Raw genomic sequence first — 144,179 nt, 5'->3', positions numbered from 1 at the left:
GAAACGTGTCTGGATGGTATGGTTCTTACGGAGGTATGATGTGGATGTATGTTTTATCCAAGAGCATAATTATAAGGTAGGCTGTGCATTGTTACTAAAAGGATATAAATTGTATGTAAGTGGGTCTGTTCGGTTAAAAGGCGGAGTGGCTGTAGCTGTGAAGGAAAACGGTCCCTTACGTATTAAAAAGTGGGAAGAAGGGGAAAGGAGGGTGGTGAGGGTGGAGAATCTAGGGTATGTTTTGTAGGGGTTTACATGCCAGCGAAGAACACAATCAAAGTAAAAGAGGATTTTGTAAGAGACATCTTGATGTATCATTGTGTGTTAGGGGCATTATGCAATGTGTTGCAGGATGTGAGGGTTAGGGATGTGGAGGTTATTCAGTGAGGTTAGATAAGATTTATACATCGGAGGCAGTTAGTGTGAGAGAGGTGAAAACATTGGATGTGGGTTTTCCGATCATAGGGCGGTTTTAGCACAGCTGGATTGGGAGGGTGTGGTAAAGATACATTCAGGTTTCTGGAAGTTAAATGCGAGGCTAGTGAGGAGCGAGGTGGTGAGTGCGGAGTTTGGTGAATGGTGAGAACTTTTGTTGAGGGCAAGGGATGGGGCAAAGAGTATCTTGGACTGGTGGGAAAATAGGGCTAAACCTGGTATAGCGGGTTTTTATAAATGTAAGGGAAGGGAGGAGGCGAGGTGGAGGTATGCTTTACAGATTTATTTGGAACAGCAGCTCAATGAGTGTTATGAAAGAGGTGGGGGACAGCAGTTTGAAGACATATTATTGCTCAGAGATAAATTAAAGGAAATACATAATGAAAGATTTGATGAAATAAGGGTAAAGGCGGGGATGGACGCAGTTCTCTGGGGAGATAAGCCTTCAGGAAGTGTGTTGAAAAATTTTCGAATTAGGCAACAGAAGTCCACTATTTTATATTTAGAGGTTAGTGAAGGTTTGGAAGGATATAACAAGGGGCAAATGCTAGTGACAGCTGACGGAATAAGTAATTATTCTGATTACTGGTTTAAACGAAAATGGGCGGAGGGTAACGTTCGGGTAGGTAGCGAGAAAAGGAGGGGTGCAAGCCTTGGGGAAATGTAGGGGGGAAGTAGTTGGGATGGATGGTGTAATTGGTATGGATGAAGTGAAAGAGGCGGTGTTCAATTTAAGTATGGGGAAAGCGCTGGGAATCGATGGGCTTTCCAATGATTTTTATAGAGTTCAATGGGACCATATAAAGTATTGTCTGATTCAGGTAATGAATTGTATGATGCAGGAAGGAATGTTAGGAAAGACACAGAGGACGGGTGTGGTCGTTCTAGTCAAGAAAAAGAAGGAAGGGAGAACACTGAGCATGTACAGGGCCATATCCTTAACGTGCACAAACTATAAGATTTTTGCGAAGATACTAGGGAAAAGGATGAAGCGGGTGATAGGTGGTATTGTATATAAGGGTCAGTTGGGGATTCCAGGTCGTAGCATGAAGGATGGACATAGCCGAATTAGGGAATTCTTAAAGGGTTGCAAGGGGGGAGGAATTTTGGGCATTGATTGGGAGAATACATATGACAGTGTGAATAGGGAGTTCCTGGTAGCTAATTAAGATGTCTGGGTTTTGGTGAGGGTATTGTAAAGTGGGTTGAGATACTGTATGCAGGAGCGATGATACAGGTGCAAATAAATGGTAGGTTGGGTAGTATGTTGGAAATGGAGAAGAGTCTGAGACAGTGGTGTCCTATGTCTCAAATTCTGTTTGCATGTATGCAAAACCCGTTTTATGAAATGGTTGAAGAAAAAACAAATTTACAAGGGGAGGGGGAGGGGCTTAAAGAGGTAGTAGGATATGTGGACGATACAACAGTATTGATCGATGGTGTAGAAGGATTGAGAAAGGTTCGGAGGGTAATGAAGATTTTTGGGGAGGCGTCGTGTATGAGAGTCAACAGAGCTAAATCGAAATTATTAGAGATAGGGGATTGGGTGGGGGTAGAATGGGGTTGGAGTTCAGATGGGAAGTGGCAGAACAGCTAAAAATTTGTGGAATTCTCTATATGGTTGATGAGCAAGAGGCTCGACGTGTGAACTCGGAATTGGTGGGAGAGAAAGTTCTGCATAGGATTCGGAACCTAAGAGCGAGGGATGTTTCTTTAATGCAAAGGGCAATAATAATAAATTCATTGGTATATAGTAAAGTGTGGAATGTTGCTGTGGTGTATCTTTTACGAGGCCAGGAAATACAAGAGATACAAAGAAGGGTGCTCCGTTATGTTTGAGGTTTTGGAAGGGCATGGCTCAGTAAAGAGGTGGTCATGACGAATGTACGCAGAGGGGGAGTAGGACTTTTGGCACTGGGGCCGAGAGTAAAGGCAATGTCTGTTAAACAAAGGTTCGTACGGGAGGGGGGGGGGGTAAGAGGAGTGAGAGTAGGGAGAGTGATGGAAGATGTTCGACATTGGTGGGGAGGAAAGGAATTAATGGAATGCGAAACTATGCTCAGGTTATTGTTAGTCGTAGGAGAGGTAGATAAACTTAGGGTTTGAAGGTTGGTAGAGATGAGTAGAAAACCAGACATCATGCAAGGGGTATCGGTATACCCCTTGTATGATTGGGGTAAGATTTGGTATGAGTTCCAAAAGCTTAGATTAATGCCGAGGGTACGGGAATTAGTTTATAGGTTTGTAAGATGAATTTTGGCTTCGAAGTCTGCTTTGTGTGTGATGGGTTTGGTAAGGGAAGCAAAATGCGAACATTGTGAGGAACCAGAAACAGCATTTCATGACGTTTACTTTTGTAAAGAGTTGGGGGAAGTACGATTGTGGCTGGCAAAAGTTTTCAAGTTAATGGGAGGGGGTAACGTAGAGGTTCTGCGAGCCCTAACATTAGAGGTACGAAGGGTGTCTGAGGATGTAAAGAGAGCCATTATGTACGTTATGTCAGATTTCTTGTTTTTTTCCTGGGGATTGGGGGAAAAAGGGGGGGATTCGAATTAGGGCAATTGCAGTGGGAATATATCGTACAGTCTGTAGAAATAAACTCATTTATGGAAAACGGTGGGAAACATTGTTTCCGGAATCATACAGAAATATTACGGTAAAGAGACTCATTAATGTGCACACTAAGTAAAAAGGGACCATTTTTCTTTTTTAGCGAGGATACGTGAACGTGGTAAGGTTTTTTGAGAGTTGTATGATATGGATGGGCATGAAAAACAGCAGTTTTATGCTTATCAATGCATGTCAAAGTATTATTGCCGTTTGTCGTGCATTGTACTGACGTTACAAGACTAAAATAATTGGTAATAAAAGCTTTTCTATTATTGTGTTAATGTGTGTGTATGAGTATGTAGGTATATGTATGTAGGTATACATATATGTATATATATGTAAATGTATATGTGTGTATATTAACTTTTTACGACAGCCTTTGTGTCATGCGACACAATTATTATATACATATGTAGGTACTTGTGAGATCTTGTGTCCTAACTAGATCTCTTTAGTAATATGTACCATAAGCAGTGAGTGGCATTATTACAGTAAGGATTTTCAGTGTAACAGAAGTTGAGTGACTGATCAATGGTGGGTTTAAAGGAAGAAATTGTTTTTGTTAATAAGTGACATGTACGGGAGTTTATTTAAATGGATATTCTATGGTATTAGACGCGGTGGGTAGCCATGTTGGAGGATAATTATACTTTGAGCTTTTGACAGTCCAAGTATGTTATCTTGGCTTTTTGTTCATAAATATTGTAAAATATATGATGAAACATATGTAATATTAGGAGAGGCATCAGATTCATGGCTTTTATCTTTAGTATTGTAGGATATTAACTCTATGTTCAGTATCTATATAGGGCATATATTGTGCGTGCGTGTGTGCGTTTGTGTATGTGTGTGTGTGTGGGTGTGTATGCGTGTGTGTGCGGGTGTACGTGCGGGTTTGCGTGCGTGTATGCGTGCTTGTGTGTGTGTGTGTGTGTGTGTGTGTGTGTGTGTGTGTGTGTGTGTGTGTGTGTGTGTGTGTGTGTGTGTGTGTGTCTGTGTGTGTGTGCGTGCGTGTGTGTGTGTGTGTGTGTGTGTGTGTGTGTGTGTGTGTGTGTGTGTGTGTGTGTGTGTGTGTGTGTGTGTGTGTGTCTGTGTGTGTCTGTGTGTACACTCACCTAATTGTATTCACCAAATTTTGGTTGCAAGGGTCGATTCACAGCTCCCAGCCCCACCTGTTCACTGGTCGCTTCAAGGGTCACTCTCTCCTTGTTCCATGAGGCTTATTATACCTCTTCTTAAAGCTATACATGGTTTCTGCCTCCATTACACCACTTTCGAGACTGTTCCACTTGATGACAGCTCTAGAATATCCTGTCTCTGTCCACCTTGTCAATTCCTCTAAAAATTTTATGTCCTCCAGTGTCGTCAGGTCGATTTTCCTTACCCTCTCCTTTTAGGTCATGTTCCCTTAGCTCTGAGACTAGTCTTGTTCCAAACCTTTGCACTTTCACCAATTCTTTGACGTGCTTCACCAGGTGTGGGTTCAAGGCTGGTGCTGCATAATCCAATATGGGCCTGAAGTACACAATGTACGGAGTTGTTTCTCTCTCTCTCTCTCTCTCTCTGAGTGTGTGTATGTGTACTCACCTATTATTTCACTTCTTGACAGCTCTAAGACTAAAGAAATATTTCCTAACATCTCTATGACTCTTCTGGGTTTTCATTTTCCGTGATCATGTTGTCCCTCCCTCCAATCCTCAAGTGCTGTCAGGTTGAATTCCCTTAGCCTCTCCTCATAAGACATATCCCTCAGTTCCGGGGCTAATCTCGTTGCAATTTTTTTCAATTTCTCCAATTTCTTGACGTGTTTGACTAGGTGTGGGTTCCATATTGGTGTTTCACACTCTAGTATAGGGCTGACGTACACTGGTTTTTGATGAGCAGTGCCACTCCTCCCCCTACTCTGTTCTCTCTGTCTCTCCTCAGGATCTGATATCCAGTTGGAAAGATTACATCTGTTATGATCCCTGCAAGTTTTGTCTCTGTTAGTGCTATGATATGAGAGGATGCATCAATGATTCGTTCTTGCCACTTCTCACCATTATTTGTTATTCCATCTTCATTAGTGTACCATACCTGTAGCTTCCTGACCGGTACCGTATTTTGGGAGGTGGAGGTGCAAGCTGGGAGTGTGGGAGGCAGGGCAGAATATTATGAGGGGCTGCTGTGATTGTGAAATTAGTCCTTTGGGGGCGTGGGGTCTATGAAGTGTGGTTCTTTTCTGGTTATTGTGTTTGGTTGATATGGGGTGATAGGGGTTGAGAGGATTCTGTAAGCATTTCTGTTTGATGTTCCCCCAGAGGCTAAGCTTTCTTGTCTGTCCTTGCCTGTCCTGTCTATCGTTCCTTCCACTGGCTTCGTCTTATTTTCATTCTCTGTTGTTCCCTTTCTTTTCGTGTTCTTTCTCAATTGACTTACACATGCTGATATTCTTGAGTCCTTTAACAGTGGCTTCTGTTATAGTATCCTGTTCCATACCACTACCTGAAACATGTCCTGCTCTTAATTTCTTTTTCCTTCCAATGCTTTCTTTCATCATAGGTCTTCCCTTCAGCCTCCTGAAACCCATGAGTAATTATTAACCTTTCCCTCTCTTCCCATTTCTTATTCCTCCAAATCTCTGGATCTTATTTAAGCATCTCCTTTGTTATTTTTCCCAAATCATCTCCCGGACACCCCAGTGGCCTGCTATTATTTCTGCAAGGGACTTCTTAGCTCCATCCCCTCCTTCAATCCTCTCTCTGTCTGCTGATGTTCCCATTTCAATCATTTGCTGCTTTCAAGCCTCATCTTCATATCCTGCTTCAGCACATCCAATTCTTTCTCTAGGCTCTGTATCTTTACCTCAGCTACTATGGCTCGTGATTCCCACTTGTTGCTCTCTGCTGATAGCTTCTCTAACATATTATTGCGAAGCTCATTTAAACTTTTTTCCCATTCTTGATTCATTTTGCTATTGAGCCTTCCTAGTCAGTCTTCTTTTTCAAAAATTCATCCTCGGTTCCTTTGCCTTTATGTCTTCCCTTTGGAGATCACATTTTTTTTATCCTGTTAGGATGCTCAAGTTCCTGCAGTTTTATTTAAAATTGCGGGTGTGTGTGGGGAGGGGTTATGTGCAAATGTGATAGTGTGGGTATACATGAGAAAGTGTGATATTTGTGTGTGTGTGTGTGCGTAGTTGCAGGGGTTGAGTCACAGCTCCAGGACCCGCCTCTTCACTGGCCGTAATGGGTGACTCTTCCTGCTCCATTAGCTTTATCATACCTCTTCTTAAACCTATGTATTGATCCTGCCTCCACTACATCACTTCCCAGGCTATTCCACTTTCTGACAACTCTGGGACTGATGAAATACTTCCTAACTTCCCTGTGATTCATCTGAGTCTTCAACTTCCAACTGTGACCCCTTGTTGCTATGCCCCATCTATGGAACATCCTGTCTCTGTCCACCTTTTCGATTCCTCTCAATATTTTAAATGTCGTTATCATATCCTCCCTATCTCTCCTGTCCTCCAGTACTGTCAGGTCGATTTCCCTTAACCTCTCCCAATAGGACATACCCTTAGCTCTGGGATTAGTCTTGTTGCAAACCTTTGCAGTTTCTCTAATTTCCTTACGTGCTTGGCTAGGTGTGGATTCCAAACTGGTGCTGCAAACTCCAATATAGGCCAAACGAAGCAGTTATATGGTTGATGTGCGCCTCAGGAGATGTGCCCGGTGTTATACTGATCCCAAGATCCTTTTAAGTGATTGAGGTTTGTAGTCTCTCCTCCCCTAGAATGTGCTCCCTCTGGGGTCTTCTTTGCCCTTCCCAATCTTCAAGACTTTGCAATTGGTGAGGTTGAACTCCAGGAGCCAGTTGTTGGAAGAGGCTTGCAGCCTGTCCAGATCCCTTTGTACTTTTGGCTGGTCCTCGTCTGATTGAATTATTTTCATCAACTTCACATCAACTGCAAAAAGGGACATTTCTGAGTCTCTTTCCGCCATGTCGATCACATATACCAGAAACAGCACCGGTCCTAGGACTGACCCCTGTGGAACCTCACTCGTTACAGGCGCTCATTATGACACCTCACTGCGTAACATGACTCGATGTTGTTTTCCCGACAGGTATTCCCTGATCTATTGCAGTGCCTTCCCTGTTATCCCTGCCTTTTTCTCCAGCTTTTGCTCTAACCTCTTGTGTGGAACAGTGTCAAACATCTTCCAGTCCAAGAAAACGCAATCTACACACCCCTCTCTCTCTTGTCTTACTGCTATCACCCTGTCATAGAACTCCAGTAGGTTTGTGACACAGGATTTCCTGTCCCTGAAACTGTGCTGGTTGTCGGTGATAAGCTCATTGCTTTCTAGGTGCTCCACCAGTCTTCTGATAATCTTCTCCTTGACGTTGCGTACGATACATGTGAGTGACACTGGTCTGTAGTTTAATGCGTTGTGTCCGTCACCTTTTTTAAAAACTGGGACTACATTTGCTGTCTTCCATACCTAAGTTAATAGCCGTGTTTCCACAGATGTGTTGAAAATTGTTGTTAGTGGTACACATAGCACCTCTGCTCCCTGTCTCAGTACCCATTAGAGAGATGTTGAGGTATCTAGCTCGCTTAGCAACCTCTTCACTTTTTCCTCGGATGTATGTATTATCTCCCTTCTTCCTTCCTCAGCCTGATTACATGGTCCTTGATTCCTGATGTGGCTGTACAACAGCTTCGGGTCAGATATGGCTTTTGTTGCTATGTCATTTTTATATTCTCGTTGGGCCACCCTTCTTACCTGTGCAAGTTCATTTCTGGTTCTACAACTGCTCTCCTTGTTCTCCTGGGTCCTTTGCCTTCTATATTTCTTCCGTTCTCTAGCACACTTAGTTTAGGCCTCTCTTCACATTTGGGAGAATCAAGGGCTCATCCTGGCTTTCTTGTTATTTCTGTTACCATTTGGTACAAACGTCTCCTCAGCTTCCTTGCATATTGTTGTCATATATTCCATCATCGCATTTACTAACTTCCTTGCCAGTTCTCTGTCCCACTGAACTCCGAGCAGGAAATTCTTCATGCCTCTGTAGCCCCCTCTCTTCTAGTTTGGCATCATTCGTCCTGCCCTTCCTGCTTCCCTCTCCACTTGTAACTTTACTACGTATTCGAAGCTCGGAACCACATGATCGCTGGCCCCGATAGGGCCTTTCATATGTGATATCCTCAATATCTGCTCTACTCAAGGTGAATACTAGGTCTAGTCTTGCTGGTTCATCCTGTCCGCTACCTCTCTGGTAGTGACCCTTACGTGTTGGTACATGACGTTTTCCAGTACCACCTCCATCATCTTAGCCTTCCACGTTTCTGGGCCCCCATTTGGCTCCAGATTTTCCCAGTCAATTTCCTTGTGATTGAAGTCACCCACAATCAGCAGCTTTGCTCTGCTCGGATGACCCCTTCTGGCCACGTCAGCCAGTGTGTCAAACAACGCTCCATTACTCTCATCATACTCTAGCCTTGGCCTGCTGCTGTTGTGTGGTGGGTTTTACATCACTGCAATTACTGCTTTGGGACCTTCAGACTGAAGTGTTAATCTTATGCAGTCTCTTGCTTCTCCTCTGTTTCCTCTCTCCAGCTCATCAAAATCCCAACGGTTTATCATGAGTAGTGCCACTCCTCCACTCCCACTGTTTACTCTGTCTTTCCTCAGGATCTAATATCCCATTGGAAAGATGGCATCTGTTATCATTCCTGTGAGAACTATGATGTCCAGCGATGCCTCTCTGATTCTTTCATGCCACTCCTCCCACTTATTTGTTATTCCATTAGTGATGGTGTATCATTCCTTCAGTTTTCTCTCCATCACTGTGTTTTGGGGGTCTGTGGGGGTGAGGGACCTGGCAGTGTGCTATGGGAATTCTACATCATAGTTTAGGGTGGGGGCTGTAAGTGTGGACTGTGGGTTGCATTGGGATAGTGTGTTTGGTTGTGCGTTTCTGAGCATAGTTCTCTGTGTGATTGCTCTTGTTGCTCTCCCCTGCTCTGGTTATCCTCTCATGACTCTGTTCTTGTCTCTCTTCCTAGCCCCTTTCGTTTCTGTGTCCTCTCCCTCAGCTGCTTTGGTTGTGTTCTTATTATGTCACTGTCTAGGAACACCCCATTGTATGTTGATGATTCCTTCAGCCATGGTTTATCTTGCAGGATCCTGTTCCACACTGTTACTGTATTGAAAATCAGTTTGTTCAGCCGATTTCTCCCCTTCAATTACCGCCCTATTCTCTAAAAATTACTTTCTCAGCATGTCCTCCTCGCCTATTTCTATGATGATATTTTCAATCTCCTGTTTTTTCTTTCTGCCATCTTTCATTGTGTGTCCTTCCTTCACTCTTCTGAAGCTCATGAATATACACTGACATCTCCGTCTCCTCCTCCCACTGCCTTTCTGTCTGTGTCTCTGGGTCCATTTGTACATAGCCATTGTCTCCCTTATTTTGTACTGTAACTCTTGTACTGTAACTTTGTACTGTAACTCACTGCTATCCCTGCTCCCAACAGCTCTTTCCCTTCATTCTTTGGTCCTGCCTGGAGGACTGATAGGGCCTTAGCATAAGTCTTGCCTCCTTCCTTTCCACTGGGCTCTTTGTTCAGTAGAGGTGTACTTGCTTCAGATACCATGTCTCCTCTGGGTAATAGCCCTGTAACTCGATTCAGTGTATTTACCACATATTCTAGGGCCTGTGTCCTGGCTTTTGCAGTTTTGGCTTGCATCTCGCATTTCATCTTCTCTTCCTCCATCCTCGTCCCCATTTACATAGAAAATTCACCTAGTTTACTCTCCCACTCTTTTTCCATCCATTTATAATGCTCTTCCATCCATTATTCCTTACCAAGACCATCTTCCTCTGATCCCCTGAGTCTTTGACTTCTCCTCTGACTCCCAATTTCTGTTTTTTAAACGGCTAGGTGTTGTAGTTCTCACGTGTGTGTGTGTGTCTTGGGTTGAGGAAGTTGTAAGGGGGAGAGAGATGGGGAGAGGGAGGGAGGAGGACAGGGAGAGTGATGGGGAGGTGGAGAGAGAGTGGGAAAGGGGGTAAACAGAGAGGTAGCGAATGGGGAAAGGGAGGAGGGAAAAGATAGGAGGGAATGGGGGAAGGAGAGATTAAAAAGAAAGCAAAGAGAGAGAGTGAGATAGAGGAGAGAGGGGGAGAGGAAGAGAGGGAAAGGCAAAGGGGGAAGGAAGGGAGGAGGAGAGGGGGAAAGGAAAAGAGGGAAAGGTAAAAGGGGAAGTGAGGGAGGAGGAGAGGGAGAAGAAGGGGGGAAGGAAGGAAGGCAACGGAGGGTGAGGAAGAGGAGATGAGGAAGGGGAGGAGAGCAAGAGAGCAATAGACCGAGATGGAGTGAGTGAGAGAGAGAGAGAGACAGTAAGAGTGTGAGAGTGAGAGAATAGGAGAGCGAGACAGTAAGAGAGAGTATGAGAGTGGGAGAGTGATCGAGTGAATGAAAGTGTGAGTGTATGTGAGCGAATGTGTTTGTGTGTGTGAAGGCTTACTCAGCCCTGTAACAACTTCAGACAGTATTACCCAGGCTGGCTCCTCCTCAGGAAAATTAGTGAATAGAAAAAGAAATAATAACAGACAAACATAAACACTTTATTATGTAGAAAATATAAAATATAAAACACTTAAATATGAAATATTAATCCTACATTAAAGAAAATGAAAAAGGAAAAATATAAATGATAACTGAATTCAACGCTAATTTAACACTTGGGTGTCTGGTGTTGGTGACACTGCTTGTTGAAATCGTAGCCGTTGCTGATGATGGAGGGGGGTTCGCAGGTGTTGGACCACCACTGGCTAGTTCTTCACAGATTAACGCCGTGAGTAGTATCCCGATGACAGGAAAGTAGGTTCTTTACCGCTGCAATGATGTGGGGTTACGTCCTGCAATTTCATACAGGTGCACAGGTAATTCAAAATGGGGAAGTCTCTGGACGTTAGTCCTTCTCCATCCGTTCTTCTCGTTGATTGACAGGTGACCCTCACTGTCATCCAAGAGTAGTATTGGGAGCTGCGAGTCGAGTGATTTACTGTTTGACCAGAGCCCCACACGTCACCTTTCGGGGGGGGGAATAGGGAGGGGAAGGGATAGTGGGAGCTAGACTGACCCTACGTTAACAAGCAGCCGGCAATCAAACTATCACTTTAGGGGTGGGGGAAGAAAAGGCTGGAAAAACGGGAGCGTGACTTACCCTACCTTAACTAGTAGCCGGCAATGAAACTATCACTTTTGGGGAGGGGGAAGAAAGGCGGGAGCGTGACTTACCCTACCTTAACTAGTAGCCGGTAATGAAACTATTGTTACTATATTGCTACTCCTATCTATTGAACTTTTCCCTCACACTCCCCCATACCAAGACTTATAGTCAAGGAGTATAAGAAGAATAGGCGAGGAGAAAGTTCTAACATGTGGAAGTCGCGTAAGGCAACAAATCTTCTACCGATTGTCACGACTTAACCAGTCAGAGAAATAATTGGATGAACCATTGATATACACAATGTGGAACTTAAAAGCCTGGAGTGCCAATGTCCACCTCAAGAGGCGACTGTTGGTTCCCTTAAAAGTTTCTAGGTATATCAAAGGTTTGTGGTCCGTTCCTAAAATGAATTCTTTTCCCAGCAAATAAAATTTAAGTTTGGAGATACCCCACACAAGGGCTAAACATTCCTTTTCTATTGTGGAGTATCTTGTTTCTGCGGGAAGGAGTTTCCGGCTTAGGAAGCATACAGGGAAGGGAGTACCATCATGGTATTGTAGTAACACCGCACCTAAGCCAGTATTGGAGGCATCAGTTCTCAAACAAAATGTTTTATTAATATCAGGAATCTTAAGCATAGGGTCTTTCGAGAAGATACTTTTAATCTCATTAAACTTTTCCCGAGCTACGTCGGAAAGTTCAAGAGGTTGCCTGTAAGATCAGCAAGATTCGGGATAAACCGTGCATAAAAATTTACAGAACCAAGAAAGCTATGCATGAGCTTCTTGGTTTTGGGGAATTTAAATTCTAATAAAGCTTTGATCTTACTGGGGAGAGGCTGCAGAGAGTTATTAGAAAGTATCAGTCCAAGATATCTAATCTTGTTATACCCAAGGAAGCATTTCTTCGGCTTGGCAGTGAGGCCATGTGAGCGTAACCTACGCAAAACTGATGTTAATGTTTGGATATGTTCGCCCCACGTAGATGTCATTACGTAAATGTTATCAAAATAAACTGAAACATTTGGCATATTACCCAAGACCTTTCTCATCAGTCTCACGTAGGTAGCACAGACAGTTACCAAACCGAAGGGCATAGTTCTATATTGCATCAGTCCTTGGTGTGTAGGAAAAGCGGTGTACTGCTTAGAAGAAGGATCTAACATTACTTGATGATATGCCTGCGCAATATCAATCTCTGAAAAGAAGGAAGAGTCATAAAATTTGTGTAGATCGCTATCTATTAAGGGCATAGGCTCAGCATCCCACCGAGTTATAGCATTAAGGCCTCTGAAGTCAATAGCAAGTCTATATGAATTATCCTCCTTCTTAACCATGACTACTGGTGAACAATATGAAGATACTGAAGGTTCAATGATCTTTAGTTTTAATAATTTGTCTACCTCTCGGTCAAATGCATCCCTAAGGTGAACTGGAACTGGGTATAATTTTCGTTTGATTGGATTGTCCGTCATTAAGTCAGTCTTATGGACTACCGTGGAGGTAACACCTGGAATATCAGTAAAGACGTCTGAAAAGTTACTCACACATTGAAGTAGTTCATGTCTCTTATGGTCATCCAAAGATTCATTAATATTAATGTTGGTTGCATCCGAATGGTCAAGAGTCACCAAGTCATGTAGTTCTTCATCATAGTTAGAGGTGTCAATTACGCACACTTTACATTCTTCAGTTGTCTTATCAAGTTTGTGTGGAGAAACTAAGTCAAAGTTGTTAAGGCAGTTAACCGAATTTCTTCGGGAATATTTCTTAAGGATCTTGATATGATAAAGCTTAGGTTTCCCCTTGACTTCTATGAGGTAGTCAACTTTCCCACAAATTTTTAATACTTTATATGGACCTTTCCATGCTACTAATAATTTATTTGACTTGATCGGCAAAAGCACAAGAATTTCATATCCTACTTTAAAACTTCTCCTCTGACTTTTGGAATCAAAATAGGTTTTGTACTGGTCCATTGACAAACTTAAGTTTTTCGAAACTATGTCAGAGGTCTCCTCAAGTTTGGATCTAAGGTCAAGGAGAAACTGGTAAGAAGACTGAACCTCAGCATTTACCTCCTCATTAGTCCATAAGTCATGAAGGATGGACAATGGGCCTCTGGCCTGTCTACCATAGAGAAGTTCAAAAGGTGAAAACCCCAAAGAGTCACTGGGAACTTCCCTCATGGCAAACAAAACACAGGGTAGGTAACGATGCCACTCCTTAGGTTTAAGGGAGCAAAGTTTCCTTAAAATGGACTTGAGAATCGAATGCTGGCGCTCAATCCTCCCATTACAGCTGGGATGATAGGGTGTGGTGAAGAGAGGCTTCACTCCCAGAAGTTGGTATAGATGTTGCATTAAGTCAGATGTGAATTGTGTCCCACGGTCAGACAAAATTTCTCTAGGGATGCCCACTCTGGAAAAGATGGACAAAAGGGCTTCAGCCACCTCTGTAGTAATGGTCTTTAAGGGAACGGCTTCAGGGAAAGTGGAGATAAAGGACCAACGATGTCAATAGCTACTCTTTCAAAAGGTACTGTAAAGACTGGCATTTTGACCATAGGTACTCGCCTGGTACCTCGGGAGGATGACAGTTGGCAAACTTTACACGATCTAAAATAGGTAGTGATATCTGAGGACATTTTTGGCCAAAAATAGGTTTCCCTAATTTTATTTAAGGTTTTACGATGCGAGAAATGTCCGGCCACTGGCAGGTCATGAGCCATTTTAAGAACAGTCTCTCTGCATTGACTTGGAACAACTAAGATGGAATAGTCTATCTCATCTGAATTTAATTTAAATACTGACTTGTACAAGATACCTTTTATATATTCTAATTTATATGAAAAGTTTTTCCTTTGGATAACTTGATTTTGTTTAGCGGCATTATGGCAATTCTGAAGAGAAGGGCAATTACGTTGTAAATTGACAAAGGAGTCCTTCGATATGTCTAAAGGCTTAAAGTCAGGGAAAATCAAAGGATGGACAGTAGGAGAAGCCTGGGCTTTGGTCTGAGCCCTAGTCAAGACATTTATGGTATCGGAGGTGATTTCTTCACTTTCATCTAACAAGTGAACTTGTGATCCTACTTCCTCGCTTTCGAGAGTAGCATCACTGGTTTTTAATCCCACATGAATCTCACGAGACATTGTCTCATATGAACTTTCGAGGGGCTTCTCCGACTCTACAGGAAGAGGATCTGAAACACTTATATCCATCTTTGGTGATGAAAGGTCAACCTCAGAAGGAAGAATGGCACCTTTTACATTACCTATTAGTACGGAGCAAGAAGTGATGGGAGCTAGTACGGCTTCAGACCAACCTGTGAACCATTTAGACCTAATGTAACAACGGATGGTAGGAAAAGTGTCCGTACGGCCCAAGTAGTCTGAAAGCATAGCAGAGGAATGAGTTTCTTTAAGGTTAGGGAACAGCTTATCAGAAATGACTATACATGTGCATCCAGTGTCTCGTAAAATGGTAGATACATTAAGTCCATTAACTGTTCATGAACAGAAGGGTGCTTGGTCATTACAGTCTTTAAAACATCTTCCAACTTTTTGGACCTTCTTAGAAGGACAATCTGGACGTTTATGTCCCTTAACACCACACAAATGACAAACAGGAATAAAAGAAGTCATTTTACTTTCCACTAGAGGCTTTGATTTCTTAAGGTCCGATGAACCCTTGCCCTTAGGGTTCGATCCCTTTAGGTTTTTATAGTAATTGTGAGTCTCAGCATACAAGTCAGCAGCCTCAGCAACTTCCTCAGCTTTAATCAGGTTAGGGTCTCTGATGAATGTTCGTATCTGATGGGGAAGAACTGTCAGAAACTGGTCAGCAACCATTAAGTCTCTAAGAGATTCATAACTGTGATCAATTCCGAAACTCTCTATCCAAAAGTCGAACAAACGAAAGAGTGTTACCTGTAACTGCTGAAAGTTCTGGCCAGGCTGTAAGGTGGCATACCTGAAATCTTTCCTGTAAGAATTAGTGGTTTTTTGATATGCTTTAAGGATTGCCTTCTTCAGTAGGTTATAATTACATATGATATCCTGCGACAAAGTTGCATAGATATTTAAGGCTGTACCAGAAAATAACATTCCTAACCTGGTAGCCCAGGTGTCAGCAGGCCATTCACAGAGGGTAGCAGTATTTTCAAACCTGATAATGTATGAAGTAATGTCTTCACCTTCTGTGAAGGGAGGTAAATTAGGTGTTGGAATATGTGCACTAGCTGCATGATGTTCCATTACTCCTTCCTCTAATTGTTGTTGTGTAAAAGTTAACTTTTTACTCTCTAATTCAAGGCGAGATTTTTCGAGCTCGCGATCCTTTTCTCTCTCTGTTAACTCGTGTTCTCTATCCTTTGCTCTTTCCTCAAGTTCTCTTAATTTAACTTGCTCCTCACGTATCTTAGCTTGTTCCTCACGTTCCCTAGCTCTTTCCTCACGATCAAGTCTATCACGCTCTTTTTGGTCTTCTCGCTCTCTTTCTGTCTTTCTCGGATTTCTCTCTCAATTCTCTCTCTCTCCTTTTTCTCCTGTCTTTCAAGGTTCTCTTTCTCCTTTTTCTCTTCTCTTTCGAGTCTCTCTCTCTCCTTATTCTCTTCTCTTTCGATTCTCTCTCTCTCCTTATTCTCTTCTCTTTCCCTTTCTAGCTGTCTTTCTTCTCTCTCAATTCTCTCTCTTTCAAGTCTTTCCTGGATCTTAGCACTAATGAAAAATTCTAAATTTTTCCCTGTTATTCCTAACTTACTTCCAGCGTTCATCCAAAACTGGTATTCATCCATGCTTGCAAGAATAACTTAAACTATCAGGGGAAATGAAACGGGTATTAAAGAAAACGGAGGGTTCAATTCCTGCTACGCTCAAACTGTAAATAAACCAGAGGGCTCGATCCCTGCTTCAATTAAACAATATGTATTAACGAAAACGAAGGGTTCTATGCCGGCTCCGAGCAAACAGTAAGTAGAATGGGGTCCCTTGACCATCCAATCTTCTCACCAACAAATCAAAAGTGTCCTATGACAGTTCCCTTGATAAAATAAAGAGCTCAATGAAACAAGTTGTCACTGGAAAATCTCGGGTCCCTAGAGTCTAATCCTCCAAAGTGTTTCAAGCTCACACACAATTAGGTGGCAGAATTAAATATTATATCCTGCCTGACTTGACTTACAATAAATTGAGACTATAACAATCACCAAATCTTTCAAATACCTGTACTGTAGTCCTACCATAGAGAATGATTACTCATGGCTGGTGATAACCATCTGTGGTATGCAGCGTTGAAGGTCCAATGGTAGATTCGAGATGGAGTTGAATCTTGATTCAGTAGAGTTGATCCTGGCAAGGTCGCCACTTGTGAAGGCTTACTCAGCCCTGTAACAACTTCAGACAGTATTACCCAGGCTGGCTCCTCCTCAGGAAAATTAGTGAATAGAAAAAGAAATAATAACAGACAAACATAAACACTTTATTATGTAGAGAATATAAAATATAAAACACTTAAATATGAAATATTAATCCTACATTAAAGAAAATGAAAAAGGAAAAATATAAATGATAACTGAATTCAACGCTAATTTAACACTTGGGTGTCTGGTGTTGGTGACACTGCTTGTTGAAATCGTAGCCGTTGCTGATGATGGAGGGGGGTTTGCAGGTGTTGGTGACCACCACTGGCTAGTTCTTCACAGATTAACTCCGTGAGTAGTATCCCGATGACAGGGAAGCAGGTTCTTTACCGCTGCAATGATGTGGGGTTACGTCCTGCAATTTTATACAGGTGCACAGGTAATTCAAAATGGGGAAGTCTCTGGACGTTAGTCCTTCTCCATCCGTTCTTCTCGTTGATTGACAGGTGACCCTCACTGTCATCCAAGAGTAGTGTTGGGAGCTGCGAGTCGAGTGATTTACTGTTTGACCAGAGCCCCACACGTCACCTGTCGGGGGGGGGGGGAAAGAGGGAGGGGAAGGGATAGTGGGAGCTAGACTGACCCTACGTTAACAAGCAGCCGGCAATCAAACTATCACTTTAGGGGTGGGGGGAGAAAGGCGGGAGCGTGACTTACCCTACCTTAACTAGTAGCCGGTAATGGAACTATTGTTACTATATTGCTACTCCTATCTATTGAACTTTTCCCTCACAGTGTGTGTACTCACCTAGTTGGACTCACCAAGTTGAGGTTGCAGGGGACGAGTTCAAGCTCCTGGCCCCGCCTCTTCACTGGTCGCTACTAGGTCACTCTCCCTGAATCCTGAGCTTTATCATACCTCTGCTTAAAGTTATGTATGGATCCTGCCTCCACTACATCGCTTCCCAAACTATTCCACTTCCTGACTACTCTGTGGCTGAAGAAATACTTCCTAACATCCCTGTGATCCATCTGTATCTTCAAATTCCATCTGTGTTCCCTTGTTTTTGTGTCCCATCTCTGGAACATCCTGTCTTTGTCCACCTTGTCAATTCCTCTCAGTATTTTGTATATCGTTATCATGTCCCCCCTATCTCTCCTGTCCTCCAGTGTCGTCAGGTCGATTTCCCTTAACCTCTCCTCGTAGGACATACTCCTTAGCTCTGGGACTAGTCTTGTTGCAAATCTTTGCACTTTCTCTATTTTCTTTACGTGCTTGGCTAGGTGTGTGTGTGTGTGTGTGTGTGTGTGTGTGTGTGTGTGTGTGTGTGTGTGTGTGTGTGTGTGTGTGTGTGTGTGTGTGTGTGTGTGTGTATATGTGTGTTTGTGCGTGAGTGTGTATATATGCGTGTGTATATTTGTATGTGTGTGTGTTTGTGAATGTAAGTGTATATATATATATATATATATATATATATATATATATTAGGGTTTGTGTATGTGTGAGTGCGAGCGTGGTTCCTGTTTATTTAGTCTATTAACAGTAGGCTGTGCGTGCATGCATGCATGTTTGTGTGTGTATGTGTGTGTGTGTGTGTGTGTTTGTGTTTGTGTACGTGTGTGTGTGTGTGTGTGTGCGTGTGTGTGTGTGTGTGTGTGTGTGTGTGTGTGTGTGTGTGTGTGTGTGTGTGTGTGTGTGTGTGTGTGTGCGTGAATCACTTCGTATGTACACGCTTTATGTGCGGTAAATTACTCTGTCAGTTATAGAAACCTCTTTGTCCTGCTCCTACCCTTATTTAGCAGCTATGTTAGTGTATGTTTGCTTACTGGCAGTTTTGTCTGACCCAAGCGCATATACGCGCACTCACTAGTGTGTGTGTCGGCCAACATGTGGTGACTCACACTTCCCTACCCAGCTTCTCTCCTTATTAAATATTAGGTACTCTATGTATGGTATTCAGCTATCAAGAGTAGGCTGATGACCCCCAGTTACCAGTGATGCAGGGCCGAATGCTACCCACACAACATGCAACCACAAGGTGATTTGTGTGTCACATCTGGCAGAGGTGTCGTCTGGGATCCCGGCTCTGTTGCAGCACTCCTGTTGCCCTGGTTTTCCTTCCGTTTCTTCTTTTTATTTATTCTATTCACATTAACCCTTATTGTCTACATTTGTTTCAGGAAAACACGAAAGTCCTGAGAATACTGGATATTGATTTTTTCTTTACTTTCCCCTCACTTTATAATTGTTATATTATTCACTAACTCATCTATCCATATCTCTTATCTCACTGGCTTGGGTCACACTTATTCTGTTTGAATTTGCAGTTACTGGCTTGTGGCAACACCACCTACACCCGACACTAGGCCTCCAGCCTCTCTCTCTAGGCACTGATTCCACTTTCAAATTGTTTTATATTAAGCGCAGTCCTTACCTTCCTTTTCTGATTTAGGGCAGCTTGTGTTTAACTTCTCAAGTCGTTCACTGACACTGACAACTTTCGTGATCCTTGTAATGACCTTGGTGGCGCAAAAATCCACTAAAGATTCACGAATACTATATGATGCTGTTACTCTCGCCGGTGTGCGCGTGTGTGTGTGTGTTTATTCACCTTTTTACTGGACTCTACAGGGATCACTCTCTCTCGGCTGCCTGAACCCTATCATATCTATTCTGCCTCTACCACTTCACCATACAGGTCGTTCCATTTTCTGACCACTAAGGTTAAAGTAATATTTCCTGACATCCACTCTGTCAATTCTTCTCATGTCACCACTGGTCCTTCTATCCTCTAATATTATCTCTAACATCGTCTCTTTTCATAGCTCATATCCCTCCTCCTTCGAATAGTCTTGTTGCAACCCTTTGCACTTTTTCCAGCTTCTATATAAGATATATCATACGTGGGTTCCATAGTGACGCTGCATACACCGTAATGTGCCTGATATACATAACCCGCACATAGGAGAGAGGAGCTTACGACGATATTCCGGTCGTAAGCTCCTCTCTCCTATGTGTGGGTTACCTGTGTATCCTCTATTACTACTACTACAACTACCTCACTACTTCCTTTCCTACTACCTCTCTTGTCCCGTCCCTGTCTGCTGGCCTATATATACTGCCCACTTCTCTCCTTTCTGTTAGCATGACTTTGTAAATAGTTCAAGTCGGAGCGAAACGTTGCCGTAAGCTCCTCTCTCCTATGGGTGGGATATTTGTATATTACTTGTGTATTGTTCCAGTCACGGTATTGTGCCGTTTTGTTATCCGAGCTTGACATATGCAGTGTATAAGGTCAAGAGTGCCTCCTTGTTGAGGCTTCTGATAACCTCTCACTCATCTGAAGGTCTCGTGTATGTTGCCCCTTTTATTCGGTTGACGTGTGCCTCGTGGAGATGCTCGGAACTATACTCACCCCAGGTTCTTCTTTGTTTACATTTTTCTTTACCCTTCCCCAGTTTCCGTAACTTTGCATTTGCTGTGGTGAAATTCGAAAATCCACTTGTCAAACGAATTCTGAAGTTTATCCAGATCCATTTGTAGTCTTTCCTGGTGTGATTATATTTTTATTCTGCTCATTAGTTTTGCGTCACCTGCGAGCAGGATCACCGCTACCTTGATTTCTTCTGTCTTGTCATTTACTTACTGGTCTGAGTATTGATGAGTTTGATAACGCACTCGTCACACTAGCTCTTCCTGATACCACCTTCCTGACAATAACTCGTTAGTTCCTTTCTCTTAAGTATAACTTGATCCAGTTCTTGATATTTTCTTTATTCCTGCCTCCTCTTGCTGCTTTTGTCTATTATGAGGTATTGAATCAAAAGCGTTCACCGTCCAAAAATATAAAGTCCACCCATTCCTGTCTCTCCTGCGTAACTTTTGATACCTTGTCTAGAATTCTAGCAGCTTTGAATAACTGGATTTATCATCTCAAACTTTTCTGTCTGTTAATTATGAGTCTGTTCATTTCCAGGTGCTTTACTACACTTTTCCTCATAATGTCCATAACACAACTTACTACGAAAATCAGTGTCACTGAAGTAGCCTGATGCTAAATGACTGTCTTCTTTTCACAAATATCTGGACTATGTTCGCTGTTTCCAAGACCACAGACAACTACCCTCTTTCAACAGACTTGTTGAAGATCACTACTGGTGCTTCACACAGATCTTCTGCTCTCCCTCTCAGAACCCAGGAAGAGATGTTGTCTCTCCGTGTGTGTACTCACCTATTAGTGCTCACCTATTTGTGGTTGCAGAGATCGAGTCACAGCTGCTGGCCCCGCCTCTTCGCTGGTCACTACTTGGTTTACACTCTCCCTGCACCAGGAGCTTCATCGTACCTCTTCTTAAAGCTATGTATAGATCCTACTCTTCACTACAACATTCTCCAGATTGTCCTACCTCTTGACAACTCTATGACTGTAAAGTAAAAGGACACAAGTGCAACTAATGTGACATTTATTGTGGCAACGTTTCGCTCTCCAGGAGCTTTATCAAGCCATTACAAACAATACATGGACACAGAGGGTATATAAAGGCTCAGAGTGAGGTGAATACTAGTGAGGTACCATTTCGATGTTCTCCCTCTCAGAACCCAGGAAGAGATGTTGTCTCTCCGTGTGTGTACTCACCTATTAGTACTGACCTATATGTGGTTGCAGAGGTCGAGTTGCAGCTGCTGGCCCCGCCTCTTCGCTGGTCACTACTAGGTTTACACTCTCCCTGCACCAGAACACTGAAACAAGCTGCCTCATTCCAGTTTATATTTGTCCAACCTATTTTTATGTTACCCAAGTAATAGCTTTTATATCCTTTTACTCATGTACGAATTAATTGCTCTACCATATTGTATTACTTTTGTCACTACCACTACTACTACTATTACTACTACTACTACTACTACCACTAGTGAACATCGAAATGGTACCTCACTAGTATTCACCTCACTCTGAGCCTTTATATACCCTCTGTGTCCATGTATTGTTTGTAATGGCTTGATAAAGCTCCTGGAGAGCGAAACGTTGCCACAATAAATGTCACATTAGTTGCACTTGTGTCCTTTTACTTTACATATTGTCGGTAATTCTACCAACTTTATTACAACTCTATGACTGAAGAAATACTGCCTAATATCCCAGTGACTCATCTGAGTCTTTAACATCGAGCTGTAACCCCTTGAAACTATCCACATTGTTAATTCCTCTCAGTATTTTATATGTTGTTATCATGCCCACCCCTAGCTCTCCTGTGTGTGTGTGAGAGAGAGAGAGAGAGAGAGAGAGAGAGAGAGAGAGAGAGAGAGAGAGTGAGAGAGAGAGAGAAAGAAAGAGACAGAGAGAGAGAGAGAGAGAGAGAGAGAGAGAGAGAGAGAGAGAGAGAGAGAGAGAGAGAGAGAGAGAGTGAGAGAGAGAGAGAGAGAGAGAGAGAGAGAGAGAGAGAGAGAGAGAGAGAGAAAGTGATCTGGCAGAAGGTATTGTCACTTGGCAACCCCTCGGCTACGTTGGTCAGAAAAGTGATTTGGCAGAAGGTATAGTCACTTGGCAACCCCTCGGCTGCGTTGGATCATCTGACCACAAGGCTACTTTTACGACACTAAGATCCCAACAGAACGAGGTGAGGAGTCCACACGTACAACCTGGCTATGGAAAAGAGGTAATTGGCCAGCCCTTTGCTCTGAGCTCGCCACCACCGATTGGAATGCTCTTCTCCAAGGGGATATTGACAACCAAGTGAAAGCCTTCACTGGACACATCCTTATTCTACAAGAACACATTCCTCACCGGCAACATATGGTTTAGCTTTCGTTGTAGAGAGGCTGCTACTGCTAAGTACACAGCATGGCGAAGGTATAAGAGACATCCTACCACCTATAACAGGAACTTGCACAGGCAAGCCTGTAGGCATATGGGTGACGTTCAAAAGTGGGTCATTGCTAAATGGGAGGTGTACACAAAAAGAAAGCTAGCATCAGGTAGGGTAGGCTTCAAAACCTGGTGGTTCCTGGTCAAGGACAGACAAGGTTATCTGCCTAATGAACTCATTAAACCTCTATATCCACAGGATGGGACCACCTCTACTAGTAGTCAAGAGAAGGCGGACCTCTTTGCCGAACACTTTGCTACCAAAATGCAAGTTCCTGATCCAGCAAGGGACCCTCCTTGGCTAGCTGCAAGAACTGTGTCCAAACTGTCAGTGGTGACAATAAGGCAGGAGGGGGTGCATTTCCTTCTTAAATCGTTTGTCCAAGAAAAGGCTGTGGGCCCAGACAAGTTGAGCCCAAGATTGCTGAGATGTGCAGACCAGCTAGCAGCACCTCTAACTCGCATCTTTCAGCACTGCCTAGTACAGTGTAAATGGCCTACTCTGTGGAAAGAGGCAAATGTAATCCCTGTTCACAAAAAGAAGAGCAGAGCAGAAATCAGCAACTACAGACCAGCGTCACTCCTGTCAATAACTGGTAAGATCCTTCAGACAATAATCTCAAAGACAAATGAGAGTTTTTTGACTACCATTCACTACTTTGTGACCGTCAATATGGCTTCAGGAAAGGTTACTCTGCTGATCTGTTGTTAAACCTCTCCACTAAGTGGCACCAGTCACTGGATGAATCCAAAGTCAGCTGTGCGGTACCAATGGACATTGCTGGTTAATAGAACAATGTCACACTGGAGATTAATAGAACCATGTCCCACTAGAGATTAATAGAACAATGTGCCACAGGTGATTAATAGAAGAATGCATAACTGGAGATTAATAGAACAATGTCCCACTGGAGATTAAAAGAACAATGTACCACAGGTGATTAATAGAACAATGTATAACTGGAAATTAATAGAGCAATGTCCCACTGGATATTAATAGGAAAAGGTCTTACAGGGGATTAATAGAACAATATACCACTGGAGATTAATAGAACAATGTGTCACAGGGATTAATAGAACAATGTACCACCGGAGATTAATAGAACAATGTTCAACTGTGGTTTACAAGAACAATGTCCCACTGGAGATTAATAGAACAATATACCACTGGAGATTAATAGAACAATGTCTCACAGGAGATTAATAGAACCATGTACCACAGGGGATTAATAGAACAATATCAACTGGAGATTAATAAAACAATGTCTCACTGGAGATTAATAGAACAATGTACCACTGGAAATTAATAGAACAATGTGCCACTAGAGATTAATAGAAAAATGTCACACTGTGATTTAATAGAACAATGTCCCACTGGAGGTTAATATAACAATGTACCACTGGACATTAATAGAACAATGTCTCACAAGGGATTAATAGAACAAAGTCTCACTGGAGAATAATAGAACAATGTCCCACTGGAGATTAATAGAACAATGTATCACAGGGAATGAATAGAACAATGTCCCACTGCAGATAAAAAGAACAATATCTCACAGGGTATATAGAACAATGTCCCACTGAAGACTAATAGAACAATGTTCCACTGGAGATTAATAGAACAATGTACCACTGGAGATTAATAGAACAATGTCCCACTGTAGATTAATAGAACAATGTCCCACTGGAGAATAATAGAACAATGTCCCAATGGAGATTAATAGAACAACGTCTTACAAGGGGACTAATAGAACAATGTCCCAATGGAGACTAATAGAACAATGTTCCACTGGAGATAAATAGAACAATGTACCACTGGAGATTAATAGAACAATGTCCTACTGTGGATTAATAGAACAATATTCCACTGAAGAATAATTAAACAATGTCCCACTGTAGGTTAATTGAACAATGTATCACAGGGGATTAATAGAACAATGTCACACTGGAGATTAATTGAACAATGTCCCATTAGAGAATAATAGAACAAAGTACCATTGGAGATCAATAGAACAATGTACAACTGGAGATTAATAGGACAATGTCTCACAGGGGATTAATAGAACAATGTCTCACTGGAGACTAATAGAACAATGTCCCATTGGAGAGTAATAGAACACTGTCCCACTGGACATTAACATAACAATGTCCCACTGGACATTACTAGAACAATGTCTCATAGAGGATTGATAGAAGAATGTAACTTTGGAGATTAATAGAACAATGTCCCACTCTGGATAAATAGGACAATGTCCCACTGGAGATTAATAGAACAATGTCCCACTGGAGATTAATAGAACAATGTCCCACTGGAGATTAATAGAACAATGTCCCACTGGAGATTAATAGAACAATGTCCCACTGGAGATTAAAAGAACTACGTCCCAATGGAGATTTATAGAACAATGTAGCACTGGAGATTAATAGAACAATGTACCACTGGAGAATAATATAACAATTTCGCACTCTAGTTTAATAGACCATTGTCCCATTGGAGGCTAATAGAACAATGTACCACTGAAGATTATTAGAACAATGTCCCACTGGAAAATAATAGAACAATGTCACACTGTACATTAAAAGAACAATGTCTCACTGGATATTAATAGAACAATGTCCCACTGAAGAACAATACAACAATGTCCCACTGTAGAACAATACAACAATGTCCCACTGAAGATTAATAGAACAATGTCCCACTGGAGATTCATAGAACAATGTACCAAATGGGATTATTAAAACATTTTCCTACTGGAGATTAATTGAAGAATGTACCATTGGAGAATAATAGAACAATGTACCAATAGAGGTTAATAGAACAATGTGCCACTGGAGATTAATTGAACAATGTACCACAGGAGATTAATAGAACAATGTACCACTGGAGGTTAATAGAACAATGTCCCACTGTGGATTAATAGAACAATGTCCCACTGGAAATTAATAGAACAGTGTCCCATTGGTGATTAATAGAACAATGTCCCACTGGAGATTAATAGAACAATGTTCCACTGGGGATTAACAGAACAATGACCCACCGGAGATTAGTAGAACATTGTCCAACTGGAGATTAATATAACGGTGTCCCACTGGAGAGTAATAGAACAATGTCCCACTGGACATTAATAGAACAATATCCCACAGGGGATTAATAGAAGAATGTCCCACTGGAGTTTAATGGAACAATGTCCCACTGTGGATTAATAGAAAAATGTCGCACTGGAGACTAATAGAACAGTGTCCCTCTGGAGTGTAATAAAACAATGTCCCACTGGAGATTAGTAGAACAATGTCCCACTAGACATTACTAGAACAATGTCTCACAAGGGATAATAGAACAAAGACCCTTTGGAGTTTAATAGAACGATGTCCCATTGTGGATTAATAGAAAAATGTCGCACTCGAGATTAATAGAACAATATCCTACTGGAGAGTAATAGAACAATGTCCGACTGGACATTTATAGAACAATGTCTCATAAAGGTTTAATAGAACAATGTATCACTGAAGGTTAATAAAACAATGTTCCACTGTGGATTAATAGAGCCATGTTACACTGGTGATTAATAGAACAATGTACCACTGCCGATTAATAGAACAAAGTGCCACAGGTGATTAATACAACAATATACCACTGGAGATTAATAGAACACTGTATCACTGGAGATTAATAGAACAATGTCCCACTGGAGAATAATAGAACAATGTCCCACCGGAGATTAATAGAACAATGTCCCACTGGAGATTAATAGAACAATGTCAAACTGGAGGTTAATAGAACAATGTCCCACTGTGGATTATTAGAAAATGTCGTACTGGAGATTAATAGAATAATGTTCCACTGGAGAGTAATAGAACAATGTCCCAATGGAGATTAGTAGAACAATGTCTCACTGTGGATTAATAGAACAATGTCCCACTGGCCTTTAATAGAACAATGTCTCACAGAGGATTAATAGAACAATGTCCCACTGGAGATTAATAGAACAATGTCCCAGTGTGGATTAATAGAACAATGTCACACTGGACATTAATAGAGCAATGTCCCACTGGAGGTTAATAGAACAATATACGACAGGTGATTAATAGAACAATGGTCCTCTGGAAATTAATGGAATAATGTCGCACAGGGGATTAATAGAACAATATATTACTGGAGATTAATAGAACGATGTACTACTGGAGATTAATAGAACAATGTCCCACTGTTGTTTAACCGATCAATGTCCCACTGGAGAATAGTAGAACAATGTACCACTCGAGATTAATAGAAGAATGTCCCACTGGAGATTAATGCAACAATGTCGCATTGGAGATTAATAGAACAATATTCCAGTTGAGATTAATAGTAAAATATTCCAGTTGAGATTAATAGAACAATGTACCCCTTGAGATTAATAGAACAATGTCTAACAAGGGATTAATAGAACAATGTACCAATGGAGATTAATACATCAATGTCCCACTGTGGTTTAACAGAACAATGTCCCACTGGAGGTTAGTAGAGCAATGTACCTCAATGTACCACTGGAGATTAATCGAACAGTGTACCACTGGAGATTAAGAGAACAATATCCCACTGGAGATTAATAGAACAATATAAGAGTGGAGATAAATAGAACAATGTACCGATGGAGATTAATAGAACAAAGTACCACTGGGGATTAGTAGAACAATGCCCCACTGGAGATTAATAGAACAATGTAATACTAGGGATAAGCAGAACAATGTCCCACTCGAGATTAATAGAACAATGTCTCACTAGTGATTAATAGGGCTATGTCCCACTGGATATTAATAGAACAATGTACCTCTGGGGATTAATAAGACATTATCCCACTGGAGATTAATAGAACAATGTCCCAATGGAGACTAATAGAACAATGTACCACTGAACATGAATAGAACCATGTCTCACTTGGGATTGATAGAACAATGTCCCACTGGAGATTAATAGAAGAATGTCCCACTGGAGATTAAAAGAACAATATACCACAGGGGATTAATAGAACAATGTTCCACTGGAGATTAATTGAACAATGTCCCACTGGTGAATAATAAAACAATGTACCACTGGAGATTAATCGAACAGTGTACCACTGGAGATTAATAGAACAATATCCCACTGGAGATTAATAGAACAATATAAGAGTGGAGATAAATAGAACAATGTACCGATGGAGATTAATAGAACAATGTCCCAGTGGAGATTAATTGAACAAAGTACCACTGGGGATTAGTAGAACAATGCCCCACTGGAGATTAATAGAACAATGTAATACTAGGGATAAGCAGAACAATGTCCCACTCGAGATTAATAGAACAATGTACCACTGGGGATTAGGGAACAATGCCCCACTGGAGATTAATAGAACAATGTGCCACTGGGATTAGTAGAACAATGTCCCAGTGGAGATTAATTGAACAAAGTATCACTGGGGATTACTAGAACAATGCCCCACTGGAGATTAATAGAACAATGTAATACTAGGGATAAGCAGAACAATGTCCCACCCGAGATTTATAGAACAATGTCTCACTGGTGAGTCATTGTACAATGTCCCACTGGGATTAATAGAACAGTGTCCCAGTAGGGATTAATAGAAGAATATCCCACTGGTTATTGATTGGACATCTCACTGGCGATTAATACATCAGTGTCCCAGTGGGGATTAATAAATCCATATCCCACAGGGATTAATAGACTGAACAATGGCCCACTGGTGATTAACAGACTGAACAATGTCTCACTGGTGATTGATAGATTGAACAATGTCCCACTAGGGATTAATAGATTGAACAATGCCCCACTGGGGATTAATAGATCGAACAATGGCTCACTGGTGATTATTAGATTGAACATTGTCCCTTGAGGCTTAATGGATTGAAAAATGTCCCACTGAGAATTAGGATTGAACAATGTCCCCCTGAGGATTAAGGTTGAACACTGTCCCATTCGGTACTAGAACTAAATAATGTTCCACTGGGTACATGAACTATTGTGGTAGGAAATCACACATTAGTCAAAAGTTTTATAGCCTAAAAATTAAATGTTAATCTGTGTCCACGTCACACCCTCGGGGCCTATCCCAGACCAGGCCTCCTGGATGCCAGCCTCATTGTCCACACTTTTGGTGCCAGCCGCATGCAATGGACCATAGGCCTGCTGACAAAAAGCTAACTTGAGTAACTTTTTAAGTTTCTTCTGTCGGGGTTTTCATGTTTTTTTCCTTATGCAAGAAGGAAGAATTTTGAAGAGTCTTGGTACTCTTACACTTAATGAATTCTCTCTTGGTGTATTCACCACAACCATGCTTTCAAGACAGCGCTTTCAAAGACTCTTACATCCATACTGCGTGATTTCCGTGTGCAAATTTGTGTTCAATCCATCCAAAATTCATTTTCTGTAGAATATGATGTATTATTCTAGCCTACATTCTAAGGAGTACAATTCAAGGGACTTGAAACATTCTCAATAGTTCAGATGCTTGATTGATTTTATACAAACAGTGAAGGTTCTCTACATTTTCTATTTCTGCAGTTCTTATTGCCATGAAAGTGGATGTTAGTGTACAGCAATATTGCAACTGAAAGATGAAAGAAAAAACTCTTCAAAAAATGTCATTGGCTCGGCATCTCTTGTTTTAAATGTTCTAATTATTCAGCCAATCACATTCCTTGCTGCTTCAATAACATTGTTGGGATCCTTCAATGCGAGATTCTTTGACTTTGTCATTCAAGAGCTGAGTCTCGACCACATCTAACACAACTCTGCGAGCACACAGCTTCCAGTCTTTTGAATGTTTGTCTTGCACTCCGTCTAGGTCTTTAATTCTTTAGTTTTGCAACGTGTAGTAAGTAAGGAGTCACAGTTGAGCATCATGTTGTTGTCAGTGGTCCAGTAAAAGACTCGATTTGTATCAGCTTGAAGGTTAGCTGTTTTCTCGAGGGCCGACACTCTTATTATTATCACGCTGCACACGGCTGTGCATATACTCTTATTCCATGTAACTGGCATTCTTGCTTCATGAGTTTAGTTAATTTGTGACATTAGCTATGTTAGTCTACAGTTATTTGCTATTGCTTTACTGCCACTTTTATGAATTAGGCCTATGTCGTTGGTTTTTACATACTGTGACAAGATACCTGTATCTAATCTTCTTGCTATTACAGAATATTTCGGGAGTAAAACAGTTTTTTATTATTCTTCATGAATAAAGAGTTCTAAGAATCTAGGAATGATGCAGAGTGCATGGACAAGGCAACTTGGACTTCTTCGAAGTCAGGTGGAGTTAGGGTTACATAGGAAATTGCATAGATGCCAGAAGCGTTTGGAGACTCATTCATGTGAAAACTTTCAGTCTAATTGCTCACTCTGTTCAGAATCTTCTCTGCCTCTGAGAAGCTGTTATCGGTCATCTTCGCAAGTAGAGGGAGTACCTCTTTTTCCCTTAATTTGCATGTTCTAACGTTTCTTAGAAGTATGTGAACGGACAATACTTCATTTGTCAGTGAATTCATGCTCCCAAGATTCTGGTTCAGAATCTTGGGAGCATGATCTCAGCAATTTTCACGATTAATCTGTTGCCAGTTGATATTCTTATTGCTGAAAATAAATTTGTTGAATCCTTCTTATGACTGATGAAATTTTGCTTTCCCAAGCCTATGTATATGCACGTCAGAAACTTGATTAGACTGAGGTCTGAGTTTACTGTGTTCCACACAATTACGTCCCAAGCCAGGTTCTCATTTTTTTGTGAAAATAATGTCTAGACTATTTCTAAGTCTGGCAAGCTCCTCTACATTCTCGTTTAAGGTGTATTTATTGCAGCACTTAGGATTCAAAATTGAGATTGTTCAATCAAACTAGCTCTTATAATTTTGGCTGAAGTTCTCCATTTTAGATGCTTTAAATTAACATCAAGCTAAATATTTAGTTCCAGGTTTGCTAGATTGCCAAGGCAGTACTCGGTTTTCATTAGTTGTTCCTTCAACTGCTGGGAGATTTTATCTAGAGGTTTATATACAACAACTAGTTATTTAGAGGAGTCATGTATTATTACTGTTACTCGGGTTAAGACACTGAATGTCTGCAGACACAAAATATATATTCTCTGTTGTGATGAAGGAGATTTTTTGCTTGACCTTATATCTGCAACACTGATGACAGTGCTAGCAAGACTTAAATGGTCCCATGTTGTTATTATTTCTTGTCAATCTTTTCTCTTCCTAGTAATAAAAAGAATCTCTTCTGTCTGTATAGTTAATGTATTCATGATTAGTTTGACTTTCATGTATGTTCATACGTCTCATTCCTTTCATTTTTCCTTAACTCACGTACTTATCTAACCTATATTTAAATTACACAGCGTCTTAGCTTCTATGACGGTCCTCGGGGGTATGATCCACTTACCACAACTCTATTACCAAACCAGTGCTTTTCTATATCTTTCCTGAATCTGAATTTTTCAGCTTAAAACCATTGCTGTGATTCCTATCTAGGCTAGATATTTTTAGCACGCTATTTACATCCCCTTTATTCATCCCTGTTTTCCATTTATACATCTCAATCATATCAACCCAATTTCTACGCCTTTCTAGAGACTGCAGATTCAGGACCCTCAGTCTATCCTCATAGGGAAGATTTCTGATATATGGGATCAACTTTGTCATCCTCCTCTGTACGTTTTCCAGTGCATTTATATCCATTCTGTAATATAGTGACCAAAACTGTGGAGCATCATCTAAATGAGGCCCAACCAAGGATATATAGAGTTGAAGAACAACCTGAGGACTTACATTACTTATACTTCTAGATATGAAGCTTTATTGTGAACACTTATGCACTGTTGTATTGGTTTCAGATTGCTGCTAAGCATAACTCCTAAATCCTTCTCGCAATCCGTAATATTAAGATCTACATTATTTAGTGTGTATGTGGCATGGTTATTGTCCTGCCCAAAATTTAGAACTTTGCATTTGTCTATATTAAACTGCATCTGCCACTTCTCCGACCATTGCATCAGTCTATTCAAATCATCCTGGAGCGCTCTAATGTATTCATTAGAATGAATTGGACGGCTTATTTTGGTGTCATCAGCAAATTTGCTTATGTCGCTATTTATTCCATTGTCTATATCGTGTATGTAAATTGGGAATAAGGGGTCCAACACTGACCCCTGAGGAACACCGCTTGTGACGTGACCCCCTTCTGATTTCTCTCCATTTATGCCAACTCTCTGCTGCCTATTTTTCAATCATGCCTTTACCCAGGAAAAAAATTCTCTTATTCCGTGTGCCTTAAGTTTCCTCAATAGCCTCTGATGTGGAACTCTATCGAAAGCCTTACAGAAGTCCATATACACAATAACATATTCAATACCATGTTCTACCTCCTCAAATACCTTAGTGAAAAAAGTTAGTAAATTCGTAAGATAGGAACGCCCTTTTGTAAAACCGTGCTAAGAGTCATTAATCAATTTATGCCTTTCAAGATGGCTACGAATTGCCTCGGCAATTATTGATTTCATAAATTTTTCCACTATCGAGGTAAGACTTATTGGTCTATAATTTGAAGCCAAGGACCTGTCACCTACCTTGTAAATAGGTATTACATTTGCCATTTTCCACTTAAGAACATAAGAACATAAGAAAGACGGAACACTGCAACAGGCCTACTGACCCATGCGGAGCAGGTCCATGCCCCCCCCCCGGATTAGACCAATGACCCACCCCCCGGATTATCCCAGTGACCCACCCAGTCTGGTCAACCACACTCAAGGATGGAGCACTGTACCAGACCCAGCAGCACAAGCTAGTCAGGTCCAACTCACACCCACCCACACCCACTTGTGTATTTATCTAGCCTATTTTTAAAACTACACAACGTTTTAGCCTCAATAACTGTACTCGGGAGCTTGTTCCACTCATCCACAACTCTATTACCAAACCAGTACTTTCCTATATCCTTCCTGAATCTGAATTTTTCCAACTTGAAACCATTGCTGCGAGTCCTGTCTTGGCTGGAATTTTTCAGCACACTATTTACATCCCCTTTATTTATTCCTGTTTTCCATTTATACACCTCGATCATATCCCCCCTAATTCTACGCCTTTCGAGAGAGTGCAGATTCAGGGCCCTCAGTCTATCCTCATAGGGAAGATTTCTGATACATGGGATCATCTTTGTCATCCTCCTTTGTACGTTTTCCAGAGCATTTATATCCATTCTATAATACGGTGACCAGAACTGAGCAGCATAGTCTAAATGAGGCCTAACCAAGGATATATAGAGTTGAAGAACAACCTGAGGACTTCTATTATTTATACTTCTAGACATGAAGCCAAGAATTCTGTTAGCTTTATTGCGAACACTTATGCACTGTTGTCTTGGTTTTAGGTTACTGCTAACCAAAACTCCTAAATCCTTTTCGCAATCGGTAGTATTAAGATCTACATTATTTAGTTTATATGTGGCATGGATATTTAACTGTCCAACATTTAGAACTTTGCATTTGTCAATATTAAACTGCATCTGCCACTTTTCCGACCATTGCGTCAGTCTATTCAAATCATCCTGGAGTGCTCTAATGTCCTCATTAGAATGAATTGGACGGCCTATTTTGGTGTCATCAGCAAATTTTCTTATGTCGCTATTTATTCCCTCATCTATTTGTATAGTAAACCTTAAGAGAGCTAGTCACTCGAAATAGCCAGTTTGTAGTGATATGTTAAAAAGATAAGACAAACGTATGCTAAGTTCCTCTTTACATTCCTTTAAAACCCTTGCAAACAGTTCATCGGGGCCTGGGATTTGATAGGCTATAATTTCTCTATACGTCTGAAGACCATGTCACAAGCAACCCTAATCGTGCATAGTTTATTATCGTCTTATTCTACACAATTTATTATTTCCGGAATTTTGCTGGTATCTTCCTGAGTAAAAACTGAGAGGAAGTAGGTATTGAAACGTTCACGCTTTTCCTTATCACTGTCAGTGATCTGACCTGAGTTACTCTTAAGTGGGCCTTTCTTGTCCCTAATCTTACTTCTGTACACCTGAAAGAACCCTTTTGGGTTACTGTTCGAATCCCTTGCTACTTTAGCCTCACAATCCCTTTTTACTTTTCTTATTCTTTTTTTTATTTCTCTATTTAATTGAATATACTGATGTCTTAACTGCCCATCCCCTCTTTTGATACACCTACATATGCCTCTCTTTACACCAGTGAGATGTTTTAATCTTTTATTTATCCATTTGTGATCATTTTTGTTAGATCTAATTTCCCTAATAATAACAAAAGTTGTCTGGCCAGCTAGAACTATTTTCTGATAAGCGTCATATTGGCAACCAAGATCACCTACCTGACCCATAGCCAGGTCATCCCAATTTAGCCAACCCAGGTAATTTATCAGCCCCATGAAATTGGTCAAGCGAAAGTCTGAAACAGACACTTTATTGCAGTTATCTAGGTAATTCCATGATATATTGAAACTAAGTGATTTGTGACTGCATTCTCCAAGCTCATCATTAACCTCAAGATTATTAATTAGTGATTCTTTGTTGGCAAGAACCAAGTCAAGCAGGTTGTTTCCTCTAGTTGGTTCTGTCACAAACCGTATCAAGAAAGTCACTAGATTCAAGATTTCCTGTCACATTGTTCCAGTCAATTTGTCTAAAGTTAAAATATCCCATTAACACAACAGTTTCATATCTAGAAGTCTTATGAATTTCGTCTCAATGCAGCTTACTGCACTCCCTATCAAGGTTTGGGGGCCTATAAATCACAACCAAAATTTATTTTTCACAACCTTCGAGACACTGTAGCCAAACAGATTCTGTGTCCAATGTTTCTAATCCTATATCTTGTCTAACTCAACAATTTAAATTATCACTGACATACATCGTCACTCCACCACCCTCCCTGTTGACCCTATCAGTGTGGAATAGTTTATAACCCTGTATGTTGCATTCAGAAGGCATTTCTCTAGCTTTCAAGTTGAACCAGGTCTCTGTTATACCAATAATATCTATATTACCTGCACTTGCAAATAATCTTAGCTCATCTATCTTATTTCTTAGATTCCTACTATTTGTATAGTATAGTATTGCTCTCTACTAACTCTCTTTGTTGAACAGTTGCTTTACCAATAGTAGCAACATTATTTTGAATACTTTTATACATATCCCTGAAGTATCCTGGTAATATCTACCGTTTTCAACCTTAATACTGCAGCCTGATTGCTTCTCACAGACACCCATTCCTCTATAATCTATCAGTTTAGAGTCCTAGACAAGTCACCAATGACCCCCTCAATCGAATTGGCTAATGCAACTACTCCAACCCAGGAGAGATGAACCCCATCCCTTGCATACGTATCATGTTTGCCATAGAATTTGTCCCAGTTATCAACGAATGGGAGTGCAAGTTCCTTGCAGTACCTGTCTAGCCAGCAATTTATACCAATTGCCCTAGACATCCATTCATTGCCCACTTCCCATCTAGGCAGATTCTACATATGATTGAGATCCCTCCCTTAGACCTGACTACAATTATGGCTGACCTGTACTTATCCAGCAGCTCCTGCCTCCTGCCCTTCCCGATGTCATTTCCACCAGCACTAACACAGATAATGGGCTTGTTCCACTTACCTGACATAATATTATCCAAACTGCTGACTCTGTCGCCAACACCAGCTCCTGGGAGGTACACCCTCTGTCTGACCTTCCTATCTCTGCTACAAAAAGCATGGTCCATATACCTTACCTGAGAGTCTCCCACAATCAGGATATTCTTTCCTTGATTAGCAGGGGAGTCAGTGGAACCTTTAACCTCACTAACCACTTACGTACACTCATCTGGGAGAATGGAAAATCGATTTCCTTCTCTATTAACCTTCCTTATCTTCCTTCTTCCTGAACTGTGAACCATTTGCCACTTAAAGTGGCTGACGCTCTCCACTTTACTATTGGTAACCATTTTCTTCTTACCAGCTCCAGCCATCTCACACTCACTCCTAAACCCATCTAGGCGAAGCTTAAGCCTCCTATTTTCCTCCTGAAGAAGTAGAACTTCCTTATTCAATACTTTAACCTGAGATTCTAAAACACTACAGCAAGCCACGGTGCTCAGTACCACCCCATGCTAATTCTCAGACATCTTAGGACAGGTGACCTCACGTGACATCTGACAGTAGCATAACGCCTACTACCAAGTGCAATTATAAAGAAGATCTAGGGACATCACAACAGTACTTTAATCGATTTCTAAAACTACCCATTGGGATTTCTGTTGCAGCAGCATCATTTACCATTGGACTGCGATAAATCTTCAGGCCCTTATAAGAAATCATACCACGGACGGGGTTAGAACCCTCGATCAGAGAGTCTCAAAACACCAGACCGTCGCATCCTTATAAGACATTTGAATAAGAATAAGAATTTTATTCGACGAAAGGTGTACGACCCTCGGCATTTCTGACTGTTGAATCAAGAAGTGTCGCGCTGGTCTACTAAGGATCCTAGTATACCTGGCAAGGTATGAATGGTATTCATGCAGCATCTACACTACTGGCCGCTCTGAGGTGATTGTAAACAACAAAAGACTATATGGTTTCCTCGTCTCTCCTTCGAGTCGTTCCTCTCCTCTGCCGCCTCCGACTTCTCCTCTACTTCGACCATGCTCCCGGCTTATTTTACTATGACGCGTCGAGTTTTGGATCTTTGGCACATTGCAAAACAGACTGACTCCAAGCCATCCGATCGATTTCGATCCATTCTCAACGATCTTCGCACACATTCTCTCTTGTTCCCTGAGAAACATGCTACCTGGAAATCTTCCTTCCAAACTGTATTTAAAAAACAATCTTCGACGAAGTTATATTCATCCAACAATCCCTACTAAATACCTTACTGATCATGGTATTAGCAAAGCACTGATGAGACATGATGTTCAGAACCGTGACGGATACTGAACAAGATGACAATCTTTTCCCTTCTCTACTCTATTGATGACCCTCCTGTCACAATATACTAACATTCCTTTTTCATTTCTAGTTGTGGTACTGTCCTCATCCATTATTCCATAGTCCAGTAGAAATTTACTTAAGTTGTTGGGACATGTAGGAGCAACTTAATTTTGAGCTCCAGAATCTTCGTCATCAAACTGTAAATTTGTCTCCGCCCTGCCAGAGGTCGACGACTTTATCCTAACATCATTGGCAAACTAACTTGTGACTGCGAGAGCTTCCACCTTCAGTTTATATAGCAGAAGAATGCTTACAAGCGAGAGAAGTGCTCCTTAAATCTCAACATTCCAGATATTGCTAGCACTGTGGCCACACTGCCAAATATTGAAGATCCCCTGCAGAATTACCAGTCTGCTGTCTAGCCCTTCAAGGGAGGTTTCTTGATACTGGTATGGGACTCTTGGCATAAGTAATTCGACCTGCACTCCAATTCTTTGAATGGAATCTTAATGTCTTCCATTCCCTCAAGCGCTATATGATATCTATAGGCTTGGTAATAATTTAATAAAGCATCCTGCTGCCATCTTCCTACATAATTTAACTGGAGAAACTCACCAAGTATACTTATCAGGTAAATAATCGTTCACTAACTCCCTCCAACCCCCCATCCCCCCGCGACTTTGTTGAGGTTAAAGGCGTACCTCAAGGTTGTGTTCTGAACAATACCTTCTTCCTGCAATTAATGATTTTTCCTCTGTTCTCCCTTTTAATTAATGTTTGGTCATCTCTCCGTGTCGACGACTTTTTCCTGCAGCTAGTCTAGGCGCTAACTGTCGCCTTGTGGCGGCCTTTTTAGTATGCTATTGATCATGCGTCAACCTGGGCCGCCTCACACGGGTCTAAGGTTCTGTTTGCTAATACACATCAGATAAGGAGTAGTTTGATCTAATCAGTCCCTCAGCCAGGCGTTGATGTGATCAGTTTATCTTAATAAAAGTACAGAATATGCAGGGAGAGAGAGAGCTTATAAACTTCAGAAATGTTTCCACAACAGATACCCAAGTGTTGCACAAATGTCACATTTATCACAGGTTAACTTTTTCAAGTTACTCCGTTATTTCTCGTACCCTTGGACAGGCACCTGAAGTCAGTACCTGAGCAGCCGGGCTGTGGCTCATACGTCGGTTTACGTACGGCCAGCAGTAACAGCCAGGTTGATCAGCTCCTGATCCACCATGAGGCCTGGTCACGGACCTGGCTCTTAGGGCATTGATCCCCGATACCCCTTCCAGTTATACTCCAGGTATACCGTTCTAAACCTGTATCTTTCCCATATCCCTGTACAGGGATTCTGTTTGTCAAATGTCCTGGAAGCCTCACATAACCTCTCTGAAAGCTGCCTGAACCTCCTTAAAACTCCCACTCTTCTTTCATGGATGATTGATACGCAAACCTTCACGAACCTGCATTCAGCTGGACTAAGATGTCCTACTGTATTCTTCAGTCTGCACTGCAGCTTTAACCTTGTTCCCAGTAATCATTACGGATTACGTATGAGTCTGGGGAATTTTCGACTTCTTTTCATGTCGAGAGCCTATATACAGCGGCGACAACTCCATCTTTGTAAGAGCTATACTATACCCATTGTTTATAAGGTCCGCCTGTATACATATACTTTAGGCTTGACGGCCTGACCACCACCTACCATGGCTGATGGACTGATTGCTTCAAAACTACCTGTACTATCTACATTGTTATATACTCCAGCATTCGACTGAAACCCTATAATTCAGGAGTTATGTTTCGATGATGACGATACTCAGGTGTTGCTCATGTTTCTTATTCATCATTTTGACGGTATTGTATACTGTAAGTGTGACATGATACTTGTCTGACACAGCAACACTTTCATATCATAGTAAAGTGCTCATTACTTTCCTAATTATCTATTTAAATTACTTAATTAAAGGCAGGTAAATCTTAGAGAAATTTTTGGAATGATGTTTGCCTGAATTCGTTTTTTTTTTTTTTTTTTTGTGAAGAAATTTAAAAAAAATCATTCTGTTTTTCTAGCAACAATATGAGTGTCTCATCGGATTAGTTTCACCCCTTCAGTGCTGATAACGTGACAGTGCAACTTTTGAGAGATGTCATGCTTAACTTATTTATGTATTGCAAAATATTACTCTCCGTAAGATAAGAAGAGAATGTCTCTTCGATATGGCTTCAAAGTTGACATTTCTTAGTGGAAGACTTTTAAGTTAGATTTTTGCTGTTTGTCCTGATTTTCCATTTTTATTGAAGTAATTGGGGTAATAGTTTCCCTGTAATTTATGAATGCATCTTCTGATTCACTGCAGTTATTTACTGCTAAAATTTAACTTTATTAGAGACTTATGCCGCACTTTACATTACTCCATTCGTTATGCCTCACGGGGATGCCTGTCTCGGATCGCATAGCGATAAATATTAAAAAAAAAATATTAAAATAAATCCTGCGTTTTTGGACATTTGAAGTCATTTTTATTTCACTGATTTAAAATAATAGTATATCTTGGGTGCAGAGAATTAAGATTTACAAAAAGCGTGTTACTGAATTATACAGTATTCGAATTACCGAGTGATTGAGATGGAATAAAATAAACGAAACTGTGGTCAATCGAGAAAACGAAAAGCTTGTAATAAAACTTTACGAATCACGAATGATAACTTAGACCTAACCGGAGACAAGAATTCGTTCGTTTGGTGCTGAAGGCTTGTTTTCGGTCTCAGTATGGATGAGTAACGATGCCTTCAGGCCAATTATTGCCGCTGCGTTGATGAATGGGACAAGTTATCTCGTTAGCGACGTCGCGCCCAGGGTCGCCTCCCGCAACATCGCTAAATTTCATGCTCGTCGGCATTTATGGCGAAGAAATTGGCAATATAACACAGTAGCTCTTCAGGAAGCTCTCACTCGAGCCAGAGTTATGAGACGAGACGATGGTAGATGGTGGTGGCAAGTGCTGTACACTTCACACTTTATGCTCACTATTGAAAATGAAAGTAAATGTGGAAGATAAAAAGAAAGTTAGAAAGAAATGGAAGATAAATGATTACAAACATATACCGACTGAATAAAATACAAATAATAGAGCAGAATATGGAGAAAATCTATTTAAAGTTTTAGGTAGACATGAAAGACACAAGTGCATCAGCAGGGTATCTGTAGTGACGAAATGTAATGCCTACTCGGCAGGCTTCGTCAAACGAATTCAAAGATGACTTAAATAATTGAGAAAGCACAACAGAGGAGACGTGAATATGAGATGACCAGTCAATCAGCCATGAAGAAGGAATTTTGAGGTGGTCAGTCTTACATTCTTCCAGATTATGGAGCACAAACACTTATAGGTGAAGGACTGACCACCTCAAAATTATTACTTCCTCAATGTTTCACCTGCTGAGCAGGTAGATTTTTCGACATTAAACATATCCAACAGGTGAACATGTGTCTTACTCATCTAACTACCAGCACTGTATCCCTTTAATGTAACTAGATGTATTTACGTCGATGCGCAATCCGAGAAAGGCATTTGCGTCATGCAATGTTCGCGATAATGTGAAGTAAACTGGAAGAGGAATTCATAAGTTATCACATAGACACTAATATCCTAATTTCTTCCACAAAACTGATAAAATAAGACATACACAGTCCATAATAATTCAAACATTCCGCTAAGAATCAGCAGTCTTGAGGCTGTGATAAAGAGGACATTTTTGTTATTTCATATAGGTCAATATCTTAAATATCACCAGCACATTAAGACAGATGTCGCTCAGAATTTGCGTTAAGTTATCAGTATAGAAGGATGAAGCCAATTGAATAAAGTACTCTAAATTTACCACATAAACAGTATTTCAGTTTTCCCAATTTCTTCCAAGATAAAAAAAGATATGTGTGCTTGAAAGAAATTAAGAAACTTTTATTTAAGGTTTGGGTACATGAATTTTTTTTTTCATTGATCTTTATTGCACTCAGATCATATAACTACATGAGAGATCATAATGTAGATTTAACCCAGGATAACCCAGTGATGTCCAATATTATGACATACTTCTCATCAGAAGTGATATGATCCACTTGTTTCACAAAATCCTATTTGATTAATAAAATTAGCATATAACTTAGCATATTAGCATATAACAAACAATGAAGGCGAAGCTTCCTTGGAGGAATACACGTCAGAGCTAAAAGCTAAATAGGCGAGTCACTCTAATACTTTATATAATTTTAATCGGCTATTAAAGATTAATTTTAATCATGGGCTATATAGGGCCTGTGGAAGGGAATGTATTTGAATTTGATCCAAGGAAAGGGAGGATAAGTCCAGCTCCTTTGGATCAAGAGCTACTCATCAGCATCAGGGCAAAATAATGTAATTATGCTGTAATCGTACAAATCTTGATTACTCATACCAGCTGTGAACTCCTGGGCTTTACCATAAAACGCTGTATGAACCAGTGGTGCCCAGTGCTCTAATGGTCATCGCACAGCTCTAATTTGGTCTTCGAAACACTAAAAACTGCTCAGGCTCTGAATCAGAGAAACGAGGTACCAGTGCGACGGACTTCTGCACACTGAAATTATCATCACGAGTATGCTTCAATTGTCTCCTCTTGTCTCTATCATATTTCTCCTTAGCAAAGGCACGTTCTCTCTGGTTTGCTCAAGACTGAGTTTGGCAAACTTGAGCGTTGACGAAGCTGACTGACCCAGAGACAAACTTCCGCCACCCGTTTTACAAGGGTGGATGTCGTCCTGCATGTGTTCAGAGTTTGTCCCATATCATTATGAGTACACAATAGAAGCGGGAAGCGACGCTTCGTCCTCTCAGCAGCTGAAGCACTAAGTTGTAACGCCATACTGTACGATTCGGATTTTAGTTTGTCGCGTATAACTAACAAAGCTGTGCAGCAGTAAGGGGACGTTGATAATACCAATTGAACAAACACTTCTCCAGCAGCTCTGTGAAGATATTTTGGGCCAATTCTGCAAGATGTATTCTGTCACTAACACGCGCAGGTGGCATAAACAGCCAGCACTATATAAAGCACTTCATTAGTATCAATACGCAAGAGACACGGTCTACCCACCTGGAGGGTATTCCGAGGATCAACTCCCCCACGGCCGGGTCCACGACCAAGCCTCCCAGTGGATCAGGGCCTCATCAACCAGGCTGTTACTGCTGGCCGCACTTAGTTCAACGTACGAACCACAGCTCGGCTGATCCGGCACCGACTTAAAGTATCTGTCCAGCTCCCTCTTGAAGGTAGCCAACGGCCTATTGGTAATTCCCTTTATGCATGGTGGGAGGCTGTTGAACAGTCTTGGGCCCCATGCACTTATGGTGTTTACTCTTAGCGTACCAATGGCACCCCTACTTTTCATTGAGGATATTTTGAATCGTCTGCCCAGTCTTTTATTTTCGTTGGGAGTGATTTCTTTGTGCAGATTTCGGACCATTCCTTCTAGGATTTTCCAAGTGTAGATTATGGTATATATTTCTCGACCGCGTTCCAGCAAGTATAAGTCAAGTGCTTCCAAGCGTTCGCAGTAGATGAGGTGTTTGATAGAACTTATATGTGCAGCAAAGGTTCCCTGTACACTTTTTAGATCTGCAATTTCACCTGCTTTGAACGGAGATGATAATGTACAGCAGTATACCAGCCTAGAGAGGGAAAGTGATTTGAGAAGGATCATCATTGGCTTGGCATCACTTGTTTTGAATGTTCTCATTATCCATCCTATCATTTTCGTCGCAGTTGTGATCGTGGCACTGTTTTCCATTGCCCATTGGAAAACTTGGTTTATATCATTTTGCAGGTTAACCGTGTCCTCAACAGATAACACTCTCTTGCAGATCCTTGCATCGTCTGCAAAGGATGACACTACACAGTGCTGTGGATTACATCTCTATGTCTGATATGAGGATGAGTAACAGGATGGGGGCGAGTATTGTGCCTTGTGGAATAGAGCTTTCCACTATTGCAGCTTCCGATTTAATTCTGTTGATCACTTCTGTTTGTGTCCGATTGGTTAGAAAGTTGAAGATCCATCTCCCCACTTTGCCCGTTATTCCTTTAGCACGTATTTTGTGAGCTATTGAGCCATGATCGCACTTGCCAAAGGCTTTTGCAAAGTCTGTGTATGTTACATCTGCATTCTGTTTTTCTTTCAGTGCATCCAAGACCATATCATAGTGATCCAGTAGTTGCGAGAGGCAGGAGCGACCTGCTCTGAACCCATGTTACCCTGGATTATGCAGTTCTTGGGAATGTATGAGGTTTGCAATCGTGCTTCTTAGCACTCTTTTAAATATTTTTATGATGTGGGACGTTAGAACTACTGGTCTATAGTTGCTGCCACCTATATGGAGTGGGGCTATATCCGTTGTTTTTAATGACTGTGGATTTTCACCCATATCTAAGCTCCTTCAAAGTATACTTAGGGCAAGGGAAAGGAGTTTCTTGCAGTTCTTAATGAACATGGAGTTCCACGAGTCTGGGCCTGGGGCTGAGTGCATGGGCATGTTGTCAATGGCCTTCTCAAAGTCTATCAGAGATAGATTAATGTCGGATATCTGGAGTTTTGAGGCTCATTCATGAAAAAATAATTTGGATTGTCGATTATTAGACTGATTAGTGGCTCGCTAAACCCAGTCATATTAGGATTTCAGTATCTCACTCATTTCTTTGTTGTCATCTGTGTAAGTCCCATCTTGTCTGAGCAAGGGCCCGATATTAGATGGGGCATTTGCCTTGTTTTTGGCATATGAAAAAAAAATTCGATTTTTTTTTCAATTTCACTAATCGCTTTTAGCTCCTCCTGTATCTCCTGGGTCCTGTATGAGTCCTTTAATTTAAGTTCGATACTTTCCCTGGTCAAAGCTTCCTTCCGTGCATCAGAAAATCTAGTTCTTGAGGAGTTCAGTGATTCTTCGTCGTCTTCTGTAGAGGGAGCGTCTTTCTCTCTCCACTTTACTTTTCTTCTTTTTCCTTATGAGAATATATCTTGAACATACTTCAGCTGCAAGAGGTTGATCCTTTCAAGGCACTGGTTTGGTTCTATGTTATTTAAGATATATTCCTAACATGTTTCATTTAAGACATAGTTTACCTGGTCTCAGTTGATGTTCTTGTAGTTGAAGTTGCTTTTGGTGAAGACACCTTCACAGCGTTTTGCTGATCAGGACCCCTATGCATGTAAGTCTGAACTTCGGTTAGATTGTGATTGGAATTGTTTTTGATATTGTTGTGTTTCTTACCAGGTCTTCACTATTTGTGAAGATAAGGTTAAGTGTGTTTTCCAGTCTCGTTGGCTCCAATATCTGCTAACTTAGGGTGTGTTTATCACAGAGATTTAGTAACTCATGTATGTATGACCTTTCTTCTGGGCTGCCTCCTGGGATTGTTTCTGCTATAACATTATTGTTACATTCTTCTATTCTGTATGCCTTAGGTTGAAATCACCATGCAGCAAGTTGTTTGGGGATCGAGCTGGAAGGCTTTCTAGACAGTAATCAATTTTCATAGCTGTTCCTTGAACTGTTGGGAGGTTGCATCTGGTGGCTTATATACAACCACGATGACTAGATTTTGGTTCTCGATCTTCATTGGTAGAACTTCAACTACATCATTTGTGGTGTTCAGCATTTTCTGTGCAGATGAACGACTCTTTATCATACAGGCCAAACTCCCTTCTTTCCTGTTCTTTCTGTCACATTAAAAAGTTGTACCCATTTATCAATATTTCATTATGAAACTGATCTTTTGTTTGAGTCTCTGTGAAGGCTGGAAACATCGCATTTGACTCCTCACATTTGAAGCCCTGTATATTAGCAAATAAAACGAGGATGTATTCTGTGTTTGTTGGGGGGGGGATTTTGTTATTGGAATCAGTAGTTCTGGTTCTGGAGGGCCATGGGGGGCCACTGGCTGTGCCTCCAGTATAACAAGGCTCCAAGGTGGTGGACTATTTTTGTTATTTTCTTCCATTTTCTTTCTTCGTTTCCTGCCACTAAAAAATCACTTGGAGCGAGGTTGTCGTAACTGCTCTTGTTTGTTTTATAAGGTCTGTACCTCCTGGTCCATTTTAGATGGTATGCAGGGCAGTTGGTGTTGTAGCACTGTTTTTGAAGGACCGAAGAGTGGCACATTTCTAGGTGAAAGAATTTACAGGAGGGACAACGACACACTCCTTTACACAGGCGATCACATTTTTTGGAATCCTTAAAGTTGCATGTTCCATTTTTTTTCCTGATATTCCATGCTTACAGATGCCCAAACTAGAATTTGCTCATTTCGCTTTTGGTTGGGTAGAATTTTTGGTAGGTGTGTTCTCAAATTACGCAGTTTCTAGGGCTGCTGAAACTCAATATCCAAGCCAGGGCCACCCCGTCCTGCTTCCGGGAAACTACTCTCTTCAGAAGAAGAAGAGAAGATTTCTCCACTACATCTGTAATGTGGGCTATGGTCTTGTGCAATGATGGTTGTATATTTAAGGTGACTATGGTAGACTCCATAGCAAAGTCTGGACTGGCACTAAGGATGTGGGCTGAGTCCGAGTCAGTACTGGGGCTGGGGGCTCAGGCTGGGGGCTCAGGCTGGGGGCTCAGGCTGTGGGCAGTAGTACGAGGACTGGGGGATGGGTCTGGGTTAGCAGTATGTTTGGGGATTGGATTAATTGACGTTTTTATTCACTTTGTTTTTTCAGTGGGTGACTATATAGTTTCGAGTCATCTGTTATGGTATGGGTTGTGGTATGGGCATTCTGCATTTTTTGGTTCACTCACTTCCTTCCATGTTTTATATATCTTTGGTAGACTGTCCAAAAAGTTCATCTTTATTTTCTCGCTAATTTTTATAATTTATTACCCTCCTTAGTACCTTTCTGATACCTGCCCAAAGTTCTATATCTTCATTGCACAACCAGAAGCACCTTGTTAGTTCCAAGTCATTTTTTGCGGCAGTGAGGCAGTGAGGTGAGAACCGTCTTCGACCAGAGTAGGAGGAAGCCTAAGTATGCTTCTCCACGAGTGCTAGACATCACTTTACAAAACTGGCGAGCTTTCTCGTGATTGGTTGATGAGCTAGCAGTTAGCATAGCAGTGGCGCCCTGACTGCATAAGTCACAACTGCTTTTACATTAGTCAGGAGAATATGTATATATGGGCATATGATATACGTCGAATAAGTTGTAATGTACTCTTCGTAAGCCACACACACACACACACGCACACACTGCGAAAGATCTCAGTCAACAGGGCTCGAACCCACTATAGGAAGGGTGACAAGGTTCCAAGTGACGATATTCTCCACTCAGCCACAAATGCCACATAAGCTTTGCAGCCTGATTTACAAGCCACGTTTCTTCTCAGCCCGGGCACATCAGGGGTGCCTTAAACATGGTTTCAAGTAATTTCATGTGCCTGGGCTGGAAAGAAACATGGCTTGTAAATCAGGCTGCCCATCTTATGTGGCATGTGTGGCTGAGTGGAGGATCGAATCCTATTGATCGCGATTTTTCTTTGCATATGCCCGCTTGATTTTGCATGACATATATATATATATATATATATATATATATATATATATATATATATATATATATATATATATATATATATATATATATATATATATATATATATATATATGCCGTGCCGAATATGTAAAACTTGCGTCATGTGTTTTCGCCCACCATGAGGCAGGCCAAAGCAGCATGAGTTCGAGTCCATGGCTAGTGCAGTGTTGTTATTGATCAATTCCACTCGTTCGTGGTCACAATAATATAAAATACTGCTCGTTGTACTAGTACACCAAACAGGGAATAGAGTGAAATTAGCCTAGAGTCATCCACACCATCGTGTGTCCTTGGGTAGCGAGTACAACATCCAGTTCCGCTGGATGCCCTACTCTTAAGGATCGCATGGTCCAGTGGATAAGGGCGTCATGTGTTTTCGCCCACCATGAGGCAGGCCAAAGCAGCATGTGTTCGAGTCCTTGGCTAGTGCAGTGTTGTTATTGAGATCAATACCACTCGTTCGTGGTCACAATAATATATATATATATATATATATATATATATATATATATATATATATATATATATATATATATATCAATAACAACACTGCACTAACCAAGGATTCGAACCTATGTTGTACTGGCCCGCCATTGTGAGCGAGAACACATGACGCCTTAACCCACAGGACCACCCAATCCTACAAGAACCAAGCACACAGCAGAGCTATGTGTTTTACCTTGGGCCGAGGGCATACGGAGGTGTGGGAGCTTTCAAGCAAATTTCATTCTCATCCCTGTTTGGTGTACTAACCTACGAACACCATTTATATATTATTGTAACCATGAACGAGAGGCATTGAACAATAACAACACTGTGCTAGCCAAGGATGTGGTTCTCGCTTACCATGAGGCGGGCCAGTACAACATGGGTTCGAAATCCTTGGCTAGCGCAGTGTTGTTATTGTTCAATACCATTCGTCCGTGGTTACAATAATATATAAATGTTACTCGTGAGGCTCGTACACCAAACAGTGATGAGAATGAAATTGGCTTAAAAGCTCTCTCTCTCTCTCTCTCCCTATATATATATATATATATATATATATATATATATATATATATATATATATATATATATATATATATATATATATATAATATATCATATATCTATATCTATATATATATTTTTATATATCTATATATTTATATGTCTTTATATATATATATATATATATATATATATATATATATATATATATATATATATATATATGTATATATATGTATATATATGTATATATATCTATATATATATATATATATATATATATATATATATATATATATATATGTATATATATATATATATGTATATATATATATATAAATATGTATATATGTATATATGTATGTATATATATATATATATATATATATATATATATATATATATATATATATATATGTATATATATATATATATATATATGTATATATATATATGTATATATATATATATATATATATGTATATATATATATATATATATTATATATATATATATATATATATATATATATATATATATGTATATATATATATATATATATATATATATATATATATATATATATATACATATATACCGAGCCAAATAGGTAAAACTGGCCAGGTAGCAAGAACTCATTTAAAATTAGTCTTTTCTACAATTTTCTCTTATACGTTTAAAGATATATTTTATTTCGTCTGTGTTAATGTAAAAATTTATGATTTTGCACCAAATGAACCTTAGAAAACTTACCTAACCTTATTATAACAAGCGCAATTTAATTTAGCCTAATCCTGCTAAATATATTTTAGAGGAGATAGAGAGAGATTTTGGGACATGTTAAGCGAATGTATAGGAACCCTTGAACCAAGTGAGAGAGTAATTGTGGTAGGGGACCTAAATGCTAAAGTATGAGAAACATTTATAGAGGGTACGGTAGGTAAGTTTGGGGTGCCAGGTGTAAATGATAATGTGAGCTCTATGATTGAACTTTGTATAGAAAGGGGTTTAGTTAGAAGTAAAACGTATTTTAAGAAAAAGAGGATAAATAAGTATACAAGATATATGATGTACGGCGTAATGACAGTAGTTCGTCGGACTATGTATTGGTAGATAAACGACTGTTGAGTAGACTTCAGGATGTACATGGTTATAGAGGGACCACAGATATATCAGATCACTTTCTAGTTGTAGGTACAGTGAGAGTAAAAGGTTGATGGGATACAAGGAAAATAGAAGCAGCAAGTAAGAGAGAGGTGAAGGTATATCATCTAAAAGAGGAGGCAGTAAGGGTAAGATATAAACAACTATTGTAGGATAGATGAGCTAGTGAAAGTATAGACAATGGGGTCGAAGGTGTATGGGGTAGGTTCAAGAATGTAGTGTTAGAGTGTTCAGCAGAAATTTGTGGTTACAGGAAAGTGGGTGCGGAAGGCATATGAACGGGTGGACAGGGGGACAATATGGCAGATGTTGTAGGTGTACAGTGTATGGTTACTGAAAGCAGTGAAGAGTTTTTACGAGGATAGTGAGGCTCAGATTAGAGTATGTAGCAGAGAGGGAGATTATTTCCCAGTAAAAGTAGGCCTTAGACAAGGATGTGATGTGTGATGTCACCATGGTTGTTCAATACATTTATAGATGGGGTTGTAAGGGAAGTGAATGCTAGGGTCTTGGCAAGAGGTATGGAGTTAAAAGATGAAGAATCAAACACAAAGTGGGAGTTGTCACAGCTGCTCTTTGCTGATGACACAGTGTTTTTGGGAGATTCTGAAGAGAAGTTGCAGAGGTTGGTGGATGAATTTGGTAGGGTATGTAAAAGAAGAAAATTAAAAGTGAATATAAGAAAGAGTAAGGATATGAGGGTAACAAAAAGATTAGGTGACGAAAGATTGGATATCAGATTGGAGGGAGAGAGTATGGAAGGGGTGAGTGTATTCAGATATCTAGGAGTGGACGTGTCAGCAGATGGGTCTATGAAGGATGAGGTGAATGACAGAATTGATGAGGGGAAAAGGGTGAGTGGTGCACTTAGGAGTCTGTGGAGACAAAGAACTTTGTCTGAGGAAGCAAAAAGAGGAATGTATGAAAGTATAGTTACACCAACACTCTTGTATGGGTGTGAAGCATGGGTGATGAATGTTTCAAGAAGGAGAGGGGCTGGAGGCAGTTAAGATGTCATATCTGAGGGCAATGTGTGGTGTGAATATAATGCACAGAATCTGTAGTTCAGAAAATAGGAGAAGGTGTGGGATTACCAGAGGGTTGAGGAGGGGTTGTTGAGGTGGTTCAGACATGTAGAGAGAGTGGAACACAACCTAATGACTTCGAGAGTGTATAAATCTGTAGTGGAGGTAAGGCGGGGTAGGGGTCGCCCTAGGAAGGGTTGGAGGGGGGGGGGGGTAAAGGAGATTTTGTATGCGAGGGGCTTGGACTTCCAGCAAGCATGCATCAGCGTATTTGATAGGAGTGAATGGAGACAAATGGTTTTTAATACTTCACGTGCTGTTGGAGTGTGAGCAAAGTAACATTTATGAAGGGATTCAGGGAAACCGGCAGGGCAGACTTGAGTCCTGGAGATGGAAAGTACAGTGTCTACACTCTGAAGGAGAGGTGTTAAGTTGCAGTTTTATAAACTGTAGTGTAAAGCACCCCTCCGACAAGACAGTGATGGAGTGAATGATATATATATATATATATATATATATATATATATATATATAGGAAGAGGGGGAGGAGCGAAGAGGAGGGAAGAGGAGCGATTGGTGGCATGATGATGTAAAGAGAGTAGTAAGGGAGAAAAAGTTAGCATATGAGAAGTTTTTACAAAGTAGAAGTGATGCAAGGAGGGAAGAGTATATGGAGAAAAAGAGAGAAGCAATGGTGAAGCAATGTAAAAAGAGAGCAAATGAGAGAGTGGGTGAGATGTTATCAACAAATTTTGTTGAAAATAAGAAAAAGTTTTGGAGTGAGATTAACAAGTTAAGAAAGCCTAGAGAACAAATGGATTTGTCAGTTAAAAATAGGAGAGGAGAGTTATTAAATGGAGAGTTAGAGGTATTGGGAAGATGGAGGGAATATTTTGAGGAATTGTTAAATGTTGATGAAGATAGGGAAGCTGTGATTTCGTGTATAGGGCAAGGAGGAATAACATCTTGTAGGAGTGAGGAAGAGCCAGTTGTGAGTGTGGGGGAAGTTCGTGAGGCAGTAGGTAAAATGAAAGGGGGTAAGGCAGCCGGGATTGATGGGATAAAGATAGAAATGTTAAAAGCAGGTGGGGATATAGTTTTGGAGTGGTTGGTGCAATTATTTAATAAATGTATGGAAGAGGGTAAGGTACCTAGGGATTGGCAGAGAGCATGCATAGTTCCTTTGTATAAACGCAAAGGGGATAAAAGAGAGTACAAAAATTATAGGGGGATAAGTCTGCTGAGTATACCTGGTAAAGTGTATGGTAGAGTTATTATTGAAAGAATTAAGAGTAAGACGGAGAATAGGATAGCAGATGAACAAGGAGGCTTTAGGAAAGGTAGGGGGTGTGTGGACCAGGTGTTTACAGTGAAACATATATGTGAACAGTATTTAGATAAGGCTAAAGAGGTCTTTGTGGCATTTATGGATTTGGAAAAGGCGTATGACAGGGTGGATAGGGGGGCAATGTGGCAGATGTTGCAAGTGGTGTAGGAGGTAGGTTACTGAAAGCAGTGAAGAGTTTTTACGAGGATAGTGAGGCTCAAGTTAGAGTATGTAGGAAAGAGGGAAATTATTTCCAGTAAAAGTAGGCCTTAGACAAGGATGTGTGATGTCACCGTGGTTGTTTAATATATTTATAGATGGGGTTGTAAGAGAAGTAAATGCGAGGGTCTTGACAAGAAGCGTGGAGTTAAAAGATAAAGAATCACACACAAAGTGGAAGTTGTCACAGCTGCTCTTTGCTGATGACACTGTGCTCTTGGGAGATTCTGAAGAGAAGTTGCAGAGATTGGTGGATGAATTTGGTAGGGTGTGCAAAAGAAGAAAATTAAAGGTGAATACAGGAAAGAGTAAGGTTATGAGGATAACAAAAAGATTAGGTGATGAAAGATTGAATATCAGATTGGAGGGAGAGAGTATGGAGGAGGTGAATGTATTCAGATATTTGGGAGTGGACGTGTCAGCGGATGGGTCTATGAAAGATGAGGTGAATCATAGAATTGATGAGGGAAAAAGAGTGAGTGGTGCACTTAGGAGTCTGTGGAGACAAAGAACTTTGTCCTTGGAGGCAAAGAGGGGAATGTATGAGAGTATAGTTTTACCAACGCTCTTATATGGGTGTGAAGCGTGGGTGATGAATGTTGCAGCGAGGAGAAGGCTGGAGGCAGTGGAGATGTCATGTCTGAGGGCAATGTGTGGTGTGAATATAATGCAGAGAATTCGTAGTTTGGAAGTTAGGAGGAGGTGCGGGATTACCAAAACTGTTGTCCAGAGGGCTGAGGAAGGGTTGTTGAGGTGGTTCGGACATGTAGAGAGAATGGAGCGAAACAGAATGACTTCAAGAGTGTATCAGTCTGTAGTGGAAGGAAGGCGGGGTAGGGGTCGGCCTAGGAAAGGTTGGAGAGAGGGGGTAAAGGAGGTTTTGTGTGCGAGGGGCTTGGACTTCCAGCAGGTATGCATGAGCGTGTTTGATAGGAGTGAATGGAGACTAATGGTTTTTAATACTTGACGTGCTGTTGGAGTGTGAGCAAAGTAACATTTATGAAGGGGTTCAGGGAAACCGGCAGGCCGGATTTGAGTCCTGGAGATGGGAAGTACAGTGCCTGCACTCTGAAGGAGGGGTGTTAATGTTGCAGTTTAAAAACTGTAGTGTAAAGCACCCTTCTGGCAAGACAGTGATGGAGTGAATGATGGTGAAAGTTTTTCTTTTTCGGGCCACCCTGCCTTGGTGGGAATCGGCCAGTGTGATAATAAAAAAAAAAAAAAAAAAAAATATATATATATATACATATATATATATATATACATATATATATATATATATATATATATATATATATATATATATATATATATATATATAGATATATATATATATATGTATATATGTATGTATATATGTATGTATATATATATATATATATATATATATATATATATATATATATATATATATATATATATATATATATATATATACAGAGAGAGAGAGAGAGAGAGAGAGAGAGAGAGAGAGAGAGAGGCACCACCTCTGGAACTGTCTTGGCGACCCTCATCCTCAGAGAAAAGAATAGACTTGCTTCAGGGAAATCTCAAGATCCTTCCTGAAGCTGTTTGAAAATTTTCTCCTACCACCCCCTATATTTAATGTATATTTTATTTAAAGACAAAATACATTGACAAAACATTCACAAAAATACAATATAAAGTAAAACAACATAGATAACAACTCAGAGCTACATCTCGAATACTTCGTCCAGCTCCCCAGCTGTGGGCCGCGTGCCCAGAATGCTGCAGGCATTCCCTCTCTGGATCGCAACACGAGTCTCTGAAAGAGGAAGCTGGTCGCCCTCTGGTCCTTGGTTTCTATGATGAGCTTTTCAACCAGCTTTTTGAAAAACTTTAGAGCACACTTGCCCCATGCTCCAAGGGTCTCCGACCCTATTGGGATGAAGTTATAGCGAGGGGGAAGGTCTTCATATTTGCGGATCTTCTGGGCCTCCCTGTGGCTGGCATCTCCATCCCCTTCGACTACGGAGTATGGAAAGTAGGTGTCTGCCAATGTGGCGGCACAGGTGTAGTCCCAGGTAATCTGCTTTCCATCCTTCCATGGTAGCATAGTGGCTTCATCAGGACACTTTTGACTTCCGTCAGACCTCTGCACTTGTGGATCCCGTTGAGCTGGGCAACGAGCTGTGGCAAGGCTTGTCTTTATGATGTCATTGACCTCCTCATGTCTGTCATATTTCTTTTCTGCTGTGTGACACACTAGACCATGAAGTCCAAATTGATCAGCTGTCGCCCTGCCGCAAATACACCTATGTTCGGTGAGGATGGGGGCGGCTAGGCGAAGAGCAACACCAATCCGAATGGCCTGTGGGTCGAGACGAGTACCCAGGGAGGAATTGGGAACAGTTAAAAGGAAATCTCCTGAGTGTGGTGCCTTCACTGCCAGGAGACGAGCTTTGTCCTTTCCTTAAGCTTTGGAGAGCACTGTGTCAGAGGTTTTTCCATGATCGGTTTGTCCCAGTGGGGCTGTTTGTGCTCTTTGGGAGGAGCTGGTCTACTGGAGGAGTCTGCAAAGGTATCCCACCGAATTGCTGCTTCAGTAAACCTGGGGTCATGAGCTCCTGCCACGTCTCTCAACCGTTTGGGGACAATCTTCTTGACTAATGCACTGGAAGCCAAACACGGAGACAGGAAAGCTACATGCTTTCCTTTGCACACCCCTATACCTCCCAGTCGCACTGGGAGGGTTGCCTGATCGCATTGCTGATCCTCCAGTGACAGGTTCAGTGCCTTCTTAAAGGTTGATCTCAGGTGTGCATCATATTCGTCGGGTGTTGGGTTGTCAAAAGAGGGTGCACACCTCAGGAAGTGAGTCTTGGCATAGTAAGGCACCTTGTGAGGAGATACAGAGCATCATGGGCATCAAGATCGCTTGTTCTCTACGCCATTCTCATCAGGTCATTCAATTTGTCCTTGAGGACAGTGTCAATGGCCTGGTGACCCAGTGGTGCTCCCAAGAGGGTACTGCTGGACAGAGCGGTAGTAGAGACTTCCAGGAGGATTCTTCGCACAACATTGATTATTTCCTGGTTCGCTGTGATGATTTCACACTCGGAGGGATTGAGGATGAGTCCCAAGTCTATCTCCCTGTGTTTTCACCTGTTGTAGGTCCTCTAACAGGGACTCTTCAGTAACCTGCCAGAGTGCCATCATCCAGGTACCAGATGTTGAGCTCGCTGCATAGGCTGGTATTGCGACCCTTGAACGGGTCACAATGAATATAATATATATTATCTGTTCATATTATTTTATATTGCTTATATTTGCGATATTAGCTAAAACGTAAATATATTGCTTTATATTACTATTTGACTTAGTTATATTATTAGGTAGGATGTAACATTTTTATATATATTATTCAGTGCTCATAGTTCGAGAGTGTTAAGTAGCAGACAGCATTGTCTAACTACCAGTTCTGCTTGTTTCCCTGCCAGCTTCTCTGTGTTGCTGGGCAGCAGCAGTCCACGCAGAGTCACGTGATTGGGGGGGGGTGATCACACCTCACCTGGGTGAGACTGTCTTGCTTTGGCTCGCGCTCTTTTCTGTTTGGCTTGGCTTCCTACAAGACGTGTCTTCCTTACTGGCTCTTGTTGGAAGATCGTCTCTGTCACTCTCTTGTTGTTGGTTCTGTGTAACTCTGTTCACAGAGCATTGCCTAGACATAGTGATTTTCGATGCTGTACTTAGGCTGTGTGTCACATAGACACTGAGAAACTCAGGTCCTGAGCTGTGGCTTCTGACCTAATTTGCACTGGTATCCGTGTACTGTCACAATCGGGGATATGCTAATACTGAACTTAGATTCAGTAGTATGGGAGATTTGTGACTTTTGTGGAGGATCTGCAGATGGTCCCTACTTAGTGTCGTTATATTATCTCATTGTTCCTGATTCTGTGTTGCAGTTGCTTGTTATATTGCTGTTCAGCTTATCAGTCGTTTTATTGTTCAAGAAAGCTGTTCTGATGGCCAGGTTGGTCAAGAAGTTAGTTTATGTGAGGACTTTTAGTCAGTCACTGGTTAAATTGAGTCGAGTCTTTAGACACTGCGAACTATTTAGAGCACTTACACACATACACACAAACTTACTTGTATATATTTGTATTATGTTATTAAATGCTAACAATATACCAGATGGCACTTAAAAGCCATAAAGATATGATATGCGCCTTCAGCACAATACTACTGTACACGAGAGAAATGATTATTTTGATTATATTGATTACTTTAGTTTATTTTGATATATGCCTAGACAACTTAATTGTTAATAAACTTATTAAATTTTAATTTCTTTAGTTAGTAGCCTACCAGTTGTAATCCTGAAGCACTATTGAATCTTACTGAATTCTAATGGATAATTGCACCAGGATACTGACTACTTGTTACAAAAACCCAGTAACAGACTGGATGCTAGAAGGGCAAGCCTTTCTAGTATTCACTGGAGATCTCTATGCTTATTAGATATCGCGTTTTTTGTAACAGCTGGAAGTTAGTTCTCATACTGCCAAGCAGAAGAGAAGTGGAGCGAGTGGGTCACCCTGCTGAACACCCTCTGATGAGAGAATTTCATGTTCTCCAAACAAAAGAATTGAGAGTTTGCTGTAGCCATCAGAAATGAAGGGAAAAAGACTGGGGAACCGATCCCGAACAGCTGGCAAGACAACATCTCTCTTCACCACATTAAAGGCATTTCTTAAATCAAGTTTGACAACGGCCATGTCTTCTGGTAGGTCCCTGATGTAGGCCCTTGCCACATGAGCTGCGGCTTCACTGCCTTGAGAGACCTTAAAGCCCAGTTAGTGTGGCTGGAGTAAAGTGGCAGCTTCTAGGCGAATGTTTCTTACTGCTGCTTTGGCAACGAGACGGCGAAGAGTGTTACCAACAGCAATTGGTTTGATTCCCCCATCCTTCTTCTTCAAAGCACATAGTGAGGCTCCAAAAAAGAAAGATTTAATTTCTTCTGGGATTCGCCCAGCCAGGCAGTCGCTGACGAAAATTGTTAACTTGGTGAGAAGAATTGATGCAGATGTACCTAGTACTGGATTTACCATCTCTTTGAGGTGCTGAGGTCGAATTCCAGTGTAACCTCCTGCAGATCCTGCTGGAAATGACAAAATCGCCTTATAGACTTCTGATTCTGGCAAAATTAATTGTTCAGTGATGGGGTCTTTTTCAGAGTTGTTGTTGTTGATGGTTATGGTGTCCCTGGTTGGATGCTTGTCTCTTAGTGCTTGGGCCATGGTCTCATCTTTGGGGGCCACAGTGTTGTCACTTGTGATTATTCTTATTGCTCCCACTGTTACCTTCCTCGATTTTTTTGCTAACCTGTGCGCAAATTTTCTCGTTTTCGGTGGAACTTTTCTTGGGTCTACCTCTGTGATTCCTGCGATGATGGGGCAGAGGGACACAATTATCTGTTCTTGGGTAGTTGCGCACTGCCTTGATAACTGATATGGTTAGCAGTTTGCCTCGTCTTTCAGGAACTGCAAGACAGACATTGCCGAACAGAAGTAGGTTGCGCCATGCTTGGATGGTGCCTCGGGCTTCTAAGTTGGTGGAACCTCCATTCACCTGCTTAAGAAGGTCTGTGAATTTCCCTGATGCATATGGACGAGCCGCTTTAGGGATGTGGGATAGGGTACTGCTAGCAGTGGATTTGAATGCCAACAGAAGGTTATCGCAAGTGAGGAGGTTGCCATTGGAATTGTCATCTACCTGTGGAGGCTGTGGGCTGCTCTCTGCTGGGGGCATATGTGATCCCGCACACCCATGGTGTGCACGAATGCGACCATCCCTGTTGCGTGCTCGAAACTTTCCACACACCTGACATGTGCCTCTTCTTTCATTGGCTTTGTTGCTGGCTGCCTTCATCATCTGCCATTCCTCAAACTGTGTGGTAAGCCCAGACTGAAGGGAAAATGGCGCATGGCACATACCGCATGTGGTTCATGGTAGTGGTGGGGGGAGGAGAGGGGTCTCCCGTCCTTGTGGTGGTCGGTGGAGGAAAGGGAGGAGGGAGTGAGGCGGAGTAGGGCACTCACTCCCTCCCAGGACAAGTCACTATACACCACAATGCTCTGTGCACCTGTTACTATATACTACTATGCTCTGTGCACAGCCCCCACTATAAACTACACACCGCTATACACTGCACCTGCTTTGAGCATACCATGAACATACTATGTACTATACACTATATACACTATACACACGGTGAACAAACACTCCATTGTTGTAACACGAGCACACAGTGTATGCGGCCTGTTTGGGGAAGGGGGAAGGGGGGGGGGACAGTTTTACCCATCAACCTCCGCCTCCTCCTCCTCCATGAGGCCACCCCTCACCGACCTCTCCTACCCATAGGTGACCGTTATGTTCCCTCACTGAATTCACATACACAACACTTTTCTTGATCCTAAAGGAAGAGACGAAATACAGAGTCTTCTAGCCCTTTCCGACACGAGCAGCAGATATTCACACACCAGCCTGTTGATGATAATTCTGGTAGGTGCTCTTGATTGGACGATATTGTGCCAATTATATATATATCGAAAGAGAGAGAGAGAAAAGAGAGAGAGAGAGAGAGAGAGAGAGAGAGAGAGAGAGAGAGAGCAGAATTTAGGTAAAAAATTTGTGTTAGTCTAAGGCAGGGGTCTCCAACCTGTGGCACGCCACAAGATTTTATGCTGCTCACAGCTTCTTGAAATATTTATGAATAGTAAAACTAATAAACCATTTTTCAGTTATTTCAGTCACTTAAAAATATGGCTTGTAAAAATAATTGTCAAAATTTGTTCAACTTTCTAACCAATCGAACACAAAGAGTAGCAGTAAACAGAGTTAAATTGGAAGGTGTCATAGCGAAAAACTCTGTTCCACAAGGCATAGTACTCGCCCCCATCCTGTTTGTCATCCTCATATCAGACATAGACAAAGATGTAATCCACAGCACCGTCTCATCCTTTGCAGGCAATACTAGGACTTGCATGTACATTATATATATATATATATATATATATATATATATATATATATATATATAAGTAGTCATAATTTCTACAGGGGGGTGTATCCGGTTTAAGGGCCTTCTACAGGGAGGTGTATCCGGAAAAGGCCTTCTACAGGGCGGTGTATCCGGAAAAGGCCTTCTACAGGGCGGTGTATCCGGTTTAGGCCTTCTACAGGGCGGTGTATCCGGTCTAGGACCAGCGGCTGGAGGGTCACCTTTTCACACCTAGGTGTTACTTCCGGTTTTGACCATGACCTCGCCCTCGAGACTACCTCACCCTTGACCCCCCCAACCAATACCCCCACCCACGACCGCCCCCCCCTTCGCGACCCTCCTTCGCGACCCCGCCGTCGCGCCGCGCGCCCGCGCGCGCGCCCGCCCGCGCGCCCCGCCCGCCCGCCCGCCCGCGCGCCCGCCCGCCGCCCGCCCCGCGCGCCCTTCGCGACCCCCGACCGCGCCTTCTGCTGCGCCTTCTGCAGCGTCATCCGGATCGCCCCCGCGCCTCGAATTTTTTTTTCTTATGATCTCCTTGGATCAAGGTTTTTGGATTCCCCCCTACGGGGTTTCGATTTTTTCTTGAATTTCATTTTCTTGTGCTCTCCATCTCCTCAGATCAAATTTTTGAGGTTCCCCCTCTCACTTTCACCCCCATCCCAAAATTTCTCAATATCAAAGTCTCCATCTCCTCGGATCAAGTTTTTTGGATTCCCCCCTATGGGATTTTCGAAATTCTTATGATCTCCTCGGATCAAAGTTTTTGGATTCCCCCCTATGGGGGTTTCGAATTCTTATGATCTCGAATCAAGTTTTTGGATTTCTCCATCTCCTCGGATCAAGTTTTTGGGTACCCCTCCTTTCACCCCAAATTTTCTCGACAATACCCTGACTCCATCTCCTCGGATCAAGTTTTTTTGGATCCCCCCTATGGGGTTTTTGAAATTCTCCTTGGATCAAGTTTTTTTTTGGATTCCCCCCTATGGGGTTTTCGAAATTCTCCATCTCCTTAGATCAAGTTTTTTTGGGTACCCCTCCTTTCACCCCCCATCCCCAAATTTTCTCGATAATACAAGTTTTGGATACTCCCCCCTATGGGGTTCTCAATATCAAAGTCTCCACTTCCTCGGATCACCCTCCCACTTTCACCCCCCAACCCCAAAAATTTCTCGACAATACCATGACTCCATCTCCTCGGATCAAGTTTTTTGGATTCCTCCCTATGGGGTTTTCGAAATTCTCCATCTCCTTGGATCAAGTTTTTTGGATTCCCCCCTATGGGGTTTTCGAAATTCCTCGGATCAAAGTTTTTGGAATCCCCCCTCTGGGGGTAAGCATTCAAAATAGACTCCTCCTATGGGGGCATGCTTACTACAGGTCTAAACATCTTCCCCTTATTATTTTAAAATGAACTAAAAGTTTCCGCTCATTAAGTCAAATGAACTAAAAGTTTCCTCTCATTAAGTCAAATGAACTAAAAAAGCGTTTACTCGGCGGTCAGTGACGTCACGTGTTGACCCAGCACACAGGTTGAATCAGGTCGGTCCTTTTAGTTCATTCAAGATAATAAGGGAACATAGTAGTGACGTCACGCGCACACAGGCTGAATCTTGTCTACCCTTTTAGTTAATAAGGGGACACAGTACATCAGAAAGGCACATTTTTTCGTTAATACTCACAATTTCTTTACAACACAAGTCTAGACATTTTTTAACTATTTCATCTCAGGTCACTCCCCCCACGAAGTAACCTCCTCCCCACCCTCCCAAACCCTCACACTCCAACCAACACCTCACAATTTTCACTCATAAACCCCAATTTTTCTCGTTTTAACCCTTTTAGTTCATTAAAATTAATAAGGGGACACAGTGCATCAGAAAGTCACCACATCGCTTACATCCACTTTCGTTAAATTCACTACTCACAATTTTACATATTACGAAGTTAAATACGCACTTTTTACTTTGAACATCTTTCAAAACACTCATAAATCATTTGAATACTCACCAAAAAATACCTTTATACATTTCCAAACAACACTGAAATACTCCAAAACATCATTCGAACACCCCCAAATCACCTCTGAATACTCCCAGAACACCTTCATAAGTACTCTTGCACATCATTTGAACACCTTCATAAGTACTCTCATAATCATTTGTACACCTTCAAAAAACACCTTTGAATACTCACATAAACACCCTTGAACACCTTCAAAACACCTTTGAATAACCTCAAAACACCTTTGAATACTCACATAAACACCCTTGAACACCTTCAAAACACCTTTGAATAACCTCAAAACACCTTTGAACACCTTCAAAACACCCTTGAACACCTTCAAAACACCCTTGAACACCTTCAAAACACTCTTGAACACCTTCAAAAACACCTTTGAACATTTCCAAAACACTATTTGAGTACTCCCAATTACACCACTGAATACTACTAAAACACCGCTGAATTCAATCAAAACACCCTTCAACACCTTCAAAACACCTTTGAACACCTTCAAAACACTCTCATAACCATTTGAACACACTCAAAACACCTTTGAATAACCTCAAAACACCTTTGAATACCTTCAAAAACACCTTTGAACATTTCCAATCAACACTGAAACACTTCCAAAAAAACACAATTTGAGTACTCCCAATTACACCACTGAATACTACTAAAACACCGCTGAATTCAATCAAAACACCCTTCAACACCTTCAAAACACCTTTGAACACCTTCAAAACACTCTCATAATCATTTGAACACACTCAAAACACCTTTGAATAACCTCAAAACACCTTTGAACACCTTCAAAACACCTTTGAACATTTCCAATCAACACTGAAACACTTCCAAAAAAAAACACAATTTGAGTACTCCCAATTACACCACTGAATACTACTAAAACACCGCTGAATTCAATCAAAACACCCTTCAACACCTTCAAAACACCTTTGAACACCTTTGAACACCTTCAAAACACTCTCATAACCATTTGAACACACTCAAAACACCTTTGAATAACCTCAAAACACCTTTGAACACCTTCAAAACACCCTTGAACACCCTTGATCACCTTCAAAAAAAACAATATTTGAACACACTCAAAACACCTTTGAACACTTCCAAAAAACACAATTTGAGTACTCCCAATTACACCACTGAATACTACTAAAACACCGCTGAATTCAATCAAAACACCCTTCAACACCTTCAAAACACCTTTGAACACCTTTGAACATTTCCAAAACACTATTTGAGTACTCCCAATTACACCACTGATTACTACTAAAACACCGCTGAATTCAATCAAAACACCCTTCAACACCTTCAAACACCCTTGAACACACTCAAAACACCCTTCAACACCTTCAAAACACCTTTGAACACCTTCAAAACACATTTGAACACATTCAAAACACTCTCATAATCATTTGAACACACTCAAAACACCTTTGAATAACCTCAAAACACCTTTGAACACCTTCAAAACACCCTTGAACACCCTTGATCACCTTCAAAAAAAACAACATTTGAACACACTCAAAACACCTTTGAACACCTTTGAACATTTCCAAACAACACTGAAACACTTCCAAAAACACCATTTGAGTACTCCCAAATACACCACTGAATACTAAAACACCACTGAATACACTCAAAACACCACCAAAATCACCATAAACTTAGATCAACACCCACATCCCACAACACCCACAACCCACAACACCCACAATTTTTTCTCGTTTTATCTAATTTCATTAGAAAGTCACAACACCCACACCTCCCATTTTTTTCTCGTTTTAACCCTTTTAGTTCATTAAAGTTAATAAGGGGGCACACTACATCAGAAAAAGTCACAAAAACAACCCACTTATAACGTCTTTTCGGTATCTCTAGTTCGACAACAACACCCACATCCCACAACACCCACATCCCACATCCCACACACACACACACACACACATACACACACATCCCTAACCTAGCCTAACCTAACCTAACTTATCCTAACCTAACCTAACCTAACCTAACCTAACCTAACCTAACTTATCCTAACCTAGCCTAACCTAACCTAACCTAACCTTACCTAACTTATCCTAACCTAACCTAGCCTAACCTAACCTAACTTAACCTAACCTAACCTAACCTAACCGAACCTACCCTAACCTAACCTTACCTAACATAACCTAACCTAGCCTAACCTAACCTAACCTAACTTAACCTAACCCAACCTAACCTAACCTAGCCTAGCCTAACCTAACTTAACCTAACCTAACCTAACCTAACCTACCCTAACCTAACCTAACCTAACCTATCTTAACCTTACCTAACCTAACCTAGCCGAACCTATCCTAACCTAACCTAAAATATATTGGAACACCCCCAAAACACTATTTGAGTACTCCAGAATTACTTTGAACGACTCCATTTTTGGATATTTCCAAATTAGTTTTGAAAACTTTATCGTAAAATCGAACATTATTTTCTTGTTGGTAAACACACTCAATGGTAGAAATATTTACTCGATTTCCGAATAGAAGCACTATCCTCGCTCTGAGAGACTCATTGTGGGTCACCCCAACACATGGCGTAATGCGGTTCACACCCAAGGTAGAACATAACACCTGCGTCAACTCAGGACAGACAGGCGCCATGAAATGCGGGTAACATCCAAGGTAGAAAATCATCTCTTTCCAGACCAACTGTCTATCCTAACCTAACCTAACCTAACCTAACCTAATTCCTAACCTAACCTAACCTCACCTAACCGAACCTAACCTAACTCCATCAATCACCTCTATCCTAACCTAACCTAACCTAACCCAACCTAACTCCATCAAACACCTCTATCCTAACCTAACCTAACCTATCCTAACCTAACCTAACTCCATCAAACACCTCGAATACTACCTAACTTAACCTAACCTAACCTTACCTAACCTACCGAACCTAACCTAACCTAACCTAACCTATCCTAACCTGTCCTAACCTAACCTAACCTATCCTAACCTAACCTAACCTAACCTAACCTAACTTATCCTAAGCTAACCTAACCTAACTTATCCTAACCTAACCTAACCTAACCTAACCTAAAATAACGAACCTAACCTAACTTATCCTAATCTAATCTAACCTATCCTAACTTATCCTAACCTAACCTAACTTATCCTAACCTAACCTAACCTAAAATAACCTAACCTAACTTATCCTAACCTACTCACTTTACTTTGAACACCTTCAAAACACTCTCATACATCATTTGAGACCCCCTTTTCTCAATATCTCTCATCCACAACCTTTATCATCTCACTACAGAACAACCCCAAGATTACTTCGAACACTCTCATAAAGCATTTGAGTACTCACATAAACACTTTTGAACATTTCCAAACAACACTGAAGCACTTCCAAAATATCATTTTGATTACTCCCAAATAAGATTTGACAGCTCTAATTTATCTACACTTACACATTTCATTAAATTACATCTCATCCCCCCAAACTCCCCCCTCATTCTCCAGACTTTACAACATTAGCACAAAAAAAACTAACTCATACACTTATGACATGAGTCATTACCATATCTAACACACTGACTAACTTTGAACCAACTCTGAACACCACTGATCTTCTTCAAAAAATGCTCTGCACATCATTTGAACACCTTCAAAAAAACACCATCAAACACCTCCGAATACTCCCAAAAAACACTACTGATTACTACCAAATCACCACTGAATACTACCAATCACCGTCAAAATCACCAGAAACTAAGTTTAACATCACCATCTAACATCCTTTTTATAGAAATCCCCTCAAATCACTATAACCAAGAACTCCCTCCCCATTTGGCGCATGAAAAAAAAAAAAACATGAACACAAACCTAATACGCAAACACTTAGTACATGATCACCATCAACTGAAAACATATCTTGTACACACACATAATATAAGACAATCACCAACTACAATCACCCATGTTCACTTACCTCAAAATCACTAATATCACAGAAAACAATCATTTTTATAAACATTTCACACACACACAAAAAAAAAAAAAATCATATTTGACAATATCTAAGCGCACTCACCTCACTACCACCAACACACGATGTCTCACCTCACAGGACCGACGAGCTCACCTCCAGTGACGTCACACTCCCATTGTGTTACTTGGTGGTTGGTAACATCACACCTAACCCCTCCTTGTTTCAACCTGTTGTACCCTACATTATCTAAGAACACTATATCCAAGACGATTACCAGATTTTATGATCCCCAACATCAAGATCACAGAAAACACACATTTTTATAATTATTCACACAAAAATCACGATCACCAATTCCATATCATGTTTACCGTCATCTATCAACACTAATCACCAAGATCACCAAAAAATCTAAGATCATGCATCTCAAAACTACTATGATCACTGAAAACACTTATTTTTTAAACATTCGCACAAAAATAAGCCATACACAAAAATACCACAACACTTCCACCAACATCTATAACATAACATGAGCACTATAACATATCACTATCACAAAAAAAATAATACACAGACACCCACATATTATACATTTCAATTGCAAATTTAAGACATGAGACATACACACCAAATCTAAGACATTCACCTCCAACTAAGACATACACATCACCCTTAAAACTTCCTTATTCCGTATATCTCCTAGAGCTGTTTTAACCCCGACGGATCCATCACGACGTAGGAGCCAGAGTGTAGTAGGTGGTGTTGGAGTGGTGATGGTTCCTCTGGCTCCTACGTCGTGATGGATCCGTCGGGGTTAAAACAGCTCTAGGAGATATACGGAATAAGGAAGTTTTAAGGGTGATGTGTATGTCTTAGTTGGAGGTGAATGTCTTAGATTTGGTGTGTATGTCTCATGTCTTAAATTTGCAATTGAAATGTATAATATGTGGGTGTCTGTGTATTATTTTTTTTGTGATAGTGATATGTTATAGTGCTCATGTTATGTTATAGATGTTGGTGGAAGTGTTGTGGTATTTTTGTGTATGGCTTATTTTTGTGCGAATGTTTAAAAAATAAGTGTTTTCAGTGATCATAGTAGTTTTGAGATGCATGATCTTAGATTTTTTGGTGATCTTGGTGATTAGTGTTGATAGATGACGGTAAACATGATATGGAATTGGTGATCGTGATTTTTGTGTGAATAATTATAAAAATGTGTGTTTTCTGTGATCTTGATGTTGGGGATCATAAAATCTGGTAATCGTCTTGGATATAGTGTTCTTAGATAATGTAGGGTACAACAGGTTGAAACAAGGAGGGGTTAGGTGTGATGTTACCAACCACCAAGTAACACAATGGGAGTGTGACGTCACTGGAGGTGAGCTCGTCGGTCCTGTGAGGTGAGACATCGTGTGTTGGTGGTAGTGAGGTGAGTGCGCTTAGATATTGTCAAATATGATTTTTTTTTTTTTTGTGTGTGTGTGAAATGTTTATAAAAATGATTGTTTTCTGTGATATTAGTGATTTTGAGGTAAGTGAACATGGGTGATTGTAGTTGGTGATTGTCTTATATTATGTGTGTGTACAAGATATGTTTTCAGTTGATGGTGATCATGTACTAAGTGTTTGCGTATTAGGTTTGTGTTCATGTTTTTTTTTTTTTCATGCGCCAAATGGGGAGGGAGTTCTTGGTTATAGTGATTTGAGGGGATTTCTATAAAAAGGATGTTAGATGGTGATGTTAAACTTAGTTTCTGGTGATTTTGACGGTGATTGGTAGTATTCAGTGGTGATTTGGTAGTAATCAGTAGTGTTTTTTGGGAGTATTCGGAGGTGTTTGATGGTGTTTTTTTGAAGGTGTTCAAATGATGTGCAGAGCATTTTTTGAAGAAGATCAGTGGTGTTCAGAGTTGGTTCAAAGTTAGTCAGTGTGTTAGATATGGTAATGACTCATGTCATAAGTGTATGAGTTAGTTTTTTTTGTGCTAATGTTGTAAAGTCTGGAGAATGAGGGGGGAGTTTGGGGGGATGAGATGTAATTTAATGAAATGTGTAAGTGTAGATAAATTAGAGCTGTCAAATCTTATTTGGGAGTAATCAAAATGATATTTTGGAAGTGCTTCAGTGTTGTTTGGAAATGTTCAAAAGTGTTTATGTGAGTACTCAAATGCTTTATGAGAGTGTTCGAAGTAATCTTGGGGTTGTTCTGTAGTGAGATGATAAAGGTTGTGGATGAGAGATATTGAGAAAAGGGGGTCTCAAATGATGTATGAGAGTGTTTTGAAGGTGTTCAAAGTAAAGTGAGTAGGTTAGGATAAGTTAGGTTAGGTTATTTTAGGTTAGGTTAGGTTAGGATAAGTTAGGTTAGGTTAGGATAAGTTAGGATAGGTTAGATTAGATTAGGATAAGTTAGGTTAGGTTCGTTATTTTTTAGGTTAGGTTAGGTTAGGTTAGGTTAGGATAAGTTAGGTTAGGTTAGCTTAGGATAAGTTAGGTTAGGTTAGGTTAGGTTAGGTTAGGATAGGTTAGGTTAGGTTAGGACAGGTTAGGATAGGTTAGGTTAGGTTAGGTTAGGTTCGGTAGGTTAGGTAAGGTTAGGTTAGGTTAAGTTAGGTAGTATTCGAGGTGTTTGATGGAGTTAGGTTAGGTTAGGATAGGTTAGGTTAGGTTAGGATAGAGGTGTTTGATGGAGTTAGGTTGGGTTAGGTTAGGTTAGGTTAGGATAGAGGTGATTGATGGAGTTAGGTTAGGTTCGGTTAGGTGAGGTTAGGTTAGGTTAGGAATTAGGTTAGGTTAGGTTAGGTTAGGTTAGGATAGACAGTTGGTCTGGAAAGAGATGATTTTCTACCTTGGATGTTACCCGCATTTCATGGCGCCTGTCTGTCCTGAGTTGACGCAGGTGTTATGTTCTACCTTGGGTGTGAACCGCATTACGCCATGTGTTGGGGTGACCCACAATGAGTCTCTCAGAGCGAGGATAGTGCTTCTATTCGGAAATCGAGTAAATATTTCTACCATTGAGTGTGTTTACCAACAAGAAAATAATGTTCGATTTTACGATAAAGTTTTCAAAACTAATTTGGAAATATCCAAAAATGGAGTCGTTCAAAGTAATTCTGGAGTACTCAAATAGTGTTTTGGGGGTGTTCCAATATATTTTAGGTTAGGTTAGGATAGGTTCGGCTAGGTTAGGTTAGGTAAGGTTAAGATAGGTTAGGTTAGGTTAGGTTAGGGTAGGTTAGGTTAGGTTAGGTTAGGTTAAGTTAGGTTAGGCTAGGCTAGGTTAGGTTAGGTTGGGTTAGGTTAAGTTAGGTTAGGTTAGGTTAGGCTAGGTTAGGTTATGTTAGGTAAGGTTAGGTTAGGGTAGGTTCGGTTAGGTTAGGTTAGGTTAGGTTAAGTTAGGTTAGGTTAGGCTAGGTTAGGTTAGGATAAGTTAGGTAAGGTTAGGTTAGGTTAGGTTAGGCTAGGTTAGGATAAGTTAGGTTAGGTTAGGTTAGGTTAGGTTAGGTTAGGTTAGGATAAGTTAGGTTAGGTTAGGCTAGGTTAGGGATGTGTGTGTATGTGTGTGTGTGTGTGTGTGTGGGATGTGGGATGTGGGTGTTGTGGGATGTGGGTGTTGTTGTCGAACTAGAGATACCGAAAAGACGTTATAAGTGGGTTGTTTTTGTGACTTTTTCTGATGTAGTGTGCCCCCTTATTAACTTTAATGAACTAAAAGGGTTAAAACGAGAAAAAAATGGGAGGTGTGGGTGTTGTGACTTTCTAATGAAATTAGATAAAACGAGAAAAAATTGTGGGTGTTGTGGGTTGTGGGTGTTGTGGGATGTGGGTGTTGATCTAAGTTTATGGTGATTTTGGTGGTGTTTTGAGTGTATTCAGTGGTGTTTTAGTATTCAGTGGTGTATTTGGGAGTACTCAAATGTTGTTTTTTTTGAAGGTGATCAAGGGTGTTCAAGGGTGTTTTGAAGGTGTTCAAAGGTGTTTTGAGGTTATTCAAAGGTGTTTTGAGTGTGTTCAAATGATTATGAGAGTGTTTTGAATGTGTTCAAATGTGTTTTGAAGGTGTTCAAAGGTGTTTTGAAGGTGTTGAAGGGTGTTTTGAGTGTGTTCAAGGGTGTTTGAAGGTGTTGAAGGGTGTTTTGATTGAATTCAGCGGTGTTTTAGTAGTAATCAGTGGTGTAATTGGGAGTACTCAAATAGTGTTTTGGAAATGTTCAAAGGTGTTCAAAGGTGTTTTGAAGGTGTTGAAGGGTGTTTTGATTGAATTCAGCGGTGTTTTAGTAGTATTCAGTGGTGTAATTGGGAGTACTCAAATTGTGTTTTTTGGAAGTGTTCAAAGGTGTTTTGAGTGTGTTCAAATATTGTTTTTTTTGAAGGTGATCAAGGGTGTTCAAGGGTGTTTTGAAGGTGTTCAAAGGTGTTTTGAGGTTATTCAAAGGTGTTTTGAGTGTGTTCAAATGGTTATGAGAGTGTTTTGAAGGTGTTCAAAGGTGTTCAAAGGTGTTTTGAAGGTGTTGAAGGGTGTTTTGATTGAATTCAGCGGTGTTTTAGTAGTATTCAGTGGTGTAATTGGGAGTACTCAAATTGTGTTTTTTTTTGGAAGTGTTTCAGTGTTGATTGGAAATGTTCAAAGGTGTTTTGAAGGTGTTCAAAGGTGTTTTGAGGTTATTCAAAGGTGTTTTGAGTGTGTTCAAATGATTATGAGAGTGTTTTGAAGGTGTTCAAAGGTGTTTTGAAGGTGTTGAAGGGTGTTTTGATTGAATTCAGCGGTGTTTTAGTAGTATTCAGTGGTGTAATTGGGAGTACTCAAATTGTGTTTTTTTGGAAGTGTTTCAGTGTTGATTGGAAATGTTCAAAGGTGTTTTTGAAGGTATTCAAAGGTGTTTTGAGGTTATTCAAAGGTGTTTTGAGTGTGTTCAAATGGTTATGAGAGTGTTTTGAAGGTGTTCAAAGGTGTTTTGAAGGTGTTGAAGGGTGTTTTGATTGAATTCAGCGGTGTTTTAGTAGTATTCAGTGGTGTAATTGGGAGTACTCAAATAGTGTTTTGGAAATGTTCAAAGGTGTTTTTGAAGGTGTTCAAGAGTGTTTTGAAGGTGTTCAAGGGTGTTTTGAAGGTGTTCAAGGGTGTTTTGAAGGTGTTCAAAGGTGTTTTGAGGTTATTCAAAGGTGTTTTGAAGGTGTTCAAGGGTGTTTATGTGAGTATTCAAAGGTGTTTTGAGGTTATTCAAAGGTGTTTTGAAGGTGTTCAAGGGTGTTTATGTGAGTATTCAAAGGTGTTTTTTGAAGGTGTACAAATGATTATGAGAGTACTTATGAAGGTGTTCAAATGATGTGCAAGAGTACTTATGAAGGTGTTCTGGGAGTATTCAGAGGTGATTTGGGGGTGTTCGAATGATGTTTTGGAGTATTTCAGTGTTGTTTGGAAATGTATAAAGGTATTTTTTGGTGAGTATTCAAATGATTTATGAGTGTTTTGAAAGATGTTCAAAGTAAAAAGTGCGTATTTAACTTCGTAATATGTAAAATTGTGAGTAGTGAATTTAACGAAAGTGGATGTAAGCGATGTGGTGACTTTCTGATGCACTGTGTCCCCTTATTAATTTTAATGAACTAAAAGGGTTAAAACGAGAAAAATTGGGGTTTATGAGTGAAAATTGTGAGGTGTTGGTTGGAGTGTGAGGGTTTGGGAGGGTGGGGAGGAGGTTACTTCGTGGGGGGAGTGACCTGAGATGAAATAGTTAAAAAATGTCTAGACTTGTGTTGTAAAGAAATTGTGAGTATTAACGAAAAAATGTGCCTTTCTGATGTACTGTGTCCCCTTATTAACTAAAAGGGTAGACAAGATTCAGCCTGTGTGCGCGTGACGTCACTACTATGTTCCCTTATTATCTTGAATGAACTAAAAGGACCGACCTGATTCAACCTGTGTGCTGGGTCAACACGTGACGTCACTGACCGCCGAGTAAACGCTTTTTTAGTTCATTTGACTTAATGAGAGGAAACTTTTAGTTCATTTGACTTAATGAGCGGAAACTTTTAGTTCATTTTAAAATAATAAGGGGAAGATGTTTAGACCTGTAGTAAGCATGCCCCCATAGGAGGAGTCTATTTTGAATGCTTACCCCCAGAGGGGGGATTCCAAAAACTTTGATCCGAGGAATTTCGAAAACCCCATAGGGGGGAATCCAAAAAACTTGATCCAAGGAGATGGAGAATTTCGAAAACCCCATAGGGAGGAATCCAAAAAACTTGATCCGAGGAGATGGAGTCATGGTATTGTCGAGAAATTTTTGGGGTTGGGGGGTGAAAGTGGGAGGGTGATCCGAGGAAGTGGAGACTTTGATATTGAGAAATTTTTTGGGGATGGGGGGTGAAAGGAGGGGTACCCAAAAAAACTTGATCTAAGGAGATGGAGAATTTCGAAAACCCCATAGGGGGGAATCCAAAAAAAAACTTGATCCAAGGAGAATTTCAAAAACCCCATAGGGGGGATCCAAAAAAACTTGATCCGAGGAGATGGAGTCAGGGTATTGTCGAGAAAATTTGGGGTGAAAGGAGGGGTACCCAAAAACTTGATCCGAGGAGATGGAGAAATCCAAAAACTTGATTCGAGATCATAAGAATTCGAAACCCCCATAGGGGGGAATCCAAAAACTTTGATCCGAGGAGATCATAAGAATTTCGAAAATCCCATAGGGGGGAATCCAAAAAACTTGATCCGAGGAGATGGAGACTTTGATATTGAGAAATTTTGGGATGGGGGTGAAAGTGAGAGGGGGAACCTCAAAAATTTGATCTGAGGAGATGGAGAGCACAAGAAAATGAAATTCAAAAAAAATTCGAAAAAAATCGGAAAAAAATTCGAGGCGCGGGGGCGATCCGGATGACGCTGCAGAAGGCGCAGCAGAAGGCGCGGTCGGGGGTCGCGAAGGGCGCGCGGGGCGGGCGGCGGGCGGGCGCGCGGGCGGGCGCGCGGGCGGGGCGCGCGGGCGGGCGCGCGCGCGGGCGCGCGGCGCGACGGCGGGGTCGCGAAGGAGGGTCGCGAAGGGGGGGGGGGTCGTGGGTGGGGGTATTGGTTGGGGGGGTCAAGGGTGAGGTAGTCTCGAGGGCGAGGTCATGGTCAAAACCGGAAGTAACACCTAGGTGTGAAAAGGTGACCCTCCAGCCGCTGGTCCTAGACCGGATACACCGCCCTGTAGAAGGCCTAAACCGGATACACCGCCCTGTAGAAGGCCTTTTCCGGATACACCGCCCTGTAGAAGGCCTTTTCCGGATACACCTCCCTGTAGAAGGCCCTTAAACCGGATACACCCCCCTGTAGAAATTATGACTACTTATATATATATATATATATATATATATATATATAAATATATATATATCTATATATATATATATATATGACCCCCCCCTTCGCGACCCCCGCCCCGCGCGCCCGCGCGCCCGCGCGCCCGCCCGCGCGCCCGCCCGCGCGCCCCGCCCCGCCCGCGCGCCCGCCCGCGCCCTTCGCGAGCCCCCGCCCGCGCCTTCTGCTGCGCCTTCTGCAGCGTCGTCCGGATCGCCCCCGCGCCTCGAATTTTTTTCCGATTTTTTTCGAATTTTTTTTGAATTTCATTTTCTTGTGCTCTCCATCTCCTCGGATCAAGTTTTTAAGGTTCCCCCTCTCACTTTCACCCCCATCCCAAAATTTCTCGATATTACCAAGTTTTTGGATTCCCCCCTATGGGGGTTTCGAAATTCTCCATCTCCTTGGATCAAGGTTTTTTTTGGATTGTCCCTCCTTCCACCCCCCAATCCCAAAAATTTCTCAATATTACCAAGTTTTTGGATTCCCCCCTATGGGGTTTTCGAAATTCTCCATTTCCTTGGATCAAATTTTTGGGTACCCCTCCTTTCACCCCAAATTTTCTCGACAATACCATAACTCCATCTCCTCGGATCAAGTTTTTAAGGTTCCCCCTCTCACTTTCACCCCCATCCCAAAATTTCTCGATATTACCAAGTTTTTGGATTCCCCCCTATGGGGGTTTCGAAATTCTCCATCTCCTTGGATCAAGGTTTTTTTTGGATTGTCCCTCCTTCCACCCCCCAATCCCAAAAATTTCTCAATATTACCAAGTTTTTGGATTCCCCCCTATGGGGTTTTCGAAATTCTCCATTTCCTTGGATCAAATTTTTGGGTACCCCTCCTTTCACCCCAAATTTTCTCGACAATACCATAACTCCATCTCCTCGGATCAAATTTTTGAGGTTCCCCCTCTCACTTTCACCCCCCATCCCAAAATTTCTCGAAATCAAATTCTCCATCTCCTTGGATCAAGTTTTTTGGGTACCCCTCCTTTCACCCCAAATTTTCTCGACAATACCATGACTCCATCTCCTCGGATCAAGTTTTTTGGATCCCCCCTATGGGGTTTTCGAAATTCTCCATCTCCTTGGATCAAATTTTTGGATTACCCCTCTCACTTTCACTCCCACCCCAAAATTTCTCGATAATACCAAGACCCCATCTCCTTGGATCAAGTTTTTTGGATTCCCCACTCTGGGGGTAAGCATGCTTACTACAGGTCTAAACATCTTCCCCTTATTATTTTAAAATGAACTAAAACCTTCCTCTCATTAAGTTAAATGAACTAAAAAAAAAAAAAAAAAGCGTGTTTACTCGGCGGTCAGTGACGTCACACATACAAGCTAAATCTTGTCGACTTACCCCTATGTCAGTGACGTCACGCACACAGGCTGAATCATGACGACCCTTTAGTTCATTAAAGTTAATAAGGGGATATAGTACCTACATCATAGGGAAAACATTTTCATCATCAGAAAAGTCACATTTTTTGTTTCGTTAATACCCATAACAATCCAACAATTTCTTTACAACACAAGTCTAGACATTTTTTTAACTATTTCATCTCAGGTCACTCCCCCCCACGAAGTAACCTCCTCCCCACCCTCCCGAACCCTCACACTCCAACCAACACCTCACAATTTTCACTCATAACCCCCAATTTTTCTCGTTTTAACCCTTTTAGTTCATTAAAGTTAATAAGGGGATACAGTACATCAGAAAGTCACCACAACACTTATAACCACTTTTCGATAAATTCACTAGTCACAATTTTACATATTACGAAGTTAAATACGCACTTTTACTTTGAACACCTTCAAAACACTCTCTTAAATCATTTGAATACTCACAAAAATACCTTTATACATTTCCAAACAACACTGAAATACTCCAAAACATCATTCGAACACCCCCCAAAATCACCTCTGAATACTCCCAGAACACCTTCATAAGTACTCTTGCACATCATTTGAACACCTTCATAAGTACTCTCATAATCATTTGTACACCTTCAAAAAACACCTTTGAATACTCACATAAACACCCTTGAACACCTTCAAAACACCTTTGAATAACCTCAAAACACCTTTGAACACCTTCAAAACAAAACAACATTTGAACACACTTAAAACACCTTTGAACACCTTTGAACATTTCCAAACAACACTGAAACACTTCCAAAAACACCATTTGAGTACTCCCAAATACACCACTGAATACTAAAACACCACTGAATACACTCAAAACACCACCAAAATCACCATGAAACACTTCCAAAAAACACAATTTGAGTACTCCCAATTACACCACTGAATACTACTAAAACACCACTGAATTCAATCAAAAACACCCTTCAACACCTTCAAACACCCTTGAACACCTTCAAAACACTCTTGAACACTTTTCAAAAACACCTTTGAACATTTCCAATCAACACTGAAACACTTCCAAAAAAAAACACAATTTGAGTACTCCCAATTACACCACTGAATACTACTAAAACACCGCTGAATTCAATCAAAACACCCTTCAACACCTTCAAAACACCTTTGAACACCTTTGAACACCTTCAAAAAAACAACATTTGAACACACTCAAAACACCTTTGAACACCTTTGAACATTTCCAAACAACACTGAAACACTTCCAAAAACACCATTTGAGTACTCCCAAATACACCACTGAATACTAAAACACCACTGAATACACTCAAAACACCACCAAAATCACCATAAACTAAGATCAACACCCACATCCCACAACACCCACAACCCACAACACCCACATTTTTTTCTCGTTTTATCTAATTTCATCAGAAAAGTCACAACACCCACACCCCCCATTTTTTTCTCGTTTTAACCCTTTTAGTTCATTAAAGTTAAATAAGGGGACACACTACATCAGAAAAAGTCCCAACAACAACCCACTTATAACATTTTTTTTTCGGTATCTCTAGTTCGACAACAACACCCACAACACCCACATCCCACAACACCCATGAACATTTCCAAAACACTATTTGAGTACTCCCAATTACACCACTGATTACTACTAAAACACCGCTGAATTCAATCAAAACACCCTTCAACACCTTCAAACACCCCTGAACACCTTCAAAACACTCTTGAACACTTTTCAAAAACACCTTTGAACATTTCCAATCAACACTGAAACACTTCCAAAAACACCATTTGAGTACTCCCAATTACAACACTGATTACTACTAAAACACCGCTGAATTCAATCAAAACACCCTTCAACACCTTCAAACACCCTTGAACACACTCAAAACACCCTTCAACACCTTCAAAACACCTTTGAACACCTTCAAAGCACCTTTGAACACATTCAAAACACTCTCATAATCATTTGAACACACTCAAAACACCTTTGAATAACCTCAAAACACCTTCGAACACCTTCAAAACACCCTTGAACACCCTTGATCACCTTCAAAAAAAACAACATTTGAACACACTCAAAACACCTTTGAACATTTCCAAACAATACTGAAACACTTCCAAAAACACCATTTGAGTACTCCCAAATACACCACTGAATACTAAAACACCACTGAATACACTCAAAACACCACCAAAATCACCATAAACTAAGATCAACACCCACATCCCACAACACCCACAACCCACAACACCCACAATTTTTTCTCGTTTTATCTAATTTCATCAGAAAGTCACAACACCCACACCCCCCATTTTTTTCTCGTTTTAACCCTTTTAGTTCATTAAAGTTAATAAGGGGCCACACTACATCAGAAAAAGTCACAAAAACAACCCACTTATAACGTCTTTTCGGTATCTCTAGTTCGACAACAACACCCACATCCCACATCACCCACATCCCACATCCCCCACACACACACACACAGACACACACACACACACACATCCCTAACCTAGCCTAACCTAACCTAACTTAACCTAACCTAACCTAACCTAACCTAACCTAACCTAACTTATCCTAACCTAGCCTAACCTAACCTAACCTTACCTAAATTATCCTAACCTAACCTAACCTAGCCTAACCTATCCTAACTTAACCTAACCTAACCTAACCGAACCTACCCTAACCTAACCTTACCTAACCTAACCTAGCCTAACCTAACCTAACCTAACTTAACCTAACCCAACCTAACCTAACCTAACCTAGCCTAACCTAACTTAACCTAACCTAACCTAACCTACCCTAACCTAACCTAACCTAACCTATCTTAACCTTACCTAACCTAACCTAACCTAACCTAGCCTAACCTAACTTAACCTAACCTAACCTAACCTACCCTAACCTAACCTAACCTAGCCGAACCTATCCTAACCTAACCTAAAATATATTGGAACACTTCCAAAATACATTAGAGTACTCCAGAATTACTTTGAACGACTCCATTTTTGGATATTTCCAAATTAGTTTTGAAAACTTTATCGTAAAATCGAACATTATTTTTCTTGTTGGTAAAACACACTCAATGGTAGAAATATTTACTCGATTTCCGAATAGAAGCACTGTCCTCGCTCTGAGAGACTCATTGTGGGTCACCCCAACACATGGTGTAATGCGCTTCACACCCAAGGTAGAACATAACACCTGCGTCAACTCAGGACAGACAGGCGCCATGTAATGCGGGTAACATCCAAGGTAGAAAATCATCTCTTTCCAGACCAACTGTCTATCCTAACCTAACCTAACCTAACCTAATTCCTAACCTAACCTAACCTCACCTAACCGAACCTAACCTAACTCCATCAATCACCTCTATCCTAACCTAACCTAACCCAACCTAACTCCATCAAACACCTCTATCCTAACCTAACCTAACCTATCCTAACCTAACCTAACTCCATCAAACACCTCGAATACTACCTAACTTAACCTAACCTAACCTTACCTAACCTACCAAACCCAACCTAACCTAACCTAACCTATCCTAACCTGTCCCAACCTAACCTATCCTAACCTATCCTAACCTAACCTAACCTAACCTAACCTAACTTATCCTATGCTAACCTAACCTAACTTATCCTAACCTAACCTATCCTAACCTAACCTAAACACTGACTAACTTTGAACCAACTCTGAACACCACTGATCTTCTTCAAAAATGCTCTGCACATCATTTGAACACCTTCAAAAAAACACCATCAAACACCTCCGAATACTCCCAAAAAACACTACTGATTACTACCAAATCACCACTGAATACTACCAATCACCGTCAAAATCACCAGAAACTAAGTTTAACATCACCATCTAACATCCTTTTTATAGAAATCCCCTCAAATCACTATAACCAAGAACTCCCTCCCCATTTGACGCATAAAAAAAAAAAAGCATGAACACATACCTAATACGCAAACACTTAGTACATGATCACCATCAACTGAAAACATATCTTGTACACACACATAATATAAGACAATCACCAACTACAATCACCCATGTTCACTTACCTCAAAATCACTAATATCACAGAAAACAATCATTTTTATAAACATTTCACACACAAAAAAAAAAAATCATATTTGACAATATCTAAGCGCACTCACCTCACTACCACCAACACACGATGTCTCACCTCACAGGACCGACAAAGCTCACCTCCAGTGACGTCACACTCCCATTGTGTTACTTGGTGGTTGGTAACATCACACCTAACCCCCCTTGTTTCAACCTATTGTACCCTACATTATCTAAGAACACTATATCCAACACGATTACCAGATTTTATGATCCCCAACACCAAGATCACAGAAAACACACATTTTTTATAATTATTCACACAAAAATCACGATCACCAATTCCATATCATGTTTACCGTCATCTATCAACACTAATCACCAAGATCACCAAAAAATCTAAGATCATGCATCTCAAAACTACTATGATCACTGAAAACACTTATTTTTTAAACATTCGCACAAAAATAAGACATACACAAAAATACCACAACACTTCCACCAACATCTATAACATAACATGAGCACTATAACATATCACTATCACAAAAAAAAATAATACACAGACACCCACATATTATACATTTCAATTGCAAATTTAAGACATGAGACATACACACCAAATCTAAGACATTCACCTCCAACTAAGACATACACATCATTCCGTATATCTCCTAGAGCTGTTTTCACCCCGACGGATCCATCACGACGTAGGAGCCAGAGTGTAGTAGGTGGTGTTGGAGTGGTGATGGTTCCTCTGGCTCCTACGTCGTGATGGATCCGTCGGGGTTAAAACAGCTCTAGGAGATATACGGAATGAATAAGGAAGAAAGTTTTAGGGGTGATGTGTATGTCTTAGTTGGAGGTGAATGTCTTAGATTTGGTGTGTATGTCTCATGTCTTAAATTTGCAATTGAAATGTATAATATGTGGGTGTCTGTGTATTATTTTTTTTTGTGATAGTGATATGTTATAGTGCTCATGTTATGTTATAGATGTTGGTGGAAGTGTTGTGGTATTTTTGTGTATGTCTTATTTTTGTGCGAATGTTTAAAAAATAAGTGTTTTCAGTGATCATAGTAGTTTTGAGATGCATGATCTTAGATTTTTTGGTGATCTTGGTGATTAGTGTTGATAGATGACGGTAAACATGATATGGAATTGGTGATCGTGATTTTTGTGTGAATAATTATAAAAAATGTGTGTTTTCTGTGATCTTGGTGTTGGGGATCATAAAATCTGGTAATCGTGTTGGATATAGTGTTCTTAGATAATGTAGGGTACAATAGGTTGAAACAAGGGGGGTTAGGTGTGATGTTACCAACCACCAAGTAACACAATGGGAGTGTGACGTCACTGGAGGTGAGCTTTGTCGGTCCTGTGAGGTGAGACATCGTGTGTTGGTGGTAGTGAGGTGAGTGCGCTTAGATATTGTCAAATATGATTTTTTTTTTTTGTGTGTGAAATGTTTATAAAAATGATTGTTTTCTGTGATATTAGTGATTTTGAGGTAAGTGAACATGGGTGATTGTAGTTGGTGATTGTCTTATATTATGTGTGTGTACAAGATATGTTTTCAGTTGATGGTGATCATGTACTAAGTGTTTGCGTATTAGGTATGTGTTCATGCTTTTTTTTTTTTATGCGTCAAATGGGGAGGGAGTTCTTGGTTATAGTGATTTGAGGGGATTTCTATAAAAAGGATGTTAGATGGTGATGTTAAACTTAGTTTCTGGTGATTTTGACGGTGATTGGTAGTATTCAGTGGTGATTTGGTAGTAATCAGTAGTGTTTTTTGGGAGTATTCGGAGGTGTTTGATGGTGTTTTTTTGAAGGTGTTCAAATGATGTGCAGAGCATTTTTGAAGAAGATCAGTGGTGTTCAGAGTTGGTTCAAAGTTAGTCAGTGTTTAGGTTAGGTTAGGATAGGTTAGGTTAGGATAAGTTAGGTTAGGTTAGCATAGGATAAGTTAGGTTAGGTTAGGTTAGGTTAGGTTAGGATAGGTTAGGATAGGTTAGGTTGGGACAGGTTAGGATAGGTTAGGTTAGGTTAGGTTGGGTTCGGTAGGTTAGGTAAGGTTAGGTTAGGTTAAGTTAGGTAGTATTCGAGGTGTTTGATGGAGTTAGGTTAGGTTAGGATAGGTTAGGTTAGGTTAGGATAGAGGTGTTTGATGGAGTTAGGTTGGGTTAGGTTAGGTTAGGATAGAGGTGATTGATGGAGTTAGGTTAGGTTCGGTTAGGTGAGGTTAGGTTAGGTTAGGAATTAGGTTAGGTTAGGTTAGGTTAGGATAGACAGTTGGTCTGGAAAGAGATGATTTTCTACCTTGGATGTTACCCGCATTACATGGCGCTGTCTGTCCTGAGTTGACGCAGGTGTTATGTTCTACCTTGGGTGTGAAGCGCATTACACCATGTGTTGGGGTGACCCACAATGAGTCTCTCAGAGCGAGGACAGTGCTTCTATTCGGAAATCGAGTAAATATTTCTACCATTGAGTGTGTTTTACCAACAAGAAAAATAATGTTCGATTTTACGATAAAGTTTTCAAAACTAATTTGGAAATATCCAAAAATGGAGTCGTTCAAAGTAATTCTGGAGTACTCTAATGTATTTTGGAAGTGTTCCAATATATTTTAGGTTATATAAAAAATGTGTGTTTTCTGTGATCTTGGTGTTGGGGATCATAAAATCTGGTAATCGTGTTGGATATAGTGTTCTTAGATAATGTAGGGTACAATAGGTTGAAACAAGGGGGGTTAGGTGTGATGTTACCAACCACCAAGTAACACAATGGGAGTGTGACGTCACTGGAGGTGAGCTTTGTCGGTCCTGTGAGGTGAGACATCGTGTGTTGGTGGTAGTGAGGTGAGTGCGCTTAGATATTGTCAAATATGATTTTTTTTTTTTGTGTGTGAAATGTTTATAAAAATGATTGTTTTCTGTGATATTAGTGATTTTGAGGTAAGTGAACATGGGTGATTGTAGTTGGTGATTGTCTTATATTATGTGTGTGTACAAGATATGTTTTCAGTTGATGGTGATCATGTACTAAGTGTTTGCGTATTAGGTATGTGTTCATGCTTTTTTTTTTTTTATGCGTCAAATGGGGAGGGAGTTCTTGGTTATAGTGATTTGAGGGGATTTCTATAAAAGGTCTGACTAGATAGTGATGTTAAACTTAGTTTCTAGTGATTTTGACGGTGATTAGTAGTATTCAGTGGTGATTTAGTGGTAATCAGTGTGTTTTGGGAGTATTCGGAGTGATGTTTTTGAGGTGTTCAAATGTGCAGAGCATTTTGAAGAAGATCAGTGGTGTTCAGAGTTGGTTCAAAGGATTGAGTCAGTGTTTGGGTTAGGTTAGGATAGGTTAGGTTAGGATAAGTTGGGTTAGGTTGGCATAGGATAAGTTGGGTTGGTTAGGTTAGGTAGGTTAGGATGGGTTAGGATGGGATTGGAGTTGGGACAGGTTAGGATAGGTTAGGTTAGGTTAGGTTGGGTTCAGTGGAGGTTAGAGTGGAGGTTAGGTTGGGATTAAGTTAGGTAGTATTCGAGGTGTTTGATGGAGTTAGGTTAGGTTAGGATAGGTTAGGTTAGGTTAGGATAGGGTGTTTGATGGAGTTAGGTTGGGTTAGGTTAGGTTAGGATAGAGGTGATTGATGGAGTTAGGTTAGGTTCGGTTAGGTGAGGGTTAGGTTAGGTTAGGAATTAGGTTAGGTTGGGTTAGGTTAGGATAGACAGTTGGTCTGGAAAGAGATGATTTTCTACCTTGGATGTTACCCGCATTACGCAGCGCCTGTCTGTCCTGAGTTGACGCAGGTGTTATGTTTACTGCTTAGGTGTGAAGCGCATTACACCATGTGTTGGAAGTGACCACAATGATCTCTCAGAGCAGGACAGTGCTTCTATTCTTGGAAATCGAGTAAATATTTCACTACCATTGGTGTGTTTACCAACAGAGAAAAATAATGTTCGATTTTACGATAAAGTTTTCAAAACTAATTTGGAAAAATATCCAAAAATGGAGTCGTTCAAAGTAATTCTGGAGTACTCTAATGTATTTTGATGTTCAATATATTTTAGGTTAGGTTAGGGATAGAGTTCGGCTAGGTTAGGTTAGGTTAGGGTAGGTTAGGTTAGGTTAGGTTAAGTTAGGTTAGGCTAGGTTAGGTTAGGTTGGAGTTGATGAGTTAAGATAGGTTGGGATTGGGTTGGGTTAGGGTAGGTTAGGTTAGGTTGGAAGGATAAGTTAGGTTAGGCTGGGATTAGGTTAAGTTAGGTTGGGTTAGGTTAAGTTAGGTTGGACCAGGTTAGGCTAGGTTAGGTTAGGTAAGGTTAGGTTAGGGTGTTAGGTTCAGTTAGGTTAGGTTAGGTTAAGTTAGGATAGGTTAGGCTAGGTTAGGTTAGGTTAGGATAATTTAGGTAAAGGGTTAGGTTAGGTTAGGCTAGGTTAGGATAAGTTAGGTTAGGTTAGGTTAGGTTAGGTTAGGTTAGGTTAGGATTAGGTTAGGTTAGGCTAGGTTAGGGATGTGTGTGTGTGTGTGTCTGTGTGTGTGTGTGTGAGGGGATGTGGGATGTGGGTGATGTGGGATGTGGGTGTTGTTGTCGAACTAGAGATGCCGAAAAGACGTTATAAATTGGGTTTGTTTTTGTGACTTTTTCTGATGAGTGGCCTTGTGTGCTTTATTGTATTCAGTTCAAGCCAGCATCGTCTGTTTCTAGTAGATGAATCCAAACAGTAAATTGTGGAGTGTTGTGGGTTGTAGATTGTTGTGGGATGTAGGTGTTGATCTTAGTTTATGGTGATTTTGGTGGTGTTTGAGTGTATTCAGTGGTGTTTTTAGTATTCAGTGGTGTATTTGGGAGTACTCAAATGAATTGTTTTTGGAAGTGTTTCAGTATTGTTTGGAGAAATGTTCAAAGGTGTTTGAGTGTGTTCAAATGTTATTTACAGAAGGTGATCAAGGGGTGTTCAGGGTGTTTTGAAGGTGTTCGAAGGTGTTTTGAGGTTATTCAAAGGTGTTTTGAGTGTGTTCAAATGATTGTAGAAGTGTTTGAGATGTGTTCAAAGGTGCTTTGAAGGTGTTCAAAGGTGTTTGAAGGTGTTGAAGAATTGTTTTGAGTGTGTTCAAGGGTGTTTGAAGGTGTTGAAGGGTGTTTTGATTGAATTCAGCAGTGTTTAGTAGTAATCAGTGTTGTAATTAGAAATTACTCAAATGGTGTTTTTGGAGTGTTCCAGTGTTGATTGGAAATGTTCAAGGTGTTTTTTGAAAAGTGTTCAAAGGTGTTTTGAAGGTGTTCAGGGGTGTTTGAAGGTGTTGAAGGTGTTTCAGTTGAATTCAACGGTGTTTTAGTAGTAATCAGTGGTGTAGTGGGAGTACTCAAATAGTGTTTTGAAATGTTCATGGAGTGTTGTGGGATGTGGGTGTTGTGGGTATTTGTTGTCGAACTAGAGATACCCAGAAAAAAATGTTATAAGTGGGTTGTTGTTGGGACTTTTTCCACGATGTAGTGTGTCCTTATTTAGCTAAATGAACTAAAAGAGTTGAAAAAATGGGGGGGTGTGGGTGTTGTGACTTTTCTGATGAAATTAGATAAAACGAGAAAAAATGTAGGTGTTATGGGTTGTGGTGTTGTGGGATGTAGGTGTTGATCTTAGTTTATGATTTTGGTGGTGTTTGAGTGTATTCAGTAGTGTTTTAGTATTCAGTAGTGTATTTGGGAGTACTCAAATGGTGTTTTGGGAGTGTTTCAGTGTTGTTTGGGGAAATGTTCAAAGGTGTTCCAGGTGTTTTGGTGTGTTCAAATGTTGTTTTGAAGGTGTTCAAGGTGTTCAAAGTGTTTTGAAGGTGAGTGTTTTGATTGAATTCAACTAGTGTTTTAAGTAGTGTTAGATGATATGTTGATTAACTCAGAATTGTGTTTTTAGGTATTAGATGTGGTTGAAATATTAAAGTGTTTTTGAAGTATTCCAGGATGTTTTGAAGATGTTAAAGATGTTGAAGTGTGAAGGTGTTTTTTAGTTAATTCAGTGATGTTTTGATAATTATTCAAATGAACAATTTGGGATACTCAGATATGTTTTAGCGTGTGTTTGTAAGTAGTTTGATAAATATTTTGAATATAAAGCTAAATTGTTGCTGTTGAATACTCAAATAGATATTATAAATGTTCATTATTGTTTGAAATATTCAAGGAAGTCTTAAAATATTAGTATGACAAATGTTGTTTGTTTGAAAGTGTCAAAGAATTGTTTGATTATTAAAGGGATGTTTGAGAATGTTCAAGGAATATTATATTAGGTATTCAAGATCTATTTTGAAGATTTAAACAGTTATGAAATATATAGAAGATGTTCAGTAAATGTAAAATGCCATGAAAGTATTCTTAGGATATTAAGTGGTGGGAATGTTATGACGATGTTTGAGTATTTCGATATTATTTGATATAAAAGTGTTATAGATGACTAAATGATTAAGTGTTTTGAAAATATTGATAGATGTGTATGTCTTCAAAGTGTGACTAATTTATCAAAGTATAGTTATAAATGTGGCGACTTTCTGTGATATATATATGTGTTTGTGAATTTAAAAAGGTTAAACAAGAAAAATTGGACATGGTAGAAAATTGAGTGTTGGATTTGAGTGTGAGGATAGGAGATGGGGATAACTAGTGGGAGAAGCAACCTGGGAATAATCGTTAAAAATGTCTAGACATTATTTGTATAAAGAATTGTTGGATTGTTATGGGTATTAGCAGAACTAAAATGTGACTTTTCTGATGATGAAATGTTTTTCCCTATGATCATGGTACTATATCCCTTATTAACTAATGAACTAAAGGGTCGTCATGATTCAGCCTGTGTGCGTGGCGTACTGACATAGGGAGTAAGTCGACAAGATTTGGCTTGTATGTGACGTCACTGACCACTTTCCAGTAAACACGCTTTTTTTTTTTAGTTCATTTAACTTAATAGGAGAGGTTTTAGTTCATTTAAAATAATGGGGAAGATGTTTAGACCTGCATTGACATACTTACCCCCAGAGTAGAATCAAAAAACTTGATCCAAGGAGATGGGGTCTTATTATTATCGAGAAATTTTGGGGTGGGAGTAAGAGAAGTGAGGTAATCCAAGGTGATCAAGGATGGAGAATTTCGAAAACCCCATAGGGGGGATCCAAAAAACTTGATCCGAGGAGATGGAGTCATGGTATTGTCGAGAAAATTTGGGGTGAAAGGAGGGGTACCCAAAAAACTTGATCCAAGGAGATGGAGAATTTGATTTCGAGAAATTTTGGGATGGGGGGTGAAAGTGAGAGGGGGAACCTCAAAAATTTGATCCGAGGAGATGGAGTTATGGTATTGTCGAGAAAATTTGGGGTGAAAGGAGGGGTACCCAAAAATTTGATCCAAGGAAATGGAGAATTTCGAAAACCCCATAGGGGGGAATCCAAAAAACTTGGTAATATTGAGAAATTTTGGGGATGGGGGGTGAAAGGAGGGGTACCCAAAAACTTGATCCGAGGAATTGGAGAATTTCGAAAACCCCATAGGGGGGAATCCAAAAACTTGGTAATATCGAGAAATTTTGGGATGGGGGTGAAAGTGAGAGGGGGAACCTTAAAAACTTGATCCGAGGAGATGGAGTTATGGTATTGTCGAGAAAATTTGGGGTGAAAGGAGGGGTACCCAAAAATTTGATCCAAGGAAATGGAGAATTTCGAAAACCCCATAGGGGGGAATCCAAAAACTTGGTAATATTGAGAAATTTTTGGGATTGGGGGGTGGAAGGAGGGACAATCCAAAAAAAACCTTGATCCAAGGAGATGGAGAATTTCGAAACCCCCATAGGGGAGAATCCAAAAACTTGGTATTATCGAGAAATTTTGGAATGGGGGTGAAAGTGAGAGGGGGGAACCTCAAAAATTTGATCCGAGGAGATGGAGAGCACAAGAAAATGAAATTCAAAAAAAATTCGAAAAAAATCGGAAAAAAATTCGAGGCGCGGGGGCGATCCGGACGACGCTGCAGAAGGCGCAGCAGAAGGCGCGGGCGGGGGCTCGCGAAGGGCGCGGGCGGGCGCGCGGGCGGGGCGGGGCGCGCGGGCGGGGAGCGCGGGCGGGCGCGCGGGCGCGCGGGCGCGCGGGGCGGGGGTCGCGAAGGGGGGGGTCGTGGGGCGGGGGTACTGGTTGGGGGGGTCAAGGGTGAGGTAGTCTCGAGGGCGAGGTCATGGTCAAAACCGGAAGTAACACCTAGGTGTGAAAAGGTGACCCTCCAGCCGCTGGTCCTAGACCGGAAGGGTGCGCTCAGTGGAACGCCTAAACCGGAAGGGTGCGCCCAGTGGAAGGCCTAAACCGGAAGGGTGCGCCCAGTGGAAGGCCCTAAACCGGAAGGGTGCCCCCAGTTGAAAAATCGACTACTTATATATATATATATTATATATATATATATATATATATATATATATATATATATATATATATATATATATATATATATATATATATATATATATATATATATATATATATATATATATATATATATATATATATATATATATATATATACACAGGGCTGTGAAGCAGCTGCCCACGCAGCACGAGTATATATAAAAAAAATGTCCAATGAAAAAGCCTTGGTCAAATTGGACTTTGCCAATGCTTTCAACTCAGTCAGAAGGGATGCTGCTCTCCAAGCAGTTTATACAAACTTCCCTTCCCTTTACCCTTCATAGAATCGTGTTATAGTGTGACTTCCAAACTATTGTTTGGGGACCATGAAATTGACTCATGTGAGGACGTGAAACAGGGGGACCCTCTCGCCCCGTTTCTATTCTGTTTGGTCATCAAGGAAGTCACAGAAGCACTCTCCAGTGAGCTCAATATCTGGTTCCTGGATGATGGTACCCTAGCTGGCACAACAGAATCTCTCCTAGAGGACATCAGCAAAACTAAAGACATGGGAGAAAGCCTGGATCTATCTTTAAACCCCACCAAATGGTTAGTTTTGATGTTACTTCCTTGTTTACGAAAGTTCCTGTTGATGATTTATTAAGTTTCTTATCTAAAGAACTCATTAATTATGATTTACCATTGCCAGTTCCTACTATCATTAAACTTATTATACTTTGCATTGTTGATGCAAAATTTGTATTTAATGATAAGTTTTACACTCAGAAGTTTGGTATGGCAATGGGAAATCCTCTTTCACCTGTTCTTAGTAACCAATACATGGAATTATTTTAAACAAGGCTGCTTAACACAATCTTCCCTAATAGAGCTAAATGGTTCAGACATGTTGATGATATTTTGTGTCTTGTGCCCAAGAATGTAGATATACACCATTTCCTTGGTAAATTAAATAGCTTAGCCCATTCTATAAACTTTACTGTTGAGTTTGAAGAAAATAACTCATTGCCTTTTCTAGATGTTTTAATTATTAAGGGTAATAATGAATTCAAATTTAAAATTTACAGAAAACCTACAAATAACTGTTCCTATGTCCACTATTATTCTGTTGACTTGATTAAAGAATAGTGTTCTTTGAAGAATGTTGCACAACTCTCTGTTGGATTGTAACATTCGTTGTTACACTGTTCATCAAAATTTGTTCATTTATTCATCATCTGTTTACTAGAGAAGCTGATCACACTTTTTTGTAAGCGTTTATTGTGTTTTTTGAAACACTTTGTACACACTAACACACAGATCAGTGTTCTTTGTTGGTTATTCCGGTGTCAATGTAATTCCCAGTAGGGTGAAAATTAATCTGATCTCACAGCCTCCTACGCTGCTGCAATGCCCCTAGAAAATAAAGGAAAAGCTTACCTAGTATTTTTCACTTCCTTGCCAAACGTCCACTACAAAGCAAAGCAGAATACTTGAATCTTGCTGTCTTAAGCATAAACAACAATGTCCACTATCTTTACACAGGGGGGCGGTGGAGGTTCGCTGCAAGTGAATTATTCATCACTTAACATTAATTTGATTTTCTCATTCACCACCAGTGCTGCTTGTCTTTTCTGAACAGCTTTAGTCTGTGTGGTTTCTGGAGAATCATTAATTTTGTTTTCAACAATGTGTAATTCTAATGGCACTAGTTTATTTATTGTCCGCTTATTCACTACACCTTTGCTAAAAACATCAACTGTCCTGATGATTCCATTTGCATCAGGATATATGGTCACCATTTTTCCAAGTGGCTATTAGGACCTTGGGCCATCATTGTCAATAATCACTATGTCACCAGTTCTTAAGGACTTATGATTTTCAGGATCATTAGCTCCATAGAAGTGTTCTCTCAATGAGGTGAGATAGTCTTCTTGTAAAATTTTCTCCCAACGTTCATCCACTTTATTAAGGTGTTTGAATTTACGACTGAGTTGCTCAGGTTCGAAATAAGTAGGATCCTCTAGGATTTCTTTATCATTCATGGGAGGAACAGGTTCGAGCCTTATGCCATGGAGTAAATGAGATGGACTTAACACTTCTAAATTGTCCAGATCATCGGTAACTTAAGTTAGAGGTCTGTTGTTGATTCTATTTTCTATTTCAGTCACAACTGTATGGAATTCTTCTAAGTCGATTCTCTGATGATGAAGGTCTTCCTTAAACAATGTTTTACAATGCCGATCATTCTTTCATAAAATCTGCCGTGTCATGGAGATTTAGGAGGAATGTATCTCCAACGACAACTGCATTGATTCAGCATCTGTTGTACTTCTGGTTATCAAAGATCTTGCTTATATAAGCAGCACCAGCAACAAAGTTCGTTGCATTGTCTGAAATCATCAGTCTGGGACACGCCCTTCTGGCTGCAAACCTTCTGAATAATTTGATAAAGGTTTCAGCAGACATGTCAGTGGCTACTTCTAGATGTACTGCTCTAGTCGTAGCACAAGTAAACAGACAGATGTATACCTTGATGGGAACTTTGTCAACTGTTTTGGTTAAAATTATTGGTCCAGTGTAATCTACACCTGTCACCTCAAATGGAGTGATATGACAAACTCTTTCAGAGGGATATGGAGGCGGACCTGGATACTGACATACTCGCATATCGTAGTGACGACAAGTAATGCAGTCTCTTATTTGTTTTCTAACACTTTGCCTACCTTGAGGTATCCAGTAGGCTTGTCGTATATGGCAAAGTGTGTCAGCTACCCCACAATGTAACACGTTACTGTTGGCGCGTTTTGCACAATCAGTTTTGTTAGCCAATGATTCTTGAGGATCAATTTTGGATGTCTGGCTTCTTTAGGTAGTGAGGAATTATGAATTTTTCCTCGACATCTTATAATCTTTTCAAAGTCGAGATAAAGTCCTAAGAATTAATCATGACAGGTTTCTTTGGGGATTTATTTTGTGTTTTCAGAAATTTATATTCTGTAGAGAAAACATCTTTCTATATTAGTTTCACCCAGTATTTAATGGGTTCAAGATATTCATAATTAGGTTTTATTCCTTTAATGAATTTAAAGACAGAGCTGTAACTCTTAAGAGTTTACCCAAAGATGAGTAACTAGATCCATCAATGACTATTTCTGTTGAGTCTGCAGTATTTACACAACTTGTTTCTGTTGTGTTCAAACAAACTGTTTCTTCTGACATAATGTGAGCTTTTTGCTGAGGCCAGTTATTTTCATTTGAGAGTCAGTTCGGTCCGTGGAGCCATAATTTATTAATCACAAACTTCTTGAGTGGGACACCAGGTGACAACATGTCAGCTGGATTCTCTTGGGTAGAGACGTGGAGAAAGAGATAATCTCTCTGCATCTCTTTTATTTCTGCTACTCTATTCTGTACATAGACCAACTTACTCTTATTATTTCTTAACCACTGGAGAACTGCTTCATTATCACTCCAGATCACGGTTTTTTCAATAGTGAGATGATCAATTCTTTGTTGAGATAGACAGCTAATTTTTTACCTACATAGAGTGCTGTCAGTTCCAGTTGTGGTACTGTTCTGACCTTCAAGTGTGCTACCCTGGCCTTCGAAGTAATTAGTGTACTTCCTTCAGCATTACTCATGTAAGCTACAGCGTCATAACCTCTGGTTGACGCATCACAGAACACATGTAATGTGTACTTGTTTCACTCTTGACCTATTTGTCTGGGAAATGTAATTTGATGAAGTTGTTTAAACTACTTGGATATTTCATCCCATGTTTGACTCATTTCTAGAGGCAAGTTCTCATCCCATCCCATTTTGAGTTTCCATGCATCTTGCATAAGCATTTTACCTTTAATGGTAATTGGTGAGACGAGTCCTAGAGGATCAAAACATTGTGATACCTCTGACAGTAAGCTACGTTTGGTGAGTGTACTGTATGATTTATTGATTATCCTTTTGAGACTCAAAGTGTCTTCCTGTGTGTTCCAATTAAGTCCCAGCATATTGTTGCAATCAGGAATTTCAGTTTCGGGGACATCTTCTTTGATAAGTTCCTTTAATTGCATTGAATTAGTATTCCACATCCTTAGAGGCATAATTGCCTCTTTCATCTCCTTGTTAGCTTCTCTGTATAAGGATTTCAAATCCTCCTCTTTATTCACAGTACCTTGAAGATTGTCCACATGGAAACTTTCCTTTAAGATTTCTTTGAAGGAACTTTCAGACTTCTTCAAATGTGTATTTAGAGTAGCTTCTAGTAAGAATGGAGAGGACGTTGCACTAAATAATACTGATTTGAAACGAAAAGTTTTCACAGGACTTTGAGGATCATGTGGATTTTCAGGCCACAAGAATCGGGTATAATCTCTATCTATTTCTTGTAGTCCTACTCTTAAGAAAGCTTTGGAAATATCAGCCGTTTAGGCGTATGGGTTTGTGTGAAATTTCATAAGCACGTCTCCAAGCTTCTCAGTTAGTGAGGGTCCGGTCATCAGACAGTCATTAAGACTTGCTACATCTTTATTAGCACGTGCGCTGCAATTGTATACAACACGTAGTGGAGTGGTTTCGGAATCTTTTCTGACTCCATGGTGCGGGAGATAATGAGCTTCTGTCTTCAACTTGTCTTCGACTACTTCCTCAATGAATTTATTTTCTAACTGTTCTTGTATGATATTATCATAGACAGTCAGTAGCTCTGGATTCTTCCTGAGCTCATCATGTATTTGTGCTTTCATTTGTCCGAAAGCCATGCGATAATTGCAAGGCAGATGTGGTCCATCTTCATATTTCACAGTGTCCAAATATTGGTTATAAGTCTGAGACTCTTGTGCGCTTGGTTTATTTACATCAATACCTATCGCATCTAAATCCCACAACTTATCAACAGGTTCATTCATTTCTTCCAGTAATGATAATTTTTGCTGTGGTACATGATCAGCGGTTATTCTTGTAACTAGTACATTTTCCACTGAATCAATATCAGCTTCTGTCCCACTTCGAGAGGGAATGGGACCACATATCATGTGGCCTCCTGCTGTTTTCAGCAAGTGAACATCATGTTTACTTAATATATTTTGCACAAAACAGTGATTATAATCACTTCCAATGATTAAATCAATTGAACTAATAGTGTCCGTCTGTATGTCAGGACAGGCTAACTTGACCTTAGCTGCTTTCAGTGCTGCAACTGTTTCTTTTAATCCCTTTATCTGATGAGACTATTGTCTAATGTGATTCTAAATGCCTGTAAATCTGAAAAACAATGTTTGGGTGGCTTCAAGTTTGATATTAAGACTGCATGTCTAACCCTGGCCTTGTCAGCATCAAAGTAATTGTCTGCTAAGACACGTAAGGCTATTTGATAATTACCTTTAACCACTGGAAATTACTTAATCAGTTCATAGGGTTCTCCCTTCACAAGACATTTAAGATAACTGAACTTAGCAATCTCATCTATGTCGGTTCGTGAAAGTACTATGAATGTACTTCATAATTATGACCTTGGAAAATAGGTAATGACAGGGTAGGCAAACTTGGTAATGGGACACTTCATGTTGTTGCATGTGTAACAGGTGTTTGACCACTAGTTACAGTAGGTCTCTGTGACAGTTTTGCAGCAGATAGCCTGTATTCCTGTCGACCTTAATTGCTGATTACTAAAAGTATCCAAAACATTTTTAATTTCATCCTCAGATGGATCTGATTCTAGAAACTTATTTTCTTAATTTGTATAATCTGAATTAATTATTTCCAAACGTTGTGTAAGTAATTCAAATTTTTACCTCAGGATCGTCAAAATTTATGTATCTTGAGTTACTCCTATACAGATTGAGATCAGATTTTCTAATTGTGTAATCTTAGTCTGTAAAGACTGAAACTGGGTTTTCAAACAAGCCGTTTAAATGGGATACTGAAAATTCTAGCACCACACTTAGAGTGCTTAAAAAAACACTGTACTGCTATAAACAGTTCAGTTTTTGTTATGCTCAAGTCAGCAATAATCGAGTCAGACACTACAGGCCTACTAAGCTTAACCTCAGGGTCAATGGCCATGAAGGGTACAGAGTACATATGACCAGACGATGCCTCTGGGTTGTTATACTGTCTCAGCTTGAAACACTGCTGAGTCACCATAAGTAACGACGTTATACACTTCATTCACTATACACTATAAATGTCACTGTATAACTGTAAATCATACATGTATATTTCTTACACATATTCAAATGTCACTGTTAATATATATATATATATATATATATATATATATATATATATATATATATATATATATATATATATATATATATATATATATATATATATGAAAGCTTACATTTTATATAAAATTTCCTTTAATACAACAGTTAAATCTAAAAGAACCAAACATAAACACAATCTCGTCTTTTAATTTCTGTCTATATACATTATAAACACTATGTGTATATACTCAGTCAAACTGAACATTAGTTGGGTTGCTGCTGTCGTCAGCGTTTCTCGAGCTGGAGAGCAGTGGATGATGGGTGCCATCCCCGTTTTCTGTTGGGTGAGTCACTCAGCTCCTGTTTCCTTTGGGTAATGGGTGAAACCCGGGTGAGCGCCTCCCGTTTTCTATTGACTACCCATTCTCTGTGATTGAACCTGGAGGGATTCATTTATACTAATTTATATTGTAAAATACTAATTTTACAGTTATTTTCAAAGGACCTTGGCTCGTAGGTCATTTGTACACTGTAGTACAACATATTTGGACCACAGTGTGGCCTTTATCCGGTTTGAAGATCCAAATTGTTGAGAAATGGTTTACCAGCTAAGGTTAAAGATTAAATACAGGTGGAACTTAGCTTGGTAAGACAGCTCATCACCTGCACAGCCGCCCCTGCAGGCAAGGTCTTGAGAAGTTGTCATAGTCACTTCTGAACGGGCTGAAAGAGAGTATATTATGTATGATTATAAGTTACCCCTAGGGAGTATTATGTCAGCATTTTTCCAAAACTGATTGCTGACAAAACTTTCTGTTGTAGGCTCGATGGCCTGTAATTTACCGAGTATTGGCAGTTTAATCAACATAACATGATATCTACTGTGCAACTGACGTATCAATGTTATGATCATTAAATATACCTGGGTATTTGTAGCTGACCCGTAGTTGCAATCAGATATCCGTTGACTTGATTGAAGAATAGTGTTCTTTGAAGAATGTTGCACTACACTCCGTTGGATTGCAACATTCGTTGTTACACTGTTCATTAAAATTTGTTCATTTATTCACCATCTGTTTACTAGTGAAGTTGATCACACTTCTCTGTAAGTGTTTATTGTGTTTTCTGAGACACATTGTACACACTAACACACAGATCTGTGTTCTTCGTTGGTTATTCCGGCGTCAATGTGACTCCCAGTAGGGTGAAAAATAATCTGACCTCACAGCCCCCTACGCTGCTGCAATGCCCCTAGAACATAAAGGAAAAGCTGATCTAGTGTTTTTTGCTTCCTTGTCAAACTTCCACTATAAAGAACAGTAGAATGCTTCAATCTTGCTGTCGTAAGCATAGACAACAATGTCCACTATCTTTACCATGGTAATATAGTAGGAGCAGGATTTTCCTTAATTGTCCTGCTAAGATAAAGATGGACTGTCTCTCATAACTAAACTTTGCAACACTGGACTCTTGCAAGGAGCAGCGGTTGCTTGACCACATCACATACTCGTACTGCATCTGGGATCAATTACTTGCTGTTGCAGTAAACAAGATGTTTGCCCTTTCTGAGAGGGCTGGGCCCTTCAGGGCTGAAAGGGGCTGAAAGGGGCTGAAGGGGGCTAATACCCCCCTCCTGGAGAAAATTTCTCCACACGTTCTTTGAAGTGACCTCAGACACTTAACTGACTCTAAGAGAGTTTTGGATCACTTCATTAACCTCAGTTGAATAAACCTTATAGGTAAGGCCTGGGTGGGAGTGACTTGCACGACTTTGAACTCTGCTTGGAGGAAACTGTGGCCACAATGTGTACAGGAAAGGGATTCTGACGGGTTTGGGGCTAACCCTCAGGAGCCTATGCCAGTAGTGGAAGCTATTGTGTCATTGGGAAGTCCATGGGGTTGGAGGTTTGTGGTGAGGATGTGGAAGAATTGGTGCAGAACGACGATGAAAAACTAACCACTGCAGACCTGCAAGAGCTTGATGTGCAACAAGAAATCACAGCTCAGGAATGTGCTTCAGAGCAGGAGGAAGAGAGACGGAGGAAGTTGCCTTCGTCTAGGATTAAGGAAATGTGTACAATGTTTACAAAGGTTCAAGCATTTATGGATGAATTTTATCCTGCCACAACTATTGCAAGCCGTATTGGCAACAAGTAGAATGACACTCTTGTGTTCCATTTTAGGGAAATCCTAAGAGCACGTGAGAAACAGAGCTCTCTGGACAGATTTTTGGTGCGACAGGGATCCAGTGACTCTCAAGCTGGTCCTAGTGACATTAAAAAACCAAAAAGGGAGGTAACCCCAGAAAAGGACTTGTTACCTGAAGTCTTTATGGAAGGGGAGTCCCCTTCCAAACATCAGGAAATTTGAATCTCTCCTCCTGCTGGCACATCACTCGTAAAGAACTCCACAATAAAGGTAAGTGGCATTTAATTATTGTTTATTTTGCATGTAACATTCGTTGCTGTGTAGGGAAATGTATATTTCATGTTAAAAAATTTATATATATATATATATATATATATATATATATATATATATATATATATATATATATATATATATATATATATATATATATATATATATATATATATATATATATATATATATATATATATATATATATATATATATATATATATATATATATATATATATATATATATATATATATTTATATATGAAAGACTAGGGAATACACTCTACAGGAATATATGAATTGCTCCCCTTGGGTAAATAAAAATAAAAGAGCTCCAGGTAAAAAAATATGAAATCTCTTCTAAAAGAACTGAGAAAAAAGGAGCTGGTCGCTGGGTGAGAGCAACACGTGCGGCCCCTCTTTTATACACCCTGGATTAAATTTTCAAACAAATATGCAAATAATAAAGATGGACAATGCGTTTCTAGCAAAAAAAACTGTAGGTAAAATGTTCTCCTCTCTACACTTCCCCCCAAAATCAGAATATCCTTTGATATAGAAATGTTTTTATTCCTTAAAAGTATGTAAGGTCTTCCACCCTTTAGAATTGAAAAGTAAATAAAGTATGAAAAACACTCGAGAAAATCAGAGTGACAGATCATGGCGATCAATAGGAAACCCAGAGATGAAAAAAGTGTAGATTTACATAAACGAACGCAGAAATCAATTAATTGTAGAAAAAGGAACAGATAACATGAAATGTAAAATATAACGGATAAATAACATGTGCGGCGTCTGGTTGTCTTTGTTGTGGACGTTTCGCCATCCAGTGGCTGGCTGGATGGCGAAACGTCTACGATAGGGATGCCCGGGTGTTGCGCATGTGTCTTAATTTCATCTTGTCGGTGTTATATACCATTCTTGTACTACTACTACTACTACTACTACTACTACTACTACTACTACTACTACCACCACCTCTTCCTGCCTATATATAGCCGTCCTGCTCCAATTCTGGTTAGTGTGACTTTGTCAATGGTCCAAGTCGGACCGAAACGTCGTCGTAAGCTTCTCTCTTTTATGTGCTGGTTATTTGTGTATAACGGATAAACTTTTTAAACAACAAAAATATAATGGAACATTATCTACATTAACTTATCTTTAATATTGCAGTTAATGGAATATTTAGACAGTAATTATAAGAAACTTTCCATGTACATATACCGATATATACACACTATGGAAGCTTTTCTGAACTAGGGTTCCCCGGAACCCTAAGTTCCGTAAGAGGTCGCTGGGGGTTCCGAGAGGAAGTAATAAATTGGTTTTATATTCGTAACTTCATTATTTTCTCGCGGCAATATTCTTGGAAAATATTGGGTATTATAATAAAGTCTTCAAACTGTTATATCATTCAAAAGTATAATAATAATAAAAATAATAACAATAATAATAATAGACATAAGAGCATCCAAGATGATTTGAATAGACTAATGCAATGGTCGGAGAAGTGGCAGACGCCGTTTAATGTTGGCAAATGCGTAGTTCTAAATGTTGGACAAGAGAACATCCACGTCGCATATAAACTAAATAATGTGGATCTTAATATTGCTGATTGCAAAAAGGATTTAGAAGTTCTGGTTAGCAGTAATCTGAAACCAAGACAACAGTACATATGTGTTCGCAATAATGCGAACACAGTTCATGGCTTCATATCAAGAAGTAAAAGTCATAGAAGTCCTCAGGTTATTCTTTAACTCTGTATATCTTTGGTTACGTCTCATTTAGACTATGCTGCACAGTTCTGGTCACCGTATTACAGAATGGATATAAATACACTGGAAAACGTACAGAGGAGGATGACAAAGTTGATCCCATGTATCAGAAATCTTCCCTATGAGGATAGACTGAGGGCCCTGAATCAGCACTCTCTAGAAAGGCGTAGAATTAAGAGGGAAATGATTAAGGTGTGTAAATGGAAAACAGAAATATGTGAAGAGGATGTAAACAGAGTGCTAAAAATATCTAGCCAAGACAGCAATAGTTTCAAGGAAGGATATGGAAAAGCACTGGTTTGGTAATTGAGTTGTGGATGAGTGGTGGTAAATTTCCAACAACATATCAGCTACACTTGTGTTCTTTTACCTAACATGATATATTCTTCTACGAAACGTAATACTACGTGAAGAATATTTTACCTAAGTCTGTACGAAGAATTAAAAATGTTCCACTTTCAAACATTACAATAAATCGACGTATTGATGACATGCCACATGACGCTGAAGACGTTTTGTGTGTTAGACTGATCTTACCAACAAATGTCACAATGCAGCTTTTGTAAGATTTGTCACTGTGTCATGTAGGGGGGTAATGATTGAATGGGATATAAGTGGGGAATATGGGAGTAAGGGATTATGTAGGCAGGGAAGAGGCAGGCGAGGTGGTAGGAGTGAGGTATGCGGAGGTAGGTAGGTAATGTGAGGTCACTGGTGACTACAACTTCACCTCTCATTACTCTACCCACCACTCCACACTACTCACCCTCTCACTACTTTAACTAAACATAAATAAATGGAAATAAGAATAAATAACGGGGACAGCGAATATTACTATTCTACTCAAACACAGTTTATTATTAAGTCTTTGTACAATAATATATTTGGGAACAGAGCATTATTGTGGTTTAGATAAATGGGGTGGTACACATAAGCAGTGAGACAGGGAAATACAATCAACTTGACCAAAATGAATGTAACTTACAATATAGCACAGAGGACAGTTCACTACAGGAACTAAGCCACAGGTCCCAAGACCTACACAGCACGAGTACTGCGCCAAGCCAGTACTCTGCCCAATGCCTTCAACAGTCTCCTCCAGAGACTTCAGCAGCCTTCTCCCGAGCCCTGCACCCCAGCAGCAGCTCCGCTCGAATCTCTCTGCTCAGAGCTCTGCACCCAGGCCAGAGCTCTGCCCGAATCTTCTGCTCAGGAGCTCTGCGCCCCAGCAGCAGCTCCGCTCCAATCTCATGATCATGCTCTTCCTTGGGCTTTTATGGTGGTCCAAGCACCCTCCACAACCACGTGTACGACCTGATGCCTAGGTCTGAGGCGTCAAGAACAAAAGACCTCAGACGTGGGTGTGGCTACAGACGTTTGCCAAGGCAAGGTGTGACCATATAATTGGTTAAATTAGGTCTCCCCAGAGACCTCACAAGACCAGCTGGACTACATCACATCCCCCTTTCTCCCCCAATTTAAAATATCTAGAACTAGGACAATTTGTCCTAGTTATTAGACTATTTTAATCCTAATCCCTTAAATCTATTACAATACAAAGACAAAATTATACATAATACAATTATATTTCCCTCAACCTCCTCAACTACCACAAGGCAGCATATTCAGTACCTCTGGCAGTTGGCCAGCATAATAGTCGCTCTCTGGTGCAAAGCCTCCTTACCCGTTATTTCTCCTTAAACCTAAATATCGGGCTCCAGCGCCTTCCCTACTTCTACTAGAAATGCACTAGCCAATGCTAGTCACCCTCGCACGTTAACCATTGGGCCAAACCTCTCTAGGCTTCTATGGCGTGGAAAACTGCTCCAACGGGTTGCATTCTTTCAAGTAACTGCAACTGGACCACTTCACGACCACCAAGGTCGCATTTTCGGCACACTTCACATGCACACTACAACATCTGAAAATCGAGACAGGGCAGGCATCGCAGCTAAGACCCTCCATTATCCTATGCCACTACTAGGATTCACTGGCCTCATAAAACAAGGCGGCCATAATCACTGGACCGTTTTCAAGGTCACCTTATTCCACACAGGTAACACTAACACTTCTGGCAAGACAAAGTAGGCTGGGGACATCTCACACTCTTAATTGTCTCTCATGGCTGGCAGGGCATCCCCGCATACCTGTCGCACAGGTCGACCAGCAAGGCAGGACACACCTCCATGCCGCCCTTGAAAGCAGGCTGGTCCCAGCAGCTGGAGTCCATCTCCGCGGCTCACGTCCTTCCACATCTCCGAGGATGGCAACTCCTTCATAGTAGATTCTCCTGTCCTGGCACACCAGCAGAATCCCTCACACACCACTGCAGCATCACCGCCATCTCCTCTTGAGCTAGGCAGCATCGCAGCATCACAGCACGGCCACAGCATTGCAGCACGGCTACAGCATCTCAGCACGGCCACAGCATAGCAGCACGGCTACAGCATCTCAGCAGCATCACAGCAGCCGACATCAGCAGTAGCAGGCTATGGTCAGTTGCTCGAGGTGAGGTGAGGTCACTTCAGGTCATCAACAGCAGGTGCGGTCACCCATCCCTGGCAACTGCGGGTAACTGGCGGTCCGTGGGTGATGGTCACAGAGGCTGGGTGACGCAGACAGACACCCACTACACTGGATGACAGACCAGGGCAGCAATACATCTACTGGGGCACATCAGCTGGGTGACTGTGCATATCAGCTGGGTGACTGGGCACATCAGGTGGACAGCAATCATAGGCAACTCTTCAATGGGTGACAGTTGTGGGTAAGTCTTCCAAGGCGGGCTGGGTGACTTCTCATTCCTCTGTAAATATTCAATTTCGGCCAGTAATTGCTTCCCCCAAAAGTCTCACTCAAACACTGATATTCTCCACCATTTATCTCAAACCAACAACCAACTCCACCAAATATAATAATTCAACCAAGCAATTATTCAGACCCACTGTCAAGAAAAGGTCAGTTAAGGTCACTAGGATTATAATATTATAATAACACACAAAATCAAATGGTAGCAAATGGTAGCATAAGTATAACCGAGCAGTCAAAAATAAGGCACATGGGACTGGTTCCTACTATAAAAATAATAAGAACCACCACCGCTTAGACACCATGTCATGTAGGGGGGTAATGATTGAATGGGATATAAGTGGGGAATATGGGAGTAAGGGATTAAGTAGGCAGGGAAGAGGCAGGCGAGGTGGTAGGAGTGAGGTATGCGGAGGTAGGTAGGTAATGTGAGGTCACTGGTGACTACAACTTCACCTCTCATTACTCTACCCACCACTCCACACTACTCACCCTCTCACTACTTTAACTAAACATAAATAAATGGAAATAAGAATAAATAACGGGGACAGCGAATATTACTATTCTACTCAAACACAGTTTATTATTAAGTCTTTGTACAATAATATATTTGGGAACAGAGCATTATTGTGGTTTAGATAAATGGGGTGGTACACATAAGCAGTGAGACAGGGAAATACAATCAACTTGACCAAAATGAATGTAACTTACAATATAGCACAGAGGACAGTTCACTACAGGAACTAAGCCACAGGTCCCAAGACCTACACAGCACGAGTACTGCGCCAAGCCAGTACTCTGCCCAATGCCTCCAACAGTCTCCTCCAGAGACTTCAGCAGCCTTCTCCCGAGCCCTGCACCCCAGCAGCAGCTCCGCTCGAATCTCTCTGCTCAGAGCTCTGCACCCAGGCCAGAGCTCTGCCTGAATCTTCTGCTCAGGAGCTCTGCGCCCCAGCAGCAGCTCCGCTCCAATCTCATGATCATGCTCTTCCTTGGGCTTTTATGGTGGTCCAAGCACCCTCCACAACCACGTGTACGACCTGACGCCTAGGTCTGAGGCGTCAAGAACAAAAGACCTCAGACGTGGGCGTGGCTACAGACGTTTGCCAAGGCAAGGTGTGACCATATAATTGGTTAAATTAGGTCTCCCCAGAGACCTCACAAGCCCAGCTGGACTACATCACAACTGAGGGTCAAATTCCACAATTTGTTAACATGATGTTTTACTTGTCTGTTATCTAAGTTCAGTATGTTAATATCACTGAGTAAGTAAACATGCATGTCGTACCTTAAAAGCAAAATTGACCTAAAAATTCCCTAATTTTTTTAATTCCTTAATTGAAGAAAATTCCATTTAATCTCTAGTAAAATATTTTATTTTGTTCCCAAACCTAAACCTAGAATTCATTCGTAACCTAACCTAACCTAAGTAATATTATGATATTTATCAAATTCTACTTTATATATTTTAATGTTACTTAAAATCAATATATATATATATATATATATATATATATATATATATATATATATATATATATATATATATATATATATATATATATATATATATATATATATATATATATATGTGTGTGTGTGGGTGTGTGTGTGTGTGTGTGTGTGTGTGTGTGTGTGTGTGTGTGTGTGTGTGTGTGTGTGTGTGTGTGTGTGTGTGTGTGTGTGTGTGTGTGTGTGTGTGTACTCACCTAATTGTGGTTGCAGGGGTGGAAATATAAACACATATGCAGTATAACGTGATCCTTTACTGACAACGTTTCGCCCACACAGTGAGCTTTTTAAAGCCACAAACAGATCTACCTGGGGTGGAAGGTACGCGAGTATTTATAGTCAGCTTCAGAATACTGGGTCAGGTGGTGAATGCTGCATCTGATGATCTACCGAGTGGGGTTATAGAGTCTAAAATCTTGCATAGCTTGGAAGGGAGATTGGATAAGTATGTGAGTAAACCTTCTGCAGTGTTCCTCATTGCTGCAGATTCTGAGTGCGCGCAGGAAGAAGCCTATAATTACACCACGTTTAGTTTTGGTGTCGTGGTGAGAGTAGAAGTGGAGAAGATCGTTTTGGTTGGTGGGTTTTCAATAGACTTTAAAACGTATTCATGGTCAGCTTTGCAGAGAAGAACATCAAGGAAAGGAAGAGTGTTGTCGACTTCTTCTTCAAGTGTGAACTGGACTGAGGGCTCGACTTGGTTCAGCTTGTCTTGAAGAGCTTCAACGTTGAAGCGTCTGGGAGTTATGAGGAGAATGTCGTCAACATAACGAGCCAGGTGACAGAATCTGCACTCAGAATATACAGCAATGAATTCCTTGAGGAAAAATGCACTATAATTGAACAAGTATTTTCCAAACTCCACTATCCTCGTCATTTCATCAGAGACTGCAGACGACGGGCATTAAACATCTTCAACACACCCAGAGAAGACACTGCCGAGAAGAGATACATAGTCCTCCCCACCAACTCCATTGCCAAACACGTTTCCAACATCTTTTCCAATACCTCATTCCAAGTATCTACCTCCACAACCACGACCATCAAGGACATTACCGGAAATAGACAGGGCAAACTTCCATCCTCTGCAGTGGTACACATAATCCCTTATAATGACTGCAGCAAATTATACGTGGGCGAAGCATCAAGAGACCTCCAAACACGTATTTCAGAACAACAATACGGAAGCAGGTCTGACGATCCAAGGAATGCCTGTGTACAACACCGTAATTCACACAACCATTTAATAAACTAAAGAAACTCAAGACTTATCGCCGCAGAAGACAACACTCAATACCGAAGAATCCTGGAATCATCGCTTATCTCTATATCCAACAACTTCAACCAGAACAATGGCTTCTATTACATAGCTGAACCACTTGCCAAGAAACTTCTTCATCGCTATCCCACATAAGAACATAGGAATGGAGGGACACTGCAGAAGGTCTACTCGCATACTTGTCCAATCTCCCTTCCAAGCTACCCAAGATTTTAGACTCTATAACCCCTCTCGGTAGATCATCAGACTCAGCATTCTGAACCTGACTATAAATACTCGCGTACCTACCTTGAAAAAGCTCACGGTGTGGGCGAAACGTTGTCAGTAAAGGATCACATTATACTGCAAATGTGTTTATATTTCCATTGTTTCGGTATTTTAGACCATTTATTACCAACAGGTTGCAGGGGTCGCTATTAGGTTCTCTCTCTCTCTCTCTCTCTGCTTCCAGAGCTTTGTCATTCCTCGTCTTAATGTTATGTATGGTTCCTGCCTCCACTACATCACTTGCTAGGCTATTCCACTTCCTGACGACTCTATGACTGAAGAAATACTTCCTAACATCCCTCTGACTCGCTGAGTCTTCAGCTTCCAATTGCGACCCCTTGGTTCTGTGTCCCCTCTCTGGAACAACATGTCTGTCTACCTTATCTATTTCACGCAGTATTTTGTATGTCGTTATAATGTCTCCCCTGACCCGCCTGTCCTCCAATGTCGTCAGTCCGATTTCCCTCAACCTTTCTTCGTAGGACATACCCCTGAGCTCCGGAACTAGCCTTGTTGCAAACCTTTGCACTTTCTCTAATTTCTTGATGTGTTTGACCTGGTGTGGGTTCCAAACTGGAGCTGCATACTCCAGTATGGGCCTGATGTACACAGTGTACAGTGTCTTGAACGATTCCTTACTAAAGTATCAGAACGCTATTCTCAGGTTTGCCAGGTGCCCGTATGCTGCAGCAGTTATCTGGTTGATGTGTGCTTCCGGAGACATACTCGGTATTATACTCACCCCAAGATCTTTCTCCTTGAGCGAGGTTTGCAGTCCTTGGCCACCTAGTCTATATTCTGTCTGCGGTCTTCTTTGCCCTTCTCCGATTTTCATGACTTTGCACTTGGCAGGGTTAAATTCAAGAAGCCAGTTGCTGGACCACGTGTCCAGCCTGTCCAGGTCTCTTTGAAGTCCTGCCTGGTCCTCACCTGATTTAATTCTTCTCATTACCTTCACATCATCTGCGAACAGGGACACCTCTTAGTCTGTCCCTTCCATCATGTCGTTCACATATACCAGATATAGCACTGGTCCTAGTACCGACCTCTGTGGAACCCCGCTCGTCACAGGTGCCCACTGTGATACCTCATCCCATACCATGACTCGTTGTTGCCTCCCTGTCAGGTATTCTCTTATCCATTGCGGTGCCCTTCCTGTTATACGCACCTGATCTTGTTTCTGCACTAGTCTCTTGTGAGGAACTATGTCGAAGGCCTTCTTGCAGTCCAACAAAATGCAATCAATCCACCCCTCTCTCTCGTGTCACACTTCTGTAACTTTGGCATAGAACTCCAGAAGGTTTGTGACACAGGATTTGCCTTCCATGAATATGTGCTGGTTATCGTTTATAATCCTGTTCCATTCCATGTGCTCCACCACTCTCCTCCTGATAATCATCTCCATGACTTTGCATACTATACAGGTCAGTGACATTGATCTGTAATTTAGTGCCTCTTTTCTGTCTCCTTTTCTAAAAATGGGAACTACATTTGCGGTCTTCCATACCTCAGGTGGTTGCACAGTTTCAAGGAATGTGTTGAAGATTGTGGTTAATGGCACACTCAGTATATCTGCTTCCTCTCTGAGGACCCACGGGGAAATGTTGTCCGGTCCCATTGCCTTTGAGGTATCAAGGTCACTTAGCAGCATCTTCACCTCCTCCTCAGTTGTGTGCATATCGTCCAGCACCTGTTTTTCTATTTCCTGTTGGTGTCCCCCTCTGTCCTGTCTTCTCAGAGTCCTTCCAGTCGCCACTGTGAATACTTCCTTAAATCTCCTGTTCAGCTCCTCGCATACCTCTTGATCGTTTCTTGTGAGTTCCCCACCTGGTCTTTGACTGTCGTCTTTCTCCTAATGTGGCTAGACAGCAGTTTCGGGTCAGTCTTTGCTTTCGATGCTATGTCATTTTCGTACTCTCGCTGGGCCTCCCTCCTCATCTGTGCATATTCGTTTCTGGCTCTTCGACTGATCTCCTTGTTTTCCTGGGTCCTTTGCCATCTACACCTCTTCCATTCTCTTATGCACTTAGTCTTTGCCTCCCTGCACCTTTGGGTAAACCAAGGACTCGCTTTGGTCTTCCCATTGTTTCTGTTGCCCTTGGGAACAAACCTTTCCTCTGCCTCCCTGCATTTTGTTGTTACATACTCTATCATTTAATTTACTGTCTTTCCTACCATTTCTCGGTCCCAATGCACCTCCCGCAGGAAGTTCCTCATACCTGTGGAGTCCCCCTTTTGGAGTTTGGCTTTTCCCATTTGACTCCTGTTACCCTCTCCACCTGTAACTCTACTATGTAATCAAAACTCAGGACTACGTGGTCATTAGCTCCGAGGGGCCTCTCATATGTGATGTCATCAATGTCTGAGCTGCTCAGGGTGAACACAAGGTCCAGTCTTGCTGGTTCATCCTCCCCTCGCTCTCTGGTAGTGTCCCTGATGTGTTGATGCATTAGGTTTTCCAGTACCAGTGTGTGTGTGTGTGTGTGTGTGTGTGTGTGTGTGTGTGTGTGTGTGTGTGTGTGTGTGTGTGTGTGTGTGTGTGTGTGTATGTGTGTGTGTGTGTGATGTTTGAATGAGTGTGGATGTAGTGCGAATGATAAGAAAGAGATGATTGTGGATGTTATGAATGAAAAAAAGCTAGATGTCCTGGCTTTAAGTGAAACAAAGCTGAATGGGATAGGAGAGATTCAGTGGGGGGAAATAAATGGGATTAGGTCAGGGGTTTCAAATAGAGTCAAAGCTGAAGAAGGAATAGAAATAATGTTGAAGGGCAATTTATGGCAGGAAAAGAGGGAATGTAAATGTATAAATTCAAGTATTATGTGGAGTAAAATAAGGGTTGGATGTGAAAAGTGGGTTATAGTAAGTTTACATGTGTCTATTTATCAACGTGTCGGTTCTGTGAACCATTCATCTACAATCCTGTCAGACACTACAACTTCTTGGGATCTTAATACTTGGGAATTCTTCGCTTGCCTAACCATTGGGCACGACCTACTTCCACATTGGGTAAATGTGGCACCACCTACGACTGCTGCACCTCTCCTTCCCAAGGTTTATAAGCTCCTTCTCCGCTCATATGCCGTATTCTACTCAAGATTGATGGACTGACCACATCGACTCAAGGTTGAGGGACTGATTACCTCATTCTCCTCCTGTTCTTCAAGCTTCTCCTGTGTATGGACTGATGAAGCCACTGTGTGGCGAAACGTTCCCTTAATAAGATACCCAAGAGTTGCACATGTGTCTATTTATCAACGTGTCGGTTCTGTGAACCATTCATCTACAATCCTGTCAGACACTGCAACTTCTTGGGATCTTAATACTTGGGAATTCTTCGCTTGCCTAACCCTTGGGCACGACCTACTTCCACATTGGGCAAATGTGGCACCACCTACGACTGCTGCACCTCTCCTTCCCACGGTTCATAAGCTCTTTCTCTGCTCATATGCCGTATTCTACTGAAGATTGATGGACTGACCACATCAGCTCAAGGTTGAGGGACTGATTACCTCATTCTCCTCCATATAATTTTATATTGCTTGTATTTGTGATATTAGCTACATCGTAAATATATTGCTTTACATTATTATTTGACTTAGTTATATTATTAGGTAGGATGTAACATTTATATAATATTCAGTGATCATAGTTCGAGAGTGTTAAGTAGCTGACAACACTGTCTAACTACTGTAATTATCGCTCCGCTCGTTTCCTGTAGTTGCTGGGCAGCAGTCCACAGAGAGTCACGTGATCAGGGTGGGGTGATCACACCTCACCTGGAGGAGAGACTGCCTGGCCTGCGCTCGGCTTGTCTGTTTGACGTTGTTTCCAACAAGACGTGCCTCACTAGCTCTCCCTTGCTGGCCCTTGTTGGAAGATCGTCTCTGCCGCTTTCTTGTTGTTGGTTCTGGGTAACTCTGTTCACAGAACATAACCTAGACTTAGTGATTTTCGACGTGGTACTGAGGTTGTGAGTCACTTAGATACTCTGAGAAACTCAGGTCCTGAGCTGTAGCTTCTGACCTAATTTGTACTGGTATCTGTGTACTGTCACAGTCGAGGATTTTCTAATGCTGAACTTAGATTCAGTAGTACGGGAGTTTTATGACTTTTGTGGAGGATCCACAGATGGTCCCTACTTAGTGTCGTTATATTATCTCCTTGTTCCTGACTCTGTGCCGTTGTTGCTTGTTATATTGCTGTTCGTCTTATCAGTCGTTTTATTGTTCAAGCAAGCTGTTCTGATTGTCAGGTTGGTGAAGAAGTTAGTTTATGTGAGGACTTTTAGTCAGTCACTGGTTAAGTCTAGTCGAGTCTTGAGACATAGCGAACTACTTAGAGCACGTGCACACATACAAACTTACTTGTATATATTTGTATTATGTTATTAAATGCTAACAATGTACCAGGCGGTACTTAAAAGCCTTAAAGATGTGATATGTGCCTTCAGCACTATACTACTGTACACGAGAGAAGTGTAATAACTTATATCCTATATTATATTCAATTGGTTACTTTAATTTACTTTGATATTATACGCCTAGACAACTTTATTGTTATTAATAACCTTACTAAATTTTAATTTCTTTAGTTAGTAGCCTGCCAGTTGTAATCTTGAAACACTATTGAACCTACTAAATTATAATGGATAATTGGACCAGGATACTGACTACTTGTTATAAAAACCCAGTAACAGGCTGGATGCTAGAGGTGCAGTCCTTTCTAGTATTCACTAGAGATCTCTATCATCATTAGATATCGCGTTTTTTGTATCATATGGTGATAAGGATAACAAAAAAAAAGGTATAAAAAGATTGGATATCAGATTCAAGTGAGTGAGTATGGAAGAGGTGAATGTATCCAGTTATTTAGGAGTGGACTTGTCAACAGATGGGTCTAAAAGGAAGATGAGGTGAATTATAGAAATAACTAGGGGAAAAAAGTGAGTTGTGCACTGAGGAGTCTGTGGAGACATTTCACTATCCATGGAAGCAAAGAAGGGAATGTATGAGAGTATAGTTATACCAACCCTTTAATATGGGTGCAAAGCATGGCAGTGGAGATGTGTCTGAGGGCAATGTGTGGTGTGAATATAATGCAGAGATTTCGTTTTTTGGAAATTAGGAGGAGGTGCAGGATTACCAAAACTATTATCCAGAGTGCTGAGGAGGGATTGTTGAGGTGGTTCGGACATGTAGAGAAAATGGAACGAAACAGAATGACTTAGAGTGTGTATTTATCTGTAGTGAAGGGAAGGCGGGGTAGGGGTCGGCCTAGGAATGGTTGAAGGGAGGGGAAAAAGGAGGTTTTGTGTGCGAGGGGCTTGGACTTCCAGCAAGCAAGAGTGGGCGTGTTAGATAGGAACGAATGAAGACAAATGTTTTTTAGGACTTGACGTGTTGTTGGGATTCAGGGAAACCGGCAGGCCGGACTTGAGTCCTGGAGATGGAAAGTACAGTGCCTGCACTCTGAAGGAGGGGTGTTAATGTTGCAGTTTTATAACTGTAGTGTAAGTGCGCCTCTGGCAAGACAGTGATGGAGTGACTGATGATGAAAGTTTTTCTTTTCCGGGCCTCCCTGCCTTGGTGGGAAACGGCCGTTGTGTTAATAATAAAATAACACATACATGCATGTACATACATACATACATACATTTCAGTGGTATAGTCGTTACAGTGTCACGACTTGGGAATGTCATGGTCACTGACACTTACCCAGTAGCGTATCTACGGAAAAAATCGCCCGTGGCAAGCAATGAAATCGCGCCCCTGTCCAAACATCTGACATCGTTCTTTTAGAAAACTTTACCATAAAATCAGCTCAAAAGTACAAATCAAGCTCATTAATCTTTTAACTAATATTATACCACTACATGGAAATTACAACTGCATCTTCCTTGCTTTCACTGATGCAAACTGGCCTATGATGTGCTAAATTTCAGTTTGTTTTCAGTTTCTTCTCTTTCTACACTCAGCAGAACAAGATGACAGAGTCTGCCTTAACCCATGGAGGCTCTCAAATACGGAAGTATTAGTTCTAACTTGTTGAATAATCTCTCACAGCTGGCGATGGAAACTGCAATGGTTAGGATTATCTGAAATACAATGTGTAGATTGCGGAAGATGCTCTCATCTTCATATTGAACAATAAATTCTTCAGGTCTTGATATTTTCATGTTGGCCAGACTTGATAGCAACATTCTGTAATCCAAAATTTTCTTCATATAGCTGCTGTCCATTAACATCACAGCTATACAGTTCACCCAAATTTTCGCACTTCTTCTTTAGATCGTTAAAGTGGGCGCCATAATACAGTCCCTTAACATCCAGAAAGAACCCAAACTTGGCGTCAGTGTCATGCAAATGAGTGAACTTTTCATCCATTTCTCTGTGAAGACAGTCGAGTGTTCCCTTCATGATTCTTTCCATTGCCTTCTTGGCTGTTAACCCAGTGTCTCTCGATTTCTCATCAACCATCCATTCGTTTCTTACGTCTCTGACGTCTTTCAACTTCAGTATTCCATTCTCGACAGAGACTTAGTCCTTCGAGTGATTCATTGACCAACACTTCTCGCTCTGACTTCACTTTCATCATCAAAATGATCTCGAAGGGCTTTCAAATCCAGGGAAATATCGTGGACGTGAATGCTAGGATCCTGCAGCCTCTTCTGAATACAGTCAATGCGAATGAGTACTTTGTTTCAAAATCCTAGCAAAATCAGAAAATCATAACTTAATTAGGAAGCGGTTATACAGCTGCCTTGCGTCACTTCTTGTTTTATTGGTCTCGTTTTCATTGTCTATCATGTCCTGGAAAACCTGAAGTATTTTGTTCAAGGTACTTGTTGACTTGCTTCTCTGCTTCTGTCCTTGCACTCTACTTGGTTTCGGACTCCGATTTAAGTCTAGTTGAGTCCTGAGACATAGCAAACTACTTAGAGCTCTTACACACATACAAACAAACTTACTTGTATATATTTGTATTATGTTATTAAATGCTAACAATGTACCAGAAGGTACTTAAAAGCCTTAAAGATGTGATATGTGCCTTCAGCACTATACTACTGTACACGAGAGAAGTGTAAGAACTTGTATCCTATATTATATTCAATTGGTTACTTTAATTTACTTTGATATTATACGCCTAGACAACTTTATTGTTATTAATAACCTTATTAAATTTTAATTTCTTTAGTTAGTAGCCTGCCAATTGTAATCTTGAAACACTATTGAATCTTACTAAATTATAATGGATAATTGGACCAGGATACTGACTACTTGTTACAAAAACCCAGTAACAGGCTGGATGCTAGAGGCGCAGTCCTTTCTAGTATTCACTAGAGATCTCTATCATCATTAGATATCGCGTTTTTTTTGTATCATATGGTGATAAGGATAACAAAAAAAAAGGTATAAAAAGATTGGATATCAGATTCAAGTGAGTGAGTATGGAAGAGGTGAATGTATCCAGTTATTTAGGAGTGGACTTGTCAACAGATGGGTCTAAGGAAGATGAGGTGAATTATAGAAATAACGAGGGGAAAAAAGTGAGTTGTGCACTGAGGAGTCTGTGGAGACATTTCACTATCCATGGAAGCAAAGAAGGGAATGTATGAGAGTATAGTTATACCAACCCTTTAATATGGGTGCAAAGCATGGCAGTGGAGATGTGTCTGAGGGCAATGTGTGGTGTGAATATAATGCAGAGATTTCGTTTTTTGGAAATTAGGAGGAGGTGCAGGATTACCAAAACTATTATCCAGAGTGCTGAGGAGGGATTGTTGAGGTGGTTCGGACATGTAGAGAAAATGGAACGAAACAGAATGACTTAGAGTGTGTATTTATCTGTAGTGAAGGGAAGGCGGGGTAGGGGTCGGCCTAGGAATGGTTGAAGGGGGGGGGGAAAGGAGGTTTTGTGTGCGAGGGGCTTGGACTTCCAGCAAGCAAGAGTGGGCGTGTTAGATAGGAACGAATGAAGACAAATGGTTTTTAGGACTTGACGTGTTGTTGGGGTTCAGGGAAACCGGCAGGCCGGACTTGAGTCCTGGAGATGGAAAGTACAGTGCCTGCACTCTGAAGGAGGGGTGTTAATGTTGCAGTTTTATAACTGTAGTGTAAGTGCGCCTCTGGCAAGACAGTGATGGAGTGACTGATGATGAAAGTTTTTCTTTTCCGGGCCTCCCTGCCTTGGTGGGAAACGGCCGTTGTGTTAATAATAAAATAACACATACATGCATGTACATACATACATACATACATTTCAGTGGTATAGTCGTTACAGTGTCACGACTTGGGAATGTCATGGTCACTGACACTTACCCAGTAGCGTATCTACGGAAAAAATCGCCCGTGGCAAGCACTGAAATCGCGCCCCTGTCCAAACATCTGACATCGTTCTTTTAGAAAACTTTACCATAAAATCAGCTCAAAAGTACAAATCAAGCTCATTAATCTTCTAACTAACATTATACCACTACATGGAAATTACAACTGCATCTTCCTTGCTTTCACTGATGCAAACTGGCCTATGATGTGCTAAATTTCAGTTTGTTTTCAGTTTCTTCTCTTTTTACACTCAGCAGAACAAGATGACAGAGTCTGCCTTAACCCATGGAGGCTCTCAAATACGGAAGTATTAGTTCTAACTTGTTGAATAATCTCTCACAGCTGGCGATGGAAACTGCAATGGTTAGGATTATCTGAAATACAATGTGTAGATTGCGGAAGATGCTCTCATCTTCATATTGAACAATAAATTCTTCAGGTCTTGATATTTTCATGTTGGCCAGACTTGATAGCAACATTCTGTAATCCAAAATTTTCTTCATATAGCTGCTGTCCATTAACATCACAGCTATACAGTTCACCCAAATTTTCGCACTTCTTCTTTAGATCGTTAAAGTGGGCGCCATAACACAGTCCCTTAACATCCAGAAAGAACCCAAACTTGGCGGCAGTGTCATGCAAATGAGTGAACTTTTCATCCATTTCTCTGTGAAGACAGTCGAGTGTTCCCTTCATGATTCTTTCCATTGCCTTCTTGGCTGTTAACCCAGTGTCTCTCGATTTCTCATCAACCATCCATTCGTTTCTTACGTCTCTGACGTCTTTCAACTTCAGTATTCCAATCTCGACAGAGACTTAGTCCTTCGAGTGATTCATTGACCAACACTTCTCGCTCTGACTTCACTTTCATCATCAAAATGATCTCGAAGGGCTTTCAAATCCAGGGCAATATCGTGGACGTGAATGCTAGGATCCTGCAGCCTCTTCTGAATACAGTCAATGCGAATGAGTACTTTGTTTCAAAATCCTAGCAAAATCAGAAAATCATAACTTAATTAGGAAGCGGTTATACAGCTGCCTTGCGTCACTTCTTGTTTTATTGGTCTCGTTTTCATTGTCTATCATGTCCTGGAAAACCTGAAGTATTTTGTTCAAGGTACTTGTTGACGTACTTCTCTGCTTCTGTCCTTGCACTCTACTTGGTTTCAGACTCCGATTTAACAACCACAGTCACGAAGTTTTTTTAGTTTGTTCCCAGCGCTGTATTGAACGAAAGAAGAACACGTAGAGAGCCTCGATGGTTCCAAAAAGTGACCATATTTGTATCCTGCATGGGTGGATATGCACCCACCAAGTTGAGTAAGTGACTGTCACAATTCACAGACATTGCAAGGTTGTTTCAGTTATTATTTGATGAGCACCACAGCAGCGTTGTTATAGCACTGTGTTCGACAATCTTGTAGCTCCATTTCGTCCTTCTCTAGTTGTTTCAAGATATCTTTAAGCAAGCTCTCAGCATCCTTCTGGCTTATCTGGATAAAGCCATGGAAGAACTCTCTAATACGGATTGTTTTCCTCAAAATCAACTTCCACGTTCCTCACTACTTCTGACATCTACTCACTGTGTGCCTGATCAGGAGTCGAGTCGAAAATGAGAACATATACTTGGTTTTACGAATGTTTCTCAGTAAATCTGGCGAACTGTGGATGCCATTATATGGATGAACCTGTTCTGGACACCAGGGAAAAGATAAGACGTGGATTTAGGCTGACTTTCCACACAAGTGTGGTGTTCTTTCATGACATGATCAAAGCCAAGGAAATTTCACACACTGGAGTCATCTTCAGCTGAAGAGACTTCCTGTGTCCTCGTAAAGCAAGATTCTGAGTCGTAAGGAATCTTATGAAGGATTCTCGTCAAGATATAACGCCGCTTCTGCTTTTTCTTCTCAATCTGTGACTGAAGCTCATGTAAAATCATGTAAAATTTCGTCAATAAACTCAACGTCACCACCACCACCACCATCACCACCACCACCACCACCATCACCACCACCACCACCACCACCACCACCACCACCACCACCACCACCACCACCACCACCACCACCACCACCACCACCACCACCACCACCACCAGCATCACCTCCACCACCACCTCCATCATCCCCACCACCACCACCACCACCACCGTCTTTTCCTTCTGTCATGTCCATGTTCTCTCTGGTAGCCTCACTTTTAATCTCGCCACACTCAGATTTATCTGACTTGACTTCGTCCTCGACTTGTGACGCATTTGTACTCGATTTACTTTCGGATTATAACAAACCTCTAGCAGGTGCAGGCGACTCTATAGAACGTGTCGAACAACTTGTTCTGGGTTTTTCAAAAAAGGGCATGAAGAACTTGCTCGACTTCTTAGCTTCCTCCGCCTCCAACTTTCATCTCTTCCATTCTTCAGGTTCACTTTCCTTCTTCATGAAGAAGCGTTCCATGGTCTTTTTACACAATGTTCTGAAATAAAAAGAAAATGGTTTAACAGTCTAGCTATGATAATCAAAGACAGATCATACAGCCGAATAAAATTCTTTTTTCACTATCCGAGGATGGCTTGTCTGACTAATAAAAATTGGACAGTAGCGCTCCCCTTTAAGTGGCACCCTGGACACCTGCTATACCTTAGATACGTCACTGCGTTGACCAATTCAAAAGCCCCGGCTCACCGCAAGGTATAACTCAGTCAAGATGTTAAAGCCAAGTGGTAAAGATACACTGGCAGGAAAGACGAACGATCCATTGTATACTAGTATACGCAGTGCAGAGCCGTTGTGTATTACTACAAACGCACCCACCACCTTTGGAAGCCCCTAAACCTCAGAACATACGTGTTTAAACATACATACGCGTGTATGTATGTTTAAACATGCATTCATAAATACATCTATACGTATATACATATATTTATAAATACATTCATACATACACAGTCATGCTGACACATAAGTAATACATTATCATAACATTATTAATTATCATTATACTATTATCAGTAGTAGTAGTATCGTAATAGTATCATTACTATTATTAGTGCATATCGAATGTTGATACCATTCTGTTTCCTCTTACTCATGACTGCAGCTTGACTCGAAATAGTGACAGGCTGCCATATTATGATATGCCGCCTTATATACATTTATGCATATAATGTGCATATCATGTGGCTAATGTAGTTGTCATGTGACCAGGTATGCTAATGTAGCTGAGAAACAGGAAGCTAAATACTTGCCTAGCGCTGGCCACTGTATTCTCGTATACTGGTACTGTTCCCACAACAGTATGCAAATAAGTACCCTTGAGAATTGTGTTCAGTCTGTTTTGCTCGTAAATGAACAGACAGTTGATATTATACTCACTGCTTCCTTTATGTATCATGTTATGTAGTTTCACATACAGCTTTATACTTGTATATAAATAATTAAGTTCGAGTTACTGCACAATATTCTCACATATCAAAAAAAAAATTCTGCGTCTGCTAGGTGACAGGTCACGTGACACGTATTCTGTTATGAAGGGCGCACTAATTCCTATTGTGGCCAGAAGATGGATCTCGGCTGAAGATTATATACACGAGCAGACTCCCTGAGGCCTTTTCTCAGTGAATATCCCACAAGCACCTTTGAGGCACAGATACGCATCAACAGTCAGGTACGATGTAGCTGTTCCCCTAATCTCCCTTGTTAGGGGAGAATATTAAGGCAATACGAGGGTGTTGTGTTGTGTATTGCGGTAATTGAACACCTGGGACACAACATATCGTTATTCGTAAATGCTTAGTAGTTAATCCCAGTGCTAGACTATACTTTATCACAGGCAGACTTTACTTTGTCTTAATTAACTAAAATAAACATCTACTCATGTTATTAGGAATTGCCTGATTGTTCCAGCTTATATACACGTTTTTGTTCATTATTTCATATAATTCTTGACATTTTTAGGGTGTGTGTTTAATAATTACAATGCTGACTCTCTTGGGATTTGAAATGGTATATAACTGTTTCCTCCTCCCTAAATATATGTTAATTTAAGCTAATTTTGATACTTTCCTGGTGTAGGCTACTTAATATTTTGTTTATGACGCTGTCCCTGCTCTGAGGCTATTTCCGTATGCCTAGTTTGATCTAGCTTTCTGTTAAGGCTGTCTGAGTGTGTTTCTCTTATTTTTATGACATCAATCTGAATTGTATCACGAATATTCCCCTCTTTAACCATTAATTATTGCCAAGTAGATGCATTATTACCAATGCTCGTGCTGCCCTGTCAGTGCACTGTCTAGTGTGTACTTCCCTAGGTTACATTATTCAGAGTTGCTCCTGCCACTGCCAGTGTTGTGTAATCCCTAGTGGATACCTCCATAATTCTGTTTACGATAATTATTGACATATTTATCCTGTAATTTTCCATCCTTGCCAGAGTGGTAGCCATAGTGTCACTTACCACAGGCGGTCATTGATTACTGCCGGAGTGGCAGCCACCATAGTGTCACTTACCCCAGGAGGTCATTGATTACTGCCGGAGTGGCAGCCATAGTGTCACTTACCCCAGGAGGTCATTGATTACAGCCGGAGTGGCAGCCATAGTGTCACTTACCACAGGAGGTCCTTGATTACTGCCGGAGTGGCAGCCATAGTGTCACTTACCCCAGGTGGTCATTGATTACTGCCGGAGTGGCAGCCATAGTGTCACTTACCACAGGCGGTCCTTGATTACTGCCGGAGTGGCAGCCATAGTGTCACTTACCACAGGCGGTCCTTGATTACTGCCGGAGTGGCAGCCATAGTGTCACTTACCACAGGCGGTCCTTGATTACTGCCGGAGTGGCAGCCATAGTGTCACTTACCACAGGCGGTCCTTGATTACTGCCGGAGTGGCAGCCATAGTGTCACTTACCCCAGGCGGTCCTTGATTACTGCCGGAGTGGCAGTCATAGTGTCACTTACCACAGGCGGTCCTTGATTACTGCCGGAGTGGCAGTCATAGTGTCACTTACCACAGGCGGTCCTTGATTACTGCCGGAGTGGCAGCCATAGTGTCACTTACCACAGGCGGTCCTTGATTACTGCCGGAGTGGCAGCCATAGTGTCACTTACCACAGGCGGTCCTTGATTACTGCCGGAGTGGCAGCCATAGTGTCACTTACCACAGGCGGTCCTTGATTACTGCCGGAGTGGCAGTCATAGTGTCACTTACCACAGGCGGTCCTTGATTACTGCCGGAGTGGCAGCCTTAGTGTCACTTACCACAGGCGGTCCTTGATTACTGCCGGAGTGGCAGCCATAGTGTCACTTACCACAGGCGGTCCTTGATTACTGCCGGAGTGGCAGCCATAGCGTCACTTACCACAGGCGGTCCTTGATTACTGCCGGAGTGGCAGCCATAGCGTCACTTACCACAGGCGGTAATTGATTACTGCCGGAGTGGCAGCCATAGCGTCACTTACCACAGGCGGTCCTTGATTACTGCCGGAGTGGCAGCCATAGCGTCACTTACCACAGGCGGTCCTTGATTACTGCCGGAGTGGCAGTCATAGTGCCACTTACCACAGGCGGTCCTTGATTACTGCCGGAGTGGCAGCCATAGTGTCACTTACCACAGGCGGTCCTTGATTACTGCCGGAGTGGCAGCCATAGTGTCACTTACCACAGGCGGTCCTTGATTACTGCCGGAGTGGCAGCCATAGTGTCACTTACCAAAGGCGGTCCTTGATTACTGCCGGAGTGGCAGCCATAGTGTCACTTACCACAGGCGGTCCTTGATTACTGCCGGAGTGGCAGTCATAGTGTCACTTACCACAGGCGGTCCTTGATTACTGTCGGAGTGGCAGCCATAGCGTCACTTACCCCAAGCGGTCATTGATTACTGCCGGAGTGGCAGCCATAGTGTCACTTACCCCAGGCGGTCCTTGATTACTGCCGGAGTGGCAGCCATAGTGTCACTTACCACAGGCGGTCCTTGATTACTGCCGGAGTGGCAGCCATAGTGTCACTTACCACAGGCGGTCCTTGATTACTGCCGGAGTGGCAGCCATAGTGTCACTTACCACAGGCGGTCCTTGATTACTGCCGGAGTGGCAGCCATAGTGTCACTTACCCCAGGCGGTCCTTGATTACTGCCGGAGTGTCAGCCATAGTGTCACTTACCACAGGCGTTCCTTGATTACTGCCGGACTGGCAGCCATAGCGTCACTTACCACAGGCGGTCCTTGATTACTGCCGGAGTGGCAGCCATAGTGTCACTTACCACAGGCGGTCCTTGATTACTGCCGGAGGGGCAGCCATAGTGTCACTTACCACAGGCGGTCCTTGATTACTGCCGGAGTGGCAGCCATAGAGTCACTTACCACTGGCGGTCCTTGATTGCTGCCGGAGTGGCAGCCTTAGTGTCACTTACCCCAGGCGGTCCTTGATTACTGCGGGAGTGGCAGCCATAGTGTCACTTACCACAGGCGGTCCTTGATTACTGCCGGACTGGCAGCCATAGCGTCACTTACCACAGGCGGTCCTTGATTACTGCCGGAGTGGCAGCCATAGTGTCACTTACGACAGGCGATCCTTGATTACTGCCGGAGTGGCAGCCATAGCGTCACTTACCACAGGCGGTCCTTGATTACTGCCGGAGTGGCAGCCATAGTGTCACTTACCACAGGCGGTCCTTGATTACTGCCGGAGTGGCAGTCATAGTGTCACTTACCCCAGGCGGTCCTTGATTACTGCCGGAGTGGCAGTCATAGTGTCACTTACCACAGGCGGTCCTTGATTACTGCCGGAGTGGCAGCCATAGTGTCTCTTACCACAGGCGGTCCTTGATTACTGCCGGAGTGGCAGCCATAGTGTCACTTACCACAGGCGGTCCTTGATTACTGCCGGAGTGGCAGCCATAGTGTCACTTACCCCAGGGGGTCCTTGATTACTGCCGGAGTGGCAGTCATAGTGTCACTTACCACAGGCGGTCCTTGATTACTGCCGGAGTGGCAGCCATAGTGTCACTTACCACAGACGGTCCTTGATTACTGCCGGAGTGGCAGCCATAGTGTCACTTACCACAGGCGGTCCTTGATTACTGCCGGAGTGGCAGCCATAGTGTCACTTACCACAGGCGGTCCTTGATTACTGCCGGAGTGGCAGCCATAGTGTCACTTACCACAGGCGGTCATTGATTACTGCCGGAGGGGCAGCCATAGTGTCACTTACCACAGGCGGTCCTTGATTACTGCCGGAGTGGCAGCCATAGTGTCACTTACCACTGGCGGTCCTTGATTACTGCCGGAGTGGCAGCCATAGTGTCACTTACCCCAGGCGGTCCTTGATTACTGCCGGAGTGTCAGCCATAGTGTCACTTACCACAGGCGTTCCTTGATTACTGCCGGACTGGCAGCCATAGCGTCACTTACCACAGGCGGTCCTTGATTACTGCCGGAGTGGCAGCCATAGTGTCACTTACCACAGACGATCCTTGATTACTGCCGGAGTGGCAGCCATAGCGTCACTTACCACAGGCGGTCCTTGATTACTGCCGGAGTGGCAGCCATAGTGTCACTTACCACAGGCGGTCCTTGATTACTGCCGGAGTGGCAGTCATAGTGTCACTTACCCCAGGCGGTCATTGATTACTGCCGGAGTGGCAGTCATAGTGTCACTTACCACAGGCGGTCCTTGATTACTGCCGGAGTGGCAGCCATAGTATCACTTACTACAGGCGGTCCTTGATTACTGCCGGAGTGGCAGCCATAGTGTCACTTACCCCAGGTGTCATTGATTACTGCCGGAGTGGCAGCCATAGCGTCACTTACCACAGGCGGTCCTTGATTACTGCCGGAATGGCAGCCATAGTGTCACTTACCACAGGCGGTCCTTGATTACTGCCGGAGTGGCAGCCATAGTGTCACTTACCACAGGCGGTCCTTGATTACTGCCGGAGTGGCAGCCATAGTGTCACTTACCACAGGCGGTCCTTGATTACTGCCGGAGTGGCAGCCATAGTGTCACTTACCACAGGCGGTCCTTGATTACTGCCGGAGTGGCAGCCATAGTGTCACTTACCATAGGCGGTCCTTGATTACTGCCGGAGTGGCAGCCATAGTGTCACTTACCACAGGCGGTCATTGATTACTGCCGGAGTGGCAGCCATAGTGTCACTTACCTCAGGCGGTCATTGATTACTGCCGGAGTGGCAGCCATAGTGTCACTTACCCCAGGCGGTCATTGATTACTGCCGGTGTGGCAGCCATAGTGTCACTTACCCCAGGCGGTCCTTGATTACTGCCGGAGTGGCAGCCATAGTGTCACTTACCACAGGCGGTCCTTGATTACTGCCGGAGTGGCAGCCATAGTGTCACTTACCACAGGCGGTCATTGATTACTGCCGGGGTGGCAGCCATAGTGTCACTTACATCAGGCGGTCATTGGTTACTGCCGGAGTGGCAGCCATAGTGTCACTTACCACAGGCGGTCATTGATTACTGCCGGAGTGGCAGCCATAGTGTCACTTACCTCAGGCGGTCATTGATTACTGCCGGAGTGGCAGACATAGTGTCACTTACCACAGGCGGTCCTTGATTACTGCCGGAGTGGCAGCCATAGTGTCACTTACCACAGGCGGTCATTGATTACTGCCGGAGTGGCAGCCATAGTGTCACTTACCTCAGGCGGTCATTGATTACTGCCGGAGTGGCAGACATAGTGTCACTTACCACAGGCGGTCCTTGATTACTGCCGGAGTGGCAGCCATAGTGTCACTTACCACAGGCGGTCATTGATTACTGCCGGAGTGGCAGCCATAGTGTCACTTACCTCAGGCGGTCATTGATTACTGCCGGAGTGGCAGCCATAGTGTCACTTACCTCAGGCGGTCATTGATTACTGCCGGAGTGGCAGACATAGTGTCACTTACCACAGGCGGTCCTTGATTACTGCCGGAGTGGCAGCCATAGTGTCACTTACCACAGGCGGTTATTGATTACTGCCGGAGTGGCAGCCATAGTGTCACTTACCTCAGGCGGTCATTGATTACTGCCGGAGTGGCAGCCATAGTGTCACTTACCTCAGGCGGTCATTGATTACTGCCGGAGTGGCAGCCATAGTGTCACTTACCTCAGGCTGTCATTGATTACTGCCGGAGTGGCAGCCATAGTGTCACTTACCCCAGGCGGTCCATGATTACTGCCGGAGTGGCAGCCATAGTGTCACTTACCTCAGGCGGTCATTGATTACTGCCGGAGTGGCAGCCATAGTGTCACTTACCTCAGGCGGTCATTGATTACTGCCGGAGTGGAAGCCATAGTGTCACTTACCCCAGGCGGTCCTTGATTACTGCCGGAGTGGCAGCCATAGTGTCACTTACCTCAGGCGGTCATTGATTACTGCCGGAGTGGCAGCCATAGTGTCACTTACCCCAGGCGGTCATTGATTACTGCCGGAGTGGCAGCCATAGCGTCACTTACCACAGGCGGTCCTTGATTACTGCCGGAGTGGCAGCCATAGTGTCACTTACCACAGGCGGTCCTTGATTACTGCCGGAGTGGCAGTCATAGTGTCACTTACCCCAGGCGGTCATTGATTACTGCCGGAGTGGCAGTCATAGTGTCACTTACCACAGGCGGTCCTTGATTACTGCCGGAGTGGCAGCCATAGTATCACTTACTACAGGCGGTCCTTGATTACTGCCGGAGTGGCAGCCATAGTGTCACTTACCCCAGGTGTCATTGATTACTGCCGGAGTGGCAGCCATAGCGTCACTTACCACAGGCGGTCCTTGATTACTGCCGGAATGGCAGCCATAGTGTCACTTACCACAGGCGGTCCTTGATTACTGCCGGAGTGGCAGCCATAGTGTCACTTACCACAGGCGGTCCTTGATTACTGCCGGAGTGGCAGCCATAGTGTCACTTACCACAGGCGGTCCTTGATTACTGCCGGAGTGGCAGCCATAGTGTCACTTACCACAGGCGGTCCTTGATTACTGCCGGAGTGGCAGCCATAGTGTCACTTACCATAGGCGGTCCTTGATTACTGCCGGAGTGGCAGCCATAGTGTCACTTACCACAGGCGGTCATTGATTACTGCCGGAGTGGCAGCCATAGTGTCACTTACCTCAGGCGGTCATTGATTACTGCCGGAGTGGCAGCCATAGTGTCACTTACCCCAGGCGGTCATTGATTACTGCCGGTGTGGCAGCCATAGTGTCACTTACCCCAGGCGGTCCTTGATTACTGCCGGAGTGGCAGCCATAGTGTCACTTACCACAGGCGGTCCTTGATTACTGCCGGAGTGGCAGCCATAGTGTCACTTACCACAGGCGGTCATTGATTACTGCCGGAGTGGCAGCCATAGTGTCACTTACCTCAGGCGGTCATTGATTACTGCCGGAGTGGCAGACATAGTGTCACTTACCACAGGCGGTCCTTGATTACTGCCGGAGTGGCAGCCATAGTGTCACTTACCACAGGCGGTCATTGATTACTGCCGGAGTGGCAGCCATAGTGTCACTTACCTCAGGCGGTCATTGATTACTGCCGGAGTGGCAGACATAGTGTCACTTACCACAGGCGGTCCTTGATTACTGCCGGAGTGGCAGCCATAGTGTCACTTACCACAGGCGGTCATTGATTACTGCCGGAGTGGCAGCCATAGTGTCACTTACCTCAGGCGGTCATTGATTACTGCCGGAGTGGCAGCCATAGTGTCACTTACCTCAGGCGGTCATTGATTACTGCCGGAGTGGCAGACATAGTGTCACTTACCACAGGCGGTCCTTGATTACTGCCGGAGTGGCAGCCATAGTGTCACTTACCACAGGCGGTTATTGATTACTGCCGGAGTGGCAGCCATAGTGTCACTTACCTCAGGCGGTCATTGATTACTGCCGGAGTGGCAGCCATAGTGTCACTTACCTCAGGCGGTCATTGATTACTGCCGGAGTGGCAGCCATAGTGTCACTTACCTCAGGCTGTCATTGATTACTGCCGGAGTGGCAGCCATAGTGTCACTTACCCCAGGCGGTCCATGATTACTGCCGGAGTGGCAGCCATAGTGTCACTTACCTCAGGCGGTCATTGATTACTGCCGGAGTGGCAGCCATAGTGTCACTTACCTCAGGCGGTCATTGATTACTGCCGGAGTGGAAGCCATAGTGTCACTTACCCCAGGCGGTCCTTGATTACTGCCGGAGTGGCAGCCATAGTGTCACTTACCTCAGGCGGTCATTGATTACTGCCGGAGTGGCAGCCATAGTGTCACTTACCCCAGGCGGTCATTGATTACTGCCGGAGTGGCAGCCATAGTGTCACTTACCTCAGGCGGTCATTGATTACTGCCGGAGTGGCAGCAATAGTGTCACTTACCCCAGGCGGTCCTTGATTACTGCCGGAGTGGCAGCCATAGTGTCACTTACCTCAGGCGGTCATTGATTACTGCCGGAGTGGCAGCCATAGTGTCACTTACCCCAGGCGGTCATTGATTACTGCCGGAGTGGCAGCCATAGTGTCACTTACCTCAGGCGGTCATTGATTACTGCCGGAGTGGCAGCCATAGTGTCACTTACCCCAGGCGGTCCTTGATTACTGCCGGAGTGGCAACTATAGTGTCACTTACCTCAGGCGGTCATTCATTACTGCCGGAGTGGCAGCCATAGTGTCACTTACCTCAGGCGGTCATTGATTACTGCCGGAGTGGCAGCCATAGTGTCACTTACCTCAGGCGGTCATTGATTACTGCCGGAGTGGCAGCCATAGTGTCACTTACCCCAGGCGGTCCTTGATTACTGCCGGAGTGGCAGCCATAGTGTCACATACCTCATGCGGTCATTGATTACTGCCGGAGTGGCAGCCATAGTGTCACTTACCCCAGGCGGTCATTGATTACTGCCGGAGTGGCAGCCATAGTGTCACTTACCCCAGGCGGTCATTGATTACTGCCGGAGTGGCAGCCATAGTGTCACTTACTCCAGGCGGTCATTGATTACTGCCGGAGTGGCAGCCATAGTGTCACTTACCCCAGGCGGTCATTGATTACTGCCGGAGTGGCAGCCATAGTGTCACTTACCCCAGGAGGTCATTGATTACTGCCGGAGTGGCAGCCATAGTGTCACTTACCACAGGAGGTCCTTGATTACTGCCGGAGTGGCAGCCATAGTGTCACTTACCCCAGGTGGTCATTGATTACTGCCGGAGTGGCAGCCATAGTGTCACTTACCACAGGCGGTCCTTGATTACTGCCGGAGTGGCAGCCATAGTGTCACTTACCACAGGCGGTCCTTGATTACTGCCGGAGTGGCAGCCATAGTGTCACTTACCACAGGCGGTCCTTGATTACTGCCGGAGTGGCAGCCATAGTGTCACTTACCACAGGCGGTCCTTGATTACTGCCGGAGTGGCAGCCATAGTGTCACTTACCCCAGGCGGTCCTTGATTACTGCCGGAGTGGCAGTCATAGTGTCACTTACCACAGGCGGTCCTTGATTACTGCCGGAGTGGCAGTCATAGTGTCACTTACCACAGGCGGTCCTTGATTACTGCCGGAGTGGCAGCCATAGTGTCACTTACCACAGGCGGTCCTTGATTACTGCCGGAGTGGCAGCCATAGTGTCACTTACCACAGGCGGTCCTTGATTACTGCCGGAGTGGCAGCCATAGTGTCACTTACCACAGGCGGTCCTTGATTACTGCCGGAGTGGCAGTCATAGTGTCACTTACCACAGGCGGTCCTTGATTACTGCCGGAGTGGCAGCCTTAGTGTCACTTACCACAGGCGGTCCTTGATTACTGCCGGAGTGGCAGCCATAGTGTCACTTACCACAGGCGGTCCTTGATTACTGCCGGAGTGGCAGCCATAGCGTCACTTACCACAGGCGGTCCTTGATTACTGCCGGAGTGGCAGCCATAGCGTCACTTACCACAGGCGGTAATTGATTACTGCCGGAGTGGCAGCCATAGCGTCACTTACCACAGGCGGTCCTTGATTACTGCCGGAGTGGCAGCCATAGCGTCACTTACCACAGGCGGTCCTTGATTACTGCCGGAGTGGCAGTCATAGTGCCACTTACCACAGGCGGTCCTTGATTACTGCCGGAGTGGCAGCCATAGTGTCACTTACCACAGGCGGTCCTTGATTACTGCCGGAGTGGCAGCCATAGTGTCACTTACCACAGGCGGTCCTTGATTACTGCCGGAGTGGCAGCCATAGTGTCACTTACCAAAGGCGGTCCTTGATTACTGCCGGAGTGGCAGCCATAGTGTCACTTACCACAGGCGGTCCTTGATTACTGCCGGAGTGGCAGTCATAGTGTCACTTACCACAGGCGGTCCTTGATTACTGTCGGAGTGGCAGCCATAGCGTCACTTACCCCAAGCGGTCATTGATTACTGCCGGAGTGGCAGCCATAGTGTCACTTACCCCAGGCGGTCCTTGATTACTGCCGGAGTGGCAGCCATAGTGTCACTTACCACAGGCGGTCCTTGATTACTGCCGGAGTGGCAGCCATAGTGTCACTTACCACAGGCGGTCCTTGATTACTGCCGGAGTGGCAGCCATAGTGTCACTTACCACAGGCGGTCCTTGATTACTGCCGGAGTGGCAGCCATAGTGTCACTTACCCCAGGCGGTCCTTGATTACTGCCGGAGTGTCAGCCATAGTGTCACTTACCACAGGCGTTCCTTGATTACTGCCGGACTGGCAGCCATAGCGTCACTTACCACAGGCGGTCCTTGATTACTGCCGGAGTGGCAGCCATAGTGTCACTTACCACAGGCGGTCCTTGATTACTGCCGGAGGGGCAGCCATAGTGTCACTTACCACAGGCGGTCCTTGATTACTGCCGGAGTGGCAGCCATAGAGTCACTTACCACTGGCGGTCCTTGATTGCTGCCGGAGTGGCAGCCTTAGTGTCACTTACCCCAGGCGGTCCTTGATTACTGCGGGAGTGGCAGCCATAGTGTCACTTACCACAGGCGGTCCTTGATTACTGCCGGACTGGCAGCCATAGCGTCACTTACCACAGGCGGTCCTTGATTACTGCCGGAGTGGCAGCCATAGTGTCACTTACCACAGGCGATCCTTGATTACTGCCGGAGTGGCAGCCATAGCGTCACTTACCACAGGCGGTCCTTGATTACTGCCGGAGTGGCAGCCATAGTGTCACTTACCACAGGCGGTCCTTGATTACTGCCGGAGTGGCAGTCATAGTGTCACTTACCCCAGGCGGTCCTTGATTACTGCCGGAGTGGCAGTCATAGTGTCACTTACCACAGGCGGTCCTTGATTACTGCCGGAGTGGCAGCCATAGTGTCTCTTACCACAGGCGGTCCTTGATTACTGCCGGAGTGGCAGCCATAGTGTCACTTACCACAGGCGGTCCTTGATTACTGCCGGAGTGGCAGCCATAGTGTCACTTACCCCAGGGGGTCCTTGATTACTGCCGGAGTGGCAGTCATAGTGTCACTTACCACAGGCGGTCCTTGATTACTGCCGGAGTGGCAGCCATAGTGTCACTTACCACAGACGGTCCTTGATTACTGCCGGAGTGGCAGCCATAGTGTCACTTACCACAGGCGGTCCTTGATTACTGCCGGAGTGGCAGCCATAGTGTCACTTACCACAGGCGGTCCTTGATTACTGCCGGAGTGGCAGCCATAGTGTCACTTACCACAGGCGGTCCTTGATTACTGCCGGAGGGGCAGCCATAGTGTCACTTACCACAGGCGGTCCTTGATTACTGCCGGAGTGGCAGCCATAGTGTCACTTACCCCAGGCGGTCCTTGATTACTGCCGGAGTGTCAGCCATAGTGTCACTTACCACAGGCGTTCCTTGATTACTGCCGGACTGGCAGCCATAGCGTCACTTACCACAGGCGGTCCTTGATTACTGCCGGAGTGGCAGCCATAGCCATAGCGTCACTTACCACAGGCGGTCCTTGATTACTGCCGGAGTGGCAGTCATAGTGTCACTTACCCCCAGGCGGTCATTGATTACTGCCGGAGTGGCAGTCATAGTGTCACTTACCACAGGCGGTCCTTGATTACTGCCGGAGTGGCAGTCATAGTGTCACTTACCCCAGGCGGTCATTGATTACTGCCGGAGTGGCAGCCATAGTGTCACTTACCCCAGGTGTCATTGATTACTGCCGGAGTGGCAGCCATAGCGTCACTTACCACAGGCGGTCCTTGATTACTGCCGGAATGGCAGCCATAGTGTCACTTACCACAGGCGGTCCTTGATTACTGCCGGAGTGGCAGCCATAGTGTCACTTACCACAGGCGGTCCTTGATTACTGCCGGAGTGGCAGCCATAGTGTCACTTACCACAGGCGGTCCTTGATTACTGCCGGAGTGGCAGCCATAGTGTCACTTACCACAGGCGGTCCTTGATTACTGCCGGAGTGGCAGCCATAGTGTCACTTACCATAGGCGGTCCTTGATTACTGCCGGAGTGGCAGCCATAGTGTCACTTACCACAGGCGGTCATTGATTACTGCCGGAGTGGCAGCCATAGTGTCACTTACCTCAGGCGGTCATTGATTACTGCCGGAGTGGCAGCCATAGTGTCACTTACCCCAGGCGGTCATTGATTACTGCCGGTGTGGCAGCCATAGTGTCACTTACCCCAGGCGGTCCTTGATTACTGCCGGAGTGGCAGCCATAGTGTCACTTACCACAGGCGGTCCTTGATTACTGCCGGAGTGGCAGCCATAGTGTCACTTACCACAGGCGGTCATTGATTACTGCCGGGGTGGCAGTCATAGTGTCACTTACATCAGGCGGTCATTGATTACTGCCGGAGTGGCAGCCATAGTGTCACTTACCACAGGCGGTCATTGATTACTGCCTGAGTGGCAGCCATAGTGTCACTTACCTCAGGCGGTCATTGATTACTGCCGGAGTGGCAGACATAGTGTCACTTACCACAGGCGGTCCTTGATTACTGCCGGAGTGGCAGCCATAGTGTCACTTACCACAGGCGGTCATTGATTACTGCCGGAGTGGCAGCCATAGTGTCACTTACCTCAGGCGGTCATTGATTACTGCCGGAGTGGCAGACATAGTGTCACTTACCACAGGCGGTCCTTGATTACTGCCGGAGTGGCAGCCATAGTGTCACTTACCACAGGCGGTCATTGATTACTGCCGGAGTGGCAGCCATAGTGTCACTTACCTCAGGCGGTCATTGATTACTGCCGGAGTGGCAGCCATAGTGTCACTTACCTCAGGCGGTCATTGATTACTGCCGGAGTGGCAGACATAGTGTCACTTACCACAGGCGGTCCTTGATTACTGCCGGAGTGGCAGCCATAGTGTCACTTACCACAGGCGGTTATTGATTACTGCCGGAGTGGCAGCCATAGTGTCACTTACCTCAGGCGGTCATTGATTACTGCCGGAGTGGCAGCCATAGTGTCACTTACCTCAGGCGGTCATTGATTACTGCCGGAGTGGCAGCCATAGTGTCACTTACCTCAGGCTGTCATTGATTACTGCCGGAGTGGCAGCCATAGTGTCACTTACCCCAGGCGGTCCATGATTACTGCCGGAGTGGCAGCCATAGTGTCACTTACCTCAGGCGGTCATTGATTACTGCCGGAGTGGCAGCCATAGTGTCACTTACCTCAGGCGGTCATTGATTACTGCCGGAGTGGAAGCCATAGTGTCACTTACCCCAGGCGGTCCTTGATTACTGCCGGAGTGGCAGCCATAGTGTCACTTACCTCAGGCGGTCATTGATTACTGCCGGAGTGGCAGCCATAGTGTCACTTACCCCAGGCGGTCATTGATTACTGCCGGAGTGGCAGCCATAGTGTCACTTACCTCAGGCGGTCATTGATTACTGCCGGAGTGGCAGCAATAGTGTCACTTACCCCAGGCGGTCCTTGATTACTGCCGGAGTGGCAGCCATAGTGTCACTTACCTCAGGCGGTCATTGATTACTGCCGGAGTGGCAGCCATAGTGTCACTTACCCCAGGCGGTCATTGATTACTGCCGGAGTGGCAGCCATAGTGTCACTTACCTCAGGCGGTCATTGATTACTGCCGGAGTGGCAGCCATAGTGTCACTTACCCCAGGCGGTCCTTGATTACTGCCGGAGTGGCAACTATAGTGTCACTTACCTCAGGCGGTCATTGATTACTGCCGGAGTGGCAGCCATAGTGTCACTTACCTCAGGCGGTCATTGATTACTGCCGGAGTGGCAGCCATAGTGTCACTTACCTCAGGCGGTCATTGATTACTGCCGGAGTGGCAGCCATAGTGTCACTTACCCCAGGCGGTCCTTGATTACTGCCGGAGTGGCAGCCATAGTGTCACATACCTCATGCGGTCATTGATTACTGCCGGAGTGGCAGCCATAGTGTCACTTACCCCAGGCGGTCATTGATTACTGCCGGAGTGGCAGCCATAGTGTCACTTACCCCAGGCGGTCATTGATTACTGCCGGAGTGGCAGCCATAGTGTCACTTACTCCAGGCGGTCATTGATTACTGCCGGAGTGGCAGCCATAGTGTCACTTACCCCAGGCGGTCATTGATTACTGCCGGAGTGGCAGCCATAGTGTCACTTACCCCAGGCGGTCATTGATTACTGCCGGAGTGGCAGCGATAGTGTCACTTACCCCAGGCGGTCATTGATTACTGCCGGAGTGGCAGCCATAGTGTCACTTACCCCAGGCGGTCATTGATTACTGCCGGAGTGGCAGCCATAGTGTCACTTACCCCAGGCGGTCATTGATTACTGCCGGAGTGGCAGCCATAGTGTCACTTACCTCAGGCGGTCATTGATTACTGCCGGAGTGGCAGCCATAGTGTCACTTACCCCAGGCGGTCCTTGATTACTGCCGGAGTGGCAGCCATAGTGTCACTTACCACAGGCGGTCCTTGATTACTGCCGGAGTGGCAGCCATAGTGTTACTTACCACAGGCGGTCCTTGATTACTGCCGGAGTGGCAGCCATAGCGTCACTTACCTCAGGCGGTCATTGATTACTGCCGGAGTGGCAGCCAGTGTCACTTACCACAGGCGGTCCTTGATTACTGCCGGAGTGGCAGCCATAGCGTCACTTACCTCAGGCGGTCATTGATTACTGCCGGAGTGGCAGCCATAGTGTCACTTACCACAGGCGGTCCTTGATTACTGCCGGAGTGGCAGCCATAGTGTCACTTACCACAGGCGGTCCTTGATTACTGCCGGAGTGGCAGCCATAGTGTCACTTACCTCAGGCGGTCATTGATTACTGCCGGAGTGGCAGACATAGTGTCACTTACCACAGGCGGTCCTTGATTACTGCCGGAGTGGCAGCCATAGTGTCACTTACCACAGGCGGTCATTGATTACTGCCGGAGTGGCAGCCATAGTGTCACTTACCTCAGGCGGTCATTGATTACTGCCGGAGTGGCAGCCATAGTGTCACTTACCACAGGCGGTCCTTGATTACTGCCGGAGTGGCAGCCATAGTGTCACTTACCACAGGCGGTCATTGATTACTGCCGGAGTGGCAGCCATAGTGTCACTTACCTCAGGCGGTCATTGATTACTGCCGGAGTGGCAGACATAGTGTCACTTACCACAGGCGGTCCTTGATTACTGCCGGAGTGGCAGCCATAGTGTCACTTACCACAGGCGGTCATTGATTACTGCCGGAGTGGCAGCCATAGTGTCACTTACCTCAGGCGGTCATTGATTACTGCCGGAGTGGCAGCCATAGTGTCACTTACCTCAGGCGGTCATTGATTACTGCCGGAGTGGCAGACATAGTGTCACTTACCACAGGCGGTCATTGATTACTGCCGGAGTGGCAGCCATAGTGTCACTTACCACAGGCGGTTATTGATTACTGCCGGAGTGGCAGCCATAGTGTCACTTACCTCAGGCGGTCATTGATTACTGCCGGAGTGGCAGCCATAGTGTCACTTACCTCAGGCGGTCATTGATTACTGCCGGAGTGGCAGCCATAGTGTCACTTACCTCAGGCTGTCATTGATTACTGCCGGAGTGGCAGCCATAGTGTCACTTACCCCAGGCGGTCCATGATTACTGCCGGAGTGGCAGCCATAGTGTCACTTACCTCAGGCGGTCATTGATTACTGCCGGAGTGGCAGCCATAGTGTCACTTACCTCAGGCGGTCATTGATTACTGCCGGAGTGGAAGCCATAGTGTCACTTACCCCAGGCGGTCCTTGATTACTGCCGGAGTGGCAGCCATAGTGTCACTTACCTCAGGCGGTCATTGATTACTGCCGGAGTGGCAGCCATAGTGTCACTTACCCCAGGCGGTCATTGATTACTGCCGGAGTGGCAGCCATAGTGTCACTTACCTCAGGCGGTCATTGATTACTGCCGGAGTGGCAGCCATAGTGTCACTTACCCCAGGCGGTCCTTGATTACTGCCGGAGTGGCAGCCATAGTGTCACTTACCTCAGGCGGTCATTGATTACTGCCGGAGTGGCAGCCATAGTGTCACTTACCCCAGGCGGTCATTGATTACTGCCGGAGTGGCAGCCATAGTGTCACTTACCTCAGGCGGTCATTGATTACTGCCGGAGTGGCAGCCATAGTGTCACTTACCCCAGGCGGTCCTTGATTACTGCCGGAGTGGCAACTATAGTGTCACTTACCTCAGGCGGTCATTGATTACTGCCGGAGTGGCAGCCATAGTGTCACTTACCTCAGGCGGTCATTGATTACTGCCGGAGTGGCAGCCATAGTGTCACTTACCTCAGGCGGTCATTGATTACTGCCGGAGTGGCAGCCATAGTGTCACTTACCCCAGGCGGTCCTTGATTACTGCCGGAGTGGCAGCCATAGTGTCACTTACCTCAGGCGGTCATTGATTACTGCCGGAGTGGCAGCCATAGTGTCACTTACCCCAGGCGGTCATTGATTACTGCCGGAGTGGCAGCCATAGTGTCACTTACCCCAGGCGGTCATTGATTACTGCCGGAGTGGCAGCCATAGTGTCACTTACCCCAGGCGGTCATTGATTACTGCCGGAGTGGCAGCCATAGTGTCACTTACCCCAGGCGGTCATTGATTACTGCCGGAGTGGCAGCCATAGTGTCACTTACCCCAGGCGGTCATTGATTACTGCCGGAGTGGCAGCGATAGTGTCACTTACCCCAGGCGGTCATTGATTACTGCCGGAGTGGCAGCCATAGTGTCACTTACCACAGGCGGTCCTTGATTACTGCCGGAGTGGCAGCCATAGTGTCACTTACCACAGGCGGTCCTTGATTACTGCCGGAGTGGCAGCCATAGTGTCACTTACCTCAGGCGGTCATTGATTACTGCCGGAGTGGCAGACATAGTGTCACTTACCACAGGCGGTCCTTGATTACTGCCGGAGTGGCAGCCATAGTGTCACTTACCACAGGCGGTCATTGATTACTGCCGGAGTGGCAGCCATAGTGTCACTTACCTCAGGCGGTCATTGATTACTGCCGGAGTGGCAGCCATAGTGTCACTTACCTCAGGCGGTCCTTGATTACTGCCGGAGTGGCAGCCATAGTGTCACTTACCACAGGCGGTCATTGATTACTGCCGGAGTGGCAGCCATAGTGTCACTTACCACAGGCGGTTATTGATTACTGCCGGAGTGGCAGCCATAGTGTCACTTACCTCAGGCGGTCATTGATTACTGCCGGAGTGGCAGCCATAGTGTCACTTACCTCAGGCGGTCATTGATTACTGCCGGAGTGGCAGCCATAGTGTCACTTACCTCAGGCGGTCATTGATTACTGCCGGAGTGGCAGCCATAGTGTCACTTACCACAGGCGGTCCTTGATTACTGCCGGAGTGGCAGCCATAGTGTCACTTACCTCAGGCGGTCATTGATTACTGCCGGAGTGGCAGCCATAGTGTCACTTACCTCAGGCGGTCATTGATTACTGCCGGAGTGGCAGCCATAGTGTCACTTACCACAGGCGGTCCTTGATTACTGCCGGAGTGGCAGCCATAGTGTCACTTACCACAGGCGGTCATTGATTACTGCCGGAGTGGCAGCCATAGTGTCACTTACCCCAGGCGGTCATTGATTACTGCCGGAGTGGCAGCCATAGTGTCACTTACCTCAGGCGGTCATTGATTACTGCCGGAGTGGCAGCCATAGTGTCACTTACCACAGGCGGTCCTTGATTACTGCCGGAGTGGCAGCCATAGTGTCACTTACCACAGGCGGTCATTGATTACTGCCGGAGTGGCAGCCATAGTGTCACTTACCCCAGGCGGTCATTGATTACTGCCGGAGTGGCAGCCATAGTGTCACTTACCTCAGGCGGTCATTGATTACTGCCGGAGTGGCAGCCATAGTGTCACTTACCCCAGGCGGTCCTTGATTACTGCCGGAGTGGCAGCCATAGTGTCACTTACCTCAGGCGGTCATTGATTACTGCCGGAGTGGCAGCCATAGTGTCACTTACCTCAGGCGGTCATTGATTACTGCCGGAGTGGCAGCCATAGTGTCACTTACCTCAGGCGGTCATTGATTACTGCCGGAGTGGCAGCCATAGTGTCACTTACCCCAGGCGGTCCTTGATTACTGCCGGAGTGGCAGCCATAGTGTCACTTACCTCAGGCGGTCATTGATTACTGCCGGAGTGGCAGCCATAGTGTCACTTACCCCAGGCGGTCATTGATTACTGCCGGAGTGGCAGCCATAGTGTCACTTACCCCAGGCGGTCATTGATTACTGCCGGAGTGGCAGCCATAGTGTCACTTACCCCAGGCGGTCATTGATTACTGCCGGAGTGGCAGCCATAGTGTCACTTACCCCAGGCGGTCATTGATTACTGCCGGAGTGGCAGCCATAGTGTCACTTACCCCAGGCGGTCATTGATTACTGCCGGAGTGGCAGCCATAGTGTCACTTACCCCAGGCGGTCATTGATTACTGCCGGAGTGGCAGCCATAGTGTCACTTACCCCAGGCGGTCATTGATTACTGCCGGAGTGGCAGCCATAGTGTCACTTACCCCAGGCGGTCATTGATTACTGCCGGAGTGGCAGCCATAGTGTCACTTACCTCAGGCGGTCATTGATTACTGCCGGAGTGGCAGCCATAGTGTCACTTACCCCAGGCGGTCCTTGATTACTGCCGGAGTGGCAGCCATAGTGTCACTTACCACAGGCGGTCCTTGATTACTGCCGGAGTGGCAGCCATAGTGTCACTTACCACAGGCGGTCCTTGATTACTGCCGGAGTGGCAGCCATAGCGTCACTTACCTCAGGCGGTCATTGATTACTGCCGGAGTGGCAGCCAGTGTCACTTACCACAGGCGGTCCTTGATTACTGCCGGAGTGGCAGCCATAGCGTCACTTACCTCAGGCGGTCATTGATTACTGCCGGAGTGGCAGCCATAGTGTCACTTACCACAGGCGGTCCTTGATTACTGCCGGAGTGGCAGCCATAGTGTCACTTACCTCAGGCGGTCATTGATTACTGCCGGAGTGGCAGCCATAGTGTCACTTACCCCAGGCGGTCCTTGATTACTGCCGGAGTGGCAGCCATAGTGTCACATACCTCATGCGGTCATTGATTACTGCCGGAGTGGCAGCCATAGTGTCACTTACCCCAGGCGGTCATTGATTACTGCCGGAGTGGCAGCCATAGTGTCACTTACCCCAGGCGGTCATTGATTACTGCCGGAGTGGCAGCCATAGTGTCACTTACCCCAGGCGGTCATTGATTACTGCCGGAGTGGCAGCCATAGTGTCACTTACCCCAGGCGGTCATTGATTACTGCCGGAGTGGCAGCCATAGTGTCACTTACCCCAGGCGGTCATTGATTACTGCCGGAGTGGCAGCGATAGTGTCACTTACCCCAGGCGGTCATTGATTACTGCCGGAGTGGCAGCCATAGTGTCACTTACCACAGGCGGTCCTTGATTACTGCCGGAGTGGCAGCCATAGTGTCACTTACCACAGGCGGTCATTGATTACTGCCGGAGTGGCAGCCATAGTGTCACTTACCTCAGGCGGTCATTGATTACTGCCGGAGTGGCAGACATAGTGTCACTTACCACAGGCGGTCCTTGATTACTGCCGGAGTGGCAGCCATAGTGTCACTTACCACAGGCGGTCATTGATTACTGCCGGAGTGGCAGCCATAGTGTCACTTACCTCAGGCGGTCATTGATTACTGCCGGAGTGGCAGCCATAGTGTCACTTACCTCAGGCGGTCATTGATTACTGCCGGAGTGGCAGACATAGTGTCACTTACCACAGGCGGTCATTGATTACTGCCGGAGTGGCAGCCATAGTGTCACTTACCACAGGCGGTTATTGATTACTGCCGGAGTGGCAGCCATAGTGTCACTTACCTCAGGCGGTCATTGATTACTGCCGGAGTGGCAGCCATAGTGTCACTTACCTCAGGCGGTCATTGATTACTGCCGGAGTGGCAGCCATAGTGTCACTTACCTCAGGCTGTCATTGATTACTGCCGGAGTGGCAGCCATAGTGTCACTTACCCCAGGCGGTCCATGATTACTGCCGGAGTGGCAGCCATAGTGTCACTTACCTCAGGCGGTCATTGATTACTGCCGGAGTGGCAGCCATAGTGTCACTTACCTCAGGCGGTCATTGATTACTGCCGGAGTGGAAGCCATAGTGTCACTTACCCCAGGCGGTCCTTGATTACTGCCGGAGTGGCAGCCATAGTGTCACTTACCTCAGGCGGTCATTGATTACTGCCGGAGTGGCAGCCATAGTGTCACTTACCCCAGGCGGTCATTGATTACTGCCGGAGTGGCAGCCATAGTGTCACTTACCTCAGGCGGTCATTGATTACTGCCGGAGTGGCAGCCATAGTGTCACTTACCCCAGGCGGTCCTTGATTACTGCCGGAGTGGCAGCCATAGTGTCACTTACCTCAGGCGGTCATTGATTACTGCCGGAGTGGCAGCCATAGTGTCACTTACCCCAGGCGGTCATTGATTACTGCCGGAGTGGCAGCCATAGTGTCACTTACCTCAGGCGGTCATTGATTACTGCCGGAGTGGCAGCCATAGTGTCACTTACCCCAGGCGGTCCTTGATTACTGCCGGAGTGGCAACTATAGTGTCACTTACCTCAGGCGGTCATTGATTACTGCCGGAGTGGCAGCCATAGTGTCACTTACCTCAGGCGGTCATTGATTACTGCCGGAGTGGCAGCCATAGTGTCACTTACCTCAGGCGGTCATTGATTACTGCCGGAGTGGCAGCCATAGTGTCACTTACCCCAGGCGGTCCTTGATTACTGCCGGAGTGGCAGCCATAGTGTCACATACCTCATGCGGTCATTGATTACTGCCGGAGTGGCAGCCATAGTGTCACTTACCCCAGGCGGTCATTGATTACTGCCGGAGTGGCAGCCATAGTGTCACTTACCCCAGGCGGTCATTGATTACTGCCGGAGTGGCAGCCATAGTGTCACTTACCCCAGGCGGTCATTGATTACTGCCGGAGTGGCAGCCATAGTGTCACTTACCCCAGGCGGTCATTGATTACTGCCGGAGTGGCAGCCATAGTGTCACTTACCCCAGGCGGTCATTGATTACTGCCGGAGTGGCAGCGATAGTGTCACTTACCCCAGGCGGTCATTGATTACTGCCGGAGTGGCAGCCATAGTGTCACTTACCCCAGGCGGTCATTGATTACTGCCGGAGTGGCAGCCATAGTGTCACTTACCCAAGGCGGTCATTGATTACTGCCGGAGTGGCAGCCATAGTGTCACTTACCTCAGGCGGTCATTGATTACTGCCGGAGTGGCAGCCATAGTGTCACTTACCCCAGGCGGTCCTTGATTACTGCCGGAGTGGCAGCCATAGTGTCACTTACCACAGGCGGTCCTTGATTACTGCCGGAGTGGCAGCCATAGTGTTACTTACCACAGGCGGTCCTTGATTACTGCCGGAGTGGCAGCCATAGCGTCACTTACCTCAGGCGGTCATTGATTACTGCCGGAGTGGCAGCCAGTGTCACTTACCACAGGCGGTCCTTGATTACTGCCGGAGTGGCAGCCATAGCGTCACTTACCTCAGGCGGTCATTGATTACTGCCGGAGTGGCAGCCATAGTGTCACTTACCACAGGCGGTCCTTGATTACTGCCGGAGTGGCAGCCATAGTGTCACTTACCACAAGCGGTCCTTGCTTACTGCCGGAGTGGCAGCCATAGTGTCACTTACCACAGGCGGTCCTTGATTACTGCCGGAGTGGCAGCCATAGTGTCACTTACCACAGGCGGTCCTTGATTACTGCTGGAGTGGCAGCCATAGTGTCACTTACCACAGGCGGTCCTTGATTACTGCCGGAGTGGCAGCCATATTTACAGTAGTACTTCTCATTGGTTGTTCATTTTTATTATGTTAAATATATATAATAATATCTATGGATACTGTGCCCATTACACATTATTGAATTAGAACATGTTAAATATTTCATTTTGTGTACCTACCTGGAGGGTATTCCCGGGATCAACGCCCCCCGCGGCACGGTCCACGACCAGGCCTCCTGGTGGATCAGGGCCTGCTCGACTAGGCTGTTACTGCTGGCCGCACGTAGTCCAACGTACGAACCACAACCCGGTTGATCCGACACTGACTTTAGGTACCTCTCAAGCTCCCTCTTGAAGACAATCAGAGGTCTATTGGTAGTTCCTCCTTGTGGCTGGTGGGAGGCTGTTGAACAATCTTGGGCCCCGGACACTTATGGTGTTTTCACTTAGTGTACTAAGAGAAAACACCATAAGTGTTTTCAGGCGATATAATATAAGCCCCTCCTTTCCAGTGGGATTATGTTGCATCGCCTGCGAAGTCTTTTGCTTTCGTAGGGAGTGCTTTCTCTGTGAAGATTAGGAACCAGTCTCTCTAGGATTTTCCAGGTGTAGATTATGATGTATCTCTCTCGCCTGTGCTCCAGTGAGTACAAGTCAAGTGCTTTGAAGCGTTCCCAGTACGTAGTTAAGGTGTTTGATGGAACTGATATGTGCGATTTCACCTGCCCTGCACCTGTTAACTTGTCTTGTACATGTTAATTTATCTTGGATATGTTAATTTATCCTGGACATGTTAATGTATCCTGGACATGCTAATTTATCCTGGACATGCTAACTTATCTTATATATTTTAATTTATCTTGGACATGGTAATTTATCCTGGGCATGTTAAGTTATCCTGGACATGTTAACTTAACCCAGGTATGTTAACTTATCCTGGACATGTTAATTTAGCCTGGACATGTTAATTTATCTTGGACGTGCTAATTCATCCTGGACATATTTATTCATTCTGGACATATTTATTCATCCTGGACACGTTAATTCATCCTGGACATATTTATTCATCCTGGACATATTTGTTCATCCTGGATATGTTTATTCATCCTGGATATATTTATTCATCCTGGATATGTTAATTTATCCTGGATATGTTTATTCATCCTGAACATGTTCACTCATACTGGACATGTTTATTCAAACTGAACATATTTATACATCTGGACATTTTTATTCATACCGGACATATAAATTCATCTGGATATGTTTATTCTTCCTGGACATGTTAATTCATCGTGGACATATTTATTCATCCTCGACAAATTTATTCATCCTAGATATATTTATCCATCTGGACATGTTATTTAATCCTGGACATATTTATTTATCCTGGACATATTCATTCATCCTGGACATATTTATTCATCCTGGATATGTTTATTTATCCTGGACATATTTATTCATCCTGGATATGTTTATTCATCCTGGATATGTGTATTTATCCTTGATATGTTTATTCATCCTGAACATGTTTATTCATCCTGGACATGTTTATTCATCCTGAACATGTTTATTCATCCTGGACATAGTTATTCTTCCTGAACATGTTTATTCATCCTTCACATATTTATTCACCCTGGACATGTTTATTCATCCTGGACATATTTATTCACCGTGGATATGTTTCTTCACCCTAGACTATGTTGTTTCATCTTTCACATATTTATTCACCCTGGATATGTTTATTTATCCTGGACATATTTATTCATCCTGAATATGTTTATTCATCCTTCACATATTTATTCATCCTGAACATGTTTATTCATCCTGAACATGATTATTCATCCTGGACATGTTTATTTATCCTGGAATTATTTATTCATCCTGGACATGTTTACATAATCATCCTGAACATGTTTATTCATCCTGAGCATGTATATTCATCCTGGATATGTTTATTCATCCTGGACAAGTTTATTCATCCTGGATATATTTACTCACCCTTGACATGTTTATTCATAAATAACAAAAAAAAGCACAATACCGTGACTGGAACGTTACACAAATAACCCGCACATAAAAGAGAGAAGCTTTCGACGACGAAACGTCTACGATAGGGATTTGCGCATGTGTCTTAATTTCATCTTGTCGGTATGATATACCATTCTTGTACTACTACTACTACTACTACCACCACCTCTTCCTGCCTATATATAGCCGTCCTGCTCCACCTCTGTTAGTGTGACTTTGTCAATGGTCCAAGTCGGACCAAAACGTCGTCGTAAGCTTCTCTCTTTCATGTTTATTCGCCCGGGACATGTTAATTCATCCTGGACATGTTTATTCATCCTGAACATGTTTATTCACACTATACATGTTTATTCATCCTGGTCATATTTAATCATCCTGGACATGTTTTTTCAACCTGGACATATTTAATCATCCTGGATATGTTTATTCATCCTGGATATTTTTATTCATCTTAGACATGTTTACTAATCCTGGGCATGTTTATTCATCCTGGACATGTTTATTCACCCTGGACATGTTTATTCATCCTGGTTATATTTAATCATCCTGGACATGTTTATTCAACCTGGACATATTTAATCATCCTGGATATGTTTATTCATCCTGGACATGTTCATTCATCCTGGACATGTTTATTCATCCTGGACATGTTTATTCATCCTGGACATATTTGATCATCCTAGACATGTTTATTCATCCTGGACATATTTAATCATCCTGGACATGTTTATTCAACCTGGACATATTTAATCATCCTGGACATGTTTATTCATCCTGGACATGTTTATTCATCCTGGACATGTTTATTCATCCTGGACATATTTGATCATCCTTGACATGTTTATTCATCCTGGACATATTTGATCATCCTGGACATGTTTATTCATCCTGGACATATTTAATCATCCTGGACATGTTTATTCATCGTCGCCATGTTTATTCATCCTGAACATCCTGTATAAGTTAATTTCCTAAAAATATCTTTGAATACTTTAATTTAGTTTTTTGTTAGTTGAGGTTTTTGTTTACAACCAACTCACAGGCCCAAGTCTGAAGGCCACTTAGTTTCTGATCAAACAGACTGTTAACACTCTGCTCCCATAATAAATGAGAACTTATACAAGGTCAACAGACAGGATAAGGGTGACTATGTAACAATACATACATTCATACATACATACATACATACTTATATACTGTACATATAAACATGCATAATACATACGTGTATGACCATGCATGCATGTAAGAAGTGACTTTAAGGTAATCTTAAATCACTGTAACACTGAGATTGGGTCGTCAAGCAAGTAAGACTGATTCTAAATAGTCATTGTAAAGTGACATCCGTCCCTAAGTGATAGTTACTTTGTACTTACTCTGTTATTATCACTGTCTCACTGTGTCTCTGTGCCTCTTAATATTTCCGACACGTGTACAGCTGGGTCTTGTTGGTTGCCAGCTGCCTGAGGATTGTACACGTATTTCCCACATCGAAAGTCATTAACATTCATATTATACAGAATGGTTATTACCCAATGTATATTCAATCGGTTGACTGCATAACAAGTACAGTGTGATAACATTGTCCTCAAAACACTGTTTTATTTTTTTTACCTTCACAATACAGCCAAACAACAAACAACAACAACAACAACAACAACAGATCTGAACAAATGGGACTTGACCCTCAGAGGTTTTTATGTCACAATTTTAAAGTTTGGTAGCTCGGTAGCGCACTCACCTCACACACTGAGGCTCGTTGGTTTGATCAACGGCACTTGTGGAGATGTTGGCCATGTTTCCTTACCCCTGCTGCCCTTGTTCATCTAGGAGTTGTTAGGCAAGACACATATGCAACAGTTAGACAACTTTATTCCGAAACGTTTCGCCTACACAGTAGGCTTCTTCAGTCGAATACAGAAAATAGGCAGGAACAGTAGAGATGTGAAGACGATGTAATCAGTCCATCACCCTTAAAGTCGTAGAATTTGAGGTTGTCAGTCCCTCGGCCTGGAGAAGTTCAGTTCCATAGTCAGGAACTATCTAGGAGTAAACAGGTACTTGAGTGTTAGGCGAAGGTTGTGGGTCGCATCCAGGGGGTAGTAGGATAACAGCTCTTTGCCTGTAAAATTGGTGTGTGGAAAAACAAAACAAAGGACCTGGGTTCGATTTGCAATCATGAAGTCACATGTTAGTCGCTACGCACCTGCCACCGCTCTTTATTTCACAGTAAAAATGTAGCTACAATTAGTCAGTTTCCCTTGTGTGTGTGTGTGTGTGTGAGTGTGTGTGTGTGTGTGTGTGTGTATGTGTGTGTGTTTGTGTGTGTGTGTGTGTGTGTGTGTGTGTGTGTGTGTGTGTGTGTGTGTGTGTGTGTGTGTGTGTACTCACCTAATTGTGGTTGCAGGGGTCGAGACTCAGCTCCTGGCCCCGCCTCTTCACTGATCGCTACTGGATCCTCTCTCTCTCTGCTTCCTGAGCTTTGTCATACCTCTTCTTAAAACTATGTATGGTTCCTGCCTCCACTACTTCACTTGCTAGGCTATTCCACTTGTTGACAACTCTATGACTGAAGAAATACTTCCTAACGTCCCTGTGACTCGTCTGAGTCTTCAGCTTCCAGTTGTGACCCCTTGTCCCTGTGTCCCCTCTCTGGAACATCCTATCTCTGTCCACCTTGTCTATTCCCTGCAGTATCTTGTATGTCGTTATCATGTCTCCCCTGACCCTTCTGTCCTCCAGTGTCGTCAGTCCGATTTCCCTTAAGCTTTCCTCGTACGACATTCCCTTGAGCTCTGGGACTAGTCTTGTTGCAAACCTTTGTACATTCTCTAACTTCTTGACGTGCTTGACCAGGTGTGGGTTCCAGACTGGTGCTGCATACTCCAGTATGGGCCTAACATACACAGTGTACAGTGTCTTGAACGATTCCTTATTAAGGTATCGGAACGCTATTCTCAGGTTTGCCAGGCGCCTGTATGCTGCAGCGGTTATTTGGTTGATGTGTGCCTCCTTTGAAGTGCTCGGTGTTATGGTCACCCCAAGGTCTTTCTCCCTGAGTGAGGTCTGTAGTCTTTGTCCACCTAGCCTATACTCTGTCTGCAGTCTTCTTTGCCCCTCCCCAATCTTCATGACTTTGCATTTGGCTGGATTGAATTCGTGAAGCCAGTTGCTGGACCACATGTCCAGCCTGTCCAGGTCTCTTTGCAGTCCTGCCTCATCCTCGTCCGATTTAATTCTTCTCATCAACTTCACGTCATCTGCGAACAGGGACACTTCAGAGTCTATTCCTTCCATCATGTCGTTCACATATATCAAAAATAGCACTGGTCCTAGAACTGACCCCTGTGGGACCCCGCTCGTAACAGGCGCCCGCTGTGATACCTCTTCACGTACCATGACTCGTTGTTGCCTCCCTGTCAGGTATTTCCTTATCCATTGCAGTGCCCTCCCTTTTACGTGCGCCTGATCCTCCAGCTTCTGCACTAATCTCTTGTGGGGAACTGTGTCAAAGGCCTTCCTGCAGTCTAGGAAAACGCAATCTACCCACCCCTCTCTCTCGTGTCTTACTTCTGTTACCTTGTCATAAAACTCCAGGAGGTTTGTGATACAAGATTTGCCTTCCATGAACCCATGGTGGTTTTCATTTATAATTTTGTTCCTTTCCAGGTGTTCGACCACTCTCCTCCTGATAATCTTCTCCATGACTTTGCACACAATACATGTCAGAGACACAGGTCTGTAGTTTAGTGCCTCGTTTCTGTTTCCTTTCTTAAATATGGGGACTACATTAGCTGTCTTCCATTTCTCAAGTAGTTGCCCAGTTTCAAGGGATGTGTTGAAGATTGTGGTTAGAGGAACGCACAGCATCTCTGCTCCTTCTCTAAGGACCCATGGGGAGATGTCCGGTCCCATCGCCTTTGAGGTGTCAAGGTCACTTAAGAGCTTCTTCACCTCCTCCTCGGTTGTTCGTATGTCATCCAACACTTGTTGGTATATTCCCTCTTGATGTTCCCTTCTGTGCTGTCTTCCCACAGCCCTTCCTGTCTCTACTGTAAAAACTTCCTTAAATCTCCTGTTCAGCTCCTCACATACCTCCTGATCATTTCTTGTGAGTTCTCCACCTTCTGTCCTTAATCTGATCACCTGGTCTTGGACTGTTGTCTTCCTCCTGATGTGGCTATACTACAGTTTCGGGTCAGTTTTGATTCTCGATGCTATGTCATTTTCATACTGTCGCTTGTCCTCCCTCCTTACCTGTGCGTACTCATTCCTGGCTCTGCGACTGATCTCCCTATTTTCGTGTGTTCTCTGCCTTCTGTACTTTTTCCATTCTCTATTGCATTTTGTTTTTGCCTCCTTACACCGTCGGGTAAACCAGGGGCTCGTTCTGGTCTTCCCGTTGTTACTGTTGCCCTTGGGAATAAACCTTTCCACTGCCTCCTTGCATTTTGTTGTTACATATTCCATCATTTCATTTACTGGCTTTCCTGCCAGTTCTCTGTCCCACTGGACCTCCCGCAGGAAGTTCTTCAACCCTATGTAGTCCCCTCTTTTATAGTCAGGCTTTTCCCATTCAACTCCTGTTATTCTCTCCACTTGCAGCTTTACTATGTATTCAAAGCACAGAAGCACGTGGTCGCTAGCTCCTAGGGGACTCTCATAATTTATGTCCTCAATATCTGAGCTGCCCAGGGTGAACACAAGGTCCAATCTTGCTGGTTCATCCTCCCCTCTCACTCTGGTAGTGTCCTTAACATGTTGGTGCATGAGGTTTTCCAGCACCACGTCCAACATCCTGGCTCTCCATGTTTCGGGACCCCCATGTGGCTCCAGGTTTTCCCAGTCAATCTCCCTGTGGTTGAAATCCCCCATAACCAGCAACTTTGCTCTGCTGGAGTGAGCTCTTCTTGCCACCTCAGCAAGTGTGTCCACCATTGCTCTGTTGCTCTCTTCATATTTCTCTCTTGGCCTCCTGCAGTTCTGTGGTGGATTATACATCACTGCAATGACCACTTTGTGTTCCCCAGACTGAAGTGTACCTGCTATGTAGTCTCTTTCTCCCGTCTCATCTATTCCTTCCATTTTCTCGAATTTCCATCTGTTTTTTACGAGCAGAGCAACCCCACCTCCCCCCCTGCCCCTTCTATCTTTCCTCATGATCTGGTATCCTGGTGGGAAGATTGCATCTGTTATTGTCTCCATGAGTTTTGTTTCTGTAACTGCTATGATGTCTGGGGACTTCTCATTGATTCTTTCTTGCCATTCCTCATGTTTATTCGTTAATCCATCTGCATTTGTGTACCAAACCTTCAACTTCTGTTCTAATACTGTAACTGTGGTGCGGGGGGTGGAAACAGAGGGATCGGTGTGTGATGGTTGGTTTGGATTGTTCAGTTGCCTTGGGGGTGTCCTGGCTGGAGTCCTTCTGCAGGTGTTTCTGGGGGGTGCGCTTGTCCTTCCATTTGATCCTGGATTATTCTGCTCTCCTTTTTCATTTCCTCCCATTTCTCCTTTCGTTTTTGAACTCTCTCTTTCATTGTCTTCCTTTCGTCCTGTGTTCTGTCTCGATCGAGGTACACACTCCCTAACTCCTGCTTGCCTCTCAGCCGTGCTTTCTCCTGCAGGATCATGGTTCGGGTTGATTCTGCTTTGAAAATTACTTTGAGAGGCCGATTCCTTTTCTTTGTGAACCACCCAATTCTCCGAAAATTTGCCACCTGGGTCATGTCCCCCTCGCCTATCACCTTCATGATATCTTCAATCGCTTTTTTCTCCTCCTGCTTTCTTTCATCATAAGTTTCCCCTTTAGCTTCGTCTAGCCCATAGACGAACACGGATCTTTCCCTTTCCACCTCCCACTGTGACTCCCATTGCATCCTCTGATGTGTTTTAGTTCCTTCCCGTGGAGTGTTCCTTCCTTCAGTCCCTTCCCTAGTTATTGCCCCTATGCTTCTTGGTTTATCCTTCCTGCTCACCTGCTCCTGGCCCCCACAGGTATCTGGTAAGGTCCTTGCACATGTCCTAGTTCCTTCAATGTCTTCCAACCTCTCATTCTGTCCTAGTTTGCTCCCTGTCTTTGTTTTGGCCCCATGTGGGTTTGACAGGACCTCTGCATACAGTTTAGTTTCCATGCTTCCTTCAGACCTGTTGTCTGTGTTTGATGTAGCCATTGCCGATGCTACTTCTGTAATATCTTTGTCTCTGTGCTGTTTCAGATGTCTCAGCTTCTCTTCTAATCTCTCTATCTTGATTTCTGCTGCTGTGGCCTGTTGCTTTCACCTTCTGCATTCTGCTGCTAACCTCTCTTCCATCTTCCTTTCCAGCTCATCTAGTCTCCTTCCCCAGTCTTCCTCCCTTTTTTTGAGCTCTACCTGCGCGCGCGCGCGCGCGCGTGTGTGTGTGTGTGTGTGTGTGTGTGTGTGTGTGTACTCACCTAATTGTACTCACCTAATTGTGGTTGCAGGGGTCGAGACTCATCTCCTGGCCCCGCCTCTTCACTGATCGCTACTAGGTCCTTTCCCTCTCTGCTTCCTGAGCATTGTCATACCTCTTCTTAAAACTATGTATGGCTCCTGCCTCCACTACTTCACTTGCTAGTCTATTCCACTTCCTGACGACTCTATGACTGAAGAAATACTTCCTAACGTCCCTGTGACTCGTCTGAGTCTTTGGCTTCCAGTTGTGACCCCTTGTTTCTGTGTCCCCTCTCTGGAACATCCTATCTCTGTCCACCTTGTCTATTCCCCGCAGTATCTTGTATGTCGTTATCATGTCTCCTCTGACCCTTCTGTTCTCCAGTGTCGTCAGTCCGATTTCCCTCAACCTTTCCTCGTACGACATTCCCCTGAGCTCTGGGACTAGCCTTGTTGCAAACCTTTGTATTTTCTCTAACTTCTTGACGTGCTTGAGCAGGTGTGGGTTCCAGACTGCATACTTCAGTATGGGCCTAACATACACAGTGTACAGTGTCTTGAACGATTCCTTATTAAGGTATCGGAACGCTATTCTCAGGTTTGCAAGGCGCCCGTATGCTGCAGCAGTTATTTGGTTGATGTGTGCCTCCTTTGACGTGCTCGGTGTTATGGTCACCCCAAGGTCTTTCTCCCTGAGTGAGGTCTGTAGTCTTTGTCCACCTAGCTTATACTCTGTCTGCGGTCTTTTTTGCCCCTCCCCAATCTTCATGGCTTTGCATTTGGCTGGATTGAATTGAGAAGCCAGTTTCTGGACCACATGTCCAGCCTGTC

This window comes from Cherax quadricarinatus, chromosome 19 (assembly GCF_038502225.1).
Source record: "Cherax quadricarinatus isolate ZL_2023a chromosome 19, ASM3850222v1, whole genome shotgun sequence".
NCBI lineage: Eukaryota > Metazoa > Arthropoda > Malacostraca > Decapoda > Parastacidae > Cherax > Cherax quadricarinatus.
The sequence above is the reverse complement of the archived record's forward strand: the minus strand, read 5'-3'. Positions refer to the sequence as shown.